At 42.1% G+C, this 144,179-nt stretch overlaps 1 long non-coding RNA gene across 1 annotated transcript; it reads right to left on the bottom strand.

Annotated features, from left to right (window-relative positions):
- Window positions 1-65,047: 65,047 nt before the first annotated feature.
- On the bottom strand, window positions 65,048-67,399 carry LOC114295857 (uncharacterized). Its single transcript, XR_003641017.2, has 3 exons — window positions 67,253-67,399; window positions 65,266-65,367; window positions 65,048-65,157 (listed from the first exon to the last, which is right to left on the bottom strand). It is a non-coding gene; the product is annotated as an uncharacterized LOC114295857 (long non-coding RNA).
- Between the last annotated feature and the right edge of the window lie 76,780 nt (window positions 67,400-144,179).

Raw genomic sequence — 144,179 nt, 5'->3', positions numbered from 1 at the left:
GTGCAAAAACGGGGGATAAAAGAGGGTTAAAGGCTCACCCTTGTAGACCAATGAAACCAGCAGCTTCTTGGACAAAAAAATAGTCCCTTAGCCTCTGAAAATGGCTTCCAAGCTCCTTAGGTTGATGATGGAGGTGTTAGGCTAGGGGTTGGTGTGCAAAGGAGCCAAGAACCAAGCAATTTGGAGCTAAAATGGAGGAGATATGGAGAGAGATATACATATGGAGCCTTAGACCAATTCTTGGAACCCCTTGAATGGAAGGATAGGCTCTGTATTTATAGAGCAAGACAAGGTGCCAAGCTTCTTAGAGAAGCTAACAAAAAAAAGGGTCAAGGGGGTCAAGCTTCCCTTAGAAGCTTGGAGCAAAAGGGCCAAGAAGGCCAAGCTTCTTAGAGAAGCTGGACAAAAGGGCCAAGCTTCTTGGAGAAGCTAGACAAAGGTTCAAGCTTCTCTTAGAAGCTTGGAGCAAAGAGTTCAAGCTTCTTGGAGAAGCTAGAACAAGGGTGCAAAAGGTGCAAGCTTCTTGGAGAAGCTAAAAAAAGGATCAAGCTTCTTGGAGAAGCTAAAAAAAGGGTCAAGCATCTTGGAGAAGCTAAAAAGGTTCAAGCTTCCTCAAGAAGCTAAAAAGGTTCAAAAGGGTCAAGCTTCCTCAAGAAGCTAAAAAGGGTCAAGCTTCTTGGAGAAGCTAAAAAAGGGTCGAAAGGTTCAAGCTTCTTGGAGAAGCTATAAAAGGATCAAGCTTCTTGGAAAAGCTAAAAAGGGACAAGCTTCTTGGAGAAGTTAAAAAAAAAGGGTCAAAAGGTTCAAGCTTCTTGGAGAAGCTAAAAAAAGGATCAAGCTTCTTAGAGAAGCTAAAAAAAGGGTCAAGCTTCTTGGAGAAGCTAAAAAGGTTCAAGCTTCCTCGAGAAGCTAAAAAAAGGTTCAAAAGGGTCAAGCTCCCTCAAGAAAAGGTCTCGGCCAAGAAAAATGGCCGGTTAATCAAAAACAGTGGCCGGCCGACCAAACACAATGCCGACCGGCTATCAATAGTGCCGACCGGTCATCACCAATGGCCGGTGACAAGGAAACAAGGCCGGTGGCATCAAGCCATGGCCGGTGAGGTGTGGGGATGGCCTACAAGCTACTTCCTACCCTCAGAAGCAAAACAACAAGTGTTTGGTGCAAAACCAGACACAAAACAGTCAAGTCGAGACATCCTGAGGCAGGGCGCGTAGCCGAGACCTCCGGGAACTCAAGATGAACACGAACAAGGATGATCACCGAGTGTTCAAAGGGCGACGTCCAAGTCTTGAGGACGGTCAAAAATTGGGTGTCTACAACACCATAACTACATATCTGCCATCATGCAAGGGGTCCGAATAAGTGTACGAATATTTAAACCCTAATGCATGAGAAATGGCAAATAAACACCATAATTACATATCTGCCATCATACAAGAGGGTCCGAATAAGTGTCCGAGTGTTTAAACCCTAATGCATGAAAAATGGCAAGTAAACACCATAATTAGATATCTACCATCATGCAAGAGGGTCCCAATAACTGTCCGAGGGTTTAAACCCTAATGCATGAGAAATGGCAAAGAAATACCATAATTACATATCTGCCATCATGCAAGAGGGTCCAAATAAGTGTCTGAGTGTTTAAACCCTGATGCATGAGAAATGGAAAATAAACACCATAATTACATATCTGCCATCATGCAAGAGGGTCCGAATAAGTGTCTGAGTGTTTAAACCCTAATGCATGAGAAATGGCAAGTAAACACCATAATTACATATCTGCCACCATGCAAGATGGTCCGAATAATTGTCCGAGTGTTTAAACCCTAATGCAAAAGAAATGGCAAGTAAACACCCTAATTACATATCTAGCATCATGCAAGTGGGTATGAATAAGTGTCCGAGTATTCAAACCCTAATGCATGAGAAATGGCAAGTAAACACCATAATTACATATCTGCCATCATGCAAGATGGTCCGAATAACTGTCTGAGTGTTTAAACCCTAATGCATGAAAAATGGCAAATAAACAGCATAATTACATATCTGCCATCATGCAAGAGGGTCCGAATAAGTGTCTGAGTGTTTAAACACAAATGCATAAGAAATGACAAGCAAACACCGTAATTACATTTCATCCATCATGCAAGGGGGTCCGAATAAGTGTCCGAGTATTTAAACCCTAATGCATGAGAAATGGCAAATAAACACCATAATTACATATCTGCCATCATGCAAAAGGGTCCGAATAAGTGTCCGAGTGCTTAAACCCTAATGCATGAGAAATGGCAAGTAAACACCATAATTACATATCAGCCATCATGCAAGAGGTCCGAATAACTGTCCGAGTGCTTAAGCCCTAATGCAGGAGAAATGCCAAAAAAACACCATAATTGCATATCTGCCATCATGCAAGAGGGTCTGAATAATTGTCCGAGTGTTTAAACCCTAATGCAAAAGAAATGGCAAGTAAACACCATAATTACATATCCGCCATCATGCCAGGGGTCCGAATAAGTGTCAGGGTATTTAAACCCTAATGCATGAGAAATGGAAAATAAACACCATAATTACATATGTGCCGTCATGCAAGAGGGTCTGAATAAGTGTCCGAGTGTTTAAACCCTAATGCATGAGAAATGGCAAGTCAACACCATAATTACATATCTGCCCTCATGCAGGAGGGTCTGAATAAGTGTCCGAGTGTTTAAACCCAAATGCATGAGAAATGGCAAGTAAACACCATAATTACATATCTACCATCATGCAAGAGGGTCCGAACCAGTATCCGAGTGTTTAAACCGTAATGCATGAGAAATGGCAAATAAACACCATAATTACATATCTGCCATCATGCAAGAGGGTCCGAATAATTGTTCGAGTGTTTAAACCCTAATGCAAAAGAAATGGCAAGGAAACACCATAATTACATATCTGCCATCATGCAAGAGGATCGGAATAAGTGCCCGAGTGTTTAAACCCTATTGCATGAGAAATGACAAGTAAACACCATAATTACATATCTGCGATCATGCAAGGGGGTCCGAATAAGTGTCCGAGTATTTAAACCCTAATGCATGAGAAATGGCAAATAAACACCATAATTACATATCTGCCATCATGCGAGAGGGTCCGAATAAGTGTCCGAGTGCTTAAACCGTAATGCATGAGAAATGGAAAGTAAACACCATAATTGCATATCTGCCATCATGCAAGAGGGACCGAATAAGTGTCCGTGTATTTAAACCCTAATGCATTAGAAATGGCAAGTAAACACCATAATTACATATCTGCAATCATACAAGAGGGTCCGAATAATTGTCCGAGTGCTTAAACCCTAATGCAAAAGAAATGGCAAGGAAACACCATAATTACATATCTGCCATCATGCAAGAGGGTCGGAATAAGTGTCCGAGTGTTTAAACCGAAATGCAAAAGAAATGACAAGTAAACACCATAATTACATATCTGCCATCATGCAAGGGGGTCCGAATAAGTGTCCGAGTATTTAAACCCTAATGCATGAGAAATGGCAAATAAACACCATAATTACATATCTGCCATCATGCAAGATGGTCCGAATAAGTGTCCAAGTGCTTAAACCCTAATGCATGAGAAATGGAAAATAAACACCATAATTACATATCTGCCATCATGCAAGAGGGTCCGAATAAGTGTCCGAGTGTTTAAACCCTAATGCATGAGAAATGGCAAGTAAGCACCATGATTGCATATCTGCCATCATGCAAGATGGTCCGAATAGTTGTCCGAGTGTTTAAACCATAATGGAAAAGAAATGGCAAGTAAACTCCATAATTACATATCTGCCATCATGCAAGAAGGTCTGAATAAGTGTCCGAGTGTTCAAACCCTAATGCATGAGAAATGGCAAGTAAACACTATTATTACATATCTGCCATCATGCAAGAGGGTCCGAATAAGTGTCCGAGTGTTTAAATCCTAATGCATGAGAAATGGCAAATAAACACCATAATTACATATCTGCCATCATGCAAGAGGGTCCGAATAAGTGTCCGAGTGCTCAAACCCTAATGCATGAGAAATGGAAAATAAACACCATAATTACATATCTGCCATCATGCAAGAGGGTCCGAATAAGTGTCCGAGTGTTTAAACCCTAATACACAAGAAATGGCAAGTATGCACCATGATTGCATATCTGCCATCATGCAAGAGGGTCCGAATAAGTGTCCGAGTGCTTAAACCCTAATGCATGAGAAATGGGAAGTAAACACCATAATTACATATCTGCCATCATGCAAGATTGTCCGGATAATTGTCCGAGTGTTTAAACCCTAATGCAAAAGAAATGGCAAGTAAACACCATAATTACATGTCTGCCATCATGCAAGAGGGTCGGAATAAATGTCCGAGTTTTTAAACCCTAATGCATGAGAAATTACAAGTAAACACCATAATTACATATCTGCCATCATGCAAGGGGATCCGAATAAGTGTCCGAGTATTTAAACCCAAATGCATGAGAAACGGCAAATAAACACCGTAAGTACATATCTGCCATCATGCAAGAGGGTCCGAATAAGTGTCCGACTGTTTAAACCCTAATGCATGAAAAATGGCAAGTAAAATCCACAATTACATATCTGCCATCATTCAAGAGGGTCCGAATAAGTGTCCAAGGGTTTAAGCCCTAATGCATGAGAAATGGCAAATAAACACCATAATTACATATCTGCCATCATGCAAGAGGGTCCGAATAAGTGTCTGAGTGCTTAATCCCTCATGCATGAGAAATGGAAAATAAACACCATAATTACGTATCTGCCATCATGCAAGAGGGTCGGAATAAGTGTCCGAGTGTTTAAACCCCAATGCAAGAGAAATGACAAGTAAACACCATAATTACATATCTGCCATCATGCAAGGGGATCCGAATAAGTGTCCGAGTATTTAAACCCAAATGCAGGAGAAACGTCAAATAAGCACCAGAAGTACATATCTGCCATCATGCACGAGGGTCCGAATAAGTGTCCGAGTGTTTAAACCCTAATGCATGAAAAATGGCAAGTAAAATCCATAATTACATATCTGCCATCATTCAAGAGGGTCCAAATAAGTGTCCGAGGGTTTAAGCCCTAATGCATGAGAAATGGCAAATAAACACCATAATTACATATCTTCCATCATGCAAGAGGGTCCGAATAAGTGTCCGAGTGCTCAAACCCTAATGCATGAGAAATGGAAAATAAACACCATAATTACATATCTGCCATCATGCAAGAGGGTCCGAATAAGTGTCCGAGTGTTTAAACCCTAATACACAAGAAATGGCAAGTATGCACCATGATTGCATATCTGCCATCATGCAAGAGGGTCCGAATAAGTGTCCGAGTGCTTAAACCCTAATGCATGAGAAATGGCAAGTAAACACCATAATTACATATCTGCCATCATGCAAGATGGTCCGGATAATTGTCCGAGTGTTTAAACCCTAATGCAAAAGAAATGGCAAGTAAACACCATAATTACATGTCTGCCATCATGCAAGAGGGTCGGAATAAATGTCCGAGTTTTTAAACCCTAATGCATGAGAAATTACAAGTAAACACCATAATTACATATCTGCCATCATGCAAGGGGATCCGAATAAGTGTCCGAGTATTTAAACCCAAATGCATGAGAAACGGCAAATAAACACCGTAAGTACATATCTGCCATCATGCAAGAGGGTCCGAATAAGTGTCCGACTGTTTAAACCCTAATGCATGAAAAATGGCAAGTAAAATCCACAATTACATATCTGCCATCATTCAAGAGGGTCCGAATAAGTGTCCAAGGGTTTAAGCCCTAATGCATGAGAAATGGCAAATAAACACCATAATTACATATCTGCCATCATGCAAGAGGGTCCGAATAAGTGTCTGAGTGCTTAATCCCTCATGCATGAGAAATGGAAAATAAACACCATAATTACGTATCTGCCATCATGCAAGAGGGTCGGAATAAGTGTCCGAGTGTTTAAACCCCAATGCAAGAGAAATGACAAGTAAACACCATAATTACATATCTGCCATCATGCAAGGGGATCCGAATAAGTGTCCGAGTATTTAAACCCAAATGCATGAGAAACGTCAAATAAGCACCAGAAGTACATATCTGCCATCATGCACGAGGGTCCGAATAAGTGTCCGAGTGTTTAAACCCTAATGCATGAAAAATGGCAAGTAAAATCCATAATTACATATCTGCCATCATTCAAGAGGGTCCAAATAAGTGTCCGAGGGTTTAAGCCCTAATGCATGAGAAATGGCAAATAAACACCATAATTACATATCTGCCATCAAGCAAGATGGTCCGAATAAGTGTCCAAGTGCTTAAACCCTAATGCATGAGAAATGGAAAATAAACACCATAATTACATATATGCCATCATGCAAGAGGGTCCGAATGAGTGTCCGAGTGTTTAAACCCTAATGCATGAGAAATGGCAAGTAAGCACCATGATTGCATATCTGCCATCATGCAAGAGGGTCCGAATAAGTGTCCGAGTGCTTAAACCCTAATGCATGAGAAATGGCAAGTAAACACCATAATTACATATCTGCCATCATGCAAGATGGTCCGGATAATTGTCCGAGTGTTTAAACCCTAATGCAAAAGAAATGGCAAGTAAACACCATAATTACATGTCTGCCATCATGCAAGAGGGTCGGAATAAATGTCCGAGTTTTTAAACCCTAATGCATGAGAAATGACAAGTAAACACCATAATTACATATCTACCATCATGCAAGGGGATCCGAATAAGTGTCCGAGTATTTAAACCCAAATGCATGAGAAACGGCAAATAAACACCGTAAGTACATATCTGCCATCATGCAAGAGGGTCCGAATAAGTGTCCGACTGTTTAAACCCTAATGCATGAAAAATGGAAAGTAAAATCCACAATTACATATCTGCCATCATTCAAGAGGGTCCGAATAAGTGTCCGAGGGTTTAAGCCCTAATGCATGAGAAATGGCAAATAAACACCATGATTACATATCTGCCATCATGCAAGAGGGGCCGAATAAGTGTCTGAGTGCTTAATCCCTAATGCATGAGAAATGGAAAATAAACACCATAATTACGTATCTGCCATCATGCAAGAGGGTCGGAATAAGTGTCCGAGTGTTTAAACCCCAATGCAAGAGAAATGACAAGTAAACACCATAATTACATATCTGCCATCATGCAAGGGGATCCGAATAAGTGTCCGAGTATTTAAACCCAAATGCATGAGAAACATCAAATAAACACCATAAGTACATATCTGCCATCATGCAAGAGGGTCCGAATAAGTGTCCGAGTGTTTAAACCCTAATGCATGAAAAATGGCAAGTAAAATCCATAATTACATATCTGCCATCATTCAAGAGGGTCCAAATAAGTGTCCGAGGGTTTAAGCCCTAATGCATGAGAAATGGCAAATAAACACCATAATTACATATCTGCCATCATGCAAGAGGGTCCGAATACGTGTCTGAGTGCTTAATCCCTAATGCATGAGAAATGGAAAATAAACACCATAATTACGTATCTGCCATCATGCAAGAGGGTCGGAATAAGTGTCCGAGTGTTTAAACCCCAATGCAAGAGAAATGACAAGTAAACACCATAATTACATATCTGCCATCATGCAAAGGGGTCCGAATAATTGTCCGAGTATTTAAACCCTAATGCATGAGAAATGGCAAATAAACACCATAATTACAAATCTGCCATGATGCAAGAGGGTCCGAATAAGTGTCCGAGTGCTTAAACCCTAATGCATGAGAAATGGAAAATAAACACCATAATTACATATCTACCATCATGCAAGAGGGACCGAATAACTGTCCGAGTGTTTAAACCCTAATGCATGAGAAATGGCAAGTAAGCTCCGTGATTGCATATCTGCCATCATGCAAGAGGGTCCGAATAAGTGTCCGAGTGCTTAAACCCTAATGCATGAGAAATGGAAAATAAACACCATAATTACATATCTACCATCATGCAAGAGGGTCTGAATAATTGTCCGAGTGTTGAAACCCTAATGCATGACAAATGGCAAGTAAACACTATTATAACATATCTGCCATCACGCAAGAAGGTCCGAATAAGTGTCTGAGTGTTTAAACCCTAATGCATGGGAAATGGCAAGTAAACACCATAATTACATATCTGCCATCATGCAAGGGGGTCCGTATAAGTGTCCGAGCATTTAAACCCAAATGCATGAGAAACGGCAAATAAACACCATAAGTACATATCTGCCATCATGCAAGAGGGTCCGAATAAGTGTCCGAGTGTTTAAACCCTAATGCATGAAAAATGGCAAGTAAACACCATAATTACATATCTGCTATCATGCAAGAGGGTCGGAATAAGTGTCCGAGTTTTTAAACCCTAATGCATGAAAAATGGCAAGTGAACACCATAATTACATATCTGCCCTCATGCAGGAGGGTCTGAATAAGTGTCCGAGTGTTTAAACCCAAATGCATGAGAATTGGCAAGTAAAAACCACAATTACATATCTACCATCATGCAAGAGGGTCTGAATCAGTATCCGAGTGTTTAAACCGTAATGCATGAGAAATGGCAAATAAATACCATAATTACATATCTACCATCATGCAAGAGGGTCCGAATAATTGTCCGAGTGTTTAAACCCTAATGCAAAAGAAATGGCAAGGAAACACCATAATTACATATCTGCCATCATGCAAGAGGATCGGAATAAGTGCCCGAGTGTTTAAACCCTAATGCATGAGAAATGACAAGTAAACACCATAATTACATATCTGCCATCATGCAAAGGGGTCCGAATAAGTGTCCGAGTATTTAAACCCAAATGCATGAGAAATGGCAAATAAACACCATAATTACATATCTGCCATCATGTAAGAGGGTCCGAATAAGTGTCCGAGTGCTTAAACCCTATTGCATGAGAAATGGCAAGTAAACACCATAATTGCATATCTGCCATCATGCAAGAGGGTCGAAATAAGTGTCCGTGTATTTAAACCCTAATGCATTAGAAATGGCAAGTAAACACCATAATTACGTATCTGCAATCATGCAAGAGGGTCCGAATAATTGTCCGAGTGCTTAAACCCTAATGCAAAAGAAATGGCAAGGAAACACCATAATTACATATCTGCCATCATGCAAGAGGGTCGGAATAAGTGTCCGAGTGTTTAAACCGTAATGCAAGAGAAATGACAAGTAAACACCATAATTACATATCTGCCATCATGCAAGGGGGTCCGAATAAGTGTCCGAGTATTTAAACCCTAATGCATGAGAAATGGCAAATAAACGCCATAATTACATATCTGCCATCATGCAAGAGGGTCCGAATAAGTGTCCGAGTGTTTAAACCCTAACACACGAGAAATGGCAAGTAAGCACCATGATTGCATATCTGCCATCATGCAAGAGGGTCCGAATAAGTGTCCGAGTGCTTAAACTCTAATGCATGAGAAATGGCAACTAAACACCATAATTACATATCTGCCATCATGCAAGATGGTCCGGATAATTGTCCGAGTGTTTAAACCCTAATGCAAAAGAAATGGCAAGTAAACACCATAATTACATGTCTGCCATCATGCAAGAGGGTCGGAATAAATGTCTGAGTTTTTAAACCCTAATGCATGAGAAATGACAAGTAAACACCATAATTACATATCTGCCATCATGCAAGGGGATCCGAATAAGTGTCCGAGTATTTAAACCCAAATGCATCAGAAACGGCAAGTATACACCATAAGTACATATCTGCCATCATGCATGAGGGTCCGAATAAGTGTCCGACTGTTTAAACCCTAATGCATGAAAAATGGCAAGTAAAATCCACAATTACATATCTCCCATCATTCAAGAGGGTCCGAATAAGTGTCCGATGGTTTAAGCCCTAATGCATGAGAAATGGCAAATAAACACCATAATTACATATCTGCCATCATGCAAGAGGGTCTGAATAAGTGTCTGAGTGCATAATCCCTAATGCATGAGAAATGGAAAATAAACACCATAATTACGTATCTGCCATCATGCAAGAGGGTCGGAATAAGTGTCCGAGTGCTTAAACCCCAATGCAAGAGAAATGACAAGTAAACACCATAATTACATATCTGCCATCATGCAAGGGGATCGGAATAAGTGTCCGAGTATTTAAACCCAAATGCATGAGAAACGGCAAATAAACACCATAAGTACATATCTGCCATCATGCAAGAGGGTCCGAATAAGTGTCCGAGTGTTTAAACCCTAATGCATGAAAAATGGCAAGTAAAATCCATAATTACATATCTGCCATCATTCAAGAGGGTCCGAATAAGTGTCCGAGGGTTTAAGCCCTAATGCATGAGAAATGGAAAATAAACACCATAATTACATATCTGCCATCATGCAAGGGGGTCCAAATAAGTGTCTGAGTGCTTAATCCCTAATGCATGAGAAATGGAAAATAAACACCATAATTACGTATCTGCCATCATGCAAGAGGGTCGGAATAAGTGTCCGAGTGTTTAAACCCCAATGCAAGAGAAATGACAAGTAAACACCATAATTACATATCTGCCATCATGCAAAGGGGTCCGAATAATTGTCCGAGTATTTAAACCCTAATGCATGAGAAATGGCAAATAAACACCATAATTACATATCTGCCATCATGCAAGAGGGTCCGAATAAGTGTCCGAGTGCTTAAACCCTAATGCATGAGAAATGGAAAATAAACACCATAATTACATATCTACCATCATGCAAGAGGGTCCGTATAAGTGTCCGAGTGTTTAAACCCTAATGCATGAGAAATGGCAAGTAAGCTCCATGATTGCATATCTGCCATCATGCAAGAGGGTCCGAATAAGTGTCCGAGTGCTTAAACCCTAATTCATGAGAAATGGAAAATAAACACCATAATTACATATCTACCATCATGCAAGAGGGTCCGAATAATTGTCCGAGTGTTGAAACCCTAATGCATGAGAAATGGCAAGTAAACACTGTTATAACATATCTGCCATCACGCAAGAGGGTCCGAATAACTGTCTGAGTGTTTAAACCCTAATGCGTGGGAAATGGCAAGTAAACGACATAATTACATATCTGCCATCATGCAAGGGGGTCCGAATAAGTGTCCGAGTATTTAAACCCAAATGCATGAGAAACGGCAAATAAACACCATAAGTACATATCTGCCATCATGCAAGAGGGTCCGAATAAGTGTCCGAGTGTTTAAACCCTAATTCATGAAAAATGGCAAGTAAACACCATAATTACATATCTGCTATCATGCAAGAGGGTCAGAATAAGTGTCCGAGTTTTTAAACCCTAATGCATGAGAAATGGCAAGTAAACACCATAATTACATATCTGCCATCATGCAAGATGGTTCGAATAATTGTCCGAGTGTTTAAACCCTAATGCAAAAGAAATGGCAAGTAAACACCATAATTACGTATCTACCATCATGCAAGAGGGTCTCAATAAGTGTCCGAGTGTTCAAAACCTAATGCATGAGAAATAGCAAGTAAACACCATAATTACATATTTGCCATCATGCAAGTGGGTTCGAATAAGTGTCTGAGTGTTTAAACCCTAATGCATGAGAGATGGCGAATAAACAGCACAATTACATATCTGCCACCACCCAAGAGGGTCCGAATAAGTGTCAGGGAGTTTAAACACTAATGCATAAGAAATGACAAGTAAACACCGTAATTACATATCTACCATCATGCCAGAGGGTCTGAATAAGTGTCCGAGTGTTTAAGCACAAATGCATGAGAAACGGCAAATAAACACCATAATTACATCTCTGCCATAATGCAAGAGGGTCTGAAGAAGTGTCCGAGAGCTTAAACCCTAATGCATGAGAAATGGCAATTAAACGCCGTAATTACATATCTGCCATCATGCAAGATGGTCTGAATAGTTGTCCGAGTGTTTAAACCCTAATACAAAAGAAATGGAAAGTAAACACCATAATTATATATCTGCCATCATGCAAGATGGTCTGAAGAATTGTCCGAGTGTTTAAACCCTAATACAAAAGAAATGGCAAGTAAGCACCATAATTACATATCCGCCATCATGCAAGAGGTTCGGAACAAGTGTCCGAGTGTTTAAACCCTAATGCAAAAGAAATGGCAAGTAAACCCCATAATTACAAATCTGCTATCATGCAAGGGGGTCCGAATAGGTGTCCGAGTATTTAAACCCTAATGCATGAGAAATGGCAAATGAACACCATAATTACATATGTGCCGTCATGCAAGAGGGTCCGAAAAAAGGGTCCGAGTGTTTAAACCCTAATGCATGAGAAATAGCAACTAAAGACCATAATTACATATCTGCCCTCATGCAGGAGGGTCTGAATACGTGTCCGAGTGTTTAAACCCAAATGCATGAGAAATGGCAAGTAAATACCATAATTACATATCTACCATCATGCAAGAGGGTCCGAATAAGTATCTGAGTGTTTAAACCCTAATGCATGAGAAATGGCAAATAAACACCATAATTACATATCTACCATCATGCAAGAGGGTCCAATAAGTGCCCAAGAGTTTAAACCCTAATGCATGAGAAATGGCAAATCAACACCATAATTACATATATGCCATCATGCAAGAGATCCGAATACGGGTCTGAGTGTTTAAACCCTAATGCATGAGAAATGGAAAATAAACACCATAATTACATATCTGCCACCCGGCAAGAGGGTCCGAATAAGTGTCCGAGTGTTTCAACCCTAATGCATTAGAAATGGCAAATAAACACCATAATTACATATGTGCCGTCATGCAAGAGGGTCTGAATAAGTGTCCGAGTGTTTAAATCCTAATGCATGAGAAATGGCAAGTAAACACCATAATTACATATCTGCCATCATGCAAGAGGGTCGGAATAAGTGTCCGAGTTTTTAAACCCTAATGCATGAGAAATGGCAAGTAAACACCATAATTACATATCTGCCATCATGCAAGAGGGTCCGAATAATTGTCTGAGTGTTTAAACCCTAATGCATGAGAAATGGCAAATAGACAGCATAATTACATATCTGCCATCATGTCAGCGGGTCCGAATAAGTGTCTGAGTGTTTAAACACTAATGCATAAGAAATGGCAAGTAAACACCGTAATTATATATCTGCCATCATACAGGAGGGTCTGAATAAGTTTCCGAGTGTTTAAACGCTAATGCATGAGAAATGACAAATAAACACCATAATTACATCTCTGCCATAATGCAAGAGGGTCTGAAGAAGTGTCCGAGAGCTTAAACCCTAATGCATGAGAAATGGCAATTAAACGCCGTAAATACATATCTGCCATCATGCAAGATGGTCTGAATAGTTGTCCGAGTGTTTAAACCCTAATACAAAAGAAATGGAAAGTAAACACCATAATTATATATCTGCCATCATGCAAGATGGTCTGAAGAATTGTCCGAGTGTTTAAACCCTAATACAAAAGAAATGGCAAGTAAGCACCATAATTACATATCCGCCATCATGCAAGAGGTTCGGAACAAGTGTCCGAGTGTTTAAACCCTAATGCAAAAGAAATGGCAAGTAAACCCCATAATTACAAATCTGCTATCATGCAAGGGGGTCCGAATAGGTGTCCGAGTATTTAAACCCTAATGCATGAGAAATGGCAAATGAACACCATAATTACATATGTGCCGTCATGCAAGAGGGTCCGAAAAAAGGGTCCGAGTGTTTAAACCCTAATGCATGAGAAATAGCAACTAAAGACCATAATTACATATCTGCCCTCATGCAGGAGGGTCTGAATACGTGTCCGAGTGTTTAAACCCAAATGCATGAGAAATGGCAAGTAAATACCATAATTACATATCTACCATCATGCAAGAGGGTCCGAATAAGTATCTGAGTGTTTAAACCCTAATGCATGAGAAATGGCAAATAAACACCATAATTACATATCTACCATCATGCAAGAGGGTCCAATAAGTGCCCAAGAGTTTAAACCCTAATGCATGAGAAATGGCAAATCAACACCATAATTACATATATGCCATCATGCAAGAGATCCGAATACGGGTCTGAGTGTTTAAACCCTAATGCATGAGAAATGGAAAATAAACACCATAATTACATATCTGCCACCCGGCAAGAGGGTCCGAATAAGTGTCCGAGTGTTTCAACCCTAATGCATTAGAAATGGCAAATAAACACCATAATTACATATGTGCCGTCATGCAAGAGGGTCTGAATAAGTGTCCGAGTGTTTAAATCCTAATGCATGAGAAATGGCAAGTAAACACCATAATTACATATCTGCCATCATGCAAGAGGGTCGGAATAAGTGTCCGAGTTTTTAAACCCTAATGCATGAGAAATGGCAAGTAAACACCATAATTACATATCTGCCATCATGCAAGAGGGTCCGAATAATTGTCTGAGTGTTTAAACCCTAATGCATGAGAAATGGCAAATAGACAGCATAATTACATATCTGCCATCATGTCAGCGGGTCCGAATAAGTGTCTGAGTGTTTAAACACTAATGCATAAGAAATGGCAAGTAAACACCGTAATTATATATCTGCCATCATACAGGAGGGTCTGAATAAGTTTCTGAGTGTTTAAACGCTAATGCATGAGAAATGACAAATAAACACCATAATTACGTATGTGCCGTCATGCAAGAGGGTCCGAATAAGCGTCCGAGTTTTTAAACCCTAATGCGTGTGAAATGGCAACTAAACACCATAATTACATATTTGCCATCATGCAAGAGGGTCTGAATGATTTTCCGAGTCTTTGAACCCTAACGCAAAAGAAATGGCAAGTAAACACCATAATTACATATCCGCCATCATGCAAGAGGGTCGGAATAAGTGTCTGAGTGTTTAAACCCTAATGGAAAAGAAATGGCAAGTAAGCACCATAATTACATGTCTGCCATCATGCAAGGGGTCCGAATTAGTGTCCGAGTGTTTAAACCCTAATGCAAAAGAAATGGCAAATCAACACCATAATTACATATGTGCCGTCATGCAAGAGGGTCCGAATAAGCGTCCGAGTGTTTAAACCCTAATGCATGTGAAATGGCAACTAAACACCATAATTACATATCTGCCCTCATGCAGGAGCGTCTGAATAAGTGTCCGAGTGTTTAAACCCAAATGCATGAGAAATGGCAAGTAAACACCATAATTACATATCTACCATCATGCAAAAGGGTCCGAATAAGTATCCTAGTGTTTAAACCCTAATGCATGAGAAATGGGAAATAAACACCATAATTACATATCTGCCATCATGCAAGGAGGTCCGAATAATTGTTCGAGTGTTTAAACCCTAATGCAAAAGAAAGTACAAGGAAACACCATAATTACATATTTGCCATCATGCAAGAGGGCCGGAAAAAGTGTCCGAGTGTTTATACCCTAATGCATGAGAAATGACAAGCAAACACCATAATTTCATATCTGCCATCATGCAAGGGGTTCCGAATAAGTGTCCAAGTAATTAAACCTTAATGCGTGAGAAATGGCAAATAAACACCATAATTACATATCTGCCATCATGCAAGAGGGTCCGAATAAGTGTCCGAGTGCTTAAACCCTAATCCATGAGAAATGGCAAGTAAACACCATAATTACATATCTGCCATCATGCAAGAGGGTCCGAAAAAGTGTCCGAGTATTTAAACCCTAATGAATTAGAAATGGCAAGTAGACCCCAAAATTACATATCTGCGATCATGCAAGAGGGTCCGAATAATTGTTCAAGTGTTTAAACCCTAATGCATAAGAAATGGCAGGTAAACATCGTAATTACGTATCTGCCATCATGTTGGAGTGTATGAATATGTGTCCGAGTGTTTAAACAATAATACATAAGGAATGGAAAATAAACACCATAATTACATATCTGGCATAATGCAAGAGGGTCTGAATAAGTGTCCGAGTGTTTAAACCCAAATGCATGAGAAATGAAAAATAAACACCATAATTACATATCTGCCATAATGCAAGAGGGTCCGAATAAGTGTCGGAGTGTTTAAACCCAAATGCATGAGAAATGGCAAGTAAACACCATAATTACATATCTGCCATCATGCAACACGGTCCGAATAATTGTCCGAGTGTTTAAACCTTAATGCAAACGAAATGGCAAGTAAACACAATAATTACATATCTCCCATCATGCAAGTGGGTCTGAATAAGTGTCCGAGTGTTCAAACCCTAATGCATGAGAAATGGCAAGTAGACACCATAATTACATATCTGCCATCATGCAAGAGGGTCCGAATAATTGTCTGAGTGTTTAAACCCTAATGCATGAGAAATGGCAAATAAACACAATAATTACATATCTGCCATCATGCAAGAGGGTCCGAATAAGTGTCTGAGTGTTTAAACACAAATGCATAAGAAATGGCAAATAAACACCGTAATTACATATCTGCCATCATGCAGGAGGGTCTGAATAAGTGTCCGAGTGTTTAAACGCTAATGCATGACAAATGGAAAATGAACACCATAATTACATATCTGCCATCATGCAAGAGGGTCCGAATAAGTGCCCAAGTGCTTAAACCCTAATGCATGAGAAATGGCAAGTAAGCACCATAATTACATATCTGCCATCATGCGAGAGGGTCTGAATAATTATCCGAGTGTTTAAATCCTAACGCAAAAGAAATGGCAAGTAAACACCATAATTACATATCCGCCATCATGCAAGAGGGTCGGAATAAGTGTCCGAGTGTTTAAACACTAATGAAAAAGAAACGGCAAGTAAACATCATAATTACATGTCTGCCATCATGCAGGGGGTCCGAATAAGTGTCCGAGTATTTAAACCCTAATGCATGAGAAATGGCAAATAAACACCATAATTACATATGTGCCGTCATGCAAGAGGGTCCGAATAAGTGTCCGAGTGTTTAAACCCTAATGCATGAGAAATGGAAACTAAACACCATAATTACATGTCTGCCCTCATGCAGGAGGGTCCGAACAAGTGCCCGAGTGTTTGAACCCAAATGCATGAGAAATGGCAAGTAAACACCATAATTACATATCTACCATCATGCAAGAGGGTCCGAATAAGTATCCGAGTGCTTAAACCCTAATGCATGAGAAATGGCAAATGAACACCATAATTACATATCTGCCATCATGCAAGAGGGTCCGAATAATTGTTCGAGTGTTTAAACGCTAATGCAAAAGAAATGGCAAGGAAACCCCATAATTACATATCTGCCAGCATGCAAGAGGATCGGAATAACTGTCCGAGCGTTTGAACCCCAATGCATGAGAAATGACAAGTAAACACCATAATTACATATCTGCCATCATGCAAGAGGGTCCGAATAAGTGGCCGAGTGCTTAAACCCTAATGCATGAGAAATGGCAAGTAAACACCGTAATTGCATATCTGCCATCATGCAAGAGGGTCCGAATAATTGTCCGAGTGTTTAAAACAAAATGCATGAGATATGGAAAACAAACTCCATAATTACATATCTGCCATCATGCAAGAGGGTCCGAATAAATGTCTGAGTGTTTAAACCCTAATGCAGAAGAAATGGCAAGTAAACATCGTAATTACATATCTGCCATCATGCAGGAGGGTCTGAATAAGTGTCCGAGTGTTTAAACAGTAATGCATGAGAAATGGCAAATAAACACCATAATTACATATCTGCCATCATGCAAGAGGGTCCGAATAAGTGTTCGAGTGTTTAAACCGTAATGCATGAGTAATAGAAGATAAACACCAAAATTACATATCCGCCATAATGCAAAAGGGTCCGAATAAGTGTCCGAGTGTTTAAACCCAAATGCATCAGAAATGGCAAATAAACACCATAATTCGATATCTGTCGTCGTGCAAGAGGGTCCGAATAAGTGTCCGAGTGTTTAAACTCCAATGCATGAGAAATGGCAAGTAAACGCCATAATTACAAATCTGCCATCATGCAAGAAGGTCTGAATAAGTGTCCGAGTGTTCAAACCCTAATGCGTGGGAAATGGCAAGTAAACACCATAACTACATATCTTCCATCATGCAAGGGGGTCCGAATAAGTGTCTGAGTGTTTAAACCCTAATGCATGAGAAATGGCAAATAAACAGCATAATTACATATCTGCCATCGGGCAAGAGGGTCCGAATAAGTGTCTGAGTGTTTAAACACTAATGCATAAGAAATGGCAAGTAAACACCGTAATTACATATCCGCCATCATGCAGGAGGGTCTGAATAAGTTTCCGAGTGTTTAAACCCTAATGCCTGAGAAATGGCAAATAAACACCATAATTAGATATATGCCATCATGCAAGAGGGTCCGAATAAGTGTCTGAGTACTTAAACCCTAATGCATGAGAAAGGGCAAGTAAACACCATAATTACATATCTGCCATCACGCAACAGGGTTTGAATAATTGTCCGAGTGTTTAAACCCTAACGCAAAACAAATGGCAAGTAAACACCATAATTACATATCCGTCATCATGCAAAAGGGTCGGAATAAGTGTCCGAGTGTTTAAACCCTAATGCAACAGAAATGGCAAGTAAACCCCATAATTACATATCTGCCTTCTTGCAAGGGGGTCCCAGAAAGTGTCTGAGTATTTAAACCCTAACGCATAAGAAATGGCAAATAAACACCATAATTACATATGTGCCGTCATGCAAGAGGGTCCGTATAACTGTCCGAGTGTTTAAACCCTAATGCATGAGAAATGGCAACTAAACACCATAATAACGTATCTGCCCTCATGCAGGAGGGTCTGAATAAGTGTCCGAGTATTTAAACCCAAATGCATGAGAAATGCCAAGTAAGCACCATAATTGCATATCTACCATCATGCAAGAGGGTTCGAATAAGTATCCGGTGTTTAAACCCTAATGCATGAGAAATGGCAAATAAACACCATAATTACATATCTGCCATCATGCAAGAGGGTCCGAATAATTGTCCGAGTGTTTAAACCGTAATGCAAAAGAAATGGCAAGGAAACACCATAATTACATATCTGCCATCATGCAAGACGGTCAGAATAAGTGTCCGAGTGTTTAAACCCTAATGCATGAGAAATGACAAGCAAACACCATAATTATATATCTGCCATCATACAAGGGGGTCCGAAAAAGTGTCCGAGTATTCAATCCCTAATGCGTTAGAAATGGCAAATAAACACCATAATTACATATCTGCCATCAAGCAAGAGGGTCCGAACAAGTGTCCAAGTGCTTAAACCCTAATGCATTAGAAATGGCAAGTAAACACCATAATTACATATCTGCCATCATGCAAGAGGGTCCAAAAAAGTGTCCGTGTATTTAAACCCTAATGCATTAGAAATGGGAATTAAACACCATAATTACATATCTGCGATCATGCAAGAGGGTCCGAATAATTGTCTGGTTGTTTAAACCCTAATGCATAAGAAATGGAAAGTAAACATCGTAATTACATAGCTGCCATCATGCTGGAGGGTATGAATAAGTGTCCGAGTGTTTAAACCCAAATGGATGAGAAATGGCAAGTAAACACCATAGTTACATATCTACCATCATGCAAGAGGGTCCGAATAAGTATCCGAGTGTTTAAACCCATATGCATGAGAAATGGAAAATAAACAACATAATTACATTTCTGCCATAATGCAAGAGGGTCTGAATAAGTGTCCGAGTGTTTAAACCCTAATGCCTGAGAAATGGCAACTAAACACCCTAATTACATATCTGCCATCATGCAAGAGGGTCCGAATAAGTGTCCGAGTTTTTAGACCCTATTGCATGAGAAATGACAAGTAAACACCATAATTACATATCTGCCATCTTCCAAGGGGATCCGAATAAGTGTCCGACTATTTAAACCCCAATGCATGAGAAATGGAAAATAAACACCATAATTACATGTCTGCCATCATGCAAAAGGGTCCGAATAAGTGTCGGAGTGTTTAAACCCTAATGCATGAGAAATGGCAAGTAAACACCATAATTACATATCTGCCACCATGCAAGGGGATCGGAATAAGTGTCCGAGTGTTTAAACCCTAATGCATGAGAAATGGCAAATAAACACCATAAATACATATCTGCCATCTTGCAAGAGGGTCCGAATAAGTGTCTGAGTGTTTAAACCCTAATGCGCGAGAAATGGAAAATAAACACCATAATTACATATCTGTCATCATGCAATAGGGTCTGAATAAGTGTCCGAGTGTTCAAACCCTAATGCATGAGAAATGGCGACTAAACACCCTAATTACATATCTTCCACCATGCAAGAGGGTCCGAATAAGTGTCTGAGTGTTTAAACCCAAATGCATAAGAAATGGCAAATAAACACCATAATTAGATATCTGCCGTCAAGCAAGAGGGTCCGAATAAGTGTCCGAGTGTTTAAACCCTAATGCATAAGAAATGGCAAGTAAACACCATAATTACATTTCTGCCATCATGCAGGAGGGTCTGAATAGGTGTCCGGGTGTTTCAACTCTAATGCATGAGAAATGGCAAGTAAACACCATAATTACATATCTGCCATCACACAAGAGGATCCGAATAAGTGTCCGGGTCTTTATACCGTAATTCATGAGAAATGGCAAATAAACACCATAGTTACATATCTGCCATCATGCAAGAGGGTCCGAATAAGTGTCCGACTGTTTAAACCTTAATGCATGAGAAATGGAAAATAAACACCATAATTATATATTTGCCATCACGCAAGCGGGTGCAACTAAGTGTCCGAGTGTTTAAACCCTAATGCATGAGAAATGGCAAGTAAACACCATAATTACATATCTGCCATCATGCAAGAGGCTCGGAATTAGTGTTCGAGTGTTTAAACTCTAATGCTTGAGAAATGGCAAGTGAACACCATAATTACATGTCTGCCATCATGCAAGAGGGTCCGAATAGGTGTCCGAGTGTTTAAACCCTAATGCAAGAGAAATGGCAAATAAACACCATAAGTACACATCTGCCATCATGCACGAGGGTCCGAATAAGTGTCTGAGTGTTTAAACCCTAATGCATGAGAAATGGAAAGTAAACACCATAATTACATATCTGCCATAATGCAAGAGGGTCCGAATATGTGTCCGAGTGTTTAGACCCTAATGCATAACAAATAGAAACTAAAAACCCAAATTACATATCTGCTATCATGCAAGAGGGTCCGAATAAGTGTCCGAGTGTTTAAACCCTCATGCATGAGATATGGCAACTAAACACCCTAATTACATATCTGCCACCATGCAAGAGGGTCCGAATAAGTGTTCGAGTGTTTAAATCCAAATGCCTGAGAAATGGCAAATAAACACCATAATTCCATATCTGCCATCATGCAAAAGGGCTTGAATAATTGTTCGAGTGTTTAAAGCCTAAGGCGTGAGAAATGGCATGTAAACAACATAATTACATATCTGCCATCATGCAAGAGAGTCCGAATATGTGTCCGAGTATTTAAACCCTAATACAAGAGAAATGGAAAATAAACACCATAATTACATATCTGCCATCACGCAAGAGGGTCCGAATACGTGTCCAAGTGTTTAAGCCCTAATGCATGAGAAATGGCAAGTAAATACCATAACTACATATCTGCCACCATGCAAGAGGGTCCAAATAAGTGTCCGAGTATTTAAACCCTAATGCATGAGAAATAGCAAATAAACACCATAATTACATATTTGCCATCATGCAAGAGGGTCGGGATCAGTGTCCGATTGTTTACACCCTAATGCATGAGAAATGGCAGGTAAACACCATAATTACATATCTGCCATCATGCAAGAGGGACGGAATAAGTGTCCAAGTGTTTAAACCCTAATGCATGAGAAATTGCAAGTAAACACCATAATTCCATCTCTGGCATCATGCAAGAGGGTCCGAATAAGTGTCCGAGTGTTTAAACCCTAATGCATGACAGATGGGAAATAAACACCATAATTACATATCTGCCATCATGCAAGAGGGTTCGAATAAGTGTCCGAATGTTTAAACCCTAATGCATGAGAAATGGCAACTAAACACCGTAATTACAAATCTGCCATCATGCGAGAGGGTCCGAATAAGTGTCCGAGTGTTTAAACATAATGCATTACAAATGGCAAGGAAACACCATAATTACATATCTGCCATCATGCAGGAGGGTCTGAATAAGTGTCCGAGTGTTTAAACCCTAATGCATGGGAAATAGCAGGTAAACACCATAATTACATATCTGCCATCACGCAAGGGGTTCCGAAGAAGTGACCAAATTTTTGAATCCTAATACTCGAGAAATGGAAAGTAAACACCATAACTGCATATCTGCTATCATGCAAGAGGGTCCGATTAAGTGTCCGAGTGTTTAAAACCTAATGCATTTGAAATGGAAAATAAACACCATAATTACATATCTGCCATCCTGTAAGAGGGTCCGAATAAGTGTCCGAGTGTTTAAACCCTAATGCAATAGAAATGGCAAGTAAACACGATAATTACATGTTTACAATCACGCAAGAGGGTCCGAACAAGTGTCCGAGTGTTTAAACCCTAATGCATGAGAAATGGCAAATTAATACCACATTAACATATCTGCTATCATGCAAGAGGGTCCGAATAAGTGTCCGACTGTTTAAACCCTAATGCATGAGAAATGGCAAAGTAAACACCATAATTCCATATCTGTCTTCATGCAAGAGGGCTTGAATAAGTGTCCGAGTGTTTAAACCCAAATGCATGAGAAATGGCAAGTAAACACCATAAATACATATTTGCCATCATGCAAGAGGGTTGGAATAAGGCTCCGAGTGTTTAAACCCTAATGCATGAGAAATGGCAAGTAAACACCATAATTTCATATCTGCCATCATGCTTGGGGGCCCGAATAAGTGTCCTAGTATTTAAAGCCTAGGGCATGAGAAACGGCAAGTAAACACCATAATTACATATCTGCTATCATGCAAGAGGGTCCGAATAAGTGTCCGAGTGTTTAAACCCTAATGGATGAGAAATGGCAGCTAAACACCCTAATTACATATCTGCCATCATGCGAGAGGTCTGAATAAGTGTCTGAGTGTTTAAACCCTAATGCATGAGAAATGGCAAATAAACACTACAATTACATATCTGCCGTCATGCAAGAGGGTCCGAATAAGTGTCTGAGTGTTTTGAACCCTACTGCATTGGAAATGGCAAGTAAACACCATAATTACATATCTACCATCATGTAGGAGGGTCTGAATCAGTGTCCGAGTGTTTAAACCCTAATGCATGGGAAATGGGAAGTAAACACCATAACTACATATCTGCCATCACGCAAGAGGATCCGAATAAGTGACCAAATTTTTGAATAATAATACTCGAGAAATGGCAAGTAAACACCATAACTACATATCTGCTATCATGAAAGAGGGTCCGAATAAGTGTCCGAGTGTTTAAACCTTAATGCATTAGAAATGGCAAATCAACACCATAATTACATATCTGCCATCATGTAAGAGGGTCCGAAAAAGTGTCCTAGTGTTTAAACCCTAATGCATGAGAAGTGGCAAGTAAACACCATAATTACATATTTGCCATCATGCAGGAGGGTCCGAACAAGTGTCCGAGTGTTGACACCATAATGCATGAGAAATGGCAACTAAACACCATAATTACATATCAGCCATCATGCAAGAGGGTCCGAACAAGTGTCCGAGTGTTTAAGCCCTAATGCATGAGAAATGGCTAGTAAACACCATAATTACATATCTACCGTCGTGCAAGAGGGTCCGAATAGGTGTCCGAGTGTTTAAGCCCTAATGCATGAGAAATGATAAGTAAACGCCATAATTACATATCTGCCATCATGCTAGAGGATCTGAATAAGTGTTCGAGTGTTTAAACCTAATGCATGAGAAATGGCAAATAAACACCATAATTACATATATGCCGCCATCCAGGAGGGTCCGAATAAGTGTCCGAGTGTTTACACCCAAATGCATGAGAAATGGCTGGTAAACAGCATAATTACATATCTGCCATCATCCAAGACGGTCGGAATAAGTGTCCAAGTGTTTAAACCCTAATGCATGAGAAATTGCAAGTAAACACCATAATTCCATCTCTGCCATCATGCAAGAGGGTCCGAATAAGTGTCCGAGTGTTTAAACCCTAATGCATGAGAGATGGCAAATAAACACCATAATTACATATCTGCCATCATGCAAGAGGGTCCGAACAAGTGTCCGAGTGTTTAAGCCCTTATGCATGAGAAATGGCTAGTAAACACCATAATTACATATCTACCGTCATGCAAGAGGGTCCGAATAGGTGTCCGAGTGTTTAAGCCCTAATGCATGAGAAATGGTAAGTAAACGCCATAATTACATATCTACCATCATGCTAGAGGATCCGAATAAGTGTTCGAGTGTTTAAACCTAATGCATGAGAAATGGCAAATAAACACCATAATTACATATATGCCGCCATGCAGGAGGGTCCGAATAAGTGTCCGAGTGTTTACACCCTAATGCATGAGAAATGGCAGGTAAACAGCATAATTAAATATCTGCCATCATGTAAGAGGGTCGGAATAAGTGTCCAAGTGTTTAAACCCTAATGCATGAGAAATTGCAAGTAAACACCATAATTCCATCTCTGCCATCATGCAAGAGGGTCCGAATAAGTGTCCGAGTATTGAAACCCTAATGCATGAGAAATGCAACTAAACACCCTAATTACATATCTGCCATCGTGCGAGAGGGTCCGAATAAGTGTCCGAGTGTTTAACATAATGCATGAGAAATGGCAAATAAACACCATAGTTACATATATGCCGTCATGCAGGAGGGTCCGAATAAGTGTCCAACTGTTTAAACCCTAATGCATCAGAAATGGCAAGTAAACACCATAATTACATATCTGCCATCATGCAGGAGGGTCTGAATAAGTGTCCGAGTGTTTAAACCCTAATGCATGGGAAATAGCAAGTAAACACCATAATTACATATCTGCCATCACGCAAGGGGTTCCGAATAAGTGACCGAATTTTTGAATCCTAATACTCGAAAAATGGCAAGTAAACACCATAACTGCATATCTGCCATCATGCAAGAGGGTCCGATTAAGTGTCCGAGGGTTTAAAACCTAATGCATTTGAAATGGCAAATAAACACCATAATTACATATCTGCGATCGTGTAAGAGGGTCCGAATAAGTGTCCGAGTGTTTAAACCCTAATCCAATAGAAATGGCAAGTAAACATGATAATTACATGTTTGCCATTATGCAAGAGGGTTCGAACTAGAATCTGATTGTTTAAGCCCTAATGCATGGGAAATGGCAAGTAAACACCATAATTACATATTGCCATCATGCAAGAGGGTCCGAATAAGTGTCCGAGTATTTAAGCCCTAATGCATGAGAAATGGCAAATTAATACCATAATAACATATCTGCTATCATGCATGAGGGTCCGAATAAGTGTCCGACTGTTAAAACCCTACCGCATGAGAAATGGCAAAGTAAACACCATAATTCCATATCTGCCATCATGCAAGGGGGTCCGAATAAATGTCCGAGTGTTTAAACCCAAATGCATGAGAAATGGCAAGTAAACAACATAAATACATATTTGCCATCATGCAAGAGTGTCCGAATAAGCGTCCGAGTGTTTAAACCCTAATGCATGAGAAATAGCAAATAAAGACCATAATTACATATCTACCATTATGCAAGAGGGTCCGAATAAGTGTCCGAGTGCTTAAACCCTAATGCATGAGAAATGGCAACTAAACACCCTGATTACATATCTGCCATCATGCAAGGGGGTCCGAATAAGTGTCCGAGTGTTTAAACCCTAATGCAGAAGAAATGGCAAATAAACACCATAATTACATATCTGCCATCATGCATGAGAAATGAAAACTAAACTCCATAATAACATATCTGCCATCACGCAAGAGCATCCGAATAAGTGACCGAATTTCTGAATCCTAATGCCCGAGAAATGGCAAGTAAACACCATGACTACATATCTGCCATCATGCAAGAGGGTCCGAATAACTGTCCAAGTGTTTAAACCGTAATGCCTGAGAAATGGCAAATAAACACCACAATTACATATCTGCCATCATGCAAGAGGGTCCGAATAAGTGTCCGAGTGTTTAAACACTAATGCATGAGATATAGCAAATAAACACCATAATTACATATCCGCCATCATGGAAGAGGATCCGAATAAGTGTCCTAGTGTTTAAGCCCTAATGCACGAGAAATGGCAAGGAAACACCACAACTACATATCTGCTATCATGGAAGAGGGTCGGAATAAGTGTCCGAGGGTTTAGACCCTAATGCCTTAGAAATGGCAAATAAACACCATAATTACATTAATTACATATCTGCCATCATGTAAGAGGGTCCGAATAAGTGTCCGATTGTTTAAACCCTAATGCATGAGAAATGGCAAGTAAACATCATAATTACATATTTGCCATCATGCAAGAGGGTCCGAACAAGTGTCCGAATGTTGAAACCCTAATGCATGAGAATTGGCAACTAAACACCATAATTACATATCTGCCATCATGCAAGATGGTCCGAACAAGTGTCCGAATGTTTAAGCCCTAATGCATGAGAAATGGCAACTAAACACCATAATTACATATCTGCCATCAAGCAAGAGGGTCTGAATAAGTGTCCGAGTGTTTAAACCCTAATGCGTGAGAAATGGCAAGTAAACACCACCATTACATATTTGCCATCACGGAACAGGATCTGAATCACTGACCGAATTTTTGAATCCTAATGCCTGAGAAATGGCAAGTAAACAACATAACAACATATCTGCTATCATGCAAGAGGATCCGAATAAGTGTCCGAGTGTTTAAACCCTAATGCATGAGAAATGGCAAGTAAACACTGTAATTACGTATTTGCCATCATGCAAGAGGGTAAGAATAAGTGTCCGAGTGTTTAAACCCTAATGCATAAGAAATGGCAAATAAACACCATAATTACAGATCTGCCATCATGCAAGAGGGTCTAAATAAGTGTACGAGTGTTTAAGCCCTAATACATGAGAAATGGCAAGTAAACACCATAATTGCATATCTGCCATCTTGCAAGAGGGTCTGAATAAGTGTCCGAGTATTGAAACCCAAATGCATGAGAAATGGCAAATAAACACCATAATTACATATCTGCCATCATGCAAGGGGGTCCGAATAAGTGTCCGAGTGTTTAAACCCTAATGCATGAGAAATGGCATACAGACACCGTAATTACATATCTGCCATCATGCAAGAGGGTCCGAATAAGTGTCCGAGTGTTTAAACCCAAATGCATGAGAAATGGCAAATAAACACCGTAATTACAGATCTGCCACCAAGCAAGATGTTCCGAATAACTGTCTGAGTGTTTAAACCCTAATGCTTGAGAAATGGAAAATAAACTCGTAATTACATAACTGCCATCATGCAAGAGGGTCCGAATAAGCGTCCGAGTATTCAAACCCTAATGCATGAGAAATGGCAAACAAACACCATAATTACATATCTACCATCATGCATGACGGTCCGAATAAGTGTCTGAGTGTTTAAACCCTAAAGCATGAGAAATGGCAAGTAAACACCACAATTACATATCTGCCATCATGCAAGAGGGTCCGAATAAGTGTCCGAGTGTTTAAACCCTAATGCATGAGAAATGGCAACTAAACACAATAATTACAAATCTGCCATCGTGCAAGAGGGTCCGAATAAGTGCCCGGGTGTTTAAACCCTAATGCATAAGAAATGGCAAGTAAACACCATAATTACATATCTGCCATCACGCAAGACGATCCGAACAGGTGACCGAATTTCTGAATCCTAATGCTCGAGAAATGGCAAGTAAACACGATAACTACATATCTACCATCATGCAAGAGGGTCCGAATAACTGTCCGAGTGTTTAAACCCTAATGCATGAGAAATAGCAAATAAACACCATAATTACATATCAGCCATCATGCAAGAGGGTTCGAATAAGTGTCCTAGTGTTTAAGCCCTAATGCACGAGAAATGGCAAGTAAATACCATAATTACATATCTACCATCATGCAAGAGGGTCCGAATCAGTGTCCGAGTATTTAAACCCTAATGCATGAGAAATGGCAAATAAACACCATAATTACATATCTGCCACCATGCCAGAGGGTCCGAATAAGTGTCCAAGTGTTTAAACCCGAATGCATGAGAAATGGCAAGTAAACACCATAATTAAATATTTGGCATCATGCAAGAAGGTCCGAATAAGTGTCCGAGTGTTTAAACTGTAATGCAGGATAAATGGCATATAAATACCACAATTACATATCTGCCATCACGCAAGAGGGTCCGAATAACTGACCGAGTGTTAAAGCCCTAATGCACGAGAAATGGCAAGTAAATACCATAATTACATATCTGCCATCATGTAAGAGGGTACGAATAAGTGTCCGAGTATTTAAACCCTAATGCATGAGTAATGGCGAATAAACACCATAATTACATATCTGAAATCATGCAAGAGGGTCCGAATAAGTGTCCGAGTGTTTAAACCCTAATGCATGAGAAATGGCAAGTAAACACCATACATACGTATCTGCCATCATGCAAGATGGTCGGAATAAGTGGCCGAGTGTTTAAACCCTATTGCATGAGAAATGGCAAGTAAACACGATAATTCCATATCTGCCATCATGCAAGAGGGTCCAAATAAGTGTCCGAGTGTTGAAACCCTAATGCATGAGAAATGGCAAGTAAACACCATAATTACATATCTGCCATCATGCAAGAGGGTCGGAATAAGAGTCCGAGTGTTTTACCGCTAATGCATAACAAATGGCAAGTAAACACCATAATTACATATCTGCCATCATGCATGGGGGTACGAATAAGTGTCCGAGTATTTAAACCCTAATGCATGAGAAACGGCAAGTAAACACCGTAATTACATATCTGCCATCATGTAAGTGGGTCCGAATATGTGTCCAAGTGTTTAAACCCTAATGCATGTGAAATGGCAAGTAAACACCCTAATTACATATCTGCCGTCATGCAGAGGGGTCCGAATAAGTGTCCGAGTGTGCAAACCTAATGCATGAGAAATGGCAAATAAACACCATAATTACATATATGCCGTCATGCAGGAGGGTCCGATTAAGTGTCCGAGTGTTTAAACCCTAATGCATTTGAAGTGGCAAGTAAACACCGTAATTACATATCTGCCATCATGCAGGAGGGTCTGAATAAGTGTCCGAGTGTTTAAACCCTAATGCATGGGAAATAGCAAGTAAACACCATAATTACATATCTGCCATCACGCAAGGGGTTCCGAATAAGTGACCGAATTTTTGAATCCTAATACTCGAAAAATGGCAAGTAAACACCATAACTGCATATCTGCCATCATGCAAGGGGGTCCGAATAATTGTCCGAGTGTTTAAAGCCTAATGCATCAGAAATGGCAATTAAATACCATAATTACATATCTGCCATAATGCAAGAGAGTTGGAATAAGTGTCCGAGTGTTTAAACCCTAATGCAGGAGAAATGGCAAATAAGCACCATAATTACATATTTGCTATCGTGGAAGAGGAGTCGAATAAGAGTCCGAGTGTTTAAACCCTAATGGATGAGAAATGGCAGCTAAACACCCTAATTACATATCTGCCATCATGCGACAGGTCCGAATAAGTGTCTGAGTGTTTAAAACCTAATGCATGAGAAATGGCAAATAAACACTATAATTACATATCTGCCGTCATGCAAGAGGGTCCGAATAAGTGTCTGAGTGTTTTGAACCTACTGCATTGGTAATGGCAAGTAAACACCATAATTACATATCTACCATCATGTAGGAGGGTCTGAATCAGTGTCCGAGTGTTTAAACCCTAATGCATGGGAAATGGCAAGTAAACACCATAACTACATATCTGCCATCACGCAAGAGGATCCGAATAAGTGACCAAATTTTTGAATAATAATACTCGAGAAATGGCAAGTAAACACCATAACTACATATCTGCTATCATGAAAGAGGGTCCGAATAAGTGTCCGAGTGTTTAAACCTTAATGCATTAGAAATGGCAAATCAACACCATAATTACATATCTGCCATCATGTAAGAGGGTCCGAAAAAGTGTCCTAGTGTTTAAACCCTAATGCATGAGAAATGGCAAGTAAACACCATAATTACATATTTGCCATCATGCAGGAGGGTCCGAACAAGTGTCCGAGTGTTGACACCATAATGCATGAGAAATGGCAACTAAACACCATAATTACATATCAGCCATCATGCAAGAGGGTCCGAACAAGTGTCCGAGTGTTTAAGCCCTAATGCATGAGAAATGGCTAGTAAACACCATAATTACATATCTACCGTCGTGCAAGAGGGTCCGAATAGGTGTCCGAGTGTTTAAGCCCTAATGCATGAGAAATGATAAGTAAACGCCATAATTACATATCTGCCATCATGCTAGAGGATCTGAATAAGTGTTCGAGTGTTTAAACCTAATGCATGAGAAATGGCAAATAAACACCATAATTACATATATGCCGCCATGCAGGAGGGTCCGAATAAGTGTCCGAGTGTTTACACCCAAATGCATGAGAAATGGCTGGTAAACAGCATAATTACATATCTGCCATCATGCAAGACGGTCGGAATAAGTGTCCAAGTGTTTAAACCCTAATGCATGAGAAATTGCAAGTAAACACCATAATTCCATCTCTGCCATCATGCAAGAGGGTCCGAATAAGTGTCCGAGTGTTTAAACCCTAATGCATGAGAGATGGAAAATAAACACCATAATTACATATCTGCCATCATGCAAGAGGGTCCGAACAAGTGTCCGAGTGTTGAAGCCCTAATGCATGAGAAATGGCTAGTAAACACCATAATTACATATCTACCGTCATGCAAGAGGGTCCGAATAGGTGTCCGAGTGTTTAAGCCCTAATGCATGAGAAATGGTAAGTAAACGCCATAATTACATATCTGCCGTCATGCTAGAGGATCCAAATAAGTGTTCGAGTGTTTAAACCTAATGCATGAGAAATGGCAAATAAACACCATAATTACATATATGCCGCCATGCAGGAGGGTCCGAATAAGTGTCCGAGTGTTTACACCCTAGTGCATGAGAAATGGCAGGTAAACAGCATAATTACATATCTGTCATCATGCAAGAGGGTCGGAATAAGTGTCCAAGTGTTTAAACCCTAATGCATGAGAAATTGCAAGTAAACACCATAATTCCATCTCTGCCATCATGCAAGAGGGTCCGAATAAGTGTCCGAGTATTGAAACCCTAATGCATGAGAAATGCAACTAAACACCCTAATTACATATCTACCATCGTGCGAGAGGGTCTGAATAAGTGTCCGAGTGTTTAACATAATGCATGAGAAATGGCAAATAAACACCATAGTCACATATATGCCGTCATGCAGGAGGGTCCGAATAAGTGTCCAACTGTTTAAACCCTAATGCATTAGAAATGGCAAGTAAACACCATAATTCCATATCTGCCATCATGCAGGAGGGTCTGAATAAGTGTCCGAGTGTTTAAACCCTAATGCATGGGAAATAGCAAGTAAACACCGTAATTACATATCTGCCATCACGCAAGGGGTTCCGAATAAGTGACCCAATTTTTGAATCCTAATACTCGAAAAATGGCAAGTAAACACCATAACTGCATATCTGCCATCATGCAAGAGGGTCCGATTAAGTGTCCGAGGGTTTAAAACCTAATGCATTTGAAATGGCAAATAAACACCATAATTACATATCTGCGATCGTGTAAGAGGGTCTGAATAAGTGTCCGAGTGTTTAAACCCTAATCCAATAGAAATGGCAAGTAAACACGATAATTACATGTTTGCCATCATGCAAGAGGGTTCGAACTAGCATCTGATTGTTTAAGCCCTAATGCATGGGAAATGGCAAGTAAACACCATAATTACATATCTGCCATCATGTAAGAGGGTCCGAATAAGTGTCCGAGTATTTAAGCCCTAATGCATGAGAAATGGCAAATTAATACCATAATAACATATCTGCTATCATGCAAGGGGGTCCGAATAAGTGTCCGACTGTTAAAACCCTACCGCATGAGAAATGGCAAAGTAAACACCATAATTCCATATCTGCCATCATGCAAGGTGGTCCGAATAAATGTCCGAGTGTTTAAACCCAAATGCATGAGAAATGGCAAGTAAACACCATAAATACATATTTGCCATCATGCAAGAGTGTCCGAATAAGCGTTCGAGTGTTTAAACCCTAATGCATGAGAAATGGCAAATAAAGACCATAATTACATATCTACCATTATGCAAGGGGGTCCGAATAAGTGTCCGAGTGCTTAAACCCTAATGCATGAGAAATGGCAACTAAACACCCTGATTACATATCTACCATCATGCAAGGGGGTCCGAATAAGTGTCCGAGTGTTTAAACCCTAATGCAGAAGAAATGGCAAATAAACACCATAATTACATATCTGCCATCATGCATGAGAAATGAAAACTAAACTCCATAATAACATATCTGCCATCACGCAAGAGCATCCGAATAAGTGACCGAATTTCTGAATCCTAATGCCCGAGAAATGGCAAGTAAACACCATAACTACATATCTGCCATCATGCAAGAGGGTCCGAATAACTGTCCAAGTGTTTAAACCGTAATACCTGAGAAATGGCAAATAAACACCACAATTACATATCTGCCATCATGCAAGAGGGTCCGAATAAGTGTCCGAGTGTTTAAACCCTAATGCATGAGATATAACAAATAAACACCATAATTACATATCCACCATCATGGAAGAGGATCCGAATAAGTGTCCTAGTGTTTAAGCCCTAATGCACGAGAAATGGCAAGGAAACACCACAACTACATATCTGGTATCATGGAAGAGGGTCGGAATAAGTGTCCGAGGGTTTAGACCCTAATGCCTTAGAAATGGCAAATAAACACCATAATTACATTAATTACATATCTGCCATCATGCAAGAGGGTCCGAACAAGTGTCCGAATGTTGAAACCCTAATGCATGAGAATTGGCAACTAAACACCATAATTACATATCTGCCATCATGCAAGAGGGTCCGAACAAGTGTCCGAATGTTTAAGCCCTAATGCATGAGAAATGGCAACTAAACACCATAATTACATATCTGCCATCAAGCAAGAGGGTCTGAATAAGTGTCCGAGTGATTAAACCCTAATGCGTGAGAAATGGCAAGTAAACACCACCATTACATATTTGCCATCACGGAACAGGATCCGAATCACTGACCGAATTTTTGAATCCTAATGCCTGAGAAATGGCAAGTAAACAACATAACAACATATCTGCTATCATGCAAGAGGATCCGAATAAGTGTCCGAGTGTTTAAACCCTAATGCATGAGAAATGGCAAGTAAACACTGTAATTACGTATTTGCCATCATGCAAGAGGGTAAGAATAAGTGTCTGAGTGTTTAAACCCTAATGCATAACAAATGGCAAATAAACACCATAATTACAGATCTGCCATCATGCAAGAGGGTCTAAATAAGTGTACGAGTGTTTAAGCCCTAATACATGAGAAATGGCAAGTAAACACCATAATTGCATATCTGCCATCTTGCAAGAGGGTCTGAATAAGTGTCCGAGTATTGAAACCCAAATGCATGAGAAATGGCAAATAAACACCATAATTACATATCTGCCATCATGCAAGGGGGTCCGAATAAGTGTCCGAGTGTTTAAACCCTAATGCATGAGAAATGGCATATAGACACCGTAATTACATATCTGCCATCATGCAAGAGGGTCCGAATAAGTGTCCGAGTGTTTAAACCCAAATGCATGAGAAATGGCAAATAAACACCATAATTACAGATCTGCCACCAAGCAAGATGTTCCGAATAACTGTCTGAGTGTTTAAACCCTAATGCTTGAGAAATGGAAAATAAACTCATAATTACATATCTGCCATCATGCAAGAGGGTCCGAATAAGCGTCCGAGTATTCAAACCCTAATGCATGAGAAATGGCAAATAAACACCATAATTACATATCTACCATCATGCATGACGGTCCGAATAAGTGTCTGAGTGTTTAAACCCTAAAGCATGAGAAATGGCAAGTAAACACCACAATTACATATCTGCCATCATGCAAGAGGGTCCGAATAAGTGTCCGAGTGTTTAAACCCTAATGCATGAGAAATGGCAACTAAACACCATAATTACAAATCTGCCATCGTGCAAGAGGGTCCGAATAAGTGCCCGGGTGTTTAAACCCTAATGCATAAGAAATGGCAAGTAAACACCATAATTACATATCTGCCATCACGCAAGACGATCCGAACAGGTGACCGAATTTCTGAATCCTAATGCTCGAGAAATGGCAAGTAAACACGATAACTACATATCTACCATCATGCAAGAGGGTCCGAATAACTGTCCGAGTGTTTAAACCCTAATGCATGAGAAATAGCAAATAAACACCATAATTACATATCAGCCATCATGCAAGAGGGTTCGAATAAGTGTCCTAGTGTTTAAGCCCTAATGCACGAGAAATGGCAAGTAAATACCATAATTACATATCTGCCATCATGCAAGAGGGTCCGAATAAGTGTCCGAGTATTTAAACCCTAATGCATGAGAAATGGCAAATAAACACCATAATTACATATCTGCCACCATGCCAGAGGGTCCGAATAAGTGTCCAAGTGTTTAAACCCGAATGCATGAGAAATGGCAAGTAAACACCATAATTAAATATTTGGCATCATGCAAGAAGGTCCGAATAAGTGTCCGAGTGTTTAAACTGTAATGCAGGAGAAATGGCATATAAATACCACAATTACATATCTGGCATCACGCAAGAGGGTCCGAATAACTGTCCGAGTGTTAAAGCCCTAATGCACGAGAAATGGCAAGTAAATACCATAATTACATATCTGCCATCATGTAAGAGGGTACGAATAAGTGTCCGAGTATTTAAACCCTAATGCATGAGTAATGGCGAATAAACACCATAATTACATATCTGAAATCATGCAAGAGGGTCCGAATAAGTGTCCGAGTGTTTAAACCCTAATGCATGAGAAATGGCAAGTAAACACCATACATACGTATCTGCCATCATGCAAGATGGTCGGAATAAGTGGCCGAGTGTTTAAACCCTATTGCATGAGAAATGGCAAGTAAACAAGATAATTCCATATCTGCCACCATGCAAGAGGGTCCAAATAAGTGTCCGAGTGTTGAAACCCTAATGCATGAGAAATGGCAAGTAAACACCATAATTACATATCTGCCATCATGCAAGAGGGTCGGAATAAGAGTCCGAGTGTTTTACCCCTAATGCATAACAAATGGCAAGTAAACACCATAATAACATATCTGCCATCATGCATGGGGGTACGAATAAGTGTCCGAGTATTTAAACCCTAATGCATGAGAAACGGCAAGTAAACACCGTAATTACATATCTGCCATCATGTAAGTGGGTCCGAATATGTGTCCAAGTGTTTAAACCCTAATGCATGTGAAATGGCAAGTAAACACCCTAATTACATATCTGCCGTCATGCAGAGGGGTCCGAATAAGTGTCCGAGTGTGCAAACCTAATGCATGAGAAATGGCAAATAAACACCATAATTACATATATGCCGTCATGCAGGAGGGTCCGATTAAGTGTCCGAGTGTTTAAACCCTAATGCATTTGAAGTGGCAAGTAAACACCGTAATTACATATCTGCCATCATGTAGGAGGGTCTGAATAAGTGTCCGAGTGTTTAAACCCTAATGCATGGGAAATGGCAAATAAACACCGTAATTACATATCTGCCATCACGCAAGTGGATCCGAATAAGTGACCGAATTTTTGAATCCTAATACTTGAGAAATGGCAAGTAAACCCCATAACTACATATCTGCCATCATGCAAGGGGGTCCGAATAATTGTCCGAGCGTTTAAACCCTAATGCAACAGAAATGGCAATTAAATACCACAATTACATATCTGCCATCATGCAAGAGAGTTGGAATAAGTGTCCGAGTGTTTAAACCCTAATGCAGGAGAAATGGCAAATAAGCACCATAATTACATATTTGCTATCGTGGAAGAGGAGTCGAATAAGTGTCCGAGTGTTTAAACCCTAATGCATGAGAAATGGCAACTAAACACCCAAATTACATATTTGCCATCATACGAGAGGGTCCCGAATAAGTGTTCGAGTGTTTACACCCTAATGCATGAGAAATGGCAAATAAACACCATAATTACATATCTGCCGTGATACAGGAGGGTCCGAATAAGTGTCCGAGTGTTTTGAACCTTAATCCATTAGAAATGACAAGTAAACACCATAATTACATATCTGCCATCATGTAAGAGGATCCAAATAAGTGTCCGAGTGTTTAAACTCTAATGCATGAGAAATGGCAATTAAACACCATAATTACATAATTGCCATCACGCAAGAGGGTCCGAACAAGTGTCGCAGTGCTGAAATCCTAATGCATGAGAAATGGCAAATAAACACCACAATTACATATCTCCCATCATGCAAGAGTGTCCGAATAAGTGTCCGAGTGTTTAAGCCCTAATGCATGAGAAATGGCAAGTGAACACCATAATTACATATCGGCCATAATGCAGGAGGGTCCGAACAAGTGTTCTAGTATTTAAACCCTAATGCATGAGAAATGGCAAATAAACACCATAACTACATATCTGCCGTCACGCAGGAGGGTCCGAATAAATGTCCTAGTGTTTAAACCCTAATGCATGAGAAATGGCAACTAAACACCATAACTACATATCTGTCATCATGCAAGAGGGTCCGAATAAGTGTCCGAGTGTTTAAACCCTAATGCATAAGAAATGGAAAGTAAACACCATAATTACATATCTGCCACCATGTAGAAGGGTCTGAATAAGTGTCCGAGTGTTCAAACCATAATTCATGAGAAGTGGAAAGTAAACACCATAATTACATATCTACCATCGCGCAAGAGGATCCGAATAGGTGACCGAATTTCTGAATCCTAATGCTCGAGAAATGGCAAGTAAACACCATAACTACATATCTTCCATCATGCAAGAGGGTCCGAATAACTGTCCGAGTGTTTAAACCCTAATGCATGAGAAATAGCAAATAAACACCATAATTACATATCTGCCATCATGCAAGAGGGTCCGAATAAGTGTCCTAGTGTTTAAGCCCTAATGCACGGGAAATGGCAAGTAAATACCATAATTACATATCTGCCATCATGCAAGAGGGTCCGAATAAGTGTCCGAGTATTTAAACCCTAACGCATGAGAAATGGATAATAAACACCATATTTACATATCTGCCACCATGCCAGAGGGTCCGAATAAGTGTCCGAGTGTTTAAACCCGAACGCATGAGAAATGGCAAGTAAACACCATAATTACATATTTGCCATCATGCAAGGGGGTCCGAATAAGTGTCCGAGTGCTTAAACCGTAACGCAGGAGAAATGGCAAATAAACACCATAATTACATATCTGCCATCATGCAAGAGCTTCCGAATAAGTGTCCGAGTGTTTAAGCCCTAATGCACGAGAAATGGCAAATAAACACCATAATTACATATCTGCCGTCATGCAAGAGGGTACGAATAATTGTCCGAGTATTTAAATCCTAATGCACGAGAAATGGCAAATAAACACCATAATTACATATCTGCCATCATGCAAGAGGGTCCGAATAAGTGTCCGAGTGTTTAAACCCTAATGCATGAGAAATGGCAAGTAAACACAATAACACCATATCTGCCATCATGGAAGAGCGTCCGAATAAGTGTCCGAGTGTTTGAACCCTAATGCACGAGAAATGGCAAGTAAACACCATAATTACATATCTACCATCATGCAAGAGGGTCGGAATAAGAGTCCGAGTGTTTAACCCCTAATGCATGAGAAATGGCAAGTAAACACCATAATTACATATCTTCCATCATGCATTGGGGTCCGAATAAGTGTCCGAATATTTAAACCCTAATGCATGAGAAATGGCAAGTAAACACCGTACTTACGTATCTGCCATCATGCAAGATGGTCGGAATAAGTGGCCGAGTGTTTAAACCCTATTGCATGAGAAATGGCAAGTAAACACGATAATTCCATATCTGCCATCATGCAAGAGGGTCCAAATAAGTGTCCGAGTGTTGAAACCCTAATGCATGAGAAATGGCAAGTAAACACCATAATTACATATCTGCCATCATGCAAGAGGGTCGGAATAAGAGTCCGAGTGTTTTACCCCTAATGCATAAGAAATGTCAAGTAAACACCATAATTACATATCTGCCATCATGCATGGGGGTACGAATAAGTGTCCGAGAATTTAAACCCTAATGCATGAGAAACGGCAAGTAAACACCGTAATTACATATCTGCCATCATGTAAGTGGGTCCGAATATGTGTCCAAGTGTTTAAATCCTAATGCATGAGAAATGGCAAGTAAACACCCTAATTACATATCTGCCGTCATGCAGGGGGGTCCGAATAAGTGTCCGAGTGTGCAAACCTAATGCATGAGAAATGGCAAATAAACACCATAATTACATATATGGCGTCATGCAGGAGGGTCTGATTAAGTGTCTGAGTGTTTAAACCCTAATGCATTTGAAGTGGCAAGTAAACACCGTAATTACATATCTGTCATCATGTAGGAGGGTCTGAATAAGTGTCCGACTGTTTAAACCCTAATGCATGGGAAATGGCAAATAAACACCATAATTACATATCTGCCATCACGCAAGTGGATCCGAATAAGTGACCGAATTTTTGAATCCTAATACTTGAGAAATGGCAAGTAAACCCCATAACTACATATCTGCCATCATGCAAGGGGGTCCGAATAATTGTCCGAGTGTTTAAACCCTAATGCATGAGAAATGGCAATTAAATACCACAATTACATATCTGCCATCATGCAAGAGAGTTGGAATAAGTGTCCCAGTGTTTAAACCCTAATGCGGGAGAAATGGCAAATACGCACCATAATTACATATTTGCTATCGTGGAAGAGGAGTCGAATAAGTGTCCGAGTGTTTAAACCCTAATGCATGAGAAATGGCAACTAAACACCCAAATTACATATCTGCCATCATACGAGAGGGTCCCGAATAAGTGTTCGAGTGTTTAAACCCTAATGCATGAGAAATGGCAAATAAACACCATAATTACATATCTGCCGTGATACAGGAGGGTCCGAATAAGTGTCCGAGTGTTTTGAACCCTAATCCATTAGAAATGACAAGTAAACACCATAATTACATATCTGCCATCATGCAAGAGGGTCCGAACAAGTGTCCGAGTGTTTAAACCCTAATGCATGAGAAATGGCAAGTAAACGCAATAACACCATATCTGCCATCATGGAAGAGGGTCCGAGTAAGTGTCCGAGTGTTTAAACTCTAATGCATGAGAAATGGCAATTAAACACCATAATTACATAATTGCCATCATGCAAGAGGGTCCGAACAAGTGTCGCAGTGCTGAAATCCTAATGCATGAGAAATGGAAAATAAACACCACAATTACATATCTCCCATCATGCAAGAGTGTCCGAATAAGTGTCCGAGTGTTTAAGCCCTAATGCATGAGAAATGGCAAGTGAACACCATAATTACATATCGGCCATAATGCAGGAGGGTCCGAACAAGTGTTCTAGTATTTAAACCCTAATGCATGAGAAATGGCAAATAAACACCATAACTACATATCTGCCGTCACGCAGGAGGGTCCGAATAAATGTCCTAGTGTTTAAACCCTAATGCATGAGAAATGGCAACTAAACACCATAATTACATATCTGTCATCATGCAAGAGGGTCCGAATAAGTGTCCGAGTGTTTAAACCCTAATGCATAAGAAATGGCAAGTAAACACCGTAATTACATATCTGCCACCATGTAGATGGGTCTGAATAAGTGTCCGAGTGTTCAAACCATAATTCATGAGAAGTGGAATGTAAACACCATAATTACATATCTGCCATCGCGCAAGAGGATCCGAATAGCTGACCGAATTTCTGAATCCTAATGCTCGAGAAATGGCAAGTAAACACCATAACTACATATCTTCCATCATGCAAGAGGGTCCGAATAACTGTCCGAGTGTTTAAACCCTAATGCATGAGAAATAGCAAATAAACACCATAATTACATATCTGCCATCATGCAAGAGGGTCCGAATAAGTGTCCTAGTGTTTAAGCCCTAATGCACGGGAAATGGCAAATAAACACCATATTTACATATCTGCCACCATGCCAGAGGGTCCGAATAAGTGTCCGAGTGTTTAAACCCGAACGCATGAGAAATGGCAAGTAAACACCATAATTACATATTTGCCATCATGCAAGGGGGTCCGAATAAGTGTCCGAGTGCTTAAACCGTAATGCAGGAGAAATGGCAAATAAACACCATAATTACATATCTGCCATCATGCAAGAGCTTCCGAATAAGTGTCCGAGTGTTTAAGCCCTAATGCACGAGAAATGGCAAATAAATACCATAATTACATATCTGTCGTCATGCAAGAGGGTACGAATAATTGTCCGAGTATTTAAACCCTAATGCATGAGAAATGGCAAATAAACACCATAATTACATATCTGCCATCATGCAAGAGGGTCCGAACAAGTGTCCGAGTGTTTAAACCCTAATGCATGAGAAATGGCAAGTAAACGCAATAACACCATATCTGCCATCATGGAAGAGGGTCCGAGTAAGTGTCCGAGTGTTTGAACCCTAATGCACGAGAAATGGCAAGTAAACACCATAATTACATATCTACCATCATGCAAGAGGGTCGGAATAAGAGTCCGAGTGTTTAACCCCTAATGCATGAGAAATGGCTAGTAAACACCATAATTACATATCTGCCATCATGCATTGGGGTCCGAATAAGTGTCCGAATATTTAAACCCTAATGCATGAGAAATGGCAAGTAAACACCATAATTACATATCTGCCATCATGCAAGAGGGTCCGAATAAGTGTCCGAGTGTGCAAACCTAATGCATGAGAAATGTCAAATAAACCCCATAATTACATATCTGCCATCATGCAGGAGGGTCCGAATAAGTGTCCGAGTGTTTAAACCCTAATGCATTTCAAGTGGCAAGTAAACACCATAATTACATATCTGCCATCTTGTAGAAGGGTCTGAATAAGTGTCCGAGTGTTTAAACTCTAATGCATGGGAAATGGCAAATAAACACCATAATTACATATCTGCCATCACGCAAGTGGATCCGAATAAGTGACCGAATTTTTGAATCCTAATACTTGCGAAATGGCAAGTAAACCCCATAACTACATATCTGACATCATGCAAGGTGGTCCGCATAATTGTCTGAGTGTTTAAACCCTAATGCATGAGAAATGGCAAATAAACACCATAATTACATATCTGCCATCATGTAAGAGGGTCCGAATAAGTGTCCGAGTGTTTAAACCCTAATGCATGAGAAATGGCAAGTAAACACCATAATTGCATATCTGCCATCTTGCAAGAGGGTCTGAATAAGTGTCCGAGTATTGAAACCCAAATGCATGAGAAATGGCAAATAAACACCATAATTACATATCTGCCATCATGCAAGGGGGTCCGAATAATTGTCCGAGTGTTTAAACCCTAATGCATGAGAAATGGCATATAGACACCGTAATTACATATCTGCCATCATGCAAGAGGGTCCGAATAAGTGTCCGAGTGTTTAAACCCAAATGCATGAGAAATGGCAAATAAACACCGTAATTACAGATCTGCCACCAAGCAAGATGTTCCGAATAACTGTCTCATTGTTTAAACCCTAATGATTGAGTAATGGAAAATAAACTCGTAATTACATATCTGCCATCATGCAAGAGGGTTCGAATAAGCGTCCGAGTATTCAAACCCTAATGCACGAGAAATGGCAAATAAACACCATAATTACATATCTACCATCATGCATGACGGTCCGAATAAGTGTCTGAGTGTTTAAACCCTAAAGCATGAGAAATGGCAAGTAAACACCACAATTACATATCTGCCATCATGCAAGAGGGTCCGAATAAGTGTCCGAGTGTTTAAACCCTAATGCATGAGAAATGGCAACTAAACACCATAATTACAAATCTGCCATCGTGCAAGAGGGTCCGAATAAGTGCCCGGGTGTTTAAACCCTAATGCATAAGAAATGGCAAGTAAACACCATAATTACATATCTGCCATCACGCAAGACGATCCGAACAGGTGACCGAATTTCTGAATCCTAATGCTCGAGAAATGGCAAGTAAACACGATAACTACATATCTACCATCATGCAAGAGGGTCCGAATAACTGTCCGAGTGTTTAAACCCTAATGCATGAGAAATAGCAAATAAACACCATAATTACATATCAGCCATCATGCAAGAGGGTTCGAATAAGTGTCCTAGTGTTTAAGCCCTAATGCACGAGAAATGGCAAGTAAATACCATAATTACATATCTGCCATCATGCAAGAGGGTCCGAATAAGTGTCCGAGTATTTAAACCCTAATGCATGAGAAATGGCAAATAAACACCATAACTACATATCTGCCATCATGCCAGAGGGTCTGAATAAGTGTCCAAGTGTTTAAACCCGAATGCGTGAGAAATGGCAAGTAAACACCATAATTAAATATTTGGCATCATGCAAGAAGGTCCGAATAAGTGTCCGAGTTTTTAAACTGTAATGCAGGAGAAATGGCATATAAATACCACAATTACATATCTGCGATCACGTAAGAGGGTCCGAATAACTGTCCGAGTGTTAAAGCCCTAATGCACGAGAAATGGCAAGTAAATACCATAATTACATATCTGCCATCATGTAAGAGGGTACGAATAAGTGTCCGAGTATTTAAACCCTAATGCATGAGTAATGGCGAATAAACACCATAATTACATATCTGAAATCATGCAAGAGGGTCCGAATAAGTGTCCGAGTGTTTAAACCCTAATGCATGAGAAATGGCAAGTAAACACCATACTTACGTATCTGCCATCATGCAAGATGGTCGGAATAAGTGGCCGAGTGTTTAAACCCGATTGCATGAGAAATGGCAAGTAAACACGATAATTCCATATCTGCCATCATGCAAGAGGGTCCCAATAAGTGTCCGAGTGTTGAAACCCTAATGCATGAGAAATGGCAAGTAAACACCATAATTACATATCTGCCATCATGCAAGAGGGTCGGAATAAGAGTCCGAGTGTTTTACCCCTAATGCATAAGAAATGGCAAGTAAACACCATAATTACATATCTGCCATCATGCATGGGGGTACGAATAAGTGTCCGAGTATTTAAACCCTAATGCATGAGAAACGGCAAGTGAACACCGTAATTACATATCTGCCATCATGTAAGTGGGTCCGAATATGTGTCCAAGTGTTTAAACCCTAATGCATGAGAAATGGCAAGTAAACACCCTAATTACATATCTGCCGTCATGCAGGGGGGTCCGAATAAGTGTCCGAGTGTGCAAACCTAATGCATGAGAAATGAAAAATAAACACCATAATTACATATATGCCGTCATGCAGGAGGGTCCGATTAAGTGTCCGAGTGTTTAAACCCTAATGCATTTGAAGGGGCAAGTAAACACCGTAATTACATATCTGCCATCATGTAGGAGGGTCTGAATAAATGTCCGAGTGTTTAAACCCTAATGCATGGGAAATGGCAAATAAACACCATAATTACATATCTGCCATCACGCAAGTGGATCCGAATAAGTGACCGAATTTTTGAATCCTAATACTTGAGAAATGGCAAGTAAACCCCATAACTACATATCTGCCATCATGCAAGGGGGTCCGAATAATTGTCCGAGTGTTTAAACCCTAATGCATGAGAAATGGCAATTAAATACCACAATTACATATCTGCCATCATGCAAGAGAGTTGGAATAAGTGTCCGAGTGTTTAAACCCTAATGCAGGGGAAATGGCAAATAAGCACCATAATTACATATTTGCTATCGTGGAAGAGGAGTCGAATAAGTGCCCGAGTGTTTAAACCCTAATGCATGAGAAATGGCAACTAAACACCCAAATTACATATCTGCCATCATACGAGAGGGTCCCGAATAAGTGTTCGAGTGTTTACACCCTAATGCATGAGAAATGGCAAATAAACACCATAATTACATATCTGCCGTGATACAGGAGGGTCCGAATAAGTGTCCGAGTGTTTTGAACCCTAATCCATTAGAAATGACAAGTAAACACCATAATTACATATCTGCCATCCTGTAAGAGGATCCGAATAAGTGTCCGAGTGTTTAAACTCTAATGCATGAGAAATGGCAATTAAACACCATAATTACATAATTGCCATCATGCAAGGGGGTCCGAATAATTGTCCGAGTGTTTAAACCCTAATGCATGAGAAATGGCAATTAAATACCACAATTACATATCTACCATCATGCAAGAGAGTTGGAATAAGTGTCCGAGTGTTTAAACCCTAATGCAGGAGAAATGGCAACTAAACACCATAATTACATATCTGTCATCATGCAAGAGGGTCCGAATAACTGTCCGAGTGTTTAAACCCTAATGCATAAGAAATGGCAAGTAAACACCGTAATTACATATCTGCCACCATGTAGAAGGGTCTGAATAAGTGTCCGGGTGTTCAAACCATAATTCATGAGAAGTGGAAAGTAAACACCATAATTACATATCTGCCATCGCGCAAGAGGATCCGAATAGGTGACCGAATTTCTGAATCCTAATGCTCGAGAAATGGCAAGTAAACACCATAACTACATATCTTCCATCATGCAAGAGGGTCCGAATAACTGTCCGAGTGTTTAAACCCTAATGCATGAGAAATAGCAAATAAACACCATAATTACATATCTGCCATCATGCAAGAGGGTCCGAATAAGTGTCCTAGTGTTTAAGCCCTAATGCACGGGAAATGGCAAATAAACACCATATTTACATATCTGCCACCATGCCAGAGGGTCTGAATAAGTGTCCGAGTGTTTAAACCCGAACGCATGAGAAATGGCAAGTAAACACCATAATTACATATTTTCCATCATGCAAGTGGGTCCGAATAAGTGTCCGAGTGCTTAAACCGTAATGCAGGAGAAATGGCAAATAAACACCATAATTACATATCTGCCATCATGCAAGAGCTTGCGAATAAGTGTCCGAGTGTTTAAGCCCTAATGCACGAGAAATGGCAAATAAATACCATAATTACATATCTGTCGTCATGCAAGAGGGTACGAATAATTGTCCGAGTTTTTAAACCCTAATGCATGAGAAATGGCAAATAAACACCATAATTACGTATCTGCAATCATGTAAGAGGGTCCGAATAAGTGTCCGAGTGTTTAAACCATAATGCATGAGAAATGGCAAGTAAACTCCATAATTACATATTTGCCATCATGCAAGTGGGTCCGAACTAGTTTCCGACTGTTGAAACCCAAATGCATGAGAAATGGCAAATAAACACCATAATTACATATCTACCATCATGCAAGAGGGTCGGAATAAGAGTCCCAGTGTTGAAGCCCTAATGCATGAGAAATGGCAAGTTAACACCATAATTACATATCTGGCATCATGCAAGAGGGTCCGAATAAGTGTCCGAGTATTGAAACCCTGGTGCATGAGAAATGGCAAATAAACACAATAATAACGTATCTGCCATCATGCAAGAGGGTCCGAATAAGTGTCCGAGTCCTTAAACCCTAATGCATGAGAAATGGCAAGTAAACACCATAATTCCATATCTGTCATCATGCAAGAGTGTCCGAATAAGTGTCCGAGTGTATAAACCCTAATGCCTGAGAAATGGCAAGTAAACAGCATAATTACATATCTGCCATCATGCAAGAGGGTTGGAATAAGTGTCCGAGTGTTTAAACCATAATGCATGAGAAATGGCAAATAAACACCATAATTACATATATACCATCGTGCATGGGGGTCCGAATAAGTGTCCGAGTATTTAAAGCCTAATGCATGAGGAATGGGAAGTAAGCACCATAATTACATATCTGCCATCATGCAAGAGGGTCTGAATTAGTGTCCGAGTGTTTAAACCCTAATGCATGAGAAATGACAAGTAAACACTATAATTCCATTTCTGCCATCATGTAAGAGGGTCCGAATAAGTGTCCGAGTGTTTAAACCCTAATGCCAGTGAAATGGCAAGTAAACAACATAATTACATATCTGCCATCATGCAAGAGGGTTCGAATAAGTGTCCGAGTGTTTAAACCCTAATGCATGAGAAATGGCAAATAAACACCATAATTACATATATGCCATCATGCATGGGGGTCCGAATAAGTGTCCGAGTATTTAAAGCCTAATGCATGAGGAATGGCAAGTAAGCACCATAATTACATATCTGCCATCAAGCAAGAGGGTCCGAATAAGTGTCCGAGTGTTTAAACCCTAATGCCTGAGAAATGGCAAGTAAACAGCATAATTACATATCTGCCATCATGCAAGAGGGTTGGAATAAGTGTCCGAGTGTTTAAACCTAATGCATGAGAAATGGCAAATAAACACCATAATTCCATATTTGCCATCGTGCAACAGGGTCCGAATAAGTGTCCGAGTGTATAAACCCTAATGCATGAGAAATGGCAACTAAACACCCAAATTACATATCTGCCATCATACGAGAGAGTCCGAATAAGTGTCCGAGTTTTTAAACCCTAATGCATGAGAAATGGCAAATAAATACCATCATTACATATCTACCGTGATGCAGGAGGGTCCGAATAAGTGTCCGAGTGTTTTGAACCCTAATCCATTAGAAATGGCAAGTAAACACCATAATTACATATTTGCCATCATGTAAGAGGATCTGAATAAGTGTCCGAGTGTTTAAACCCTAATGCATGTGAAATGGCAAGTAAACACCACAATTACATATCTGCCATCATGCAAGAGGGTCGGAATAAGAGTCCGAGTGTTTTACCCCTAATGCATGAGAAATGGCAAGTAAACACCATAAATACATATCTGCCATCATGCATGGGGGTACGAATAAGTGTCTGAGTATTTAAACCCTAATGCATGAGAAATGGCACGTAAACACCGTAATTACATATCTGCCATCATGTAAGTGGGTCTGAATATGTGTCCAAGTGTTTAAAGCCTAATGCATGAGAAATGGCAAGTAAACACCCTAATTACATATCTGCCATCATGCAAGAGGGTCCGAATAAGTGTCCGAGTGTGCAAACCTAATGCATGAGAAATGGCAAGCAAACACCATAATTACATATCTGCCGTCGTGCAGGAGGGTCCGAATAAGTGTCTGAGTGTTTAAACCCTAATGCATTTGAAGTGGCAAGTAAACACCGTAATTACATATCTGCCATCATGTAGGAGGGTCTGAATAAGTGTCCGAGTGTTTAAACCCTAATGCATGGGAAATGGCAAATAAACACCATAATTACATATCAGCCATCACGCAAGTGGATCCGAATAAGTGACCGAATTTTTGAATCCTAATACTTGAGAAATGGCAAGTAAACCCCATAACTACATATCGGCCATCATGCAAGGGGGTCCGAATAATTGTCCGAGTGTTTAAACCCTAATCCATGAGAAATGGCAAATAAACACCATAATTACATATCTGCCATCATGTAAGTGGGTCCGAATAAGTGTCCGAGTGTTTAAACCATAATGCATGAGAAATGGCAAGTAAACTCCATAATTACATATTTGCCATCATGCAAGTGGGTCCGAACAAGTTTCCGACTGTTGAAACCCAAATGCATGAGAAATGGCAAATAAACACCATAATTACATATCTGCCATCATGCAAGAGGGTCCAAATAAGTGTCCCAGTGTTGAAGCCCTAATGCATGAGAAATGGCAGGTTAACACCATAATTACATATCTCGCATCATGCAAGAGGGTCCGAATAAGTGTCCGAGTACTGAAACCCTAGTGCATGAGAAATGGCAAATAAACACAATAATAACGTATCTGCCATCATGCAAGAGGGTCCGAATAAGTGTCCGAGTCCTTAAGCCCCAATGCATGAGAAATGGCAAGTAAACACCAGAATTCCATATCTGCCATCATGCAAGAGGGTCCGAATAAGTGACCGAGTGTTTAAACCTAATGCCTGAGAAATGGCAAGTAAACAGCGTAATTACATATCTGCCATCGTGCAAGAGGGTTGGAATAAGTGTCCGAGTGTTTAAACCCTAATGCATGAGAAATCGCAAATAAACACCATAATTACATATATGCGATCGTGCATGGGGGTCCGAATAAGTGTCCGAGTATTTAAAGCCTAATGCATGAGGAATGGCAAGTAAGCACCATAATTACATATCTAACATCATGCAAGAGGGTCCGAATAAGTGTCCGGGTGTTTAAACCCTAATGCCTGAGAAATGGCAAGTAAACAGCATAATTACATATCTGCCATCATGCAAGAGAGTTGGAATAAGTGTCCGAGTGTTTAAACACTAATGCATGAGATAAGGCAAATAAACACCATAATTACATGTTTGCTATCGTGCAAGAGGGTTCGAATAAGTGTCCGATTATTTAAACCCTAATGCATGAGAAATGGGAACTAAACACCCAAATTACATATCTGCCATCATACGAGAGGGTCCCGAATAAGTGTCCGACTGTTTAAACCCTAGTGCGTGAGAAATGGCAAATAAACACCAGAATAACATATCTGCCGTGATGCAGGAGGGTCCGAATAGGTGTCCGAGTGTATTGAACCCTAATCCATTAGAAATGGCAAGTAAACACCATAATTACATATCTGCCATCATGTAAGACGATCCGAATAAGTGTCCGAGTGTTCAAACCGTAATGCATGAGAAATGGAAAGTAAACACCATAATTACATATCTGCCATCGCGCAAGAGGATCTGAATAGGTGACCGAATTTCTGAATCCTAATGCTCGAGAAATGGCAAGTAAACACCATAACTACATATCTTCCATCATGCAAGAGGGTACAAACAACTGTCCGAGTGTTTAAACCCTAATGAATGAGAAATAGCAAATAAACACGATAATTACATATCTGCCATCATGCAAGAGGGTCCGAATAAGTGTCCTAGTGTTTAAGCCCTAATGCACGAGAAATGGCAAGTAAATACCATAATTACATATCTGCCATCATGCAAGAGGGTCCGAATAAGTGTCCGAGTATTTAAACCCTAATGCATGAGAAATGGCAAATAAACACCATAATTACATATCTGCCACCATGCCAGAGGGTCCGAATAAATGGCCGAGTGTTTAAACTCGAATGCATGAGAAATGACAAGTGAACACCATAATTACATATTTGCCATCATGCAAGGGGGTCCGAATAAGTGTCCGAGTGTTTAAACCGTAATGCAGGAGAAATGGCAAATAAACACCATAATTACATATCTGCCATCATGCAAGACGGTCCGAATATGTGTCCGAGTGTTTAAGCCCTAATGCACGAGAAATGGAAAATAAATTCCATAATTACATATCTGCCATCATGCAAGAGGGTACGAATAAGTGTCCGAGTATTTAAACCCTAATGCATGAGAAACGGCAAATAAACACCATAATTACATATCTGCCATCATGCAAGAGGGTCCGAATAAGTGTCCGAGTGTTTAAACCCTAATGCATGAGAAATGGCAAGTAAACACGATAATTCCATATCTGCCATCATGCAAGAGGGTCCGAACAAGTGTCCGAGTGTTTGAACCCTAATGCATGAGAAATGGCATGTAAACACCATATTTACATATCTACCATCATGCAAGAGGGTCAGAATAAGATTCTGAGTGTTTAAACCCTAATGCATGAGAAATGGCAAGTAAACACCATAATTACATATCTGCCATCATGCATGGGGGTCCGAATAAGTGTCTGAATATTTAAACCCTAATGCATGAGAAATGGAAAGTAAACACGAGAATTACATATCTGCCATCATGCAAGAGGGTCCGAATAAGTGTCCAAGTGTTTAAACCCTAATGCATGGGAAATGGCAAATAAATACCATAATTACATATCTGCCATCACGCAAGTGGATCCGAATAAGTGACCGAATTTTTGAATCCTAATACTTGCGAAATGGCAAGTAAACCCCATAACTAAATATCTGCCATCATGCAGGGGGGTCCGCATAATTGTCCGAGTGTTTAAACCCTAATGCATGAGAAATGCCAAATAAACACAATAATTACATATCTGTCATCAGGGAAGTGGGTCCGAATAAGTGTCCGAGTGTTTAAACCCTAATGCATGAGAAATGGCAAGTAAACACCGTAATTACATATTTGCCATCATGCAAGAGGGTCCGAACAAGTGTCCGAGTGTTGAAACCCAAATCCATGAGAAATGGCAAATAAACACCATAATTACATATCTGCCATCATGCAAGAGGGTCCAAATAAGTGTCCCAGTGTTTAAGCCCTAATGCATGAGAAATGGCAAGTAAACACCCTAATTACATATCTGGCATCAGGCAAGAGGGTCTGAATAAGTGTCCGAGTATTGAAACCCAAATGCATGAGAAATAGCAAATAAACACAATAATAACGTATCTGCCATCATGCAAGAGGGTCCGAATAAGTGTCCGAGTCCTTAAACCCTAATGCATGAGAAATGGCAAGTAAACACTATAATTCCATATCTGCCATCATGGAAGAGGGTCCGAATAAGTGTCCGAGTGTTTAAACCCTAATGCCAGTGAAATGGCAAGTAAACAGCATAATTACATATCTGCCATCATGCAAGAGGGTTGGAATAAGTGTCCGAGTGTTTAAATCCTAATGCATGAGAAATGGCAAATAAACACCATAATTACATATATGCCATCATGCATGGGGGTCCGAATAAGTGTCCGAGTATTTAAAGCCTAATGCATGAGGAATGGCAAGTAAGCACCATAATTACATATCTGCCATCATGCAAGAGGGTCCGAATAAGTGTCCGAGTGTTTAAACCCTAATGCCTGAGAAATGGCAAGTAAACAGCATAATTACATATCTGCCATCATGAAAGAGGGTTGGAATAAGTGTCCGAGTGTTTAAACTTAATGCATGAGAAATGGCAAATAAGCACCATAATTACATATTTGCCATCGTGCAAGAGGGTCCGAATAAGTGTCCGAGTGTTTAAACCCTAATGCATGAGAAATGGCAACTAAACACCCAAATTACATATCTGCCATCATACGAGAGGTTCCGAATAAGTGTCCGAGTTTTTAAACCCTAATGCATGAGAAATGGCAAATAAAAACCATAATTACATATCTGCCGTGATCCAGGAGGGTCCGAATAAGTGTCTGAGTGTTTTGAACCCTAATCCATTAGAAATGGCAAGTGAACACCATAATTACATATCTGCCATCATGTAAGAGGATCCGAATAAGTGTCCGAGTGTTTAAATCCTAATGCATGAGAAATGGCAAATAAACACCACAATTACATATCTGCCATCATGCAAGAGTGTCCGAATAAGTGTCCGAGTGTTTAAGCCCTAATGCAAGAGAAATGGCAAGTGAACACCATAATTACATGTCGCCCATCATGTAGGAGGGTCCGAACAAATGTTCTAGTATTTAAACCCTAATGCATGAGAAATGGGAAATTAACACCATAACTACATATCTGCCGTCATGCAGGAGGGTACGAAAAAATGTCCGAGTGTTTTGAACCCTAATGCATTGGGAATGGCAAGTAAACCCTATAATTACATATCTGCTATCATCCAGGAGGTTCTGAATAAGTGTCCGAGTGTTTAAACCCTAATGCATGGGAAATGGCAAGTAAACACCATAATTACATATCTCCCGTCACGCAAGAGGATCTGAATAACTGACCGAATTTTTGAATCCCAATACTCGAGAAACGGCAAGTAAACACCATAATTACGTATCTGCCGTCATGCAAGAGGGTCGGAATACGTGCCCGAGTGTTTAAGCCTTAATGCATGAGAAATGGCAAGTCAACACCATAATTACATATCTGCCATCATGCAAGAGGGGCCACATAACTGTCCGAGTATTTAAACCTTAATGCTTGAGAAATAGCAAATAAACACCATAATTACATTTCTGCCATCATGCAAGAGGCTCCGAATAAGTATCCCAGTGTTTAAACCCTAATGCATGAGAAATGGCAAGTAAACTCCATAATCACATATCTGCCATTATGCAAGAAGGTCCGAATAAGTGTCCGAGTGTTTTGAGCCCTAATGCATTTGGAATGGCAAGTAAACACCATAATTACATATCTGCCATTATGCAAGAAGGTCTGAATAAGTGTCCGAGTGTTTGAACCCTAATGCATGGGAAATGGCAAGTAAACACCATAATTACATATCTGCCATCATGCAAGAGGATCCGAATAAGTGACCGAATTTTTGAATCCTAATACTCGAGAAATGGCAAGTAAACACCATAACTACATATCTGTCATCGTGCAAGAGGGTCCGAATAAATTTCCGTGTGTTTAAACCCTAATGCATTAGAAATGGCAAATAAACACCATAATTACATATCTGCCTTCATGTAAGAGGGTCCGAATAAGTGTCTGAGTGTTTAAACCCTAGTGCATTAGAAATGGCCAATAAAAACCACAATTACATATTTGCCATCATGCAAGAGGGTTCGAACAAGTGTCCGATGTTCAATCCCTAATGCATGAGAAATGGCAAATAAACAGCATAATTACATACCTGCCATCATGCAAGAGGGTCCGAATAAGTGTCCGAGTGTTTAAGCCTTAATGCAAGAGAAATGGCAAGTAAACACCATAATTACATATCTGCCATCATGCAAGAGGGTCCGAATAAGTGTCCGAGTATTTAAACCCTAATACATGAGAAATGGCAAATAAACCCCATAATAACATATCTACCATCATGCAAGAGGTTCCGAATAAGTGTCCGAGTGTTTAAACCCTAATGCATGAGAAATGGCAAGTAAACACCATAATTACATATCTGCCATAATGGAAAAGGGTCCGAATAGGTGTCCGAGTGTTTAAACCCTAATGCATTAGAAATGGCAAGTAAACACCAGAATTACATATTTGCCATCATGCAAGAGGGTCCGAACATGTGTCCTAGTGTTGAAACCCTAATGCATGAGAAATGGAAAATAAACACCATAATTACATATCTGCCATCATTCAAAAGGGTCCGAATAAGTGTCCGAGTGCTTAAGCCTTAATGCATGAGAAATGGCTAGTAAACACCATAATTACATATCTGCCATCATGCAAGAGGGTCCGAATAAGTGTCCGAGTATTTAAACCGTAATGCATGAGAAATGGCAAAAAACCACAAAATAACATATCTGCCATCATGCAAGAGGTTCCGAATAAGTGTCCGAGTGTTTAAACCCGAATGCATGAAAAATGGCAAATAAACACCATAATTACAGATCTGCCATCATGCAAGAGGGTCTGAATAAGTGTCCGAGTGTTTAAACCGAATTGCATGAGAAATAGCAAATAAACACCATAATTACATATCTGCCATAATGCAAGAGGGTCCGAATATGTGTCCTAGTGTTTAAGCCCTAATGCATGAGAAATGGCATGTAATACCATAATTACATATCTGCCATCATGGAAGAGGGTCCGAATAAGTGTCCGGGTATTTAAACCCTAATGCACGAGAAATGGGAAATAAACACCATAATTACATATCTGCCATCATGCAAGAGGGTCCGAATAAGTGTCCGCGTATTTAAACCCTAATGCATGAGAAATGGCAAATAAACACCATAATTACATATCTTCCATCATGCAAGAGGGTCCGAATAAGTGTCCGAGTGTTCAAACCCTAATGCATGAGAAATGGCAAGTGAACACCATAATTACATATATGCCATCTTGCAAGAGGGTCCAAATAAGTGTCCAAGTGTTTAAACCCTAATGCATGAGAAAAGGCAAACAAACACCGTAATTACATATCTGCCATCGTACAAGATGGTCCGAATAAGTGTCTGAGTGTTTAAACCCTAATGGATGAGAAATGGAAAATAAACCACGTAATTACATATCCGCCATAATGCAAGAGTGTCCGAATAAGTGTCCGAGTGTTTAAACCCTAATACATGAGAAATGGCAAATAAACACCATAATTACATATCCGCCATCATGCAAGATGGTACGAATAAGTGTCTGTGTTTTTAAACCCTAATGCATGAGAAATGGAAAATAAACCTCATAATTACATATCTGCCATCATGCAAGAGGGTCCGAATAAGCGTCCGAGTGTTTAAACCGTAATGCATGAGAAATGGCAAATAAACACCATAATTACATATCTGCCATCATGTAAGAGGGTCCGAATAAGTGTCCGAGTGTTTAAACCCTAATGCATGAGAAATAGCAAATAAACACCATAATTACATATCTGCCATCATGCAAGAGGGTCCGAATAAGTGTCCTAGTGTTTAAGCCCTAATGCACGACAAATGGCAAGTAAATACCATAATTGCATATCTGTCATCAGGCAAGAGGGTCCAAATAAGTGTCCGAGTATTTAAACCCTAATGCATGAGAAATGGCAAATAAACACCATAATTACATATCTGCCATCATGCAAGAGGGTCCGAATAAGTGTCCGAGTATTTAAACCCTAATGCATGAGAAATGGCAAATAAACACCATAATTACATATCTGCCATCATGCAAGAGGGTCCGAATAAGTGTCCGAGTGTTTAAACCCTAATGCATGAGAAATGGCAAGTGAACACCATAATTACATATATGCCATCTTGCAAGATGGTCCGAATAAGTGTCCGAGTGTTTAAACCCTATTGCATGAGAAAAGGCAAACAAACACCGTAATTACATATCTGCCATCATGCAAGAGGGTCCGAATAAGTATTCGACTGTTTAAACCCTAATGCATGAGAAATGGCAAGTGAACACCATAATTACATATATGCCATCTTGCAAGAGGGTCCGAATAAGAGTCCGAGTGTTTACATCCTAATGCATGAGAAAAGGCAAACAAACACCGTAATTACATATCTGCCATCATGTAAGATGGTCCGAATAAGTGTCTGAGTGTTTAAACCCTAATCGATGAGAAATGGAAAATAAACCACGTAATTAGATATCTGCCACAATGCAAGAGTGTCCGAATAAGTGTCCGAGTGTTTAAAATCAAATACATGAGAAATGGCAAATAAACACCGTAATTACATATCTACCATCATGTAAGATGGTACGAATAAGTGTCTGAGTGTTTAAACCCTAATTCATGAGAAATGGAAAATAAACCTCATAATTACCTATCTGCCATCATACAAGACGGTTCGAATAAGCGTCCGAGTGTTTAAACCGTAATGCATGAGAAATGGCAAATAAACACCATAATTACATATCTGCCATCAAGCAAGAGGGTCCGAATAAGTGTCCGAGTATTTAAACCCTAATGCATGAGAAATGGCAAATAAACACCATAATTACATATCTGCCATCATGCAAGAGGGTCCGAATAAGTGTCCTAGTGTTTAAGCCCTAATGCACGAGAAATGGCAAGTAAATACCATAATTGCATATCTGCCATCATGCAAGAGGGTCCGAATAAGTGTCCGAGTTTTTAAACCCTAATGCATGAGAAATGGCAAATAAACACCATAATTACATATCTGCCATCATGCAAGAGGGTCCGAATAAGTGTCCGAGTGTTTAAACCCTAATGCATGAGAAATGGCAAGTGAACACCATAATTACATATATGCCATCTTGCAAGAGGGTCCGAATAAGTGTCCGAGTGTTTAAACCCCAATGCAGGAGAAATGGAAAGTGAACACCATAATTACATATCTGCTATCATGCAAGAGGGTCCGATTAAGTGTCTGAGTGTTTAAACCCTAATGCATGAGAAAAGGCTAACAAACACCGTAATTACGTATCTGCCATTGTGCAAGATGGTCCGAATAAGTGTCTGAGTGTTTAAGCCCTAATGCATGAGAAATGGAAAATAAACCTCGTAATTACATATCTGCCATCATGTAAGAGGGTCCGAATAAGCGTCTGAGTGTTTAAACCCTAATGCACGAGAAATGGCAAGTGAATACCATAATTACATATCTGTCATCGTGCAAGAGGGTCCGAATAAGTGTCTGAGTATTTAAACCATAACGCATGAGAAATGGAAAATAAACACCATAATTACATATCTGCCATCATACAAGCGGGTCCGAATCAGTGTCCGAGTGTTTAAGCCCTAATGCACGAGAAATGGCAAGTGAATACCATAATTACATATCTGCCATCATGCAAGACGGTCTGAAAAAGTGTCTGAGTATTTAAACCCTAATGCATGAGAAATGGCAAATAAACACCATAATTACATATCTGTCATCATGCAAGAGGGTCCGAATAAGTGTCCGAGTGTTTAAACCCTAATGCATGAGAAATGGCAAGTAAACACCATAATTACATATATGCCATCTTGCAAGAGGGTCCGAATAAGTGTCCGAGTGTTTAAACCCTAATGCATGAGAAAAGGAAAATAAACACCGTAATTACATATCTGCCATCACGCAAGATGGTCCGAATAAGTGTCTGATTGTTCAAGCCCTAATGCATGAGAAATGGAAAATAAACCTCGTAATTACATTCTACCATCATCCAAGAGGGTCCGAATAAGCGTTCGAGTGTTTAAACCCTAATGCATGAGAAATGGAAAATAAACAACATAATTACATATCTGCCATCATGCACGAGGGTCCGAATAAGTGTCTGAGTGTTTAAACCCTAAAGCATGAGAAATGGCAAGTAAACACCATAATTACATATCTGCCATCATGCAAGAGGGTTCGAATAAGTGTCGGAGTGTTTAAACCCTAATGCATGAGAAATGGCAACTAAACACCACAATTACATATCTGCCATCATGCAAGAGGGTCCGAATAAGTGTCTGAGTGTTTAAACCCTAATGCATAAGAAATGGCAAGTAAACACCATAATTACATATCTGCCATCATGCCGAAGGGTCTAAATAAGTGTCCGAGTGTTTAAACCATAGTGCATGAGAAATGGATAGTAAACACCATAATTACATATCAGTCATCACGCAAGAGGATCCGAATAAGTGACCAAATTTCTGAATCCTAGTCCTCGAGAAATGGCAAGTAAACACCATAACTACATATCTGCCATCATGCAAGAGGGTCCGAATAACTGTCCGAGTGTTTAAACCGTAACGCATAAGAAATGGCAAATAAACACTATAAGTACATATCTGCCATCACGCAAGAGGGTCCGAATAAGTGTCCGAGTGTTTAAACCCCAATGCATGAGAAATGGTAAATAAACACCATAATTACATATCTGCCATCATGCAAGAGGGTCCGAATAAGTGTCCGAGTGTTTAAGCCCTAATGCACGAGAAATGGCAAGTAAATACCATAATTACATATCTGCCATCATGCAAGAGGGTCTGAATATGTGTCCGAGTATTTAAACCCTAATGCATGAGAATTGGCAAATAAACACCATAATTGCATATCTGTCATCATGCAAGAGTGTCCGAATAAGTGTCCGAGTGTTTAAACCCTAATGCATGAGAAATGGCAAGTCAACACCAAAATTAGACATCTGCCATCATGCAAGAGGGTCGGAATAAGTGTCCGAGTGTTTAACCCGTAATGCATGAGAATGGCAAGTAAACACCATAATTACATATCTGCCATCATGCAAGAGAGTTCGAATAAATATCCGAGTGTTTAAACCCTAATGCATGATAAATAGCAACTAAGCACCCTAATTACATATCTGCCATCATGGAAGAGGGTCCGATTAAGTGTCCTAGTGTTCAAACCTAATGCATGAGAAATGGAAAATAAACACCATAATTACATATATGCCGTCATGCAGGAGGGTCCGAATAAGTGTCCGAGTGTTTAAACCCTAATGCATTAGAAATGGCAAGAAAACACCGTAATTACATATCTGCCATCATGTAGGAGGTTTTGAATATGTGTCCGAGTGTTTAAACCCTAATGCATGGGAAATGGCAAATAAACACCATAATTACATATCTGCGATCACACAAGAGGATCCGAATAATTGACTGAATTTTTGAATCCTAAGACTCGAGAAATGGCATGTAAATACCATAACTACATATCTGCCATCATGCAAGAGGGTCCGAATAAGTGTCCGAGTGTTTAAACCCTAACGCATGAGAAATGGCAAATAAACACCATAATTAAATATCTGCCATCGTGTAAGAGGGTCCGAATAAGTGTTTGAGTGCTTAAACCCTAATGCATGAGAAATGGCAAGTAAACACCATAATTACATATTTGCCATCATGCAAGAGGGTCCGAACAAGTGTCTGAGCGTTGAAACCCAAATGCATGAGAAATGGCAAATAAACACCATAATTACATAACTGCCACCATGCAAGAGGGTCCGAATAAGTGTCCCAGTGTTTAAGCCATAATGCATGAGAAATGGCAACTAAACACCATAATTACATATCTGGCATCATGCAAGGGGGTCCGAATAAGTGTCCGAGTATTTAAACCTTAATGCATGAGAAATGGCAAATAAACACAATAATAACATATCTGCCATCATGCAACTGGGTCCGAATAAGTGTCCGAGTCCTTAAACCCTTATGCATGAGAAATGGCAAATAAACACCATAATTAAATATATGCCATCATGCAAGAGGGTTGGAGTAAGTGTCCGAGTGTTTAAACCCTAATGCATGAGAAATGGCAAATAAACACCGTAATTACATATCTGCCATCATGCATGGGGGTCCGAATAAGTGTCCGAGTATTTAAAGCCTAATGCATGAGAAATGCCAAGTAAGCACCACAATTAGATATATGCCATCTTGCAAGAGGGTCCGAATAAGTGTCCGAGTGTTAAAACCCTAATGCATGAGAAATGGCAACTAAACACCCAAATTACATACCTGCCATCATACGAGAGGGTCCGAATAAGTGTCTGAGTGTTTAAACCCTAATGCATGAGAAATGGAAAATAAACACCATAATTACATATCTGCCGTGATGCAGGACGGTCCGAATAAGTGTCCGAGGGTTTTGAACCCTAATCCATTAGAAATGGAAAATAAACACCCTAATTACATATCTGCCATCATGTAAGAGGATCCGAATAAGTGTCCGAGTGTTTAAACCCTAATGCATGAGAAATGGCAAGTAAACACCATAATTACATAATTGCCATCGTACAAGACGGTCCGAACAAGTGTCCCCGTGCTGAAATCCTAATGCATGAGAAATGGAAAATAAAAACCACAATTACGTACCTGCCATCATGCAAGAGTGTCCCAATAAGTGTCCGAGTGTTTAAGCCCTAATGCATGAGAAATGGCAAGTAAACACCATAATTACATATCTGCCATCATGCAGGAGGGTCCGAACAAGTGTTCTAGTATTTAAACCCTGATGCATGAGAAATGGCAAATAAACACCATAACTACATATCTGCCGTTATGCAAGAGGGTCGAAATAAGTGTCCGAGTGTTTTGAACCCTAATGCATTAGGAATGGCAAGTAAACACCATAATTACATATCTGCCATCATCCCGGAGGGTCTGAATAAGTGTCCGAGTGTTTAAACCCTAATGCATGAGAAATGGAAAGTAAACACCATAATTACATATCTTCCATCACGCAAGAGGATCCGAATAAGTAACCGAATTTTTGAATCCTAATACTCGAGAAATGGCAAGTAAACAACAAAACCACATATCTGCCATCATGCAAGAGCGTCCGAATAAGGGTCTGAGTGTTTAAGCCCTAATGCATGAGAAATGGCTAGTAAACACCATAATTACATATCTGCCATCATGCAGGAGGGTCTGAATAAGTGTTCTAGTATTTAAACCCTAATGCATGAGAAATGGCAAATAAACACCATAATTACATATCTGCCATCATCCAGGAGAGTCTGAATAAGTGTCCGAGTGTTTAAACCCTAATGCATGGGAAATGGCAAGTAAACACCATAATTACATATCAGCCGTCACGCAAGAGGATCCGAATAAGTGACCGAATTTTTGAATCCCAGTACTCGAGAAATGGCAAGAAAACACCATAATTTCATATCTACCATCATGCAAGAGGGTCGGAAAAATTGTCCGAGTGTTTAAGCCTTAATGCATGAGAAATGGCAAGTGAACACCATAATTACATATCTGCCGTCATGCAAGAGGTTCCGAATAAGTGTCCGAGTATTTAAACCCAAATGCATGAGAAATAGCAAATAAACACCATAATTACATATCTGCCATCATGCAAGAGGCTCCGAATAAGTGTCCGAGTGTTTAAACCCTAATGCGTGAGAAATGGAAAGTCAACACCATAATTACATATCTGCCATCCTGCAAAAGGGTCCGAATAAGTGTCCGAGTGTTTAAACCCTAATGCATGAGAAATGGCAAATAAACGCCATAATTACATATCTGTCATCATGCAAGAGGGTACGAATAAGTGTCTGAGTGTTTAAACCCTAATGCATGGGAAATGGAAAATAAACACCATAATTACATATTTGCCATCATGCAAGAGGGTCCGAATAAGTGTCCGAGTGTTTAAACCCTAATGCTTGAGAAAAGGCAAATAAACACCATAATTACATATCTGCCATCATGCAAGAGGGTTCGAATAAGTGTCTGAGTGTTTAAACCCTAATACATGAGAAATGGCAATTAAACCCCACAGTTACATATTTGCCGTCATGCAAGAGGGTCCGAACAAGTGTCCGAGTGTTGAAACCCTAATGCATGAGAAATGGTAAATGAACACCATAATTACAAATCTGTCATCGTGCAAGATGGTCCGAATAAGTGTCCAAGAGTTTAAATCCTAATGCATGAGAAATGGCAAGTCAACACCATAATTACATATCTGCCATCATGCAAGAGGGTCCGAAAAAGTGTCCGAGTATTTAAACCCTAATGCATGATAAATGGAAAATAAATACCATAATTGCATATTTGTTATCATGCACGAGGGTCCGAATAAGTGTCTTAGTTTTTAAACCCTATTGCATGAGAAATGGCAAGTAAACACCATAATTACATCTCTACCATCATGGAAGAGGTTCCGAATAAGAGTCCGAGTGTTTAAAGCCTAATGCATGAGAAATGGCAAGTAAAAACCATAATTACATATCTACCATCATGCAAGAGGGCCCGAAAAAGTGTCCCTGTATTTAAACCCTAGTGCATGAGAAATGGCAAATAAATACCAAAATTACATATCTGTCATCATGCAAGAGGGTCCAAAAAAGTGTTTGAGTTTTTAAACCCTAATGCATGAGAAATGGGAAGTAAACACCATAATTACATATCTGCCATCATGCAACAGGGTCCGAATAAGTGTCCGAGTGTTTAAACCCTAATGAATGAGAAATGGCAACTAAACACCCTAATTACATATCTGCCATCATGCAAGAGGGTCTGAATAAGTGTCTGAGTATTTAAACCCTAATGCATGAGAAATGGCAAATAAACACCATAATTACAAATCTGACATCATGCAAGAGGTTCCGAATAACAGTCCGAGTGTTTAAACCGTAATGCATGAGAAATGGCAAGTAAACACCATAATTACATATCTGCCATCATGCAAGAGGGTCCGAAAAAGTGTCCCAGTTTTAAACCCTAACGCATGAGAAATGGCAAATAAATACCATAATTACATATCTGTCATCATGCACGAGGGTCCGAATAAGTGCCTGAGTTTTTAAACCCTAATGCATGAGAAATGGGAAGTAAACACCATAATTACATATCTGCCATCATGCAAGAGGGTCTGAATAAGTGTCCTAGTGTTTAAGCCCTAATGCACGAGAAATGGCAAGTAAATACCATAATTGCATATCTGCCATCATGCAAGAGGGTCCGAATAAGTGTCCGAGTTTTTAAACCATAATGCATGAGAAATGGAAAATAAACACCATAATTACATATCTGCCATCATGCCAGAGGGTCCGAATAAGTGTCCGAGTGTTTTGAGCCCTACTGCATTAGGAATGGCAAGTAAACCCCATAATTACACATCTGCCACAATGCAGGAGGATCTTAATAAATGTCCGAATGTTTATACCATATTGCATGGGAAATGGCAAGTAAACACCATAATTACATATCTGCCATCATGCAAGAGGGTCCGAATAAGTGTCTCTGTGTTTAAGCCCTAATGCATTAGAAATGGCAAATAAACACCATAATTACATATCTGCCATCATGTAAGCGGGCCCGAATAAGTGTCCGAGTGTTTAAACCCTAATGCATTAGAAATGGCCAGTAAACACCATAATTACATATTTGCCATCATGCAAGAGGGTCCGAACAAGTGTCCGAGTGTTGAAACCCTAATGCATGAGAAATGGCAAATAAAGATCATAATTACATATTTGCCCTCATGCAAGAGGGTCCGAATAAGGGTCCGAGTGTTTAAGCCTTAATGCATGAGAAATGGCAAGTAAACACCATAATTACATGTCTGCCATCATGCATGAGGGACCGAATAAGTGTCCCTGTATTTGAGCCTTAATGCATGAGAAATGGGAAGTAAACACCATAATTACATGTCTGCCATCAGCAAGAGGGACCGAATAAGTGTCCGAGTATTTAAACCCTAATGCATGAGAAATGGCAAATAAACACCATAATTACATATCTGACATCATGCAAGAGGTTCCGAATAAGTGTCCGAGTGTTGAAACCCTAATGCATGAGAAATGGCAAATAAAGACCACAATTACATATTTGCCATCATGCAAGAGCGTCCGAATAAGGGTCCGAGTGTTTATGCCTTAATGCATGAGAAATGGCAGGTAAACACCATAATTACATATCTGCCATCATGCAAGAGGGTCCGAATAAGTGTCCGAGTGTTTAAACCCTAATGCATGAGAAATGGCAACTAAACACTCTAATTACATATCTGCCATCATGCAAGAGGGTCCGAATAAGTGTCCAAGTGTTTAAACACTAATGCATGAGAAATGGCAAATAAACACCATAATTACATATCTGCCGTCATGTAGGAGGATCCGAATTAGTGTCTGAGTGTTTTGAGCCCTAATGCATTAGGAATGGCAAGTAAACCCCATAATTGCACATCTGCCATCGTGCAGGAGGGTCTGAATAAGTGTCCGAATGTTTAAACCCTAATGCATGGGAAATGGCAAGTAAACACCATAATTACATATCTGCCATCACTACAAGAAATTGCATTTTTCGCAACGCAACAAAATATGTTGCTAAAAGGGAAAATTCGTTGGCAAAGAGTTTTGCCGACACACAAAGTTACGTTGGCAACCCGTAGGCAAAAGTGAGTTGGCAAAAGTTTTTGCCGACGAAATTATCATTGCGTTGGTAAAAGTAATGCCTTTAGCGACGAACGTAGTCGTCGATAAAAGCCTTCATCCATCGTCGGCAATTTACCTTGCGTTGGTAAAAGTCATTCAAATATGATGATTGTGTGGCACTTTTCGCGACACAAATTTGCATGGGCAAAAAATATACTTTTACTAACAACATATGCGTCGGCAAAAGTAAACTTTTGGCGACACATATACGTCGGTAAATGTTGCCATTTGCCGACGATTTGTTTATCGCTAAAGCTTTACTTTTGGTAACGACAAATTGGTATTGGCAAAAAATACACTTCTACCAACACAATATGAGTGGGCAAAAGTAACTTTTAGTGACACATTTACCGAAAAATTGTTTGTCGAGAAAGCTTTACTTTTTGACAACGATAAATTTGCTCGATAAAAATAATTAAAAATCATTTATATTTTTTATAAGATTTACAAATTTACAAAAGGCATCTCTCAGACACAATAGTTTATAAGATACAATTTGAAATAACATAAACCCAACCTCAGCTTTCAGAATTGGCCAACTTTATAACTCATCAGTTGATGAATGTGTGGGTTTGCACCAGTTGACTTTAAGACTCATCCAACAATATACAATAGATGAAGCTACTCAAGTTTTCCATTTGTCTAAATATTCTTATCAAGGAGCTCATTAAGAGATTAACATATGCAAACAGAGTTCTATTATTAGGTGATGCTCCGAGACACAGCCCTTGTTGATGTTGTTGAATCTTGCTTTCAGTACAGCCCAAATTTGGTCCGGTAAAATTCGCCATAAGATCTCCAACTGCAGGCGTTCTCATCTCCTCGATGGATGCCAAGCTAAGCACTGCTATTATCTTCAACTTCGGAGTTGTACTAGTATGCTGATCAACCTGTGCAAAATTACACTATTTAATAAACTCTCTGTTCCCAAGAAAAATAAATAAACTCAGTTGGAACAATCTAACTACCAATTTTGGTCTTTGTGTGCTTTCATCAGTCCAGTGATTTCAAGAGTGTAATGTAATGTAGCTCAAGGTTTTAAAAGGGGCAAGGCAAGTTCAAGATTTGTCAAAACATGAAACTTTTTTAGGTCTCGTCAATCCAGTATATACAGTACCAATTGATGTGCCTAATTGATGTATAATATTCAAATAGACGACATATAATAAATATATAAAATTATGCATGCATTTTTTGAAAATTGCATGTTCGTGCTTCTTAGCCTAAAAACCATTTTCTCAAAAATCCTAGAATAAAATTAAGTAATGTCTAGCTACTTTTTAACACCCCGAGACATAAGAATATTTTCCTGATAATCTTATTCTAACATTAAGAAAGATATATCAAGCAAGCAAGCAAGCCTACCAAATAATCTTTCGTCAGAAACTGCTCCGCTTGGTTTCTGATATTTGTTATGCTTTCAGTATGATTCTAACTAACACACTTAAGCTGATTCAAGCACAAGATAGACATGGAGTCTATCTCTTCCTTGGTTTCCTGGTCCAGCATCAGCGAATTTGCAAGTTCATAATATTTCCCACTTGAGTTCATTGTTTGATAAATAGAGGGAAAAAAAAATTAAAATTTCATATATAGGGATTTAATTAACCTTAACAGCTGCCTGTGTGTCACGGGCTTTAGCTTCGTATTCTGCATTAATGGATGAGGATCTAGAGACAAATTCTTCATATACACCATGGCTCGCACAAATTTTTGCCCTGTTCAGGGAGAGAAAGAACATGATATGAAAACCAAAAACATTTTAAAAAATAAAATAAATAAAAGGTTACTAGAAAATCTGAAAAACGAGGGAACAGAAGACTTACTTTACAGTAGATTCAATCTCTGCAATACTAGTCTTGTTGAGATGGTTGACAGATAACTCTGCCTTTTCCCACTGCTACCTAGAGTAATTGACCGTATTTGTACTGCAAATTCAAAGGAAGACAAAATTACTTGGCAGAACTAGTAAATGCACTCAAATGTAATTAATAACTTGCAACTTTAGTCCAAAGCTATGCAATACTCAAGGTGCTAGAACTACTTTGCTTCTTTTTTTTAAAAAAAATAAAAAATCTATCCATCTGTAATGTAATTTGACTTGTTTTCAAATGCTTTAATTAGTTGTGCATTCCATCAGAAGTTTAAATCTTGTATAGAGCCACGTATGAAGATATTCAAGAGTAACAAAAATAAAACAGATACTCAAATTACAATAGACATGGTTTGATTTTTCCTATGAGGCAAACTTTATGGGACAAGGTCCGGATCTAGGATTTGGGGTGGGATTTGTGGAGGGAAAAGGAAAGGGAAATGTGATAAAAATGTAGCTTCTATTTCATTCATTTTTCCCATACTTTTTTTTTAATCTCTCTCACTCTCTGCAAATCCCTCTTCAAAGCCTTGATCCAAACACAACCTTACGTAATTTAGCGAAGTTTGCTTCTCTTTACAAAATTACAGAAAAAACACACAAGATTTGTTCACATCCTTAATTAGTTTCCTTGGACAGCCAGATGACTATACACTTGTGCTTTGTTTTTCAATACCCAAATTAAAGTGATAGAGCTTCAGTTCCTTTGATCATGTCAAGTTTATATAATAATAGTCACTATATCCTAGCATATTTAAATTAACTTGTGCAGTAAACCAATTTTTGAAATAAACATTAACGTATTTTTAATTTGTAACATCTATAAAATTAAGTTCAAAAGAACTATTCAATGAATTTATTAGCTATCATGCTGAGTTGGAATAAAAACATAACAAAAATAAAAGGCACTTCCCAAACCAAAAAAAATGATGTTCTGATAGATGCTAACAATTAGATTCCATAATAAAAAAAGACATGGGTGCACGTCTAACTACCATAAATGCTTTAATAGCTTTTTAATTTTTGAAGGGCTTTGATTGTTTTTAGCATTGCTTTTTACCTGAAATAAAAAGTATTTCCCAAAAAATAAAAAAATACCTGATAGGCATTCTATTAATGCACTCCAAACTTAAATAGGTTCTTTTCCCACCTATTCTCAACAACCAAACAGAGCAATAATGAAATTGATTTCTTCTCTAGATTTAGATTTCACAGTAACCTGTTACCAAACACAGTTCAAGACCTAGCAACAAGAACCCCTTGGTATCCCCCATTTAGCTACCTTGGTATCCTCTAGTTAAGTAATCAAATCATAGAAAATCAAATAGTTGAACCAATAGAGATTTAATCTTTCTTTTTCTTGGAGTAAGAAGTTTCAAACATTATAATACTTCATAATAATGCAAAACCCTTTTTTCTATATTTAATTTCATGCACCCTATTTACCACCAAAAAAAAAAGGCCCCAAAATCCTTTCCTCATTTTCTCTTATTTTTTCTAGATCCACATATTAAATAGGTACTTAGATAGGATACTTTGAATGTACTCAGATCCGAATAAATTATGTTCACACCTAAACACACAACTTAAATTTGGTTGGTCATATATGACCAGTTTAATATATAACAGCATTTCCTATATAATAATACCATGAACTACCATATATTCCAACTTTATGATTAGATGAGAATGACATTTAAATCACAAATTGAAAGAGCTCTCTATCTTGTTGAACTCTATTGGGCATATCCCAAAGGTGCTTCACCAAACAACAAAATCAAGAGGAAATTAACATAGAAAAGTAAAAATGTTGTCTTTATGCTAATAATGAGATTAAGAGTTTTTAACTAATGCCACAAATGATTTGCATATAACAGTTAATGAAAGGCATTGCAGAAACATATGCATGATTTCATCATATGAACTGCAAAGATACTAACCTTTTGGAATTGATATTCATAAAAACTAGCACTATTTTGACTGAGTTCTTCCAATCTTCTTTCTAACTCTTCAATTTTATCCTCAAGATCTTTCTCCTTCTCTAAAAGTGAATTTGCCGAGGTTTCGAGTGCAGCTTCCTTCAGCTTTATCTGACCCTGGTTATGAAAAAAAATCTCTCATTGTCATTACAGTGCATTACATAGCATTACATTTCTGCTGATGTTGTCGTGATTAATATATCAAGCAAATAATTCCACGAGGGCTAAACATATATAATCATATTTTGAATGAATATAAAAATGATAGAGCTAGTGACAAAAAGATTGTCCACCTTTGTTAATATACTACGTTAAGTTACAATTTTACCTTGAGTTGTTTTATTTTGTCCTTTAGATTTGCAGTCTATGCCAGAAACTGAGTACTTGGCAGCCTTCATGGATGGACTCTGGCTGCCATTGGTCTCAGCATAGCGTTCCAAACTAGTGACTTCTGTGTCTATCCCTGAGTCTGAGACAATGTTTCTATTTGATCGCATAGAAATATCGTCTTCCAGGTAACTTGAATTCCTTGTTTCACAGCTGATCTCACTGGATTGGTCGTCAATTTGCTGTAAGTTTGTAGATTTTGGTCTACATTTCCCACCTGGGGAACTTGACTCTGGTTTTTTCTTGTTGGGTTGCCTTCTTGACTTGCTGGAATCAGGAGAGGTGGGCGGGCGAGATCACTTCTCCAACTCAAGCTTTTTCTGTTGCAATCTCGGGCTCACAGATCCTGCGCTCTTGACTGAGCTTACAGCAATCTCGGGCTCACAGATCCTAGATTCCAGTATCTGAGTGGCCTGAGAGAAAACGATATAAGATTAACAAAATTAACTGACAAGTTTAACATATGAAAGAGACATCAACTTTCAGTTCATACGTCATATTTACTAGCAATAAATGAAGAGACGTGTTCCTCCATGTATCTCAATTGTTGCTGCTATTGAGAAACTGACCCCGAGATGGTCTTGTGCAAGTCTTTTAAGCTCTAATCAAGCTGTGAACCAAAATTCAGAAGCAGCCCTTGGTTTTCTGCTTCTAATTTATTTTTCTGATCTATAGATCTTTTAATTTTAGTGAATGCCTGAAAGCAATGCAGCTAAAGCACAAGAAAGAAGCATATTAACGCATTTAAGCAAATACAAGTTCGAAAAATTTGTGCTTAGAAGTTATGCTAGAAATCGAACCATGAAATGTGATTAGAACATCCTAGGATAGGGTATTTGTTCATCGATGTCATGACCTTGTGATCTCCAAAACAACAAAGCAATGTTACAATATTCTAATTTCATTTCAAGCCATTTCTTGTTTACCATGGCTTTATTACCCCTCACAGACTGGCATGGCAGAAAACAAAAAACAGAATATGTAATTTTTCCTTGTTTTTCAATTGCCTCACTTTCCTATGAAATTTGATTTGCCTGTTTTTGTTAAATAACATTGATGGAAAATTGGTATTTTAATCATCAAACTCAACAAAAAAATGACATTTTAAATATTTTATGTACACCTACATTGAGTTTAATGACTAAAATAGGTGGATGATTTAGACTGAAAATAAATCAAAATATTATGGTTTAAATTGATAAAATTAAAAATTCAATGTTTATTTTGATTTTGTCACCAGAGTCAAACCTTCAGTTTTTCTTTTTTTCAATTTTTTTTTTGAATTTCCCCAAAAAACAAATGAATTCCATAAATTGGGCTGAATAAGAACTAGATAATATTTTAGGAGTTACATAAATTCTACAAGAAATGCATGAATATTGTGATTAGTAGAAACAAAACAATAGAATTGAAGGACCAAATCACAAGTGATTCCAACTTACAATCTGGGTAAAATGTTTCCAGCATGCTGGACGAGTTCATAGAGGTCAGAGACCGTACAACCATGTTTATCTTCCTCTTTAAAGAAGATTTCAAGTCTTCTCAATTCATCAAAGGCTTACATATCTGGCACATCACAATAGTAAACAAATAATCAATTGAATTTCGACACAGAAAAAAAAAAAAATCAATCGTCGACGATGATTAAAGGCTATATATACAGAGTTCAAAGTGTTTGTGTGGAGATAGTCTAGATGTTCAGAGCTCAGACAACATTTGCACCGAATATTATAGGGCTTCTCTAAGATTGTTGGAGTCCTGATGAACACACGAATTGGAGAATTAGGGTTTTGAATATGAAAGAATTGATTGAAGAAATATTGACTGATAGGTCTGATGAATTACCAATGTGCGATGCATATAGAAAGCAATTGTGTTGAATCCTTGCGATGCCTTCGGTCAACCATTTGTCCTCGTCTTCGATTCCATTCGCGATCATTCTCTCTTTCCTATGAATTGTGAGAGAAGGGTGTGCAAGAGTGAAAATCGTGGAGATTGATGAGGGGAGATCTGATGAGGGCATTTACCTATCCTGGAAAGAAAATAGGGAATTTTGAGAGGGAAATTTCACCGCCTCAGAGGCAGATCACCAAAAAACCAAACAAAAAAAAAAAAACAAACCAAAATAATTTTTATATTTGTTTTTTTTGAAAAAATTAAAATTAATTTGAGAGCAACATAAATCGAAAATATCTTTTTAGAATTTTAAAAATTATTTATGACTTAAAAGATAAAATTATACAAAAATAATAAGTATTTTTTAATTTTTCACCCAATTTTTCTTTAGTTTTTTAGAAAAAAAATAAATTTTGAAACTAATTTCTGAAAATAAAACCAAACATATTGAAATTGATAATCTAACCATATTATTTGGAAGAGTTTAAATTATCTCAAATTAGCATTCTGAACTTAAGAGTGTGTTTGGACTTGATGAGTTCATTTTGTGATCTAGTTCAATGATCACTTTAATTTTATAATTCAATAACTAGAATATTAAAAACTTTCAAAAGTTATAATAAAAACACAAATTAAATCACCTCGTTTCACTAACTAAACTTTTACCAACGAATAGTGTTATTGTCGCTAAATGTTTAACTCTTTGCCTACGCCAACTTGTCGTAAGCATACTAATAGCAACGCTCATTGTGTTGCTAAAAAATAAGACTTGTACCTAAAATTTATGAAATTTTGGCGCCAACCAATATTTTTGGCGCCTAGTCAATGTTATGTTTTTTTAGCGACGATAGTAAATTGCGTTGGTAAAGGTCTACTTTTCCCAACGAAATTGATCACTGTGTCGCCAAAAATATACTTTTGGCTACGAAAAATTGACGTTGTCGCCAAAAGTAGTCGCCAAAGTGCAATTTCCTGTAGTGCATCATGCAAGAGGGTCCGAATAAGTGTCCGTGTGTTTAAACCCTAATGCATTAGAAATGGCAAATAAACGCCATAATTACATATCTGCCATCATGTAAGAGGGTCCGAAAAAGTGTCCGAGTGTTTAAACCCTAATGCATGAGAAATGGCAAATAAAAACCATAATTACATATCTGCCATCATGCAAAAGGGTCCGAATAAGTGTCGTAGTGTTTAAACCCTAATGCATGAGAAATGGCAAGTAAACACCACAATTACATATTTGCCATCATGCAAGAGGGTCCGATTAAGTGTCCGAGTGTTTAAGCCTTAATGCATGAGAAATGGCAACTAAACACCATAATTACATATTTGCCATCATGCAAAAGGGTCCGAACAAATGTCCGAGTGATAAAACCCTAATGCATGAGAAATGGCAAATAAACACCATAATTACATATTTGCCATCATGCAAGAGGGTCCGAATAAGGGTCCGAGTATTTAAGCCTTAATGCATGAGAAATGGCAAGTAGACACCATAATTACATGTCTGCCATCATGCAAGAGGGACCGAATAAGTGTCCGTGTATTTGAGCCTTAATGCATGAGAAATGGCAAGTAAACACCGTAATTACATGTCTGCCATCGTGCAAGAGGGACCGAATAAGTGTCCGAGTTTTTAAACCCTAATGCATGAGAAATGGCAAATAAACACCATAATTACATATCTGACATCATGCAAGAGGTTCCGAATAAGAGTCCGAGTGTTTAAACCCTATTGCATGAGAAATGTCAAGTAAACACCATAATTACATGTCTGCCATCATGGAAGAGGGACCGAATAAGTGTCCGAGTATTTAAGCCTTAATGCAAGAGAAATGACAAGTAAACACCATAATTACATGTCTGCCATCATGCAAGAGGGACCGAATAAGTGTCTGAGTTTTTAAACCCTAATGCCCGAGAAATGGCAAGTAAACACCATAATTACATATGTGCCATCATGCAAGAGGGTCCGAATAAGTTTTCGAGTGTTTAAACCCTAATGCATGAGAAATGGCAACTAAACACCCTAATTACATATCTGCCATCATGCAAGAGGGTCCGAATAACTGTCCGAGTGTTCAAACACTAATGCCTGAGAAATGGCAAATAAACACCATAATTACATATCTGCCGTCATGTAGGAGGGTCCGAATATGTGTCCGAGTGTTTTGAGCCCTAATGCATTAGGAATGGCAAGTAAACCCCATAATTACACATCTGCCATCATGCAGGAGGGTCTGAATAAGTGTCTGAGTGTTTAAGCCTTAATGCATGAGAAATGGCAAGTAAACACCATAATTACATATCTGCCATCATACAAGAGGATCCGAATATGTGCCCAAGTATTTAAACCCTAATGCATGTGAAATGGCAAATAAGCACCATAATTACATATCTGCCATCATACAAGAGGTTCTGAATAAGTGTCCGAGTGTTTAAGCCTTAATGCATGAGAAATGACAAGTAAACACCATAATTACATATCTGCCATCATGCAAGAGGGTTCGAATAAGTGTCCTAGTATTTAACCCGTAATGCAGGAGAAATGGCAAGTAAACACCATAATTACATATCTGCCATCATGCAAAAGGGTCCGAATAAGTGTCCGAATGTTTAAACCCTAATGCGTGGGAAATGGCAAGTAAACACCATAATTACATATCGGCCATCATGCAAGAGGGTCCGAATAAGTGTCCGTGTGTTTAAACCCTAATGCATTAGAAATGGCAAATAAACACCATAATTACATATCTGCCATCATGTAAGACGGCCCGAATAAGTGTCCGAGTGTTTAAACCCTAATGCATGAGAAATGGCAAATAAACACCATAATTACATATCTGCCATCGTGCAAAAGGGTCCGAATAAGTGTCTTAGTGTTTAAACCCTAATGCATGAGAAATGGCAAGTAAACACCACAATTACATATTTGCCATCATGCAAGAGGGTCCGATTAACTGTCCGAGTGTTTAAGCCTTAATGCTTGAAAAATGGCAAGTAAACACCATAATTACATATCTGCCATCATGCAAGAGGGTCCGAATAAGTGTCCGAGTATTTAAACCCTAATGCATGAGAAATGGCAAGTAAACACCATAATTACATATCTGCTATTATGGAAAAGGGTTCGAATAAGTTTCCGAGTGTTTAAACCCTAATGCATGAGAAATGGCCAATAAACGCCATAATTTCATATCTGCCGTCATGTAAGAGGGTCCGAATAAGTGCCCGAGTCTTTAAACCCCAATGCATTAGAAATGGCAAGTAAACATCATAATTACATATTTGCCATCATGCAAGAGAGTCCGAACAAGTGTCCGAGTGTTGAAACCCTAATGCATGAGAAATGGAAAATAGACACCATAATTACATATCTGCCATAATGCAAGAGGTTCCGAATAAGTGTCCGAGTGTTTAAACCCTAATGCATGAGAAATGGCAAATAAACACCATAATTACATATCTTCCATCATGCAAGAGGTTCTGAATAAGTGTCCGAGTGTTTAAGCCTTAATGCATGAGAAATGGCAAGTAAACAACATAATTACATATCTGCCATCATGCAAGAGGGTCTGAATAAGTGTCCTAGTATTTAACCCGTAATGCATGAGAAATGGCAAGTAAACACCATAATTACATATCTGCCATCATGCAAGAGGGTCCGAATAAGTCTCCTTGTGTTTATACCCTAATGCATGGGAAGTGGCAAATAAACACCATAATTACATATTTGCCATCATGCAAGAGGGTCTGAATAAGTGTCCGAGTGTTTAAGCCTTAATGCATGAAAAATGGCAAGTAAACACCATAATTACATGTCTGCCATCATGGAAGAGGGACCGAATAAGTGTCCGAGTATTTAAGCCTTAATGCAAGAGAAATGACAAGTAAACACCATAATTACGTGTCTGCCATCATGCAAGAGGGACCGAATAAGTGTCCGAGTATTTAAACCCGAATGCAAGAGAAATAGCAAATAAATACCATAATTACCTATCTGCCATCATGCAAGACGTTCCGAATAAGTGTCCGAGTGTTTAAACCCTAATGCCTGAGAAATGGCAAATAAACGCCATAATTTCATATTGGCCATCACGTAATAGGGTCCGAATAAGTGTCCGAGTGTTTAAACCCTAATGCTTTAGAAATGGCAAGTAAATATCACAATTACATATTTGCCATCACACAAAAGGGTCCGAACAAGTGTCCGAGTGTAGAAACCATAATGCATGAGAAATGGCAAAAAAACACCATAATTACATATCTGCCATCATGCAAAAGGGTCCGAATAAGTGTCCGAATGTTTAAACCCTAATGCGTGGGAAATGGCAAGTAAACACCATAATTACATATCTGCCATCATGCAAGAGGGTCCGAATAAGTGTCTATGTGTTTAAACCCTAATGCATTCGAAATGGCAAATAAACACCATAATTACATATCTGCCATCATGTAAGAGGGCCCGAATAAGTGTCCGAGTGTTTAAACCCTAATGCAAGAGAAATGGCAAATAAACACCATAATTACATATCTGCCATAGTGCAAAAGGGTCCGAATAAGTGTCTTAGTGTCTAAACCCTAATGCATGAGAAATGGCAAGTAAACACCACAATTACATATTTGCTATCATGCAAGAGGGTCCGATTAAGTGTCCGAGTGTTTAAGCCTTAATGCATGAGAAATGGCAAGTAAACACCATAATTACATATCTGCCATCATGCAAGAGGGTCCGAATAAGTGTTCGAGTATTTAAACCCTAATGCATGAGAAATGGCAAGTAAACACCATAATTACATATATGGCATCAGGCATAAGGGTTCGAATAAGTGTCCGAGTGTTTAAACCCTAATGCATGAGAAATGGCAAATAAACGCCATAATTTCATATCTGCCGTCATGTAAGAGGGTCCGAATAAGTGCCCGAGTGTTTAAACCCCAATGCATTAGAAATGGCAAGTAAACATCATAATTACATATTTGCCATCATGCAAGAGAGTCCGAACAAGTGTCCGAGTGTTGAAACCCTAATGCATGAGAAATGGAAAATAGACACCATAATTACATATCTGCCATAATGCAAGAGGTTCTGAATAAGTGTCCGAGTGTTTAAACCCTAATGCATGAGAAATGGCAAGTAAACGCGATAATTACATATTTGCCATCATGCAAGAGGGTCCGAATAAGTGTCCGACTGTTTAAACCCTAACGCATGAGAAATGGAAACTAAACACCCTAATTACATATCTGCCATCATGCAAGAGGGTCCGAATAAGTGTCCGAGTGTTTAAACACTAATGCATAAGAAATGGCAAATAAACACCATAATTACATATCTGCCGTCATGCAGGAGGGTCCGAATAAGTGTCCGAGTGTTTTGAGCCCTAATGCATTTGGAATGGCAAGTAATAACCATAATTACATATCTGCCATCATGCAAGAGGATCAGAATAAGTGACCCAATTTTTGAATCCTAATACTCGACAAAATGGCAAGTAAACACCATAACTACATATCTGCCATCATGGAAGAGGGTCCGAGTGTTTAAACCCTAATGCAATAGAAATGGCAAATAAACACCATAATTACATATCTGCCATCATGCAAGAGGTTCCGAATAAGAGTCCGAGTGTTTAAACCCTAATGCATGAGAAATGGCAAGTAAACACCGTAACTACATATCTGCCATCATGCAAAAGGGTCGGAATAAGTGTCCGAGTGTTTAAACCCTAATGCATGAGAAATGGCAAATAAACGCCATAATTTCATATCTGCCATCACATAAGAGGGTCCGAATAAGTGTCCGAGTGTTTAAACACAAATGCATTAGAAATGGTAAGTAAACATCATAATTACATATTTGCCATCATGCAAGAGGGTCCGAACAATTGTCCGAGTGTTGAAACCCTAATGCATGAGAAATGGCAAATAAACACCATGATTACATATCTGCTATCATGCAAAAGGGTCCGAATAAGTGTCCGAGTGTTTATGCCTTATTGCAAGAGAAATGGCAAGTAAACACCATAATTACATATCTGCCATCATGCAAGAGAGTCCGAAAAAGTGTCCGAGTATTTAATTCCTAATGCATGAGAAATGGCAAATAAACACCATAATTACATATCTGCCCTCATGCAAAATGTTCCGAATAAGTGTCCGAGTGTTTAAACCCTAATGCATGAGAAATGGAAAGTAAACACCATAATTACATATCTGCCATCATGCAAAAGGGTCCGAATAAGTGTCCGAGTGTTTAAACCCTAATGCATGAGAAATGGCAAATAAACACCACAATTACGTATCTGCCATCATGCAAGAGGGTCCGAATAACTGTTTGAGTGTTTAAACCCCAATGCATGGGAAATGGAAAATAAACACCATAATTACATATTCGCCATCATGCAACAGGGTCCGAATAAGTGTCCGAGTGTTTAAGCCGTAATGCATGAGAAATGGCAAATAAACACCATAATTACATATCTGCCATCATGCAGGAGGTTCCGAATAAGTGTCTGTGTGTTTAAACCCTAATGGATGAGAAATGGCAAGTAAACACCACAATTACATGTTTGCCATCATGCGAGAGGTTCTGAATAAGTGTCCGAGTGTTTAAGCCTTAATGCATGAGAAATGGCAAGTAAACACCATAATTACATATCTGCCATCATGCAAGAGGGTCCGAATAAGTGTCCGAGTATTTAAGCCGTAATGCATGAGAAATGGCAAGTAAACACCATAATTACATATCTACCATCATGCAAAAGGGTCCGAACAAGTGTCCGAGTGTTTAAACCCTAATGCATGAGAAATGGCAAATAAACACCATAATTACATATCTGCCATCGTGCAAGAGGGTCCGAATAAGTGTCTGAGTGTTTAAACCCTAATGCATGAGAAATGGCACGGAAACACCACAATTACATATTTGCCATCATGCAAGAGGGTCCGAATAAGTGTCTGAGTCTTTAAGCCTTAATGCATGAGAAATGGCAAGTAAACACCATAATTACATATCTGCCATCATGCAAGAGGATCCGAATATGTGTCCAAGTATTTAAACCCTAATGCATGAGAAATGGCAAATAAACTCCATAATTATATATCTGCCATCATGCAAGAGGTTCTGAATAAGTGTCCGAGTGTTTAGGCCTTAATGCATGAGAAATGGCAAGTAAACACCATAATTACATATCTGCCATCATGCAAGAGGGTCCGAATAAGTGTCCGAGTATTTAACCCGTAATGCATGAGAAATGGCAAGTAAACACCATAATTACATATCTGCCATCATGCAAAAGGGTCCGAATAAGTGCCCGAGTGTTTAAACCCGAATGCATGAGAAATGGCAAATAAACGACATAATTAGTGCGATATGGCTTACGCAATGCAATATGGCTAAAATGGCATACAGAATGCAATATGGACTTATACTAACATGAGAGTGCCTCAGCCACACTCACATAAGAGGCCGAATGATGAAAATGAAGTGCCTCGAAATGCGTGCACACGGGCACGCAAACCGAGACAATGATGGAATGTGATGCAATGGCATGGAAACATGATATGGGCTTATACCAACATGAGTGAGCCTCAGCCACACTCACATAAGATGCCGACGGATAAAAATGAAGTTCCTCGAAATGCGTGCACACGGGCACAAAAACTGAGGCGACGACAAAATGCGATGAAATGACATGAAAATGACAAATGGGCTTATACCAACATGAGTGAGCCTCAGCCACACTCACATAGGATGCCGACGGATAAAAATGGAGTGCCTCGTAATGCGTGCACATGGGCACGCAAACCGAGGCGACGACAAAATGCGATGAAATGACATGGAAATGACAAATGGGCTTATACCAACATGAGTGAGCCTCAGCCACACTCACATAGGATGCCGACGGATAAAAATGGAGTGCCTTGAAATGCGTGCACACGGGCACGCAAACCGACGCAATGGCAGAATGCGATGAAATGACATGGAAATGGCAAATGGGCTTATACCAACATGAGTGAGCCTCAGCCACACTCACATAGGATGCCGGCGGATGAAAATGAAGTGCCTCGAAATGCGTGCACACGGGCACGCAAACCGAGGCAATGCAAAAATGCGAACTATGGCATGGGAAATGATATGCAAACATGGTAATGGGATTTCAGCACTGAAAAGTGGGGGAAAGCAGCCCCGAAATGAGGCGAAAGTACTCCCGAAGCATGAAATGGTCCCGAAATGCAACATTAGGCGCCCGGAATGGCCTATAGCTATGCCAAACATGCACAATATGGACATGCAATGAATAGACAGAAGCTAGACAGTCCCAAAAAAGGCATTTTCACAGTTATAAACATGGCCAAACAGCAAGCATAGGTATGGCAAAAATGGCATGCAAGAATAGGGGCCAAGAGAGGGGTAATGATGCAAGTGATATAAGCAAAATCCAAACTGAAAAATTTCCTTCTACAACATTGAAGAGGGACCAAAAACATGAATTTTTACAGTATATGACAAGCCTCAAATCAATATACAAACATGCTAAAAAAAGGCACAAGATTGAGGCTCAAAAGGTGCTATAACATGAGGTATACAAAATAATCACCAAACAGAAAAAAAGTGTTAATGAAACATGAAGTATAGGCCAAAATAAGGCCACTTTCAGTTCGGACCAAGGTCCAAAAACAGAAGAAAAGGGGGCTGCCGATTTATGCAAAAATGGGGCCAAATGAGGGATATAACTACAAGTGGCACATGGAGGCACCAAATGGTGAGGGTCCCTTCAACAATGTTGAAGAAGGGCCCAAAATAAGCACATTCACAGATTACATCATGCTCAAAAACAGATTAATCATGGGCCAAAAATAGCATGCAACATTATGACATATAAGAGGATCAATGAAGCAAGTGCATCATGGAGGGCTCAAACAGGGTTGAGCCCTTAATGAGACATGAAAATGAGCTCAACAAAAGGGTACTTTCAGTTTTGGTTGGAGCTCAAATGTATAAGAAGGAGAGGCTAAGAAATATTGCAAAGAAAAGCTCAAAAAAGAGAAAATGGCAACTCACCTTTGGAGACAAGTCTTTTGCTGCTTCTTGGACCAATTTGCAGCTCCTTTAGCCTTTGAGAAGCCCTCCTTGTTTCTAGAAATGAAGTGGTGATGGTAGAGCTTGGAGGTGATGAAGAAAACAAGGTGTAGGACTTAAGGTTTTTTAGGAAAATGAGAAGGATGGAGGGAGATATGGATCTTGAGGCTTGAAGAACAAATTTTCTAACCCTCAAATGTGATGCCACCAGCTGGTTATATGGTCAAAAAGAGGGTGTAAAGGTGGGGCAAAAAGGAGGTAAGCTTTCCCCCACAAAATATCCCCCGGATTGGGATATTTTCTGGGGGAAACAGCTGCACAGCTGTAAAGTGCAAGTTGAGAGGAAGCGGGCTGGCCTTTTACTTTTTCTGCAGGTGGCCGGCCAGCCACCCCCCCTAGCCGGCCAGCTAGGGGTCAAAAGGGTCAAGTATAATTAGTGGCCGGCCACCACATATTGGTGGCCTCCCAGGTCTCCTCTTCACAACCCCGTGGTTCGAATTTGGAAATTCTAAAACAGGAGAGAGAACAAGCCAATTTTAGGAGGGGTTCAAAAGGGTCAAAAGGAATTAATGGCCGGCCATAAACTTTTAGGGTCCTCCCATGTGTGTACATCACAAATATGTGGTTCAAAGTTCAAGAAAATGGCCCCAAGGTGTTCAACATTAGCCCGGAAGGAGGGGTTCAAAAGGGTCAAATTGAATTAATGGCCGGCCACCACTTTTTAGGATCCTCCCAAGTGTGTACATCACAAATATGTGGTTTGGGTTTGAAGAAAATGGCTCCAAGGTGTTCAACATTGGCCCAGAAGTGCGAAAAACGGGCGTTGGAGGGCGCCAGAGGAGTAAAGAACTGGTTGCTGCAACAATTGCTGGCCTCCCACCCTTCCATGACCTTCCTAGTGATGAAACAGAGGTACCTGCCAAAAACGAACGAAAACCGATGCAAAACGAATGTTCGGGGGCCAAAACACGCAGTTCGGGGCCCCAGAAACTGCCTGTTAAGCACCGAAAGTGGCGTTCGGCCACGAAGTGGGTTTCTCGGAACCCAGTGTCCCTCAAAAGGGAGAAAATAAGATGTATGCCAAAAATCAGAGCAAATGGAGATGGTTAAGCGGTCCCGAACCGAGGCACACGGCCAACGGTCCCGAAAAATCGGAAACCGGACTCCGAAATGGGCAAAATGGCGTGCGGCCACAAAATGTAGCCCACGGCCACTGAGAGATGGTCTACAGGACCTCTCCCTCCCCTCGGGAAAAGAAACAGAGAAAACCGAGTCTGGTTCGCAAACCGAGACAAGGCACAGAAGAGGGTTCGGAAATCCGGAGGCGAGGCTCGCAGCCAAGACTTTGAAACTTCTGAACAAGCACATTATGCAACATCACCAAGCGCTCAATCAGTGACATCTGAGTCTTAAGGTCGGTCAAAAATGGGGTGTCTACAGTTGTCCCTCTTTGACAGAACTCGAAAGTCATAAGTGACGGGAATGAATGTCAAAGCCCAGAGACGACCCATTTTTGACAAGGCCGAAGACTTAGACAAACGTACAAGATAAACAGAGATGTGCCCGCAGGCATGCCCGCAGGCAGGGGGCAAAATGCAAAATGATATGCGAGAAGATTTTGAAGATTGGACTTATACGCTACGCGAAGCCGGTTTTGAAAGTTGGACTTATACGCCACGCGAAGCCGGTTTGAAAGTTGGACTTATACGCTACGCGAAGCCAATTTTGAAAGTTGGACTTATACGCTACGCGAAGCCGGTTTGAAAATTGAGGATTCATGCATGCAATGCACTGTAATGTAGTGACTAAAATGCAATGTAATGGCCTAGAGGTAAAGGTACCTCACAGGGGTAATTGGCGATGACTTACCTCATGCTGCTGGGGATCTTTCGCTTCTTCTTGGTTGAACTGCAGGTACTACTTTTCTCCCTGACTATGGTCGCAGCTTTCCCTATTCTCCAACGGGGTGACAGACTAGGTTGGTTCAGTATCCAGAATTGAGGTGCATACACGCTATCTCAACCTATGGGGCTTCCATACAGATTTCAAGCCGAGGACACGCCTCTGGGTATTTAAACCAGACTTTAGTCACGGAAATTCCGAACCTTTACGTTCTAGGCATCAGCCATTCGAACTCTAGTTTCCACCGTCGCAGTTGGTCTCCTAGGAACTCACTGCAAACACAGGCAGGTGGCTATACCGGGCCACCGGAAGTCGTTCGGGCACGACAAACACCAAAGGAATTACACCTTTAGAGGATTTAAGGTCTCCTAGACCGGGGAGTGCACAAGACAATGCGATGCAGAGTGAATGCACAAAACAGTGCTAAACAGATGCACAAAAATAGTGCGATGCTAAAGGTGTACAAAACAGTACGAGCAAGGTGAATGCACAAAATAGTGCGATACCAATAAGGTGCGCAAGATAGCGCGATACAATGCACTAACAAGTACAGGTGAGATGCGCAAGATAGCGCGATGGAATGCATGCAAAATGCAAGTAAAGTGCACAAAACAGTGCAATGCGCAAGAAAGCGCGAGTGATTTGAAATGCACAAGACAGTGCGAGTGATTCGAAATGCACAAGAAAGTGCGATTGAGGTGCGTAAAATAGCGCGAAATGTAAACTGCACAAAACAGTGCGATGCCCAAAATGGCGCGAGTGATTTTGAAATGCACTAGACAGTGCGATACGCTAAACAGCGCTATTGATTTGAAATGCACTAAACAGTGCGATACGCTAAACAGCGCGATTGATTTGAAATGCACTAAATAGTGCGATACGCTAAACAGCGCGATTGATTTGAAATGCACTAAACAGGGCGATACGCTAAATAGCGCGATTGATTTGAAATGCACTAAACAGCGCGATACGCTAAACAGCGCGATTGATTTGAAATGCACTAGACAGTGCGATACGCTAAACAGCGCGATTGATTTGAAATGCACTAGACAGTGCGATACGCTAAACAGCGCGATTGATTTTGAAATGCACTAGACAGTGCGATACGCTAAACAGCGCGATTGATTTTGAAATGCACAAGAAAGTGCAATTGAATGCATGTTCTATGCAAATGAGGTGCATTTTCTATGCAAGTATGGAAGAGTGCATTTTCTATGCAAAAGATACGAGCATTTTCTATGCAAGAAACAGGAGCATATTCTATGCAATATTGAAAGCAAATTCTATGCAGAATCGAAAGCGAGCATATTCTATGTATGAATCGTAACGATGCGCGGCACGCATGTCACAGAAGTGTATATGAAAGTGCACACTCTATGTAGTAGAGGAGCATCAAATACGTACTCTGATGCCTCTGATTTACCTCTTAGAAGACTTTGCAACACACTTAGCTCAAAGGGGCACACCCTGTTCATATTGGCGAGAGGTAACATCTGCTGCTGCTGCTTTAATTGCCATTCTGACTTGAAGCATGCTTAAGCTTGGAGTAGAGGCACACTCATTCTTCAGGGCACTGGCAAGGCCTGAAGAGGTACATATGGAATGCGATCTCAGAATTTTCTGAAGGTGAAACACACTCAGATGCTCAAAATTTGCCCTTTTTGCTTTTGCTTCGTAGTCCGGAACCCATATAGCTTCAAATAGGTCCTAGTTTTGCTGTTCTGACATGACCTGGGTTGAACCCCGCGACTTTATGAAAGAACCAATTATGTTTTGCACAAATGTGGAGAACGGCACGGCACTCGGAGCACGAAACGATTTTATTCTTGAAATTGAGAGATGAGTTTTCGACTAGGTATTGAGCCTACGACTAAACACAGCAAAACGACTCAACAGGGAAGTAAAAGGCACACAACCTAGACACGTCGAGTAACACTCGAAACGACTCAAAACAATAATCGAAATAAAACAAAGAGACACGACACTCAGACGCGCACAGGGAGCCTGTTTCACCGGGTAGTGTTTCCCACCCTTTCTCATTTGTGGTTCTCACATCACTCGGCCCTCAAGCTCTGTTTTTCTTAAAAAAGCCCTCTTCTCACTTTTCCTCTCATCGCACATCTCTCTATTCTTCAATCTCTCCTTTTTCATCCCTCCCCTGGGTGGTTGATGGATAAACAGCAAATTGTGGGCTCGTGCCCCTAGCATTCTGCTAGATTCTCTTTCTTGCACTCACAGCTAGTGAATTCTTCCCGCGGAAAGGTTGCGCTACAACTGGGTGGGTAGCAAATCTGTAGCTAACATCAGTTGATGATGCTTTGCTGGGGAGTTTGGACGTGATAAGATCTGTCTAGATAATGGAGCGGAATACCTTGCCCCATTCTAGTTCGTGCTTCGCACTTTGCTTGATACCTCATTGCTTGGAGGAGGTGAGAGCTTTCAGCCCTTTGTTGTGCCCTTTTCTTTTTGGCGGGTAGAGTGGCCTTTCTGGCAAGTATGTTGGCAATGGGGAAAAGACAGGAAGCCTGACTCAACTGTGCCCGTAGTTCATCATTTTTACCATTTTTTTAGTTTTAGTTTTTTCCTAAAAAAAAAAAAATTTGACCAAAATGAGAGTTAGATTAACATACTTGTTCAATTTTCTGATTTAAAATCACGCAAGTTAGGCAGTGAGCACTGAGAGTTTTCCTTTTTTGGGTCCAAGAAATGGTCCAGTTTTGAAAATGGAATACTTTTCGAGAAGATTAGTCAACCTCAGTAAAAATTCTCAAAAACTATTTTCGCAAACGACCACTGCTCAACGAGCATGGGACCTACTCTTGAGATGTGCAACCTCGGATCCATGGCAATGGAAAATTGCCCCTTGTCTGAAGGACACTGCATGGTAACGGAATGTTGCCCCTTGTTTGGATAGCACCGCAGCGCATTGAATGGCAACGGAAAGTTGCCCCTTGTCTGAATGGCACCGTAGTGTATTGTAGTCAGTCCTCAGAGCGACGAACGCAACCAGACTCTCAGATATAGAGAAGGCAAAGATTATCAGAACCATTACATGGACATGATTGAGTTTGAAGTGTTTTACGGCTGGACTTCAGAATGAAGTTGCCTACGTATCCCAAAGATGGGAATCAAGCCTCACGTAGTTCGGGGTTAAGGTACACTCGGGTATTAACCTCTCCTTTTTAGGCTCTAACTTTTGCCAAGGCGCCCGTTGCGGGTTTTCGACCTTGCGAGCTTTGTTCTTCTTTTCTTTTCAATTCTTTTCATTTCTTTTTCCTTTTTTGATTTTTTCGTTCTTTTCTTTGCATCTTTCTTTTTTGTTCTCTTTTTTTTTCTTTTTGCATTTTTTGCTTCTTCTTTTTTTTGTATTTTTCTCTTGCTCTAACTTTTGCCTGGGTCGCCCTTCCGGGTTTTCGGCCCAGCGAGCCTCTCAACGGTAAAAGTATAACAAGTCCATGCCAAATGGTTTTGAGATCCTAGAGTCATCTGAATCCAGGAGAATGGCTGCTGCTTTGCTTTGTAAGCTTCTTCTGATGAGATCTGATCTTCTTGACCTGACTTTGGTGCCTCTTGTTCGAGGGCTGCTTCAAATCTAGCCACACAGGTCTCACATCGTAGTTGACCGTCGAACCTTCTGATTTCAAGATCAAGGTTTGGAAGCGAAGGGGTTGAGTCTCGAGGCTGAGAGCGATCCTAGGCTGCACAATCTCAAGAGCGATTCCACACAGGTCTTCGCAAGACCGCGCAAAACATTTTGTTTTTGAAAGTTTTTAAGAAAGCGACAAATCGCTCGCGCTGAAGGTAGTGTGAAACCAGTCTGGATCAAGCCAGGGTCCTTCTCAGTACTCACGCTAACAAGCATGATTTCATTCATTAAGGGCTTAGCATGCCTCTCTTTCTCTCAAATGATCAAAGTTTTGCAAATCCCGAGGAATTCCTTCCTCTTCGTTTTCACCGCAGTGTTCAAAAAGTTTTGAAAAACTTAGGTTAAATGCAATGATTTTGGGGTGCAGAAGAGAGCAGGTGGAATGTACTGCCATTTCATTCAGATTCCGTCACAACTAGCACACGGCAGAAGCGAACATAGAAGTGCAAAAATTACTACTGTTTCATTCAAATCTGTTGGTACAACTGGCTCCCTGGCAGAAACAGACTCAAAAAAAAATGAAAAGACAAACACAAAACAAAATGGTGACGCCCGAGGTAACACCCCCTGGAATCACCCGACTCCTATACAATAGGACTGACTCGATACAACAAGACAGATCCAAAATAAAAAGAGACTGACTCAAAGCAAAAAGACAGACTCAAAAACAAAACAACAAGACCGACTCAATACCTAAGTTGGCATGTACAAAAACTAGCATTTGCAAATGCTCAAAACAGTGCATGTCGTCCACCATATCTGCAGTAACTGGGCGCTGCCCGCAGGTGGTTCATCCCTCGATCATATCACATTATCCCCTACAAGTTCACTGATCAAGTGCCGGTAGATTTTGCAGGACCTGGTGCGGGGATGACTCCATTGTCAAATAGATCCTGTACTTCATGGCGAAGACGGAAGCAGGCGTTGGTAGTATGGCCAGTTTGTTGATGGTACGCGCAGTACTGGGTAGTATCACGTGTAGCCGGAAGAGGGTTCGGGAGAGGCCGAGGCTCAAGGGGTTTGAGATGGCCTTGTCCAACAAGGATTTGGAGAGCTTTGGACAAAGGCATATAGAGGGCATGGAAGACCCTCCGACCTCGGGGTTGGTACTTCAAGGCTTGTGGATTTTTACTGGGCGCACCAGCAAAGGGATTGGCAGGTGCTGGCCTGGTTTGCCGATCTCTTCCGAGTGGAGGATTAGAGATAGCAGGATTGTCTCTGGTATGATAGCCCTTCCCCCGATGTTCCTTCTGATTCGGACTGCCTCCAACCTGAGTAGCGAAAGTGTCATCCACAGCTTTTGCAACAACTGCGAGGACTTGCTCTTTGTTCAGCCCCTCGGCTTTCAAAGCCTCAACAGCCAACAGAAGATGTTCATTGGGATCCATGTCCGCCCCTATCTTGTTCCTCCCACTCACCTCCATTCTGCCAAGGGATTGGCTTTCCTCAAATGCAGTCCGTCCCAACATCGGGGAGTCTCTTGGCATGAAGTTCCTGGTATGTGGTGTGGTCGATGATGGAGCCAATGTCCCGGAGGCCAGATCTGTCACGGTTTTTTGAAGATCTTTAATCATTCCCATCAACTCAGAAGTAGTGGGTTCACGGGTTTGAGATGGTTGAGGTTCAGGTGCACCCATCATGCATAAGTCCATGCTTTCTGGGATAAACACCTCAGGCTTGGGTACATGGGCCGGGGTGATGTATATGCTGGGGTCAAAGGTGGATGGTAGTATGTCGATGTGATTGAGGTAGGCAGAAGATGTTTGGTCATTGGGGTCTGAAGGTGGAGCTATCGTCCGGTTGTCGATGAGATTTTGGACCTCATGACGAAGGCGGTAGCAACGGTCGGTGCCATGACCGCGCTGCTGATGGTACACACAGTACTTGGCGGGGTTATGTCTGGTTGGGAGTGGGTTTGGAAGAGGTTGAGGATCGAGGGGTTTGAGATGCCCTTTTTCCATCAAGGCTTTTAGTGTGCTAGTCAGGCTCATATAGAGGGGGGTTAAAGTTCTACCCTAAGTTCGGGCTGGGCCAGCTGTTTGTAGGCTCGGTTTGGCAAAAGGGTCGGCTGTGGCGACCGTATTGATTTCGGTGGGTTTGGGAATAGCGCTACTACCAGCGTTGGTACTCCTTGAAATCACTTTCCTTGTCAGTTCCCTTGTCCTGGGAATGATCCCGCTGTTGAACGCATTCTCGACTTGAACCCCCAGTTCATGCAAACTTTTGAAAGTGAATAATGGAGCGACTATCAACTTTTGCAACATATCATGCTCGAGGTTTCGGACCATCATCTGCACTTTATCCTCCTCAGAAGGGCGACGATCTGTCATTTGTGCTGCCTTTGCTCTCCACCTTGCAATGAATTCCACAAAAGGCTCTGTTGGGTTTTGGCGAGTTGCTTCAAGCTCTTGGATGGTCATTTCAACTTGGGTATTGTAGGAATACTGATCGACAAAGGCCTCAGCCAGTTCTTCCCAGTTTTGCTTCACTGTATCCTCCAATTTGGTATACCAAGTGGCTGCCACACCCGACAGGGTTCTTTCATACAAAGAGAGTTTCTGTGGCTTAGTCAGACCCATCGGCTTCAGGACATCTAAGAAAACTCAGATATGTACCATTGGATCTCCAGACCCGTCGAAACGGTCGATATATGGCATTTTGAATCTGTCTGGGAGCCGGATGGAAGCCTCGGTGTGCCCATCCTCAATGCCAGGAATGGAGTTAAGGCCCTGTGCCCTTTTGAATTGCTTCTCAAGGTTTGCAATTTTCACTACAGTCGGATTGAACTCATCAACATGAAAGGGTTGAGTTTTCTCATTAGGCTGCACCAGGGGTTTGAGCACCTGAGCTTGAGCCAACCCTTCTTGAGGATTCAGACACTGCAAATCTTCAACTGGCGGAATTGGGTCAAAGTTCGGCTGGGGTCCCAAAGCTGGATGTGAGGCAGATGCCCCAGATGGGCGCTGCATTTCAATACTGGTCTCAGCTTGCATGGCAGTTCCCCGATTTAGCGCTGCTGTCACGGCCGCAAATTCTTCCGAACCTTGTGCCATCACGGTCTGCTGAGTCCGAACAAAGGTGATTTGACTGGCGACTGACGGATTAGATGAACAGATGAGCCCTGACCGGCTTTTCTTTACCTTGCCTCAGCGAAAGAACACTGGTTGCCCTTGAATTGAATTTCTGACCTAACAAAGTCTATCAGCACAAGTTCGATGAACCTCGGGGGATGTCGGAGCCTTCTGAAGCGATAGTTCCAAGACTACCCTAGCAAAAGAGAAAACAGACAGCACCTCAGCCTGATTTCACCTGAACAGATATGAGCCTAGTTGAATGAGTGTGCTCTCTACTGAGTTCTGCCCCAAAACCTGCCCCAAATCCGAGTCTGATACCCACAGGTAAAGCTGACTCCAAATATTGATAGTAATGCCCGCAGGCCTGATGCCCAGACTTGCAAACTGGTGCCCGCAGGCCTGATGCCCAAACTCATATACTGATATATGCATTCCTGTAGAGACGCACTCTAAAGCACATAACAGATAAGTGAGAGCCAAAACACCCCTATGTTGGGGTAGGGTTTCCCTGTCCTATTTTGTCAGGAGCTAGGGTTTCATTACGCACACAGCGGCTTCAAACAACCTATAAACGGGTAAGCAACCTGTCCTAATTTGGAATGGTCACTATGGATCCGAATATGCACTAGGTCGAATGGTCAAAGAGGGTGCCCCGGTAAAACCGGGGTTTGTGTTCCCATACTGGCAGAGCCCACAACCGGTCAGCCTTATGGTCATGTCTTGACAAGACAAGCCTCCGGCAAACCGTTCAGGAATAGCAGATGGAAAACACGGCGTCCTAGGCGCACCAATGCAAATGCCATGCAAATAAACACACAAGTGTAGTCAAAAACAGATATCATGAGTTCGAGTCAAGTTCTCTAAATCCCCAGCAGAGTCGCCAGAAACTGTAGCACAGCCCGCGGGGGGACCTCGCCACAGCTCGGACTCGACTTTCGTTAGTCGCGGTTCTAAGTCTGAACCAAAGAGTCCAAATCCGGCAAATCGTTTTAAGAAAAACTGATTTTTGAAAGAAGTGCCAAACATGGACTGCTTTGCCAGATACAGAGTCGCCACCTAAATGTTTTTTTAATGGGAAATTTAGGAAACCCTGACTCGGCGCCAAAAGGCCACGTATCCGTCATCACCAAAGTTGCCTCGGCTCGGGAACTTGGGTACGATTGGGGAAGGTCACTTCGTGAGCACCCCCGCTCGCCCGGTCATAGACCGGCCTCTACTAACCATGATATTTATTTTTGAAAACTTTGTGTGTTCTTATTCCGGTTATTAGCCTAGGTTACTATGTGATGCACACAGCATACAAGTATAGACCGGGTCGCCCGAATTGGAACAAAACATTTCATGTTTGTTTATTTGAAAGTGGTTTGATGGTGCTACCCGCAAGTAGGCTAAGACGTGGATTTGCCACCCTCAGGTCGGCTTAGAAAAATATGATTTTGCCACTATCTAGTGGGCTTAAAACTCACAGTCAATGATTTGTTCCAATTTAAACAACCCGACCTTCAACCACAGGCATTCAGGCAGTTATATCATATAAGCACATAGCCTCATGGTAAGCATGCTATTCATGGCAGTCACTCGCATGCATGCAAGGATGCTAAAGCATAAAACTTACCGAGCACTCCAAGCCAAAACAGACATTCATTAGAAATCCATGCATGAATCCTATGTATACAAAAATGCCTAATGCAACACATGCAAAATGCAATTATAGCAGGCTCGGCTATTCTAAACATGGCATATGGAATGCTACAACTATCATGTATTCAACTTTGAAATTGAAAGTACAATGCAGTTAGTATGATGCGCCGAGCCCGGTGCGTGCAATACAGATGAATAAATGCAAACATGCTGTCATACTGTATGCTAATTGAAATATGCCCTAATCTAACCATCATAAGCTGGTAAATAAAATGGAAGAATGACGTGGGGTTGGAAGACATACATCACACTCACCCACACTTATTACAGTTGTGCCCTCGCACAGAGGGTCCGAATAAATAATACAGTCCCAAATGAAAGAATATTACAGTCCAAATATTATACAAATTCCTAATTAATGAATGAATTAACTAAGAAAGCAAATAAAACTGGCGTGCAAGCCAGGGACTGCCTTGCTTCTGATGGATGATGCATGTCCGTATTGTCTTGCGCGGAAATCCACCGGAATGCCCCAATTAGCCTCTGTTTACACCTGTTCTTGAAATGCGTGCCAAGCCCCAAAAGGTTGCTGATTCTTCGTTTTACTGCAACAGAGAGCAGGAAAGGGGCATAGCAATGTATTTGCACAGATATATGCATGTCTCGATCCTCGCGCCACCAATCACGCATACTGAGGCATGATGGCCGAGGAATCGAAATGCACAACTCAATATAGGATGAATGCACATGAAATTACAGCTAAAACCTAACTCCATCATGGATAATCCGGAGTGTCGGTGACTGGGGAATTGAGACACATTCCGTCACTCGGAGTACGAAATGTACCTCGTTTCCCGTGCCCGGGCTAACTCCTATCCCGGACACGATGCAATATGCATGATATGCATGAAATGCAACTAAGATATAATCCTAACATACACAATGCTATGGAAATGAGATGCCTCGAAATGCGTGCACACGGGCACGCAAACCGAGAAAATGCATGAATGCAATGAAAATGAGACGCCTTGAAATGCGTGCACACGGGCACGCAAACTGAGGCGATGGCATACGCAATGCAATGAAAATTAGATGCCTCGAAATGCGTGCACACGGGCACGCAAACCGAGAAAATGCATGAATACAATCTAAGATACAACCTAGTATGCACCATGCTGTGAAAATGAGATGCCTCGAAGTGCGTGCACATGGGTACGCAAACCGAGAAAATTCATGAATGCAATGAAAATGAGACGCCTTGAAATGCGTGCACACGGGCACGCAAACCGAGGCGATGGCATACACAAGGTAATGAAAATCAGATGCCTCAAAATGCGTGCACACGGGCACGCAAACCGAGAAAATGCATGAATGCAATGAAAATGAGACGCCTTGAAATGCGAGCACACGGGCACGCAAACTGAGGCGATGGCATACGCAATGCAATGAAAATGAGATGCCTCGAAATGCGTGCACACGGGCACGCAAACCGAGAAAATGCATGAATGCAATCTAAGATACAACCTAGTATGCACCAAGCTGTGAAAATGAGATGCCTCGAAATACGTGCACACGGGCACGCAAACCGAGAAAATGACATACGCAATGCAAATGACATGGAAATATGATATGGGCTTACACTAACATGAGGGAGCCTCAGCCACACTCACATAAGAGGCCGATGAATGAAAATGAAGTGCCTCGAAATGCGTGCACACGGGCACGCAAACCGAGGCAATGACATACGCAATGCAATATGGCTAAAATGGCATACAGAACGCAACATGGACTTATACTAACATGAGAGAGCCTCAGCCACACTCACATAAGAGGTCGATGGATGAAAATGAAGTGCCTCGAAATACGTGCACACGGGCACGCAAACCGAGGCAATGGCATACGCAATGCAATATGGCTGAAATGGCAAACAGAATGCAACATGGACTTATACTAACATGAGAGAGCCTCAGCCACACTCACATAAGAGGCCGATGGATGAAAATGAAGTGCCTCGAAATGCGTGCACACGGGCACGCAAACCGAGGCAATGGCATACGCAATGCAATATGGCTAAAATGGCATACAGAATGCAACATGGACTTATACTAACATGAGAGAGCCTCAGCCACACTCACATAAGAGGCCGAATGATGAAAATAAAGTGCCTCGAAATGCGTGCACACGGGCACGCAAACCGAGGCAATGACGGAATGTGATGCAATGGCATGGAAACATGATATGGGCTTATACCAACATGAGTGAGCCTCAGCCACACTCACATAAGATGCTGACGGATAAAAATGTAGTGCCTCGAAATGCGTGCACACGGGCACGCAAACCGAGGCGACGACAAAATGCGATGAAATGACATGGAAATGACAAATGGGCTTATACCAACATGAGTGAGCCTCAGCCACACTCACATAGGATGCCGACGGATAAAAATGGAGTGCCTCGAAATGCGTGCACACGGGCACGCAAATCGAGGAAATGGCAGAATGCGATGAAATGACATGGAAATGGAAAATGGGCTTATACCAACATGAGTGAGCCTCAGCCACACTCACATAGGATGCCGGCGGATGAAAATGAAGTGCCTCGAAATGCGTGCACACGGGCATGCAAATCGAGGCAATGCAAAAATGCGAACTATGGCATGGGAAATGATATGCAAACATGGTAATGGGATTTCAGCACTGAAAAGTGGGGGAAAGCAGCCCCGAAATGAGGCGAAAGTACTCCCGAAGCATGAAATGGTCCCGAAATGCAACATTAGGCGCCCGGAATGGCCTATAGCTATGCCAAACATGCACAATATGGACATGCAATGAATAGACAGAAGCTAGACAGTCCCAAAAAAGGCATTTTCACAGTTAAAAACATGGCCAAACAGCAAGCATAGGTATGGCAAAAATGGCATGCAAGAATAGGGGCCAAGAGAGGGGTAATGAAGCAAGTGATATAAGAAAAATCCAAACTGAAAAATTTCCTTCTACAACATTGAAGAGGGACCAAAAACATGAATGTTTACAGTATATGACAAGCCTCAAATCAATATACAAACATGCTAAAAAAAGGCACAAGATTGAGGCTCAAAAGGTGCTATAACATGAGGTATACAAAATAATCACCAAACAGAAAAAAAGTGTTAATTAAACATGAAGTATAGGCCAAAATAAGGCCACTTTCAGTTCGGACCAAGGTCCAAAAACAGAAGCAAAGGGGGCTGCCGATTTATGCAAAAATGGTGCCAAATAAGGGATATAACTACAAGTGGCACATGGAGGCACCAAATGGTGAGGGGCCCTTCAACAATGTTGAATAAGGGCCCAAAATAAGCACATTCACAGATTACATCATGCTCAAAAACAGATTAATCATGGGCCAAAAATAGCATGCAAGATTATGACATATAAGAGGATCAATGAAGCAAGTGCATCATGGAGGGCTCAAACAAGGTTGAGCCCTTAATGAGACATGAAAATGAGCTCAAAAAAAGGGTACTTTCAGTTTTGGTTGGAGCTCAAATGTATAAGAAGGAGAGGCTAAGAAATATTGCAAAGAAAAGCTCAAAAAAGAGAAAATGGCAACTCACCTTTGGAGACAAGTCTTTTGTTGCTTCTTGGACCAATTTGCAGCTCCTTTAGCCTTTGATAAGCCCTCCTTGTTTCTGGAAATGAAGTGGTGATGATAGAGCTTGGAGGTGATGAAGAAAACAAGGTGTAGGACTTAAGGTTTTTTAGGAAAATGAGAAGGATGGAGGGAGATATGGATCTTGAGGCTTGAAGAACAAATTTTCTAACCCTCAAATGTGATGCCACCAGCTGGTTATATGGTCAAAAAGAGGGTGTAAAGGTGGGGCAAAAAGGAGGTAAGCTTTCCCCCACAAAATATCCCCCAGATTGGGATATTTTCTGGGGGAAACAGCTGCACAGCTGTAAAGTGCAAGTTGACAGGAAGCAGGCCGGCCTTTTACTTTTTCTGCAGGTGGCCGGCCAGCCACCCCCCCTAGCCGGCCAGCTAGGGGTCAAAATGGTCAAGTATAATTAGTGGTCGGCCACCACATATTGGTGGCCTCCCAGGTCTCCTCTTCACAACCCCGTGGTTCGAATTTGGAAATTCTAAAACAGGAGAGAGAACAAGCCAATTTTAGGAGGGGTTCAAAAGGGTCAAAAGGAATTAATGGCCGGCCATAAACTTTTAGGGTCCTCCCATGTGTGTACATCACAAATATGTGGTTCAAAGTTCAAGAAAATGGCCCCAAGGTGTTCAACATTAGCCCGGAAGGAGGGGTTCAAAAGGGTCAAATTGAATTAATGGCCGGCCACCACTTTTTAGGATCCTCCCAAGTGTGTACATCACAAATATGTGGTTTGGGTTTGAAGAAAATGGCTCCAAGGTGTTCAACATTGGCCCGGAAGTGCGAAAAACGGGCGTTGGAGGGCGCCGGAGGAGTAAAGAACTGGTTGCTGCAACAATTGCTGGCCTCCCACCCTTCCATGACCTTCCTAGTGATGAAACAGAGGTACCTGCCAAAAACGAACGAAAACCGATGCAAAACGAATGTTCGGGGGCCAAAACACGCAGTTCGGGGCCCCGGAAACTGCCTGTTAAGCACCGAAAGTGGCGTTCGGCCACGAAGTGGGTTTCTTGGACCCCAGTGTCCCTCAAAAGGGAGACAATAAGATGTATGCCAAAAATCAGAGCAAATGGAGATGGTTAAGCGGTCCCGAACCGAGGCACACGACCAACGGTCCCGAAAAACCGGAAACCGGACTTCGAAATGGGCAAAATGGCGTGCGGCCACAAAATGTAGCCCACGGCCACTGAGAGATGGTCTACGGGACCTCTCCCTCCCCTCGGGAAAAGAAACAGAGAAAACTGAGTCTGGTTCGCAAACCGAGACAAGGCACAGAAGAGGGTTCGGAAATCCGGAGGCGAGGCTCGCAGCCAAGACTCTGAAACTTCTGAACAAGCACATTATGCAACATCACCAAGTGCTCAATCAGTGACATCTGAGTCTTAAGGTCGGTCAAAAATGGGGTGTCTACAGTTGCCCCTCTTTGACAGAACTCGAAAGTCATAAGTGACGGGAGTGAATGTCAAAGCCCAGAGACGACCCATTTTTGACAAGGCCGAAGACTTAGACAAACGTACAAGATAAACAGAGATGTGCCCGCAGGCATGCCCACAGGCAGGGGGCAAAATGCAAAATGATATGCGAGAAGATTTTGAAGATTGGACTTATACGCTACGCGAAGCCGGTTTTGAAAGTTGGACTTATACGCCACGCGAAGCCGGTTTGAAAGTTGGACTTATACGCTACGCGAAGCCAATTTTGAAAGTTGGACTTATACGCTACGCGAAGCCGGTTTGAAAATTGAGGATTCATGCATGCAATGCACTGTAATGTAGTGACTAAAATGCAATGTAATGGCCTAGAGGTAAAGGTACCTCACAGGGGTAATTGGCGATGACTTACCTCATGCTGCTGGGGATCTTTCGCTTCTTCTTGGTTGAACTGCAGGTACTACTTTTCTCCCTGACTATGGTCGCAGCTTTCCCTATTCTGCAACGGGGTGACAGACTAGGTTGGTTCAGTATCCAGAATTGAGGTGCATACACGCTATCTCAACCTATGGGGCTTCCATACAGATTTCAAGCCGAGGACACGCCTCTGGGTATTTAAACCAGACTTTAGTCACGGAAATTCCGAACCTTTACGTTCTAGGCATCAGCCATTCGAACTCTAGTTTCCACCGTCGCAGTTGGTCTCCTAGGAACTCACTGCAAACACAGGCAGGTGGCTATACCGGGCCACCGGAAGTCGTTCGGGCACGACAAACACCAAAGGAATTACACCTTTAGAGGATTTAAGGTCTCCTAGACCGGGGAGTGCACAAGATAGTGCGATGCAGAGTGAATGCACAAAACAGTGCTAAACAGATGCACAAAAATAGTGCGATGCTAAAGGTGTACAAAATAGTACGAGCAAGGTGAATGCACAAAACAGTGCGATACCAATAAGGTGCGCAAGATAGCGCGATACAATGCACTAACAAGTACAGGTGAGATGCGCAAGATAGCGCGATGGAATGCATGCAAAATGCAAGTAAAGTGCACAAAACAGTGCAATGCGCAAGAAAGCGCGAGTGATTTGAAATGCACAAGACAGTGCGAGTGATTCGAAATGCACAAGAAAGTGCGATTGAGGTGCGTAAAATAGCGCGAAATGTAAACTGCACAAAACAGTGTGATGCCCAAAATGGCGCGAGTGATTTTGAAATGCACTAGACAGTGCGATACGCTAAACAGCGCTATTGATTTGAAATGCACTAAACAGTGCGATACGCTAAACAGCGCGATTGATTTGAAATGCACTAAACAGAGCGATACGCTAAACAGCGCGATTGATTTGAAATGCACTAAACAGCGCGATACGCTAAACAGCGCGATTGATTTGAAATGCACTAGACAGTGCGATACGCTAAACAGCGCGATTGATTTGAAATGCACTAGACAGTGCGATACGCTAAACAGCGCGATTGATTTTGAAATGCACTAAACAGTGCGATACGCTAAACAGCGCGATTGATTTTGAAATGCACTAGACAGTGCGATACACTAAACAGCGCGATTGATTTTGAAATACACAAGGAAGTGCGATTGAATGCATGTTCTATGCAAATGAGGTGCATTTTCTATGCAAGTATGGAAGAGTGCATTTTCTATGCAAAAGATACGAGCATTTTCTATGCAAGAAACAGGAGCATATTCTATGCAATATTGAAAGCAAATTCTATGCAGAATCGAAAGCGAGCATATTCTATGTATGAATCGTAACGATGCGCGGCACGCATGTCACAGAAGTGTATATGAAAGTGCACACTCTATGTAGTAGAGGAGCATCAAATACGTACTCTGATGCCTCTGATTTACCTCTTAGAAGACTTTGCAACACACTTAGCTCAAAGGGGCACACCCTGTTCATATTGGCGAGAGGTAACATCTGCTGCTGCTGCTTTAATTGCCATTCTGACTTGAAGCATGCTTAAGCTTGGAGTAGAGGCACACTCATTCTTCAGGGCACTGGCAAGGCCTGAAGAGGTACATATGGAATGCGATCTCAGAATTTTCTGAAGGTGAAACACAATCAGATGCTCAAAATTTGCCCTTTTTGCTTTTGCTTCATAGTCCGGAACCCATATAGCTTCAAATAGGTCCTAGTTTTGCTGTTCTGACATGACCTGTGTTGAACCCCGCGACTTTATGAAAGAACCAATTCTGTTTTGCACAAATGTGGAGAACGGCACGGCACTCGGAGCACGAAACGATTTTATTCTTGAAATTGAGAGATGAGTTTTCGACTAGGTATTGAGCCTACGACTGAACACAGCAAAACGACTCAACAGGGAAGTAAAAGGCACACAACCTAGACACGTCGAGTAACACTCGAAACGACTCAAAACAATAATCGAAATAAAACAAAGAGACACGACACTCAGACGCGCACAGGGAGCCTGTTTCACCGGGTAGTGTTTCCCACCCTTTCTCATTTGTGGTTCTCACATCACTCGGCCCTCAAGCTCTGTTTTTCTTCAAAAAGCCCTCTTCTCACTTTTCCTCTCATCGCACATCTCTCTATTCTTCAATCTCTCATTTTTCATCCCTCCCCTGGGTGGTTGATGGATAAACAGCAAATTGTGGGCTCGTGCCCCTAGCATTCTGCTAGATTCTCTTTCTTGCACTCACAGCTAGTGAATTCTTCCCGCGGAAAGGTTGCGCTACAACTGGGTGGGTAGCAAATCTGTAGCTAACATCAGTTGATGATGCTTTGCTGGGGAGTTTGGACATGATAAGATCTGTCTAGATGATGGAGCGGAATACCTTGCCCCATTCTAGTTCGTGCTTCGCACTTTGCTTGATACCTCATTGCTTGGAGGAGGTGAGAGCTTTCAGCCCTTTGTTGTGCCCTTTTCTTTTTGGCGGGTAGAGTGGCCTTTCTGGCAAGTATGTTGGCAATAGGGAAAAGACAGGAAGCCTGACTCAACTGTGCCCGTAGTTCATCATTTTGACCATTTTTTTAGTTTTAGTTTTTTCCTAAAAAAAAAAATTTTGACCAAAATGAGAGTTAGATTAACATACTTGTTCAATTTTCTGATTTAAAATCACGCAAGTTAGGCAGTGAGCACTGAGAGTTTTCCTTTTTTGGGTCCAAGAAATGGTCCAGTTTTGAAAATGGAATACTTTTCGAGAAGATTAGTCAACCTCAGTAAAAATTCTCAAAAACTATTTTCGCAAACGACCACTGCTCAACGAGCATGGGACCTACTCTTGAGATGCGCAACCTCGGATCCATGGCAATGGAAAATTGCCCCTTGTCTGAAGGACACTGCATGGTAACGGAATGTTGCCCCTTGTTTGGATAGCACCGCAGCGCATTGAATGGCAACGGAAAGTTGCCCCTTGTCTGAATGGCACCGTAGTGTATTGTAGTCAGTCTTCAGAGCGACGAACGCAACCAGACTCTCAGATATAGAGAAGGCAAAGATTATCAGAACCATTACATGGACATGATTGAGTTTGAAGTGTTTTACGGCTGGACTTCAGAATGAAGTTGCCTACGTATCCCAAAGATGGGAATCAAGCCTCACGTAGTTCGGGGTTAAGGTACACTCGGGTATTAACCTCTCATTTTTAGGCTCTAACTTTTGCCAAGGCGCCCGTTGCGGGTTTTCGACCTTGCGAGCTTTGTTCTTCTTTTCTTTTCAATTCTTTTCATTTCTTTTTCCTTTTTTGATTTCTTCGTTCTTTTCTTTGCATCTTTCTTTTTTGTTCTCTTTTTTTTTCTTTTTGCATTTTTTGCTTCTTCTGTTTTTTGTATTTTTCTCTTGCTCTAACTTTTGCCTGGGTCGCCCTTCCGGGTTTTCGGCCCAGCGAGCCTCTCAAGGGTAAAAGTATAACAAGTCCATGCCAAATGGTTTTGAGATCCTGGAGTCATCTGAATCCAGGAGAATGGCTGCTGCTTTGTTTTGTAAGCTTCTTCTGATGAGATCTGATCTTCTTGACCTGACTTTGGTGCCTCTTGTTCGAGGGCTGCTTCAAATCTAGCCACACAGGCCTCACATCGTAGTTGACCGTCGAACCTTCTGATTTCAAGTTCAAGGTTTGGAAGCGAAGGGGTTGAGTCTCGAGGCTGAGAGCGATCCTAGGCTGCACAATCTCAAGAGCGATTCCACACAGGTCTTTGCAAGACCGCGCAAAACATTTTGTTTTTGAAAGTTTTTAAGAAAGCGACAAATCGCTCGCGCTGAAGGTAGTGTGAAACCAGTCTGGATCAAGCCAGGGTCCTTCTCAGTACTCACGCTAACAAGCATGATTTCATTCATTAAGGGCTTAGCATGCCTGTCTTTCTCTCAAATGATCAAAGTTTTGCAAATCCCGAGGAATTCCTTCCTCTTCGTTTTCACCGCAGTGTTCAAAAAGTTTTGAAAAACTTAGGTTAAATGCAATGATTTTGGGGTGCAGAAGAGAGCAGGTGGAATGTACTGCCATTTCATTTAGATTCCGTCACAACTAGCACACGGCAGAAGCGAACATAGAAGTGCAAAAATTACTACTGTTTCATTCAAATCTGTTGGTACAACTGGCTCCCTGGCAGAAACAGACTCAAAACAAAACGAAAAGACAAACACAAAACAAAATGGTGACGCCCGAGGTAACACCCCCTGGAATCACCCGACTCCTATACAATAGGACTGACTCGATACAACAAGACAGATCCAAAATAAAAAGAGACTGACTCAAAGCAAAAAGACAGACTCAAAAACAAAACAACAAGACCGACTCAATACCTAAGTTGGCATGTACAAAAACTAGCATTTGCAAATGCTCAAAACAGTGCATGCCGTCCACCATATCTGCAGTAACTGGGCGCTGCCCGCAGGTGGTTCATCCCTCGATCATATCACATTATCCCCTACAAGTTCACTGATCAAGTGCCGATAGATTTTGCAGGACCTGGTGCGGGGATGACTCCATTGTCAAATAGATCTTGTACTTCATGGCGAAGACGGAAGCAGGCGTTGGTAGTATGGCCAGTTTGTTGATGGTACGCGCAGTACTGGGTAGTATCATGTGTAGCCGGAAGAGGGTTCGGGAGAGGCCGAGGCTCAAGGGGTTTGAGATGGCCTTGTCCAACAAGGATTTGGAGAGCTTTGGACAAAGGCATATAGAGGGCATGGAAGACCCTCCGACCTCGGGGTTGGTACTTCAAGGCTTGTGGATTTTTACTGGGCGCACCAGCAAAGGGATTGGCAGGTGCTGGCCTGGTTTGCCGATCTCTTCCGAGTGGAGGATTAGAGATAGCAGGATTGTCTCTGGTATGATAGCCCTTCCCCCGATGTTCCTTCTGATTCGGACTGCCTCCAACCTGAGTAGCGAAAGTGTCATCCACAGCTTTTGTAACAACTGCGAGGACTTGCTCTTTGTTCAGCCCCTCGGCTTTCAAAGCCTCAACAGCCAACAGAAGATGTTCATTGGGATCCATGTCCGCCCCTATCTTGTTCCTCCCACTCACCTCCATTCTGCCAAGGGATTGGCTTTCCTCAAATGCAGCCCGTCCCAACATCGGGGAGTCTCTTGGCATGAAGTTCCTGGTATGTGGTGTGGTCGATGATGGAGCCAATGTCCCGGAGGCCAGATCTGTCACGGTTTTTTGAAGATCTTTAATCATTCCCATCAACTCAGAAGTAGTGGGTTCACGGGTTTGAGATGGTTGAGGTTCAGGTGCACCCATCATGCATAAGTCCATGCTTTCTGGGATAAACACCTCAGGCTTGGGTACATGGGCCGGGGTGATGTATATGCTGGGGTCAAAGGTGGATGGTAGTATGTCGATGTGATTGAGGTAGGCAGAAGATGTTTGGTCATTGGGGTCTGAAGGTGGAGCTATCGTCCGGTTGTCGATGAGATTTTGGACCTCATGACGAAGGCGGTAGCAACGGTCGGTGCCATGACCGCGCTGCTGATGGTACACACAGTACTTGGCGGGGTTATGTCTGGCTGGGAGTGGGTTTGGAAGAGGTTGAGGATCGAGGGGTTTGAGATGCCCTTTTTCCATCAAGGCTTTTAGTGTGCTAGTCAGGCTCATATAGAGGGGGGTGAAAGTTCTACCCTGAGTTCGGGCTGGGCCAGCTGTTTGTAGGCTCGGTTTGGCAAAAGGGTCGGCTGTGGCGACCGTATTGATTTCGGTGGGTTTGGGAATAGCGCTACTACCAGCGTTGGTACTCCTTGAAATCACTTTCCTTGTCAGTTCCCTTGTCCTGGGAATGATCCCGCTGTTGAACGCATTCTCGACTTGAACCCCCAGTTCATGCAAACTTTTGAAAGTGAATAATGGAGCGACTATCAACTTTTGCAACATATCATGCTCGAGGTTTCGGACCATCATCTGCACTTGATCCTTCTCAGAAGGGCGACGATCTGTCATTTGTGCTGCCTTTGCTCTCCACCTTGCAATGAATTCCACAAAAGGCTCTGTTGGGTTTTGGCGAGTTGCTTCAAGCTCTTGGATGGTCATTTCAACTTGGGTATTGTAGGAATACTGATCGACAAAGGCCTCAGCCAGTTCTTCCCAGTTTTGCTTCACTGTATCCTCCAATTTGGTATACCAAGTGGCTGCCACACCCGACAGGGTTCTTCCATACAAAGAGAGTTTCTGTGGCTTAGTCAGACCCATCGGCTTCAGGACATCTAAGAAAACTTGGATATGTACCATTGGATCTCCAGACCCGTCGAAACGGTCGATATATGGCATTTTGAATCTGTCTGGGAGCCGGATGGAAGCCTCGGTGTGCCCATCCTCAATGCCAGGAATGGAGTTAAGGCCCTGTGCCCTTTTGAATTGCTTCTCAAGGTTTGCAATTTTCACTGCAGTCGGATTGAACTCATCAACATGAAAGGGTTGAGTTTTCTCATTAGGCTGCACCAGGGGTTTGAGCACCTGAGCTTGAGCCAACCCTTCTTGAGGATTCAGACACTGCAAATCTTCAACTGGCGGAATTGGGTCAAAGTTCGGCTGGGGTCCCAAAGCTGGATGTGAGGCAGATGCCCCAGATGGGCGCTGCATTTCAATACTGGTCTCAGCTTGCATGGCAGTTCCCCGATTTAGCGCTGCTGTCACGGCCGCAAATTCTTCCGAACCTTGTGCCATCACGGTCTGCTGAGTCCGAACAAAGGTGATGTGACTGGCGACTGACGGATTAGATGAACAGATGAGCCCTGACCGGCTTTTCTTTACCTTGCCTCAGTGAAAGAACACTGGTTGCCCTTGAATTGAATTTCTGACCTAACAAAGTCTATCAGCACAAGTTCGATGAACCTCGGGGGATGTCGGAGCCTTCTGAAGCGATAGTTCCAAGACTACCCTAGCAAAAGAGAAAACAGACAGCACCTCAGCCTGATTTCACCTGAACAGATATTAGCCTAGTTGAATGAGTGTGCTCTCTACTGAGTTCTGCCCCAAAACCTGCCCCAAATCCGAGTCTGATACCCACAGGTAAAGCTAACTCCAAATATTGATAGTAATGCCCGCAGGCCTGATGCCCAGACTTGCAAACTGGTGCCCGCAGGCCTGATGCCCAAACTCATATACTGATATATGCATTCCTGTAGAGACGCACTCTAAAGCACATAACAGATAAGTGAGAGCCAAAACACCCCTATGTTGGGGTAGGGTTTCCCTGTCCTATTTTGTCAGGAGCTAGGGTTTCATTACGCACACAGCGGCTTCAAACAACCTATAAACGGGTAAGCAACCTGTCCTAATTTGGAATGGTCACTATGGATCCGAATATGCACTAGGTCGAATGGTCAAAGAGGGTGCCCCGGTAAAACCGGGGTTTGTGTTCCCATACTGGCAGAGCCCACAACCGGTCAGCCTTATGGTCATGTCTTGACAAGACAAGCCTCCGACAAACCGTTCAGGAATAGCAGATGGCAAACACGGCGTCCTAGGCGCACCAATGCAAATGCAATGCAAAGAAACACACAAGTGTAGTCAAAAACAGATATCATGAGTTCGAGTCAAGTTCTCTAAATCCCCAGCAGAGTCGCCAGAAACTGTAGCACAGCCCGCGGGGGGACCTCGCCACAGCTCGGACTCGACTTTCGTTAGTCGCGGTTCTAAGTCTGAACCAAAGAGTCCAAATCCAGCAAATCGTTTTGAGAAAAACTAATTTTTGAAAGAAGTGCCAAACATGGACTGCTTTGCCAGATACAGAGTCGCCACCTAAATGTTTTTTTAATGGGAAATTTAGGAAACCCTGACTCGGCGCCAAAAGGCCACGTGTCCGTCATCACCAAAGTTGCCTCGGCTCGGGAACTTGGGTACGATTGGGGAAGGTCACTTCGTGAGCACCCCCGCTCGCCCGGTCATAGACCGGCCTCTACTAACCATGATATTTATTTTTGAAAACTTTGTGTGTTCTTATTCCGGTTATTAGCCTAGGTTACTATGTGATGCACACAGCATATAAGTATAGACCGGGTCGCCCGAATTGGAACAAAACATTTCATGTTTGTTTATTTGAAAGTGGTTTGATGGTGCTACCCGCAAGTAGGCTAAGACGTGGATTTGCCACCCTCAGGTGGGCTTAGAAAAATATGATTTTGCCACTATCTAGTGGGCTTAAAACTCGCAGTCAATGATTTGTTCCAATTTAAACAACCTGACCTTCACCCACAGGCATTCAGGCAGTTATATCATATAAGCACATAGCCTCATGGTAAGCATGCTATTCATGGCAGTCACTCGCATGCATGCAAGGATGCTAAAGCATAAAACTTACCGAGTACTCCAAGCCAAAACAGACATTCATTAGAAATCCAAGCATGAATCCTATGTATACAAAAATGCCTAATGCAACACATGCAAAATGCAATTATAGCAGGCTCGGCTATTCTAAACATGGCATATGGAATGCTACAACTATCATGTATTCAACTTTGAAATTGAAAGTACAATGCAGTTAGTATGATGCGCCGAGCCCGGTGCGTCCAATACAAATGAATAAATGCAAACATGCTGTCATACTGTATGCTAATTGAAATATGCCCTAATCTAACCATCATAAGCTGGTAAATAAAATGGAAGAAAGACGTGGGGTTGGAAGACATACATCACACTCACCCACACTTATTACAGTTGTGCCCTCGCACAGAGGGTCCGAATAAATAATACAGTCCCAAATGAAAGAATATTACAGTCCAAATATTATACAAATTCCTAATTAATGAATGAATTAACTAAGAAAGCAAATAAAACTGGCGTGCAAGCCAGGGACTGCCTTGCTTCTGATGGATGATGCATGTCCGGATTGTCTTGCGCGGAAATCCACCGGAATGCCCCTATTAGCCTCTGTTTACACCTGTTCTTGAAATGCGTGCCAAGCCCCAAAAGGTTGCTGATTCTTCGTTTTACTACAACAGAGAGCAAGAAAGGGGCATAGCAATGTATTTGCACAGATATATGCATGTCTCGATCCTCGCGCCACCAATCACGCATACTGAGGCATGATGGCCGAGGAATCGAAATGCACAACTCAATATAGGATGAATGCACATGAAATTACAGCTAAAACCTAACTCCATCATGGATAATCCGGAGTGTCGGTGACTGGGGAATTGAGACACATTCCGTCACTCGGAGTACGAAATGTACCTCGTTTCCCGTGCCCGGGCTAACTCCTATCCCGGACACGATGCAATATGCATGATATGCATGAAATGCAACTAAGATATAATCCTAACATACACAATGCTATGGAAATGAGATGCCTCGAAATGCGTGCACACGGGCACGCAAACCGAGAAAATGCATGAATGTAATGAAAATGAGACGCCTTGAAATGCGTGCACACGGGCACGCAAACTGAGGCGATGGCATACGCAATGCAATAAAAATGAGATGCCTCGAAATGCGTGCACACGGGCACGCAAACCGAGAAAATGCATGAATGCAATCTAAGATACAACCTAGTATGCACCATGCTGTGAAAATGAGATGCCTCGAAGTGCGAGCACACGGGTACGCAAACCGAGAAAATGCATGAATGCAATGAAAACGAGACGCCTTGAAATGCGTGCACACGGGTACGCAAACCGAGGTGATGGCATACACAATGCAATGAAAATCAGATGCCTCAAAATGCGTGCACACGGGCACGTAAACCGAGAAAATGCATGAATGCAATGAAAATGAGACGCCTTGAAATGCGTGCACACGGGCACGCAAACTGAGGCGATGGCATACGCAATGCAATGAAAATGAGATGCCTCGAAATGCATGCACACGGGCACGCAAATCGAGAAAATGCATGAATGCAATCTAAGATACAACCTAGTATGCACCAAGCTGTGAAAATGAGATGCCTCGAAATACGTGCACACGGGCACGCAAACCGAGAAAATGACATACGCAATGCAAATGACATGGAAATATGATATGGGCTTACACTAACATGAGGGAGCCTCAGCCACACTCACATAAGAGGCCGATGGATGAAAATGAAGTGCCTCGAAATGCGTGCACACGGGCACGCAAACCGAGGCAATGACATACGCAGTGCAATATGGCTAAAATGGCATACAGAACGCAACATGGACTTATACTAACATGAGAGAGCCTCAGCCACACTCACATAAGAGGCCGAATGATGAAAATGAAGTGCCTCGAAATGCGTGCACACGGGCACGCAAACCGAGGCAATGACGGAATGTGATGCAATGGCATGGAAACATGATATGGGCTTATACCAACATGAGTGAGCCTCAGCCACACTCACATAAGATGCCGACGGATAAAAATGAAGTTTCTCGAAATGCGTGCACATAGGCACGCAAACCGAGGCGACGACAAAATGCGATGAAATGACATGGAAATGACAAATGGGCTTATACCAACATGAGTGAGCCTCAGCCACACTCACATAGGATGCCGACGGATAAAAATGGAGTGCCTCGAAATGCATGCACACGGGCACGCAAACCGAGGCGATGACAAAATGCGATGAAATGACATGGAAATGACAAATGGGCTTATACCAACATGAGTGAGCCTCAGCCACACTCACATAGGATGCCGACGGATAAAAATGGAGTGCCTCGAAATGCGTGCACACGGGCACGCAAACCGAGGAAATGGCAGAATGCGATGAAATGACATGGAAATGGAAAATGGGCTTATACCAACATGAGTGAGCCTCATCCACACTCACATAGGATGCCGGCGGATGAAAATGAAGTGCCTCGAAATGCGTGCACACGGGCATGCAAATCGAGGCAATGCAAAAATGCGAACTATGGCATGGGAAATGATATGCAAACATGGTAATGGGATTTCAGCACTGAAAAGTGGGGGAAAGCAGCCCCGAAATGAGGCGAAAGTACTCCCGAAGCATGCTAAAAAAAGGCACAAGATTGAGGCTCAAAAGGTGCTATAACATGAGGTATACAAAATAATCACCAAACAGAAAAAACGTGTTAATGAAACATGAAGTTTAGGCCAAAATAATGCCACTTTCAGTTCGGACCAAGGTCCAAAAACAGAAGCAAAGGGGGCTGCCGATTTATGCAAAAATGGGGCCAAATAAGGGATATAACTACAAGTGGCACATGGAGGCACCAAATGGTGAGGGGCCCTTCAACAATGTTGAAGAAGGGCCCAAAATAAGCACATTCACAGATTACATAATGCTCAAAAACAGATTAATCATGGGCCAAAAATAGCATGCAAGATTATGACATATAAGAGGATCAATGAAGCAAGTGCATCATGGAGGGCTCAAACAGGGTTGAGCCCTTAATGAGACATGAAAATGAGCTCAAAAAAAGGGTACTTTCAGTTTTGGTTGGAGCTCAAATGTATAAGAAGGAGAGGCTAAGAAATATTGCAAAGAAAAGCTCAAAAAAGAGAAAATGGCAACTCACCTTTGGAGACAAGTCTTTTGTTGCTTCTTGGACCAATTTGCAGCTCCTTTAGCCTTTGAGAAGCCCTCCTTGTTGCTGGAAATGAAGTGGTGATGCTAGAGCTTGGAGGTGATGAAGAAAACAAGGTGTAGGACTTAAGGTTTTTTAGGAAAATGAGAAGGATGGAGGGAGATATGGATCTTGAGGCTTGAAGAACAAATTTTCTAACCCTCAAATGTGATGCCACCAGCTGGTTATATGGTCAAAAAGAGGGTGTAAAGGTGGGGCAAAAAGGAGGTAAGCTTTCCCCCACAAAATATCCCCCGGATTGGGATATTTTCTGGGGGAAACAACTGCACAGCTGTAAAGTGCAAGTTGAGAGGAAGCAGGCCGGCCTTTTACTTTTTCTGCAGGTGGCCGGCCAGCCACCCCCCCTAGCCGGCCAGCTAGGGGTCAAAAGGGTCAAGTATAATTAGTGGCCGGCCACCACATATTGGTGGCCTCCCAGGTCTCCTCTTCACAACCCCGTGGTTCGAATTTGGAAATTCTAAAACAGGAGAGAGAACAAGCCAATTTTAGGAGGGGTTCAAAAGGGTCAAAAGGAATTAATGGCCGGCCATAAACTTTTAGGGTCCTCCCATGTGTGTACATCACAAATATGTGGTTCAAAGTTCAAGAAAATGGCCCCAAGGTGTTCAACATTAGCCCGGAAGGAGGGGTTCAAAAGGGTCAAATTGAATTAATGGCCGGCCACCACTTTTTAGGATCCTCCCAAGTGTGTACATCACAAATATGTGGTTTGGGTTTGAAGAAAATGGCTCCAAGGTGTTCAACATTGGCCCGGAAGTGCGAAAAACGGGCGTTGGAGGGCGCCGGAGGAGTAAAGAACTGGTTGCTGCAACAATTGCTGGCCTCCCACCCTTCCATGACCTTCCTAGTGATGAAACAGAGGTACCTGCCAAAAACGAACGAAAACCGATGCAAAACGAATGTTCGGGGCCCAAAACACGCAGTTCGGGGCCCCGGAAACTGCCTGTTAAGCACCGAAAGTGGCGTTCGGCCACGAAGTGGGTTTCTCGGACCCCAGTGTCCCTCAAAAGGGAGAAAATAAGATGTATGCCAAAAATCAGGGCAAATGGAGATGGTTAAGCGGTCCCGAACCGAGGCACACGGCCAACGGTCCCGAAAAACCGGAAACCGGACTCTGAAATGGGCAAAATGGCGTGCGGCCACAAAATGTAGCCCACGGCCACTGAGAGATGGTCTACGGGACCTCTCCCTCCCCTCGGGAAAAGAAACAGAGAAAACCGAGTCTGGTTCGCAAACCGAGACAAGGCACAGAAGAGGGTTCGGAAATCCGGAGGCGAGGCTCGCAGCCAAGACTCTGAAACTTCTGAACAAGCACATTATGCAACATCACCAAGCGCTCAATCAGTGACATCTGAGTCTTAAGGTCGGTCAAAAATGGGGTGTCTACACCGAATATGTCTCCGAGTGTTTAAACCCTAACGCATTAGAAATGGAAACTAAACACCATAATTACATATTTGCCATCATGCAAGAGAGTCCGAACAAGTGTCCGAGTGTTTAAACCCTAATGCATGAGAAATGGCAAGTAAACACCATAATTACATATCTGCCATCATGCAAAAGGGTCCGAATAAGTGTCCGAGTGTTTAAACCGTAATGCATGAGAAATGGCAAATAAACACCATAATTACATATCTGCCATCATGCAAGAGGGTCCGAAAAAGTGTCTGAGTGTTTAAACACTAATGCATGGGAAATGGAAAATAAACACCATAATTACATATCTGCCGTCATGCAAGAGGGTCCGAATAAGTGTCCAAGTCTTTAAACCCTAATCATGAGAAATGGCAAATAAACACCATAATTACATATCTGCCATCATGCAAGAGGGTCCGAATAAGTGTCTGAGTGTTTAAACCCAAATGCATGAGAAATGGCAAGTAAACACCACAATTGCATATTTCCCAACATGCAAGGGGGTCCAAATAAATGTCCGAGTGTTTAAGCCTTAATGCATGAGAAATGGAAAGTAAACACCATAATTACATATCTGCCATCATGCAAAAGGGTCCAAATAAGTGCCCGAGTGTTTAAACCCTAATGCATGAGAAATGGCAAGTAAACACCATAATTACATATCTGCCATCATGTAAGAGGGTCCGAATAAGTGTCCGAGTGTTTAAACCCTAATGCATTAGAAATGGAAAGTAAACAGCATAAATACATATTTGCCATCATGCAAGAGGGTCCGAACAAGTGTCCGAATGTTGAAACCCTAATGCAATAGAAATGGTAAATCAACACCATAATTACATATCATCCATCATGCAAGAGGGTCCGAATAAGTGTCCGAGTGTTTGAGCCTTAATGCATGAGAAATGGCAAGTAAACACCATAATTACATATCTACCATCATGCAAGAGGGTCCGAATAAGTGTCCGAGTATTTAAACCGTAATGCATGAGAAATGGCAAATAAACACCGTAATTACATATCTGCCATCATGAAAGAGGGTCCGAATAAGTGCCCGAGTGTTTAAACCCAAATGCATGAGAAATGGCAAGTAAACACCATAATTACATATCTGCCATCATGCAAAAGGGTTCGAACTAGTGTCCGAGTGTTTAAACCCTAATGCATGAGAAATGGAAAATAAACACCATAATTACATATCTGCCATCGTGCAAGAGGGTCCGAATAAGTGTCTGAGTGTTTAAACCCTAATGCATGAGAAATGGCAAGTAAACACCACAATTACATATTTGCCATCATGCAAGAGGGTCCGAATAAGTGTCTGAGTGTTTAAGCCTTAATGCATGAGAAATGCCAAGTAAACACCATAATTACATATCTGCCATCATGCAAGAGGATCCGAATATGCGTCCATGTATTTAAACCCCTAATGCATGAGAAATGGCAAATAAACACCATAATTACATATCTGCCATCATGCAAGAGGTTCTGAATAAGTGTCCGAGTGTTTAAGCCTTAACGCGTGAGGAATGGCAAGTAAACACCGTAGTTACATATCTGCCATCATGCAAGAGGGTCCGAATAAGTGTCCTAGTATTTAACCCGTAATGCATGAGAAAGGGCAAGTAAACACCATAATTACATATCTGCCATCATGCAAAAGGGTCCGAATAAGTGGCCGAGTGTTTAAACCCTAATGCATGAGAAAAGGCAAATAAACGCCATAATTACATATCTGCCATCATGTAGGAGGGTCCGAATGAGTGTCCGAGTGTTTAAACCCTAATGCATTAGAAATGCCAAGTAAACAGCATAAATACATATTTGCCATCATGCAAGAGAGTCTGAACAGGTGTCCGAATGTTGAAACCCTAATGCAAGAGAAATGGCAAATAAACACCATAATTCCATATCTGCCATCATGCAAGAGGGTCCGAATAAGTGTCCGAGTATTTAAACCCTAACGTATGAGAAATGGCAAATAAACACCATAATTACATATCTGCCATCATTCAAGAGGGTCCGAATAAGTGTCCGAGTGTTTAAGCCTTAATGCAGGAGAAATGGCAAGTAAACACCATAATTACATATCTGCCATCATGCAAGAGGGTCCGAATAAGTGTCCGAGTGTTTAAACCCTAATGCATTAGAAATTGCAAATAAACACCGTAATTACATATCCGCCATCATGTAAGCGGGTCCGAATAAGTTTCCGAGTGTTCAAACCCTAATGCATTAGAAATGGCAAGTAAACACCATAATTACAAATTTGCCATCACGCAAGAAGGTCCGAACAAGTGTCCGAGTGTTTAAACCCTAATGCATGAGAAATGGCAAGTAAACACCATAATTACATATATGCCATCATGCAAAAGGGTCCGAATAAGTGTCCGAGTGTTTAAACCCTAACGCATGAGAAATGGCAAATAAAGACCATAATTACATATCTGCCATCATGCAAGAGGGTCCGAAAAAGTGTCTGAGTGTTTAAACACTAATGCATGGGAAATGGAAAATAAACACCATAATTACATATATGCCGTCATGCAAGAGGGTCCGAATAAGTGTCGAAGTGTTTAAACCCTAATCATGAGAAATGGAAAATAAACACCATGATTACATATCTGCCATCATGCAAGAGGGTCCGAATAAGTGTCTGAGTGTTTAAACCCTAATGCATGAGAAATGGCAAGTAAACACCACAATTGCATATTTCCCAACTTGCAAGGGGGTCCGAATAAATGTTCGAGTGTTTAGGCCTTAATGAATGAGAAATGGATGGTAAACACCACAATTACGTATCTGCCATCATGCAAGAGGGTCCGAATATGTGTCCGAGTATTTAAACCCTAATGCATCAGAAATGGCAAGTAAACACCATAATTACATATCTGCCATCATGCAAGAGGTTCTGAATAAGTGTCCGAGTGTTTAAGCCTTAATGCATGAGAAATGGCAAGTAAACACCATAATTACATATCTGCCATCATGCAAGAGGGTCCGAATAAGTGTCCGAGTATTTAAACCCTCATGCATGAGAAATGGCAAGTAAACACCATAATTACATATCAGCCATCATGCAAAAGGGTCCAAATAAGTGCCCGAGTGTTTAAACCCTAATGCATGAGAAATGGCAAATAAACACCATAACTACATATCTGCCATCATGAAAGAGGTTCCGAATAAGTGTCCGAGTGTTTAAACCCAAATGCATGAGAAATGGCAACTAAACACCATAATTACATATCTGCCAGCTTGCAAGAGGGTCTGAATAAGTGTCCAAGTATTTAAACCGTAATGCATGAGAAATGGCAAATAAAGACCATAATTACATAACTGCCATCATGCAAGAGGTTCTGGTTAAGTGTCCGAGTGTTTAAGCCTTAATGCATGAGAAATGGCAAGTAAACACCATAATTACATATCTGCCATCATGCAAGAGGGTCCGAATAAGTGTCCGAGTATTTAGACCGTAATACATGAGAAATGGCAAGTAAATATCATAATTACATATCTGCCATCATGCAAAAGGGTCCGAATAAGTGCCCGAGTGTTTAAGCCCTAATGCATGAGAAATGGCAAATAAACGCCAGAATTACATATCTGCCATCATGTAAGAGGGTTCGAATAAGTGTCCGAGTGTTTAAAACCTGATGCATTAGAAATGGCAAGTAAACAGCATAATTACATATTTGCCATCATGCAAGAGGGTCTGAACAAGTGTCCGAACGTTGAAACCCCAATGCATGAGAAATGGCAAATAAACACCATAATTACATATCTACCATCATTCAAGAGGGTCCGAATAAGTGTCCGAGTGTTTAAACCCAAATGCATGAGAAATGGCAAATAAACACAACAATTACATATCTGCCATCATGAAAGAGGTTCCGAATAAGTGTCCGAGTGTTTAAACCCAAATGCATGAGAAATGGCAAGTAAACACCATAATTACCTATCTGCCATCATGCAAGAGGGTCCGAATAAGTGTCCAAGTATTTAAACCCTAATGCATGAGAAATGGCAAATAAAGACCATAATTACATATCTGCCATCATGCAAGAGGTTCTGAATAAGTGTCCGAGTGTTTAAGCCTTAATGCATGAGAAATGGCAAGTAAACACCATAATTACATATCTGCCATCATGAAAGAGTGTCCGAATAAGTGTCTGAGTACTTAAACCGTAATGCATGAGAAATGGAAAGTAAACACCATAATTACATATCTGCCATCATGCAAAAGGGTCCAAATAAGTGCCCGAGTGTTTAAACCCAAATGCATGAGAAATGACAAATAAACGCCAGAATTACACATCTGCCATCATGTAAGAGGGTCCGAATAAGTGTCCGAATGTTTAAACCCTAATGTAATAGAAATGGCAAGTAAACAGCATAATTACATATTTGCTATCTTGCAAGAGGGGCCGAATAAGTGTCCGAGTGTTTAAGCCTTAATGCATGAGAAATGGCAAAGAAACACCATAATTACATATCTACCATCATGCAAGAGGGTCCGAATAAGTGTCCGAGTATTTAAACCCTAATGCATGATAAATGGCAAATAAACACCATAATTACATATCTGCCATCATGAAAGAGGTTCCGAATAATTGTCCGAGTGTTTAAACCCAAATGCATGAGAAATGGCAAGTAAACACCATAATTACATATCTGCCATCATGCAAAAGGGTCCGAATAAGTGTCTGAGTGTTTAAACCCTAATGCATGAGAAATGGCAAATAAACACCGTAATTAAATATCTACCATCATGCAAGAGGGGCCGAATAAGTGTCTGAGTGTTTAAACCCGAATGCATGACAAATGGCAAATAAACACCATAATTACATATCTGCCATCATGCAAGAGGGTCCGAATAAGTGTCTGAGTGTTGAAACCCTATTGTATGCGAAATGGCAAATAAACACCATAATTACATATCTGCCATCATGCAAGAGGGTCCGAATAAGTGTCCGAGTATTTAAACCCTAATGCATGAGAAATGGCAAATAAACACCATAATTACATATTTGCCATCATGCAAGAGGGTCCGAACAAGTTTCCGAGTGTTGAAACCCTATTGCATGCAAAATGGCAAATAAATACCATAATTACATATCTACCGTCATGCAAGAGGGGCCGAATAAGTGTCTGAGTGTTTAAACCCTAATGCGTGGGAAATGGAAAATAAACACCATAATTACATATTTGCCATCATGTAAGAGTGTCCGAAAAAGTGTACGAGTGTTTAAACCGTAATGCATGAGAAATGGCAAATAAACACCATAATTACATATCTGTCATCATACACGGGGGTCCGAATAAGTGTCTGAGTGTTTAAACCCTAATGCATGAGAAATGGCAAGTAAACACCATAATTACATATCTGCCACCATGCAAGAGGGTCCAAATAAGTGTCCGAGTGTTTAAACCCTAATGCATGAGAAATGGCAACTAAACACCCTAATTACATATCTGCCATCGTGCGAGAGGGTCTGAATAAGTGTCCGAGTATTTAAACACTAATGCATGAGAAATGGCAAATAAACACCATAATTACATATCTGCCATCATGGAGGAGGGTCTGTATAAGTGTCCGAGTGTTTAAACCCTAATGCATGGGAAATGGCAAGTAAACACCATAATTACATATCTGCCTTCACGCAAGAGGATCCGAATAAGTGACCGAATTTTGGAATCCTAATACTCGAGAAATGGCAAGTAAACACCATAAGTACATATCTGCCATCATGCAAGAGGGTCCAAATAAGTGTCCGAGTGTTTAAACCCTAATGCATTAGAAATGGCAAATAAACTCCATAATTACATATCTGCCATCATGTAAGAGGGTCCGAATAAGTGTCTGAGTGTTTAAACCCTAATGCATTAGAAATGGCAAGTAAACACCATAATTACATATTTGCCATCACGCAAGAGGGTCCGAACAAGTGTCCGAGCGTTTAAACCCTAATGCATGAGAAATGGCAAGTAAACACCATAATTACATATCTGCCATCATGCAAAAGGTCCGAATAAGTGTCTGAGTGTTTAAACCCTAATGCATGAGAAATGGAAAATAAACACCAGAATTACATATCTGCCATCATGCAAGAGGGTCCGAAAAAGTGTCTGAGTGTTTAAACCCTAATTGTAGGCACCCCATTTTCGACCGTCCTCAAGACTTGGACGTTACCGCTTGGAACACTCAGGGATTATCCATGTTTGTGTTCGTTTGGAGTTCCCGGAGGTCTCGGCTCGCGCGCCTTGCCTCAGGATCTCCGAACTCGACTGTTTAGTGTCTGGTTTGGACCAAACACTTGTGTTTTGTCTTGGAGGAGCAGGGAATGCCTGGTGAGGCATCCCCACACACCACCGGCAGTGGCTAGAGGTCACCGGCTGGTTTTTGATGCCATCGGCACCTTTTGTTGCCGGTCGGCACTGTTTATTGCCGGTCGGCATTAAATTTTGTCAAAATGACATTTTTGGGCAGCCGACCACTGTTCATCTACTTTATGTAGATATTTTGTGCCAGCTGTGATAGCTGGCACCAACTCTGCCTCCCTCCATATACGTGTATGGAGGGATCTCCCTCTAAGCAAGCTTGTTGTATAAGCTTTGCAGGAAGGAGTTCTATAAGAGGACAAGCCTCCTCTTGGCTCTAGGTTAGAAATTTTGAAGGCAAAAACCAGAGCTTCCATAGATAGATACACCCTATTTCTATATCTCCCTCTCTCTCCTCCTTTGTGTGTGTTTCTTGGCCCAAAAGTGTGATTTTACCTTACTTTTACACCATTACACACACTATTACACCTTGCTCCGAGTTTGAGGGACTTGGGGGGTTGGTTCTTGAGTTTTTGGACTGATTTTGATCAAAAGAAGAGGGCTGGACCATTTGTTCTTCAAAGGATCTTCAAGGGTGAGCACTTTACTTTAGATTCCCCAAACTTGCAATAATTTTTTACCTATCTTGCTTGCTGATTTAGCTTTTGTGTATAACATAAAAAAGGCTTACATTTTCATGCTTTAGAACTTTCATTAAGGTTGTTTTGTGGTTTGCGTGCAAACTCACCATATTAGGCCTTGTTTGGCCCCTTTTTGTACCATCTTTGTTAAGCTTTGGTCACTCTTGTGTCTTGGCCTTCTCACCACTGAAATCCAGTGGATTTTCAGTGGTGAAGAAGGGATTTTGAAGTCTTGCATAGGGGAGGGACACCCCTCTCCCTTGGTCCCTCTTTTGTCCTCATTTTTGGCTTAATATGGTAGCATGTATGCTCAGTTGTTTATGACTGCTTTTCAGAGGTTTTTTGGGTGTTTTGGATCATGTTATACCTCTGTCTTATGTTGGGTTTATTGCCCTTTTACATGAATAACATACTTGCTTTGAAATCCCATCATTTGGCTTAAAGAGTGCCATGGTGTAACACATCATTTGAGCATGATTTTGGTTCGGCACTAAGAAGTTTTTAGCATTGTTTTTCCATGCTTAAAGTCTGTTGGTTATTAATTTGGTCATGTTTGACATGTTTGATATGGTTGCTATGCATTTTGGCTTGTGAGCCCTCAAGTGTATGAGTCATAAGTATGTCTTAGTTGGTCTACTTTGATGAGTTGAAGTTGTTTGCCATGTCATTTCAGTCCCCAAATCATGCTAGCATGCTTGCATTCATCGTTCCTTTCATGCTTTGAAGATGTGCCCTTTTATGCTTTGAAATGAACATTATGCATGCTTAAGTATTTGAGCCTTCAAGGTTGCCATATCATTGGGTTTTAGGGATGGTTTCAGTGTATTCAAACTCCGTTTTTGGTTGCATAGCTCATACCATGTTGGCTTGGGGTAGTGATAGTAAGATGCTCCTTTGTTGTGCCTTAACTTTGGGCCTATTAGTGTGTATGCTTCCATGCTTGATTGTCCATTACTTTGGCATCTTTGGCCACTGTTTTGGGGTGTGGCCGAGGCCTCCCATTTCAGCCTAAATCCACTCTTGTTTATGGCTACATGTGTGAATTGTTGCCTCTAGTTATATGCTTGCATTGTGCCATGTTTGCATCTCATTTTAGGTTGCATTGTATCGCATTTTGCATGCTTAATACATCACCTTTGCATGTTTGGTTTGCATTGCATTTGGCATGTTTTACATTTTAACTTCATGTTGCATCTTTAAGTCAAGCTTGAATACATGCATCCCATTGTTTGGTTTGGGGTGTCAAACCAAACTCGAGGGACGAGGAGTGTTTGTACTTCAAGTGACAAAACACGTCTCAACCCTTGGTCGCCAATCCCCTTGACTCTAACATGATAGGGTCTTGGCATTCATATATTCGTTGCATGCATCTTTACATCAAGTGGAAAATTTGATCCTTTGGGCTATCATGCACCATTGATGGCTCGAGGATCGAGGGCCATGCTTCCCTGAGTTTAAAGCATGATAGGAAGCATGACCATGCTTACATATGCCTGAAATCCCATGCCATACTGTCTGTCCTCTGTTTGCTGTCAAAACTGTCTTCTGCAGGAAGTTTCTGCCGACCGGCAGAATTCAGTGCCGACCGGCAATCTTTGAACGGCCGATTAATCCAAAGACAGCCGATGGAAATCCTGGACTGCCGGTGGGGATTTCCCCCAGCTGGTGGTACTCTGTGGCATGCAAGGAACCTGTCCTAGGGCTTTGGCAATTTTCAGAGAGACAGGGCAGTATAAATAGAGGCAGCAATGGTAGGGTACGGGTTTTTCAGGCGAGCCGGGTTTCGAGCACGCATCATTCGCGCATCCCGAGGCAGAGGCTGCGGCCATCCCCTTCTTTCTTTTGCATTCTTTCTATTAATTAATTTGAAATTTTGTAATAATTTATTTGCTTATCATTTGGACTGTAATATTTATTTGGCCCCTCCGAGTGAAGGCAATGATGTAATAAGTATGCGTGAGTGTGTGTATGTCTTCCAACCTCACATCTTTCTTCCCTTTTATTTACCTGCTTATGATGGTAGACTAGGGCATTTTTCTTAATTAGCATACCTTATGCTATGCATGCGTGCATTCATGCATTTGTATTGCATGCATCAGGCTCGGTACATCACGCTAACTGCATTTGTACTTTAATTCACAAATTGAATATGTGGTAGTTGATCGCATTTCACATGCCATGTTTAGGTTGGCCGAGCCTGTCTAGATTGCATTTTTGCATGCGATGCATTATCCATTCTTAACATGAACTAGGACATGCATATTTGCTAAGTAGTTTACTGTTTTGGCACGGAGTACGATGTAAGTAGTTATGCTTTAGCATCCCGCATGCGTGTGAGTGTTGCCATGACAGTATGCTTGCCATGCGACTAAATGCTTATGTGATAAATTGTTTGAATGCCTGTGGGTGAAGGGTAGATTGTTTGAATTGGAAAAACTCATTAAAATCCGTGTTTTAGCCTACTTGCGAGTAGCAAATTCCAAAACGCTTTCCAAAACAAACGGATATGCAATGCTTATTTCCAAATTAGGCAATCTAGTCTATACTTGTTTGCTGTGCGCATAACATAGTAATTCTAGGCTAATAACCGAAATAAGAACACATAAAGTTTTCAAAAACGGATATCATGATTAGTAGAGGCCGGTCTTCGGACCGGGCGAGAGGGGGTGCTCATAGCTGACCTTCCCCAATCGTACCCTAGCTCCCAAGCCGAGACAACTCCGGTGATGACGGACATGTGGCCTTCGGCACCGAGTCAGGGTTTCCTAAATTTCCCCATTTTAAAATATTTAGGTGGCGACTCTGTATCTGGCAAAGTAGTCCATGTTTGGCACTTCTTTTCAAAAAATCTGTTTCTCAAAACGATTTGCCAGATTTGGACTCTTTGGTTCAGACTCAGAACCGTGACACAAATCAAGTCCGAACTGTAGCGAAGGCCCCCACGCGGGCGCGTCTACAGTTTCTGGCGACTCTGCTGGGGAAATTAGAGAGCTTGACTCGAACTCGTCATATCCCATTTTGACTTCATCTATGTGTCTCTTTGCATTGCATTTGCATTGGTGCGCCTAGGAACACAGTGTTTGCCATCTGCCATTCCTGAACGGTTTGCCGGAGGCTTGTCTTGTCAAGGCATGACCATAAGGCTGACCGATTATGGGCTCTGATAGCATGGGAACACAAACCCCGGTTTACAGGGGCACCCTTTTCGACCATTCGACCTAGTGCATATTCGGATCCATAGTGACCATTCCAAGTTAGGACAGGCTACTTACCCGATGTTAGGTTGTTTGAGAACTGCTGCGTGCATAGTGAAACCCTAGCTCCTGACAAAATAGGACAGGGAAACCCTACCCCAACATAGGGGTGTTTTGGCTCTCTTTACTTGCTATGTGCTTTTAGAGTGTTGCTCTACAGGAACGTGCATATCGGTTTGCAGGATTGAGTAGTAGGCCTGAGGGCATCAGTATCAGTTTATGAGAATCAGTTATCTGCGGGTATCAGGTTCAGTTTTGGGAACAGAGATTTTGGGGAACAGTGATCAGTATTGAGGAACAGTGTGTTCGGCTTACTGACTATGTATTACGGATACCCAACTGTGTATTATATGTTTATTTTATGCCGTTGTACTGTCCGGTTGTTGGTTTATTTACTGCTTTATTTATCTTTTTGCTAGGTAGTTTAGCATCATTGCTTCCAACCCGGTAGACATTCCCCAAGCACTCTGGATCAGAGGTCATCGGCTCCATCGATCTGAGGATCTGATAGCAGGACAACCGGTGTACCACTCTCTACCCCTGGTTACTAAACGGAAGGCAACTAGGCAGAGGGCATCGGTTCAACAGTCAGTACAGAGGGCCTTATCTACCCCACCTGAGTTCAGTAGGGATCAGGGTCCTGTTTCACCCACAGAGAGGGAACGCATACCAGTAATTCAACCAGAGCAGAATAGTATGGCTAGCTTAGAGGAGATGGTGCGCCAACTTCAGGAAAGCATGAAAATGATGCAACAGGATGCTGTCCGACAGGCAGAATTTGCCAAACAACAAGCCACAGTTATGAATGAACAAGCGGAGTTAATCGGGAGATTGCAGCAGCAAACTGGGGCATCAGCTTCACAGGAAGTCCCTCCCCCACTAAGGGTTCCGATACCCGAAGAGACACTAAATGCTCGGAATGTCCAGGAAGATACGGACATCCCAACGGGGCCGGCTCCACCCCCAATTCTGCCTCAACAATCCAAGGCACCCACTCCTATCAATCAATCGGATTCTCTCTTCGAGTCTGAGGTAGATCCCGTGACATTAAAAATGCGTAAGCTTGAAAAGCTGTTCCAGAAATCTCAAGGTGTGAAGTCCATTCCGGACATTGGAGACGGATACACTGACGCCACCGTGACGCTGCCAGATCGGTTTAAGATGCCACAAATCGATCGTTTTGACGGATCTGAGGATCCCATGGTACACTTGCGACTATTTTCAGACGTCCTAAGGCCAATGGGCCTCACTAGATTGCAGAAGCTGTCTTTATTTGGCCGGACCCTGTCGGGTGTAGCGGTCGCATGGTATGCAAAATTGGAAGATGACGTCAAGAGAAGTTGGGACGAGATGGCTGAGGCCTTCATCCTGCAGTACTCGTATAACACACAAATCGAGATCACGACCCGGGATCTCGAGACAATGAGACAAGAAACCAAGGAGAGTTTCTCAGAATTTGTAACCAGATGGCGGGCTAAGGCTTCGATGATGACCTTAAGACCCACGGACAAAGACCAGATTCGGATGATTGTGCGCAATCTTCAACCGATGCTAATGCAGAAGATGATTCTAATCCCCTTCCCTACCTTTGCTGATCTACATGAAATGGGGGTGCAAATCGAGGATGCCTTAAAACAAGGCCTGATTGATAACGACCGGGAGCAACCCCGCAGAACTTTCAATCGAAATACTACTACAGGCCCGAGTGGCGCTACAACTACCAGGACCTCCGAAGTGAGTATGGTCACCACCAACCCTTCCCCAAGAACTACGGCAGCCACACCATTCTCCGGTGCGTCCGGAAGCAACCCACAAACAGCCAAATACCCTCCCAGAAATACCAAAACCTTCGCTCCGCTTTATATGCCCCTATCCAAAGCTTTGGGGGTTTTGATTAGAAAAGGGCATCTGAAGCCCCTAGAGTCGCGGCCCTTATCGGAAAGACTCCCCGCCGCCCACAATCCAGCCAAGTATTGTGCATTCCACCAGCAGCACGGTCACGACACCGACCTGTGCTTTCGATTGCGTCATGAGATGCAAGATCTCATTAATAATGGGGTGATTTTACCTCATGAGAAACCCAATGTTACTACAAATCCTCTCCCCACACATAACCAAGCTCCACCACCCAAAAGAATCAATTTCATCCACACTGGGGTCGCATCCTACGATCCTAGTATCTACATCACGCCCTCCTACCTGCCTAAGCCGGAGGTTTTCCTTCTTGATTGCACCAATTTGTGCATGATGGACGTCTCCATAACCCAACCCAAGCCTGTGGTGGTGACCATCGAGAGCAGAAGAGAGAAGACTCCAAAGGAAAAGGGGGTTGTCAAACCAGAGTCTGCGGAATCTGGGAGTGATGTTGGGAACTCTTACAGTCCGAGTGACTACATTTCACCAATGGGCCAGAATAGACCGGATGTGGAATTTCCAGCAGAAGAAGAGCTGTGTGCAATCCAAGGGGACAGTCCAGGACGAGGTACGGATGATTTGACAGCTGTGGAAGAGGATCTTGCTGAGTTCCAGTTTTACGATAACCAAGATCTAGAAAACTCAGCCGTCAACTGGTTCGATTATGAGGAATCGGCAGAGGCCACGGGATGGTTGGACGATCAGCCAGATGTGGTAGGAGGGTTTCAGTCAGAACAAGGCCCGACAAGGGCAGAAGCGTCAATAACAGCCGGGAAGGTCGAAGAACAGAATACATCGCCGGAGAGCGTCGGTGTCGAGAGTTTCGCTCGGGAATGGAGCATTTTGAGTACAAGGATCATTGAACAATCTACTGCATTGACACAGTCAGAACAGGAAAGATTCGAAGATTCTGAAAGGATCAGAAAGGCAAAAGCCCACGTGGGGGTTGAGACTGCCACAAGCATGGAAATGGAGAATGTTGCGAGCATAGGAATAAAAGGTACTGCAAGTATCGGGACAGTTATGCCAGAACCAGACAGATGCCTGTCGGCTGCAGATGGTATGTGGTGGGAAGACGACGATCTATGTCTTGCCCACACGGACGAGGATTGGGAAGGTAACCAACCAGATGATACCTGGTGTAGACGTCAACCCGTGGGCCTCATGCTACAGTTCAGACTCGATTTGTGTCACGGTTCTTAATCTTGAACCAAAGAGTCCAAATCTGGCAAATCGTTTTGAGAAACAGATTTTTTTGAAAAGAAGTGCCAAACATGGACTGCTTTGCCAGATACAGAGTCGCCACCTAAATATTTTAAAATGGGGAAATTTAGGAAACCCTGACTCGGTGCCGAAGGCCACATGTCCGTCATCACCGGAGTTGTCTCGGCTCGGGAGCTTAGGTACGATCGGGGAAGGTCAGCTATGAGCACCCCCTTTCGCCCGGTCCGAAGACCGGCCTCTACTAGCCGTGATATCTTGTTTTGAAAACGTTATGTGTTCTTATCCCGATTATTAGCCTAGAATTACTATGTTATGCGCGCAGTAAACAAGTATAGACCAAATCGCCCAAATTGGAACAAAAAATTTCATGTTTGTTTTTGAAAATGGTTTGCTACTCGCAAGTAGGCTAAAATGCAGATTTTGCCACCCTCAAGTGGGCTTTTAGAAAAGATGATTTTGCCACTACCTAGTGGGCTTAAAATTAACAGTTTTAACGCATTATCCCAATTTAAGCGATTTGACCTCCACCCACAGGCATTCAAGCAGTTTAATTCATGTAAGCACTTAACCGCATGGTAAGCATACTATCTTGGCAACACTCACACGCATGCTGGATGCTAAAGCATAACTACTTACATTGTACTCCGTGCCAAAACAATAAACTAGTTAGCAAATATGCATGTCCTAGTTTATGTTAATTTGCCTAATGCAACACATACAGGATGCAATTTAGGTAGGCTCGGTTAACCTAAACATGGCATATGCAATGCGCTCAATTATCACATATTCGATTTGGAATTTGAAAATGCGAATGCGGTTAGTATGATGTACCGAGCCCAATACATGCAGTACAAATGCATGAATGCACGCATGCATAGCATAAGGTATGCTAAATTCAAATATGCCCTAATCTACCATCGTAAGCAGGTAAATAAAAGGGAAGAAAGAAGTGGGGTTGGAAGACATACACACCACCCACACACACTTATCACAGATTTGCCCTCGCTCGGAGGACCCAAATAAATATTACAGTCCCAAATAATAAACGAATAAAATTATTACAAGATTTCTAATTTAATTTAAAAGAAAAGATGGCAAAGGAAAGAAGAGGGCAGCCGCAGCCTCTGCCTCGGGATGCACGAATGGTGCATGCTCGAATCCGTCTCACCCGAAAAACCCGTACTGTACTCCTGCCGCCTCTGTTTGTACTGCCTTGTCTTTCTGAAAATTGCCAAAGTACTGGAGCAAGTTCCTTGTATCCTGCAGAGCACCACCAGCCGGACAGAATTACCACCGGCACTTCACAATTCCCATCGGCATTTGTTGGATTCCTCGGCACTCCAGATAGTGCCGGTCGGTACTAAATTCTGCCGGTCAGCAGAAACTTCCTGCAGAAGACAATTTGACAGCAAACAGAGAACAGACAGTGTATGGCATGGAGTTTTTGGACACATGTAAGCATGGTCATACTTCCTATCATGTTTTGAAACTCAAAGAAGCATGACCTTCAATCTTTGAGCCATCAATGGTGCATGATGACTCAAGGGATCAAATTTGCCATTTAATGTAAGGATGTATGCAACAAACACAATGAACTCCGAAACCTTATCATGGCGAAGTCAAAGGCCTCGGGAACCGAAAGTTAAGACGCGTTACATCACTTGTGGTATGACCGCCCCTCAACTCTCACACTTGGTTTGACACCCCAAACCAAGTAATGCAATGCATGTTATGCAAAACATGACTCAAAATGCAACATGATGTCAACGTGCAAGGTATGCCAAGAACCATGCAACTAGTATGGCAAGCATGCAATATTAGACATACAAGACACAAATGTGATGTAAACACGGACACTTTGAGCAATAGAATTATCATGCTACAACAACATATGAAGCAACCATGCATCAATCATGAAGCAATCATGCAAAGATGGCTTAAAATGGCAAGGGGGCAGACCCTCACCCTCCTCAAAACAGTGGCCAAAAGTGTCCGATAGGTGGGCTAATGTTCATGCCAACATGCAAGCCAAAAGTTCTATGGTTAAGGCACAAAAGGGAAACATTTCACTTTCATCAACATGACTACTCATGGCATGATTAAAACAAGTAAAAACAGAATTTTTACATGCAAAATGGGACCCCAAAACCTCCTAATATGACAGCTAAAGTACCTCCCATGAAACAAATGCACTAAGGCTCACTCCTAGGCATAAGAGGACACACCCTCAAGGCATGAAAGAGGTTATGCATTCACACATACAAACATGATTCTTGGGCTAAAATGTGGTCCTTGGTGATGTTAAAATCATGAGGGTAATCACAAACCTGCATGCTAGAAGTCAACATGCTCAAAGCTTTCAAGCCAAAATACAAAGCAACCCTAACAAACATGTCAAGCATGATCAAATGGATAACCAACAAACTTTAAGCATGGAAAAACAATACTAAAAGCTTCATGGAACTAAGCCAACATACACAAGAATCATGGCCTAATCATGAGATGTACTTCTAAGCAAAATGGAGCAATACAAAACAAGTATTACAAGCATACAAGGAGGCACAAATCCAACCAAAAACAGAGGTTATATATGACCTAAAATACCTAAAATAATCTGAAATGAGGCCAAGGATCATCAAGTACACATGCTACCTTTTTGGGCCCAAAAAGCATGGAAACAAACCATGAAGGGAGAGGGGTGTCCCTCCCCTATGCAAGACTTCAAACCATCTCTTTTTGACACTAAAATACACTGATTTTCAGTGGTCAAAGGACCAAAACACTGAAGTGGACAAAACCTTATGAAAGAGGCACCAAAATGGATCAAACAAGGCTTAGAAGGGGGAGTTTGCACTCAAAGCACAAAATGACCTGAATGAAAGTGCTAGAGCAGGAAAATACAAGCCCTTTTTATGTTATACACAAGAGCTAAAACAGCAAGCCAGATAGGTAAAAAACTATTGCAAGTTTGGGGAATATAAATCAAAAATGCTCACCCTTGAAGAACCTTTGAAGAACAAATGGTCTAGCCTCCTTCTTTGGATCAAAACCAGTCCAAAAACTCAAGAAACAACCCCCCAAGTCCCTCAATCTCGGAGTAAGGTGTAATGGTGTGTGTAATGGTGCAAAAGTAAGGTAAAAACCACCTTTTGAGCTAAGAAACACACACAAAGGAGGAGAGAGGGGGAGGTATAGAGATAATATGTATCTATATCTCAAAGGTCTGGTTTTTGGTTGCAAGAAGCTAACCTAGATCAAAGAGGAAGGCCCTCCTCTTATAAGACTCCCTCTTGCAAAGCTTATTCAACAAGCTTGCTTAGAGGGAGATCCCTTATGGCGGGGGGAAGAGTTGGTGCCAGCTATCACAGCTGGCACAAAATATCTCCATAAAGTGGATGAACAGTGGTCGGCTGCCCAAAAATGTCATTTCGACAAAAAACAGTGCCGACCGGCAACAAACTATGCCGACCGGCAATAAAGTGTGCCGACCGGCAAACAAATGTGCCGATGGAAGAAAAATACCAACCGGTGGCCTCCAGCCACTGCCGGTGGTGTGTGGGGATGCCTCATAAGGCATTCCCTGCCTCTCAAAGGCAAGATGCAAGTGTTTGGTGCAAAACCAGACACTAAACGGTTGAGTTCAGAGATCCTGAGGCAGGGCACGCGAGCCGAGACCTCCGGGAACTCTAAACGAACACATACATGGATGATCACCGAGTGTTCAAACGGTGACGTCCAAGTCTTGAGGACGGTCAAAAATGGGGTGTCTACAGTTGCCCCTCTTTGACAGAACTCGAAAGTCATAACAATGACGGGAGTGAATGTCAAAGCCTAGAGACGACCCATTTTTGACAAGGCCGAAGACTCAGACAAACATGCAAGACAATCAAGATATGCGCCCGAAGGTAGGGGCAAAATGCAAGACAATGCAGAGCCGAGCATAACTCATGATCACGCAAAGAAAGCTGTAACGAAGCATACATGCGACAGTTTTAAGCTAGCATACACCAAACTACACTACAATGCAGAAAGGATGTAAGAGAATTATGCAATTCTCAATACGTCTCACTCGGGAGATACAATACCTGTGCGGCTCGTCCGGTTACACCAGCCTTAAGCGAACCGTACATACAATATCGTGCCTGAAAAGAAAACAAACTTAACAGGTACAATATCGTTAGCAACGCGCATGACAATGCAAGAATAGTGGTGTACTCGAAATGCGTGACAGCGCAAAGCAAGTGGAGAGCATAACAATGCTGTGAAGATACAAATAGGTACGTAGAGCAAGCGGTCTACGCAGGCGACGAAATTGATCATAAGCACGCGGTCTACGCAGGTAACGAAACTAACAAGCGGTCTACGCAATTAAAACATGCGGTCTACGCAGGTGATGAAACTAAACATGCGGTCTACGCAATCAAAACATGCGGTCTACGCAGATATTGAAATTAAACATGTGGTCTACGCAAGTAATGAAATTAAACATGCGGTCAACGCAATCAAAATATGCGGTCTACGTAGGTATTGAAATTAAACATGTGATCTACGCAAGCAAAACATGCGGTCTACGCAGGTATTGAAATTAAACATGCGGTCTACGCAGGTAAAGAATGATTACAAACATGGGTCTACGCAAGTATTGAAATTAAACATGCGGTCTACGCAGGTAAAGAATGATTACAAACATGTGGTCTACGCAAGTATTGAAATTAAACATGCGGTCTACGCAAGCAAAACATGCGGTCTACGCAGGTAGAGAATGATTACAAACATGCGGTCTACGCAAGTATTGAAATTAAACATGCGGTCTACGCAAGTAAAGAATGATTACAAACATGCGGTCTACGCAAGTATTGAAATTAAACATGCGGTCTACGCAAGAAAAACATGCGGTCTACGCAGGTATTGAAATTAAACATGCGGTCTACGCAGGTAGAGAATGATTACAAACATGCGGTCTACGCAAGTATTGAAATTAAACATGCGGTCTACGCAAGCAAAACATGCGGTCTACGCAATCAAAACATGTGGTCTACGCAGGTATTGAAATCAAACATGCGGTCTACGCAAGTAAAGAATGGATGTACCATTACATAGCATAATTGAAACAATTTGCGGAGTTCACAAAGCATGAAAAGGATATGGGGCGGGGCATTTTTCGCAGGCATCGAGCGTTGCTCGCAGAAGCTGTGGCCTGAGGTCAACTCAAAGGTTCACGTTTCAAAGGTGTGATTTCCCGTATTGTGAGGGCGTCCAACGACGTGGCTGACCCGAACAAAGATGCGGGAGGTGTGTTAACCGCAAGGAGAGTTTCACTGGTACCAATTCTGATACTTGGCTACCCTGCCATTCTACGCTTCATTTTCCTTTTTACTAGTAGCTTAAGCACATTGCACTGCCTTAGGCAGGTTTTATTCTTTTCAAAAGTTGCACATTTTGCTAAAACGTGATGGGAATGAAATAATCCATTTTGTTCAAAAGATGTTGTATTTGTGGATTTTCTGTGCATCGCATCGCAGGGTATCACACCACAAATGTGAACGAAATTGAACTCATTTTGGAAATTTGCGATCGTAATAATCACGTAGTGAACCGACTTACAACTCGATAAGCAAAACAAAGACACGATGCAACCAAACAAGTGTGAATACAACTCGATAAATAGATCAAGAGCTCAAAGAGAGCGGAATACAACTCGATAAGCAAATGTTCAAAAACTCGACAAGCAGACAGCCGTGGCTCCGCAAGAACCGATCGCCAGGGAGGGGTCGGAGGTGGTGGAGTTCCCCAATTCTTAGCATAAACAGCTCAGGAAACCAGAAGGAAGTCCACCGGCATGGTGTAGGGACCACCGGCTGCAGGGAATGGCTACCGGCCATATGTCTGTTTTGTCGGCAAACTAAAATGGCCGGTCGGCAGATTTTTTTGGCCGGCCGGCACTAAACGAGGGGGACCACCAGAATGTTGACACCTGTCCCCCACTCAACCTTATCTCTTACAAAAGATCCTAGCTTCGTAGTTTTTCTCATTTTCACACTGATTTGCTCCAATGGAAGAGTTTCTTGCTCAAAATCTCACAGCTTGGATTGCTAGCTTGGATGGCTCGGAAAAAGTGAATTTCCGGGGTTTTGGCATAAATGCACTATTCACTTTGGGTCGTACCCCCTTGCACTTCCCGTTTCTTCATGCCGCGGTGAGGTTTTGGAATCCGGTAACACATGTCTTTAGCTTCGCCGGGCAAGAGATGTGTCCTACCTTCGAAGATTTCCGAGCTTTAATGGAGTCCGAGCGCGATGAGGAGCTCCTGCCCCAACTTAATTTTGGTCATGCCCAATCCTTAGGGCGCATGTGCGGACTCAGCATGCGCGATGCTCGGTCTTTGATGGGTGACGGGATGTTAGACATTCCGAGTTTGGCCAATCGATTTTCTGATGCTGGTGATCGCAACAACCATCGCTGGCAAGGCTTCCGACGGCACGCCCTCTGTTTGTGCATGCTGTCCCATTTCCTGTTCGTCTCAGGGTCTGGAGGAGCTAGTATCCGGTTGACTGAGGTTGCCCAAGGCTTGAAGGAGGGCAAGAGCTGTATTGCCATGGCTCTGGCCGAGACGCTAATGGGCTTAGACGCCTTTTATCGTCATGAGACGTCTAGATTGGCGGGGAGTCCACTACTACTACTGGTAATGTTTCCCACCCAATCTCGCATTTATGTATTGCTCACATCACTCGGCCCTCGAGCTCGGTCTTTTCTCACAAAAACCCCATTCTCACTCTTCTCTCCTCGTACATCTCTCTATTCTTTAATCTCTCATTTTTCAATCCCTCCCCAGGTGTGGCTGATGGATAAACTGCAGGTTGTGGACTCCTGCCCCGCATATTCAGCTCGCGGCTACTTCTTCCGGCGTCGTCTAGTCAATGCCTTGGATGAGGGATGGTGGTTCGCTTGGATGTGCCACTTGTCCGCAGACCGTATTGCTTGGCGGTGCCCTTGGCTGAACCTTCCGGCAATGAGTTACAATATGCCTCGGCAGACTGGGATTCAACTGGTTGGTCTCACTCACTTTGTATTCTATTTCCCATTTCGGATTCGACGCCAATTTGGCCACGACCAAACCTGCCCGCCAGAGGAGATAGAGTATCCTGCTGCATTCCCAGCCCGAGGCGCACAGCTCGCTTGGCAGGCCACCGCGTGGAGGATGAGAGAACTCCTGGCTCCCGCTCCTACTTTCAGTTGCACTTTGTCTGACGAGTGCATAGATTGGCTCAATGAAGAAGCACAGATCGGGCCCAGCTTGGCATCAGAGGCTTCAACCAGCTCCGGGAGGGGGCGCAGGAACACCTGACTTGACTATGCCCCAGATTTATTGCTTTATTAGTACTTCCAAGTTTTCTTTTATGAATGTAATAAAAAGCAACTTCAATTGTATGTAAGAGCAGGAGAACTCTGTTTCGAAATCAAAGAAATTGAAAGTTGTGGCACTGAAAATTTTCCACCTTGGTCCAAAAATGGTCAAAGTTGTAAAAAGATTATTTGAACAAAGTTAGCTTATATTAAAAATTTTCAAAGATATTTTTGATGCGGATCAGAACTGGACACGCCTGAGATCTGTCACTCGAGATGCACAACCCCAGATTCCTGCAACTGGAAAGTTGCCCCTAGTCTGAAGAGCACCGCAGCACTGCATATCAACGGAAAGTTGCCCCCAGTCTGAGTGTCACTGCACTGGAGATTCCGACGGACGCTGATAGACAAAGATGACTGAGATGATCAAATGGACAAAGTTGATCGGGGAAGTGTTATAGCTGAACTTCAGGATGAAGCTGCCTACGTATCCCAAACATGGGAATCAAGCCTCACGTAGTTCCGGCTGGGGTTCACTCGAGTATTTTCATTCTCCTTTTGCGCTCTAACTTTTGCCAAGGCCGCCCTTTGCGGGTTTTCAGCCTTGCGAGCTCAGTTTTTATATTTTCTAATTCTTTGTGCTCTGACTTTTGCCTAGGTCGCCCTTCCGGGTTTTCGGCCTAGCGAGCCTCTCAAGGGTAGTATTTCTTCAACTTGTCCATGTTGATCGGTTGGGAAAATTCCAAACCATCTAAGTCCATCAGAACCACAGTTCCACCTGACCAGATAGCTTTGATGATGTAGGGACCAGTCCAATTGGGTCTGAACTTGCCCCTCGGGTCGTGGATGGGTGCTCGGTTGTCTTTGAGTACCAAATCCCCTTCCTTTAGATTTCTGGACTTAACCTTCTTGTTAAAAGCCCGAGCAATCCTGCGCTGATAACTTTGAACGTGGTACAGTGCTTTCAGCCTTCTTTCGTCAAAGAGCATAAGTTCCTCGAACCTGCTCTGCTGCCAATCTGCCTCAGCTATCTGACACTCAGCCAATACCCGTAAAGACGGAACCTCAATTTCAATAGGTAGAACGGCCTCCATTCCATAAACTAACGAATACGGAGTTGCTCCGGTAGAAGTTCTAATTGAAGTCCTATAGCCCCACAGAGCAAACGGCAACTTATCTGGCCAATCTCGATAGGTCTCCACCATTTTCTGCAGTATATGCTTGATGTTCTTGTTGGCGACCTCAACTGCTCCATTGGTTTGCGGCCGGTACGTAGATGACTTATGAAAACCCACGTTATACTTTTCCAACAAGTCGATCACTTCTTTCTTAAAGTGGGATCCATTATCCGAAATGATCTCGTTTGGTACCCCGTAGCGACAAATGATGTTGTTTCTGATGAACTTGGCGACGTGTGACGCTTTCAACACCGCGTATGATTGGGCCTCGACCCACTTTGTGAAATAATCTATCGCTACGAGGATATACTCATGTCCATTCGACCCCTTCGGGGTAACAGCTCCGATCACATCAATCCCCCACACGGAAAATGGCCACGGGGACGTCATGTTGTAAAGCTTGGATGGTGGGATGTTCATACGGTTTGCGTGGATCTGGCATTTGTGGCATCGCCGAACAAAGCCGATACAATCCTCCTCCATGGTCGACCAGTAGTAACCCTGCCTGAGGATCTTTCTGGCCAACATTACTCCATTCATGTGCGCGCCGCACTCCCCTCCGTGGATGGCCTCCATTAGGCGCTTCGACTCTTCGGCTTCCACACAGAGCTTATGCATTCCCAGATGACCCCTTTTGTACAGCTTACCTCCGCAGATGATGAACTGAATAGCCATTCTTCTAATGACCCTCTTATCCTTGGCGCTTGCCCCTAGGGGATACGTCTCCTTTTCCAAGAAGTTCCAAATATCGTAATACCAGGGGTTGTCGTCTTGAGCCTCATCTATGGCGGAAATTGACTCGTATGCTGGTGCAAATTTCTGATCAATGATGACTGGACGCATCCGGACTCCCGACGGGATGTCTATCATGGAAGATAGAGTTGCTAGTGAAACTGCGAACCTGTTGTTCTCTCTTACGAGGTGGGTGAAATTCAGTTTCTCGAACCGAGGAATTAACAAATCCAAGGTTTGGTGGTAAATTATCATCCTTTCCTCCTTGACCTTCCAGTCTCCTTTTGCCTGAGACACAACAAGATTCGAGTCCCCAATGACGTCCAATCGTCTTACCCCTAGTTCTAGGGCTGCTTCTAGACCAGCAATACATGCCTCATACTCTGCCTCATTGTTCGAGACTCTGAACTGGAGTTTGAATGCTAAAGGGATACGGGAATCGTCAGGCGCTATCAGCAACACTCCTATCCCATATCCATACTGGTTTGACGCTCCGTCAAAGTACATCGTCCAAGTTTCATCTTCGATGTGCAGAATGGCTTCATTTGGGAATAGGTACTCAATCGCTTCATCCCCCTCAACTGGGTGGTCGGCAAGGAACTCCGCTATCGCTCTCCCTTTCACCGACTTGCGTGTTACATACTTCAAGTCAAATTCGGAAAGCAATAGCAACCAACGAGCTAGCCTACCCGTAAGTGCTGGTTTCTCGAAAAGATATTTGATGGGATCCAAACGTGAAACCAACGTTACAGAGTGAGCTAACAGGTAGTGCCGCAGCTTCCTGGTAGCCCATACCAAGGCCAAGCAAGCCTTCTCGAGCGGGGTGTAGCGGGTCTCGTAATCCAGCATCTTTTTTCTCAGATAGTAGATGGCCCTTTCCACTTTGTCTTCTGACTCCTGTGCGAGCATGCAGCCCATGGTGGTCTCAGTTACCGAAAGATACAATATCAACGGTCTCCCCGGTTCTGGCGGTGACAACACGGGTGGGTTCTGTAGATACTCTTTGATCTGTTCAAAAGCTGCTTGACATCGGCTGTCCCATTGGAATTTCTTTCCTTTCTTCAGGAGACCAAAAAGTGGTTCACAAGTCAAGGTTAATTTAGAGATAAACCGTCTTATGAATTGCACTTTACCTAGAAAGCCTCGCACCTCCTTTTCAGTCCTCGGTGGTGGCATTTCTAAGATGGCCTTGATTTTGGAAGGGTCGACCTCGATGCCCCTTTGCGTAATCAGAAACCCTAGCATCTTCCCTGCTGTAACACCAAAAGTACACTTCTGGGGATTCAGCCGCAGCCGAAACTCTCTGATCCTCTGAAAGAATTTTTGTAAGGCGGTGTAGTGGCCCTTTCTTTCTTTGGATTTGACAATCATGTCGTCCACATACACCTCGACCTCTTTATGGATCATATCATGCAATATTGTGGTTGCTGCCCGTTGATAGGTAGCTCCAGCGTTTTTCAGCCCAAATGGCATCACTCTATAACAATGCGTACCCCACGGGGTAGTGAATGCAGTCTTCTCCCGATCTTCGGGTGCCATTACTATCTGATTATAGCCTGAAAAACCATCCATAAACGAAAGCAAGGCGTGTCCTGCCGTGAAATCTACCAATTCGTCAATGTGCGGCAAGGGAAAGTCGTCCTTCGGACTGGCCCTGTTCAAATCTCTGAAGTCTACACAGACCCGAATTCTACCGTCTTTCTTCGGCACCGGAACAATGTTGGCTAGCCAAGTCAGGTACTCAGACACCAACAGGAAGCCTGCATCAATCTGCTTGGTGACCTCTTCCTTGATCTTAATGGCCCAATCAGGGCGGATCCTTCTGAGCTTCTGTTTGACAGGTCGGGCCTCGGGATCAAGAGGGATCCGGTGCTGTACAATCTCAGGATCGATTCCAGGCATGTCTTCGTAGGACCACGCGAAAACGTCTTTGAAATCTTTTAACAAAGCGACTAAGCGCTCGCGTTCCTCAGAAGACAACGTGGACCCGATCTGGACCAGCCGCGGGTCCTTCTCAGTACCAACATTCACAGTAGTGATTTCATCCATTAAAGGTTTAACAAATGTTTCCTGCTCTTGATCAATTAATCGTTGTAAAATCGGAGGAATTTCTTCCTCGTCGTTTTCATCAAAATTTTGAAAATCCTGATTTAAGCAATAAATCAAAGGCACAGAAAAATACTCCGAAACCACATCCACGTCGTTCTCATTAAATACTTCCGAGCCGTCGGATTCCTCTGTTACAACAGACTCAAAAGAAAATGAAAAAGATGACCTAGACAGGACTGTGGCATCCGGGTCATCACCCCCGGGAATACCGGACTCAGACTCAGTTGAGCTGGAATCTGATTCCGACACACAAGATTCGGTAGAATCAGATTCCGGCTCACTACCTGACCCGGTGCTGCTTGATAAAAAGCCTTCTTCATATTGCCAGACGAGAGAAGGTGCGATGGACGCATCCAAAATAGCTGATGGTAGGCTCGCAGCCGCTTCATTCCCAATCACACATACCAAGGAGCTATCCCCCAAGCACCTCTATTCGATCGGAGGATCTGAAAGCAGACATGCCAGCGCTGCCCCCATTTCGTTTTCATCGTCCTCAGATTGCACTTCCTTACTTTGCCCAGCCTCAGCCGATAAATCTGCCTGCCCTTCGGCGATGTCATCCTCAGGTAACTGTAAATCAAAGAAAATCTCAAATCCCGGTACGCGCTTCTTCTTCGCGTTGAGCCACGGCTCTGGGAAGCCACAGAACGGAAAGTCCTCCCCCTCCCGGACGAAATGTCCGTTTAGGGTCCCCCGAATGGGCTGGTGCATTAAGTCAAAGGGTTTCCCCATCTGTTTTGCCCTGGCCCTTCCGGCCATTTCCTTTCCTTTCCTTATCCAATCCTCTTTGGTGGGTAGGTAGCCCAAACCAAAGGTATGTGGGTTATGTGGCACTTCGGCCGATGCTGTGGCACCTTTCCTGCCGCTCTTGCCTAATCCCATCCCAGGGATGTGCTGGAGTTTGTTCATGAGATAGACTGCTTGGGCACTGACATACACCCCTTCATTAGCTGCCATGATGTTCTATACGACCCGAGCCTCGGCCAAGGTAAAACCTGATATGAACACATCTTCCATACCATGCTCGATTTCTAGAACAGGCGTAGATACCTCCGGTGGTGGATGAATTGATGAGTTTCCAAAAACAATGGCTACTCCCTTCCCATAGAGGTATTTCACCACTTGATGTAGGGTAGAGGAGACCGCCTTTACCTGATGCAGCCACGGCCGCCCCAAAAGCAAGTTGAACGTTGCAGGAACCTCCAAGACGTGGAAATCTATCTCGTGCTGTCCTGGCCCAACCTTTGTTTGAATCTTGACTGTCCCCATCACTTCCCGGCTCGTGTTATCATACGCCCGAATCACCTGGGCCGTTGGCACAAAATCCGCGACTTTCAAACCAATCGCAGAAGCTGTCCTTGCCGGGCAGACATTGATGGCGGACCCCGTGTCGACAAGTACCACAGGTATCCATTTATCTCTGCACTCGACAGAGATGTAGAGCGGCTTGTTATGGTTCGCACCCTCGGGTGGCAGCTCTTTGTCAGAAAAACTCAATGCTGGGGAACTTCCTCCCGAAAAGACTAAGCCCACCAGCTGTTCGGGCGTGGTATCTATGGAAAGTTTGGCCATATCCATGGCCGAAAGGACAGCCTGCCTATGTACTCGAGAAGCCATAAGCAGTCCCCAGATGGAGATGTCTGCTTGTATCTTTTTCAATTGTCTCAATACGGCCTCGTCTTCGAGTTGCTTCTCCTTTTGTTTCTCTGCTTCATTATCTTTCCCAGACGCCTCTGGTTGATCTAGGTGTGGAGGCTTGAAATACCGTCCACTCCTAGTCATGTGATCGACTTCGCCGATATACCAGGTATCATCTGGTTGGTTACCTTTCCAATCCTCGTCTGTGTGGGCAAGACATAGATCGTCGTCTTCCCACCACATACCATCTGCAGCTGACAAGCATCTGTCTGGTTCTGGCACAACTGTCCCGATACTTGCAGTACCTTTTATCCCTATGCTCGCAGCATTCTTCATTTCCGTACTTGTGGCAGTTTCGACCCCCACGTGGCCTTTTGCTTTCCTGATCCTCTCAGAATCCTCGAATCTCTCTTGTTCTGACTGTGTCAATGCAGTAGATTGCTCACTGATCCCTGTACTTAAAATGCTTCATTCTCGAGCGCAACTCTTGACACCGGCGCTCTCCGGCGATGTATTCTGCCCTTCGACACTCCCGGCCGTTGTGGACATTCCCGCCCCTGTCGGGCCTTGTTCTGACTGGAACTCCCCTATTACATCTGGCTGATCGTCTAACCATCCCGTGGCCTCCGCTGATTCTTCATTATCGTACCAGTTGGTGGCTGAATGTTCTAGATCTTGGTTATCGCAAAATTGGAACTTGGCAAAATCCTCTTCCATGGCTGCCAAATCATCCGTTTCCTGTCTCAGACTGTTCCCTCGGATTACACACAGCTCTCCCCCGACTGGAAATTCGACATTTGGTCTATTCTGGCCCACTGGTGAAATGTAGTCACTCGGACTGTAAGCGTTCCCAACATCATTCTCAGGCTTCACAGACTCTGGTTTGACAACCTCTTTCCTGTTCTCGGTGGTCACCACCACTGGCTTGGGTTGGGTTATAAAGACGTCCATCATGCACAAATCGGTGCAATCAGGGAGGAAAATTTTTGGTTTAGGCAAGTAGGAGGGTGTGATATAGATACTAGGATCGTAGGATGCGACCCCAGTGTGGATGAAATTGATTCTTTTGGGTGGTGGAACTTGGTTATGTGTGGGGAGAGGATTTGTAGTAACATTGGGTTTTTCAGGGGGTAAAATCACCCCATTATCAATGAGATCTTGAATCTCATGACGCAATCGAAAGCACAGGTCGGTGTCGTGACCGTGCTGCTGGTGGAACGCACAATACTTGGCTGGATTGTGGGTGGCGGGCAGTCTTTCAGGTAAGGGCCGCGGCTCTAGGGGCTTCAGACGCCCTTTTCTGATCAAAACCCCCAAAGCTTTGGACAGGGGCATATAAAGTAGAGCGAAGGTTCTGGTGTTTCTGGGAGGGTATTTGGCTGTTTGTGAGTTGCTTCCGGACGCGCCGGAGAATGGTGTGGCTGCCGTATTTCTTGGGGAAGGGTTAGTGGTGACCATACTCACTTCGGAGGTCCTGGCAGTCGTAGCGCCGCTCGGGTCTGCATTAGTATTACGATTGAAATTTCTGCGGGGTTGCTCCCGGTCATTATCAATCCATCCTTGTCTCAAGGCGTCCTCGATCTGCACCCCCATTTCATGCAGATCAGCAAAGGTGGGAAAGGGGACTACAATCATCTTTTGCATTAGCTTCGGCTGAAGATTGCGCACAATCATCCGAATCTGGTCTTTGTCCGTGGGTCTTAAGGTCATCATCGAAGCCTTAGCCCGCCATGTGGTTACAAATTCTGAGAAGCTTTCCTTGGGTTCTTGCCTTGTTGTCTTGAGATCCCGGGTCGTGATCTCGATTTGTGTGTTATACGAGTACTGCAGGATAAAGGCCTCGACCATCTCGTCCCAATTTCTCTTGACGTCATCCTCTAACTTGGCATACCATGCGGCCGCCACACCTGACAAGGTCCGGCCAAACAAAGATAGCTTTTGTAATCTGGTGAGGCCCATTGGCCGTAAGACGTCGAAAAATAGTCGCAGGTGTACCATGGGATCCTCAGATCCGTCAAAACGATCAATTTGTGGCATCTTAAACCGATCCGGCAGCGTCACGGCCGTGTCGATGTATCCGTCTCCAATGTCCAGAATGGACTTCGCACCTTGGGATTTCTTGAACAGCTTTTCAAGCTTGTGCATTTTCAATGTCACAGGGTCCACCTCGGACTCGAAGGGAGAATCCGACAGATTGATGGGGGTGGGTGCCTTGGATTGTTGAGGTGGAATCGGGAGGGGAGCTGGCCCTGTTGGGATGTCTGTATCCTCTTGGGTGTTCCGGGCGATTGGTGTCTCCTCGGGTATTGGAACCCTTAATGGAGGAGGGATTTGCTGTGAAGGTGATGCCCCAGTTTGCTGTTGCAATCTCCCAATTAAATCCGCTTGCTCACTCATGACCGTAGCTTGCTGTCTGGCGAATTCTGCCTGTCGGACAGCATCCTGCTGCATCATCTTCATGCTTTCTTGAAGTTGGCGCACCATCTCCTCTAAGCTAGCCATACTATTCTGCTCTGGTTGAGTTACTGGTATGCGTTCCCTCTCTGTGGGTGAAACAGGATCCTGATCCCTACTGTACACAGGTGGGGTAGATGAAGCCCTCTGTACTGACTGTTGGAACAATGTCCTCTGCCTAGTTGCCTTCCGTTTAGTAACCGGGGGTAGAGAATGGTACACTGGTTGTCCTTCTATCAGATCCTCAGATCGATGAAGCCGGCGACCTCTGATCCAGAGTGCTTGGGGAATGTCTACTGGGTTAGACGCAATGATGCTAAACTACCTAGCAAAAAAAGATAAATAAAGCAATAAATAAACCAACAACTGGACAGCACAACGGCGTAAAATAAACAAATAATATACAGTTGGATATTCAAAACACATAGTCGATAAGCCGAACACACTGTTCCTCGATACTGATCACTGTTCTCAAAATCTCTGTTCCCAACACTGAACCCTGATACCCGCAGATATCTGATTCTCTAAATGCTGATGTTGATGCCCACAGGCCTGATGCCCAGACTTGTAAACTGGTATATGCATTCCTATAGAGACACACTCTAAAAGCACATAGCAAGTAAGGAGAGCCAAAACACCCCTATGTTGAGGTAGGGTTTCCCTGTCCTATTTTGTCAGGAACTAAGGGTTTCACTATGCACACAGCGGTTTTCAAACAACCTAATATCGGATAAGCAGCCTGTCCTAATTTGGAATGGTCACTATGGATCCGAATATGAACTAGGTCGAATGGTCAAAAGGGGTGCCCCGGTAAAACCGGGGTTTGTGTTCCCATACTGTCAGAGCCCATAGCCGGTCAGCCTTATGGACATGCCTTGACAAGACAAGCCTCCGGCAAACCGTTCAGGAATGGCAGATGGCAAACACTGTGTTCCTAGGCGCACCAATGCACATGCAATGCAAAGAAACACATAAGTGAAATCAAAACAGGATATCACGAGTTCGAGTCAAGCTCTCTAAATATTCCCCAGCAGAGTCGCCAGAAACTGTAGACGTCAACCCGTGGGCCTCATGCTACAGTTCGGACTCGATTTGTGTCACGGTTCTTAATCTTGAACCAAAGAGTCCAAATCTGGCAAATCGTTTTGAGAAACAGATTTTTTTGAAAAGAAGTGCCAAACATGGACTGCTTTGCCAGATACAGAGTCGCCACCTAAATATTTTAAAATGGGGAAATTTAGGAAACCCTGACTCGGTGCCGAAGGCCACATGTCCGTCATCACCGGAGTTGTCTCGGCTCGGGAGCTTAGGTACGATCGGGGAAGGTCAGCTATGAGCACCCCCTTTCGCCCGGTCCGAAAACCGGCCTCTACTAACCGTGATATCTTGTTTTGAAAACGTTATGTGTTCTTATCCCGATTATTAGCCTAGAATTACTATGTTATGCGCGCAGCAAACAAGTATAGACCAAATCGCCCAAATTGGAACAAAACATTTCATGTTTGTTTTTGAAAATGGTTTGCTACTCGCAAGTAGGCTAAAATGCAGATTTTGCCACCCTCAAGTGGGCTTTTAGAAAATATGATTTTGCCACTACCTAGTGGGCTTAAAATTCACAGTTTTAACGCATTATCCCAATTTAAGCGATTTGACCTCCACCCACAGGCATTCAAGCAGTTTATTTCATGTAAGCACTTAACCGCATGGTAAGCATACTATCTTGGCAACACTCACACGCATGCTGGATGCTAAAGCATAACTACTTACATTGTACTCCGTGCCAAAACAATAAACTAGTTAGCAAATATGCATGTCCTAGTTTATGTTAATTTGCCTAATGCAACACATACAGGATGCAATTTAGGTAGGCTCGGTTAACCTAAACAAGGCATATGTAATGCGCTCAATTATCACATATTCGATTTGGAATTTGAAAATGCGAATGCGGTTAGTATGATGTACCGAGCCCAATACATGCAGTACAAATGCATGAATGCACGCATGCATAGCATAAGGTATGCTAAATTCAAATATGCCCTAATCTACCATCGTAAGCAGGTAAATAAAAGGGAAGAAAGAAGTGGGGTTGGAAGACATACACACCACCCACACACACTTATTACAGATTTGCCCTCCTTCGGAGGACCCAAATAAATATTACAGTCCCAAATAATAAACGAATAAAATTATTACAAGATTTCTAATTTAATTTAAAAGAAAAGATGGCAAAGGAAAGAAGAGGGAAGCCGCAGCCTCTGCCTCGGGATACGCGAATGGTGCATGCTCGAATCCGTCTCGCCCGAAAAACCCATACTGTACTCCTGCCGCCTCTATTTGTACTGCCTTGTCTTTCTGAAAATTGCCAAAGTACTGGAGCAAGTTCCTTGCATCCTGCAGAGCACCACCGGCCGGACAGAATTACCACTGGCACTTCACAATTCCCATCGGCATTTGTTGGATTCCTCGGCACTCCAGATAGTGCCGGTCGGTACTAAATTCTGCCGGTCGGCAGAAACTTCCTGCAGAAAACAATTTGACAGCAAACAGAGAACAGACAGTGTATGGCATGGAGTTTTTGGACACATGTAAGCATGGTCATACTTCCTATCATGTTTTGAAACTCAAAGAAGCATGACCTTCAATCTTTGAGCCATCAATGGTGCATGATGACTCAAGGGATCAAATTTGCCATTTAATGTAAGGATGTATGCAACAAACACAATGAACTCCGAAACCTTATCATGGCGAAGTCAAAGGCCTCGGGAACCGAAAGTTAAGACGCGTTACATCACTTGTGGTATGAACGCCCCTCAACTCTCACACTTGGTTTGACACCCCAAACCAAGTAATGCAATGCATGTTATGCAAAACATGACTCAAAATGCAACATGATATCAACGTGCAAGGTATGCCAAGAACCATGCAACTAGTATGGCAAGCATGCAATATTAGACATACAAGACACAAATGTGATGTAAACACGGACACTTTGAGCAATAGAATTATCATGCTACAACAACATATGAAGCAACCATGCATCAATCATGAAGCAATCATGCAAAGATGGCTTAAAATGGCAAGGGGGCAGACCCTCACCCTCCTCAAAACAGTGGCCAAAAGTGTCCGATAGGTGGGCTAATGTTCATGCCAAAATGCAAGGGAAACATTTCACTTTCATCAACATGACTACTCATGGCATGATTAAAACAAGTAAAAACAGAATTTTTACATGCAAAATGGGACCCCAAAACCTCCTAATATGACAGCTAAAGTACCTCCCATGAAACAAATGCACTAAGGCTCACTCCTAGGCATAAGAGGACACACCCTCAAGGCATGAAAGAGGTTATGCATTCACACATACAAACATGATTCTTGGGCTAAAATGTGGTCCTTGGTGATGTTAAAATCATGAGGGTAATCACAAACATGCATGCTAGAAGTCAACATGCTCAAAGCTTTCAAGCCAAAATACAAAGCAACGCTAACAAACATGTCAAGCATGATCAAATGGATAACCAACAAACTTTAAGCATGGAAAAACAATACTAAAAGCTTCATGGAACTAAGCCAACATACACAAGAATCATGGCCTAATCATGAGATGTACTTCTAAGCAAAATGGAGCAATACAAAACAAGTATTACAAGCATACAAGGAGGCACAAATCCAACCAAAAATAGAGGTTATATATGACCTAAAATACCTAAAAAAAATCTGAAATGAGGCCAAGGATCATCAAGTACACATGCTACCTTTTTGGGCCCAAAAAGCATGGAAACAAACCATGAAGGGAGAGGGGTGTCCCTCCCCTATGCAAGACTTCAAACCATCTCTTTTTGACACTAAAATACACTGATTTTCAGTGGTCAAAGGACCAAAACACTGAAGTGGACAAAACCTTATGAAAGAGGCACCAAAATGGATCAAACAAGGCTTAGAAGGGGGAGTTTGCACTCAAACCACAAAATGACCTGAATGAAAGTGCTAGAGCAGGAAAATACAAGCCCTTTTTATGTTATACACAAGAGCTAAAACAGCAAGCTAGATAGGTAAAAAACTATTGCAAGTTTGGGGAATATAAATAAAAAATGCTCACCCTTGAAGAACCTTTGAAGAACAAATGGTCTAGCCTCCTTCTTTGGATCAAAACCAGTCCAAAAACTCAAGAAACAACCCCCCAAGTCCCTCAATCTCGGAGTAAGGTGTAATGGTGTGTGTAATGGTGCAAAAGTAAGGTAAAAACCACCTTTTGAGCTAAGAAACACACACAAAGGAGGAGAGAGGGGGAGGTATAGAGATAATATGTATCTATATCTCAAAGGTCTGGTTTTTGGTTGCAAGAAGCTAACCTAGATCAAAGAGAAAGGCCCTCCTCTTATAAGACTCCCTCTTGCAAAGCTTATTCAACAAGCTTGCTTAGAGGGAGATCCCTTATGGAGGGGGGAAGAGTTGGTGCCAGCTATCACAGCTGGCACAAAATATCTGCATAAAGTGGATGAACAGTGGTCGGCTGCCCAAAAATGTCATTTCGACAAAAAACAATGCCGACCGGCAATAAAGTGTGCCGACCGGCAAACAAATGTGCCGATGGAAGAAAAATACCAGCCGGTGGCCTCCAGCCACTGCCGGTGGTGTGTGGGGATGCCTCATAAGGCATTCCCTGCCTCTCAAAGGCAAGATGCAAGTGTTTGGTGCAAAACCAGACACTAAACGGTTGAGTTCGGAGATCCTGAGGCAGGGCACGCGAGCCGAGACCTCCGGGAACTCTAAGCGAACACATACATGGATGATCACCGAGTGTTCAAACGGTGACGTCCAAGTCTGGAGGACGGTCAAAAATGGGGTGTCTGCACCTGGTATATGGGCGAAGTCGATCACATGACTAGGAGTGGACGGTACTTCAAGCCTCCACACCTAGATTAATCGGAAGTGTCTGGAAAAGATAAGGAAGCAGAGAAGCAAAAGGAAAAACAACTCGAAGATGAGGCCGTATTGAGACAATTAAAGAAGATACAAGCAGACATCTCCATCTGGGGACTGCTTATGGCTTCTCGAGTACATAGACAGGCTGTCCTCTCAGCCATGGACAAAGCCAAGCTTTCCATAGACACCACGCCCGAACAGCTGGTGGGCTTAGTCTTTTCGGGAGGAAGTTCCCCGGCATTGAGTTTTTCTGACAAAGAACTGCCACCCGAGGGTGCGAACCATAACAAGCCACTCTACATCTCTGTGGAGTGCAGAGATAAATGGATACCCGTGGTGCTTGTTGACACAGGGTCCGCCATCAACGTCTGCCCGGCAAGGACAGCTTATGCGATCGGTTTGAAAGTCGCGGATTTTGTGCCAACGGCCCAAGTGATTCGGGCGTATGACAACACCAGCCGGGAAGTAATGGGAACGGTTAAGATTCAAACAAAGGTTGGGCCGGGACAGCATGGGATAGATTTCCATGTCTTGGAGGTTCCTGCAACTTTCAACCTGCTTCTAGGGCGGCCGTGGCTGCATCAGGCAAAGGCAGTCTCCTCCACCCTGCATCAAGTGGTGAAATACCCCTATGGGAAGGGAGTACCCATTGTCTTCGGAAATTCATCGATTCATCTGCCGCCAGAAGTATCCACGCCTGTTCTAGAAATTGAACATGGTATGGAAGATGTGTTCATATCAAGTTTTACCTTGGCTGAGGCTCAGGTTGTACAGGACATTATGGCTGCTAGTGAAGGGGTATATGTCAGTGCTCAGGCAGTCTATCTCATGAACAAGCTCCAACATATCCCCGGGATGGGATTGGGCAAGAGCGGCTGGAAAGGCGTCGCAGCATTGGCCGAAGTGCCGCACAACCCTCATACCTTTGGATTGGGTTATCTACCCACCAAAGAGGACTGGATAAGGAAAGGAAAGGAAATGGCAGGAAGAGCCAGAGCAAAGAAGGCTGGGAAGCCTTTTGAGTTGATGCACAGGCCCATTCGGGGTACCCTAAACGGACGCTTCGTCCGGGAGGGGGAGGACTTTCCGTTTTGTGGCTTCCCAGAGCCATGGCTGAACACGGAGAAGAAACGCGTGCCAGGTTTCAAAATCTTCTTTGACCTGCAGCTAGCTGAGAATGACGACGTCGAAGGGGAGGCAAATATATCGGTTGAGGCTGAGCAAAGTGAGGAAGTGCAGTCTGAGGACGCTGAAAATGAAATGGGGGCAGCGCTGGCATGTCTGCTTTCAGATCCTCCGATCGAACAGAAGTGCTTGGGGGATAGCTCCTCGGTATGTGTGATCGGGAACGAAACGGCTGCGAGCCTACCAACAACTATTTTGGATGCATCCATCGCACCCTCTCTCGTCTGGCAATATGAAGAAGGATTCTTGTCTAGCAGCACCGGGTCAGGTAGTGAGCCGGAATCTGATTCCACCGAGTCCTGTGGGTCGGAATCAGGTTCCAGCTTGACTGAGTCTGAGTCCGGTATTCCTGGGAGTGATAACCCAGATGCCACAGTCCTGTCTAGGTCGTCATTTTCTTTCTCTTTTGAGTCTGTTGTAACAGAAGAATCAGATGGCTTGGAAGTGTTTAATGAGAACGATGTGGATGTGGTTTCTGAGTATTTTTCTGTGCCTTTGATTTATTGCTTAAATCAGGATTTTCAAAATTTTGATGAAAACGACGAGGAAGAAATTCCTCCGGTTTTGCAACGGTTAATTGATCAAGAGCAGGAAAGATTTGTTAAACCCTTAATGGATGAAATCACTACTGTGAATGTTGGTACTGAGAAGGACCAGCGGCTGGTCTAGATCGGGTCCACGTTGTCTTCTGAGGAACGCGAGCGCTTAGTCGCTTTATTAAAAGATTTCAAAGATGTTTTTGCGTGGTCCTACGAAGACATGCCTGGAATCGATCCAGAGATTGTACAGCACCGGATCCCTCTTGATCCCGAGGCCCGACCTGTCAAGCAGAAGCTCAGAAGGATCCGCCCTGATTGGGCCATTAAGATCAAGGAAGAGGTCACCAAGCAAATCGATGCAGGCTTCCTGCTAGTATCCGAATACCCGACTTGGTTGGCCAACATTGTTCCGGTGCCGAAGAAGGATGGCAGAATCCGGGTCTGTGTAGACTTCAGAGATTTGAACAGGGCCAGTCCGAAGGACGACTTTCCCTTGCCGCACATTGATGAATTGGTAGATTTCACGGCAGGACACGCCTTGCTTTCGTTTATAGATGGCTTTTCAGGCTATAATCAGATAGTAATGGCACCCGAAGACCAGGAGAAGACTGCATTCACTGCCCCGTGGGGTACATATTGTTACAGAGTGATGCCATTTGGGTTGAAGAACGCTGGAGCTACTTATCAACGGGCAGCAACCACGATCTTGCATGATATGATCCATAAAGAGGTCGAGGTGTATGTGGACGACATGATTGTCAAGTCCAAAGAAAGAGAAGGCCAGTACACCGTCTTACAAAAATTCTTTCAAAGGATCAGAGAGTTTCGGCTGCGGTTGAATCCCCAGAAGTGTACTTTTGGTGTTACGGCGGGAAAAATGCTAGGGTTTCTGATTACACAAAGGGGCATCAAGGTCGACCCTTCCAAAATCAAGGCCATCTTAGAAATGCCACCACCAAGGACTGAAAAGGAGGTGCGAGGCTTTCTGGGTAAAGTGCAATTCGTAAGACGGTTTATCTCTAAATTAACCTTGACTTGTGAACCACTTTTTGGTCTCCTGAAGAAAGGAAAGAAGTTCCAATGGGACGGCCGATGTCAAGCAGCTTTTGAACAGATCAAAGAGTATCTACAGAACCCGCCCGTGTTGTCACCCCCAGAGCCGGGGAGACCGTTGATATTGTATATTTCGGTAACTGAGACTACCATGGGCTGCATGCTCACACAAGAGTCAGAGGACAAAGTGGAAAAGGCCATCTACTATCTGAGTAAGAAGATGCTGGATTACGAGACCCGCTATACACCGCTGGAGAAGGCTTGTTTGGCCTTGG

The sequence above is a fragment of the Camellia sinensis genome, unplaced genomic scaffold, assembly GCF_055761805.1.
Source record: "Camellia sinensis isolate YWXY unplaced genomic scaffold, ASM5576180v1 Unanchor6, whole genome shotgun sequence".
Taxonomy (NCBI): domain Eukaryota; kingdom Viridiplantae; phylum Streptophyta; class Magnoliopsida; order Ericales; family Theaceae; genus Camellia; species Camellia sinensis.
The sequence above is the reverse complement of the archived record's forward strand: the minus strand, read 5'-3'. Positions and strand labels throughout refer to the sequence as shown.